The sequence below is a fragment of the Drosophila teissieri genome, chromosome 2L, assembly GCF_016746235.2.
Source record: "Drosophila teissieri strain GT53w chromosome 2L, Prin_Dtei_1.1, whole genome shotgun sequence".
Taxonomy (NCBI): domain Eukaryota; kingdom Metazoa; phylum Arthropoda; class Insecta; order Diptera; family Drosophilidae; genus Drosophila; species Drosophila teissieri.
The window spans coordinates 23,281,852-23,391,924 of record NC_053029.1 but is presented as its reverse complement, the minus strand read 5'-3'; the positions used below and the strand labels follow the sequence as shown (position 1 = coordinate 23,391,924).

At 40.7% G+C, this 110,073-nt stretch overlaps 6 protein-coding genes, 1 long non-coding RNA gene and 4 pseudogenes across 8 annotated transcripts; 4 read left to right on the top strand and 7 right to left on the bottom strand.

Moving 5' to 3' along the window:
• Positions 1–24,045: 24,045 nt before the first annotated feature.
• Positions 24,046–26,855, bottom strand: LOC122623752 (annotated as a pseudogene).
• A 6,845-nt stretch (positions 26,856–33,700) lies between these two features.
• Positions 33,701–35,936, bottom strand: LOC122618324 (zinc finger protein ubi-d4). Its single transcript, XM_043794689.1, has 3 exons — positions 35,291–35,936; positions 34,958–35,224; positions 33,701–34,893 (listed from the first exon to the last, which is right to left on the bottom strand). Exons 1-3 carry the CDS (start codon positions 35,736–35,738, stop codon positions 34,115–34,117), a joined length of 1,494 nt encoding a protein of 497 aa, XP_043650624.1. The 5' UTR covers positions 35,739–35,936; the 3' UTR covers positions 33,701–34,114.
• An 8,474-nt stretch (positions 35,937–44,410) lies between these two features.
• On the top strand, positions 44,411–45,307 carry LOC122626542. Its single transcript, XR_006326714.1, has 3 exons — positions 44,411–44,544; positions 44,600–44,782; positions 44,860–45,307. It is a non-coding gene; the product is annotated as an uncharacterized LOC122626542 (long non-coding RNA).
• A 2,915-nt stretch (positions 45,308–48,222) lies between these two features.
• On the bottom strand, positions 48,223–49,223 carry LOC122614873 (annotated as a pseudogene).
• A 133-nt stretch (positions 49,224–49,356) lies between these two features.
• On the bottom strand, positions 49,357–50,649 carry LOC122614870 (BTB/POZ domain-containing adapter for CUL3-mediated RhoA degradation protein 3). The gene is made up of 2 exons (XM_043789571.1): positions 50,261–50,649; positions 49,357–50,211 (listed from the first exon to the last, which is right to left on the bottom strand). The coding sequence occupies exons 1-2, from the start codon at positions 50,439–50,441 to the stop codon at positions 49,487–49,489; spliced, it is 906 nt and encodes a 301-aa protein (XP_043645506.1). The 5' UTR covers positions 50,442–50,649; the 3' UTR covers positions 49,357–49,486.
• A 7,468-nt stretch (positions 50,650–58,117) lies between these two features.
• Positions 58,118–58,662, bottom strand: LOC122623742. Its single transcript, XM_043803064.1, has 2 exons — positions 58,590–58,662; positions 58,118–58,518 (listed from the first exon to the last, which is right to left on the bottom strand). The coding sequence occupies exons 1-2, from the start codon at positions 58,597–58,599 to the stop codon at positions 58,118–58,120; spliced, it is 411 nt and encodes a 136-aa protein (XP_043658999.1). The 5' UTR covers positions 58,600–58,662.
• A 1,262-nt stretch (positions 58,663–59,924) lies between these two features.
• Positions 59,925–61,189, top strand: LOC122622164 (INO80 complex subunit B). Of its 2 annotated transcripts, none has more exons than XM_043800397.1 (2): positions 59,925–60,085; positions 60,155–61,189. In XM_043800397.1, exons 1-2 carry the CDS (start codon positions 60,073–60,075, stop codon positions 60,988–60,990), a joined length of 849 nt encoding a protein of 282 aa, XP_043656332.1. In that variant the 5' UTR covers positions 59,925–60,072; the 3' UTR covers positions 60,991–61,189. The 2 variants fall into 2 exon arrangements, with proteins under 2 accessions (XP_043656332.1, XP_043656342.1); XM_043800407.1 differs by having other exon boundaries at positions 59,935–60,085; positions 60,136–61,189.
• On the bottom strand, positions 61,003–61,771 carry LOC122622174 (intraflagellar transport protein 20 homolog). Its single transcript, XM_043800417.1, has one exon. It carries the CDS (start codon positions 61,396–61,398, stop codon positions 61,003–61,005), a length of 396 nt encoding a protein of 131 aa, XP_043656352.1. The 5' UTR covers positions 61,399–61,771.
• Positions 61,772–63,529: 1,758 nt separating this feature from the next.
• Positions 63,530–64,339, bottom strand: LOC122623732. The gene has a single exon (XM_043803052.1). The coding sequence runs from the start codon at positions 64,337–64,339 to the stop codon at positions 63,530–63,532; it is 810 nt and encodes a 269-aa protein (XP_043658987.1).
• Positions 64,340–66,279: 1,940 nt separating this feature from the next.
• Positions 66,280–72,710, top strand: LOC122623724 (annotated as a pseudogene).
• A 10,908-nt stretch (positions 72,711–83,618) lies between these two features.
• LOC122611459 lies at positions 83,619–89,345 on the top strand (annotated as a pseudogene).
• Positions 89,346–110,073: the final 20,728 nt, after the last annotated feature.

Genomic DNA, 110,073 nt, shown 5'->3' with positions numbered 1-110,073 from the left:
AATGACTGACTGTGTCATAAAACCGTTTCAGGCTATCGACAGGGCAATCCTCCGAAATGAATGTGAGAAATGGCTAAGGGCGCTTACAATATACCTCGAGGCCGAGGGTATTGAAACCGAATAGCAGAAGAGCAGTAAGCAACTACTTGGCGGGAGTCCAGCTACAGAGTCCAGCTAACCTGGTGCGCTGGTTCAGCCCACAGACGAAAATAAAGAAAACATCTACAAAATCCTCATCGACCATCTACTTCGTCAGCAAACGCAAAGATGTCCCTTCGGATCTTCAAAATCGGAGATTGAGGACATATGCCTTAAAGATAAAGCACCTCTAGACCTCAAGAACAAATTCGTGGGAAAGGAAAATTTTCTAGAAGAAGAAGAAGTGATCAAAGCGTGTCAGCTTGAGGAACAGATCAACAAGGAATCAAAAGCAATGACATCAAGGCCAGTGGCAGAACCCATCTGTAAAATTGCAAATCGCGGTTTTCAGCAGAGTGGGGAATGCTCAAGGTGCGGAAAGTTTGGTCACGCATCAAATGACCCATCATTTTCGGCAAAAAATTCCACCTGCAATAAATGCTTCTTGAAGCCCGGACACTTCGCTAGGAAATTCCGAACTATCGGAAAAGCAATTCCGACCATATGCCACTAATACATTACTTAGAGTGATATTCATTTTCGAGGCCCCAATTTCTTTTGAGCCAGGTAGCGAAGAGATTGCTTCATTGAAAATGGGAAACCATCTCTTTTGGGCCGAGACACGGCCATCGAGTTAAAAGGCCTCCGACTGGGAAGAAACATGAACCAGATTGAAGAAATGGTATGATAGTCCCTGATATAGCTGAGTCTTCCAAGAGAAATGAAGAGATCATAGACGCAATCAGTTGCCTTGAGAACGACTCCTGGAAGCCCGATAGTATCGGGCCGATACATTAACACATCACTACCCGTTTCGTAACAAGCTCTCAGCGGTTAGCACGCTGCTTTTGAGGGGAAACCGTATAGTCATTCCAACATCTTTAAGAGTAAAAATACTGGAGCTAGCCCACGAAAGACATTCCCGGATAGCAATGAAACGCCGCCTGAGATCCAAAGTATGGTGGCCACAGATAGACAAAGATGCAAAGAAATTCGTTATAGCATGTAGAGATTGTTGCCTGGTATCGCAAGACTTCCGGCCAGCCCCAATGGATAGAAATCCGTTCCCTACTGGTCCGTGGATATGGGTGGCATCAGCTTTGCTAGTTCCTTTACCCAGCAATGAATATGTTCTGGTCTTTATTAACTATTTCTCACGATATATGGAGTATATGTTTATAAAAACCATATCTTCGAAGAAAGAGATATTTTAGAGACTGGGACGGTTGGGTACTCAGGATACCTACGAACGGATAATGGACGCCAATACGTTAGTGAGGAGTTCTCTAACTACTGCAAGATGTGCGGCGTTGAACAACTTAGAAATCAAAAAGTTTGTCCTCATGTACAATGTAACCCCACACGGAACAACAGGAGCAGCGCCCACAAAGCTAAGCAGGTGATTCTAGTGCGGACGACCGAGCGACATGGTGAGCCAACGGCAGGACTATTAATTATTCTAAGCGATATTAGCAATAAATTGACTTCAACCGAAAGCCTAAAGTGTGTTAGGTCACTGAAGAAGCGGGTTATAACACTATATATGGTCGGGAATGCTTCCTTCTGCCTGTTACATACTTTTCAACGAATCTAGTATATCGTTTAACTCTACAAGTAATTATAACATTTTCATTTGAAACAAATTATTACGGTACGTATCGACAACACGTCTTTTCCCCAATTGCCAAATTGTTCGACCCAGCTTACTCTTTGTCCGCATTGTAGTGTGTTCTTTAGAAAGTTGGCATAAGGACCTAGGTTGGACCATTCAATTCCAAGTTAACTGTGACAGTGGTGGCTAGTTTTGACTGTAAAAACTGTGCCACTTCTATGGCGACACTGCATACATACTTTGTATACAAACTTTACCATTGTGTTGGCATGGTTGACTGCTTGTGACTGGAAAATATATGTTGTCATGATGATATAATATAACATATAATAGTATTTTACGAGAAGAGCTTTCTTTATCGAATTTAAGGCTTTGCTGTGCCCATCTAGTCGGAATTGGTAAAAATCATCTTCGCAGATTTGCTTTTTACGTTTTACGATCAGCTCTACCGCTTACTTTAGTATTCATCAGTATTGACTAAGGGTATGGCTATTTTCATGCAGAAAGGGAAGAAAAAGTGATAAAAAAGAAATAAATTTAAAAAAATATAAATTTTGTGATCTTTAGAGTGCGCTTTTCAAAATTAATTATGTCTCTCAACTTTCTAGCTTTTATAGTTCCTGAGATCTGGACGTTCATACGGACGGACAGACGGACGGAAATAGCCAGATCGACTCGGCTATTGATTCTGATCAAGAATATATATCTTTTATATGGTCGGAAACACTTATTTCGGTCTGTTACATACTTTTCAACGAATCTAGTATATACTTTTTCTCTAAGAGTAACGGGTTTTAAAAACTACGAAGACATCCCTGATCGGACCAGGGATCAGCTTTTACCTTCCATAATTTTCTACAATACTGCGACGACAAAAAGATAAAGGTAGTCAAATAAATGACGGATCTACTACGAGTCAACGGCCAATTAGGGATACTAAATGCTGCAATTATTCCAGTCCTCTCCAAACTCAGTGTAGATGACTCCAGCAAGTGGTATAGACACGTTGATTGAGTTCAACATGCTATTAATTCTCAAATAGCATCAACGCCACACCATTTTGAGCTCCGGAGTAAACATGAGAAACAAAGAAAAAGCTTCGCGAACTGATTAAGAAATAGTCGATAGCTCTCTTTCAGAACACACGCAAGGACCTGCGACTAAAAACTGAAAACCAAATATTAAAGCTTTAATATAAAAACATAACTTGAAACAAAAAACCAGTAAGGTTTTACATTTCTAGAGTTGAAGCCAAAGTTTTTGGGTCCTAACGAAAGTAGAGCACAATGTCACTCGGATGGTTACAAACGTTTTCAGCCTGCGCCAAACAGGATTTCGTGGCAATAATAACCACAGGAATTCCTGTAGAATATCGAAAAATAAGCAGTTTTTCCCGAGGAATACTAGAGGAATTCACGGGAAATTTTTCGTTTGCATTATTTTTAATGTTAGTGCGTGGGTTTAGGGCCTTCTGTAAAGAAAAATATTTAAATAATATATCTGTAAAATTAGAAATATACATACCAATTAAAACTGAAAAAACGTTCCTTACCTGTTTAATATTATATAATTAACTTTATGAACGTTTGGAAATACACTTTACTCGTGCCACTATCGAATGCAAATGCGAAGGGAATGGGGAGAAGGGAAACGAAAACGAAAATTCTGACAGGTGCTTGCCATGGTATTTCCGAACATAATGATGCCTTGTAAATAGAATCTAGCACTTTTAGGTAAATTTACAAACACTTGTTGAAACAGAAGACCAATTGGAATTAATAATACAATACGAAATCCGATGACATTAAGCAGATAAACTCACAATATGTACCTCCCGAAGAACTGATCTTGAACTGATAATACTTTGTTTAGGATTTGATAATAATATAAATAAATAATACATAAGTCAAATAGTAAACAAACAACATGGTGCGGCACCTTGTCCAGCACAGAGTTAAGTAATGTTCCTCCCACGCAATTGTCGTCTCTTTCCAGCGCAACATTGATGTTATAGTGGCGGAACCGCAAGGTGTGCCGTCAGTTAGGTCGAACCAGAGCTCTTCCCAGAACCACCGCTGTAAAACCCGGACCGCTCCAGTCACAGGACACCGAGCAATGACCCCACAATCCCTTTGACCACGCCAGGTCCTTTTATTCCCCAGTGTCCCGTGGATCTCTGCGTTTCTCCGCTCCGTCACTTGCATTGTCCTTGTATGTGCCTCGGGTACAAGGACCTATGTCCCGTTAGTTCACGATTCGGCCTCTGCATGTCCAAAGTCCACACCGTTACCGGTCGACCTTCGTGCCCTTCGGTCCAGGGTTCTTTAAATCACGTTTGACCTGGCTGCAGTCCCAAACTTTGTATTGTCCTCAACAAATTGGACAATTACCCCGATTATATTATATATAATTTGCATTTTTCCTTTCCTTGGCCTAGAAATGGGCGGTTTAGATATCTTAGTGTAATCATTAATGGGTATCTGATAGCCGAGGAAATTCAGCAGATATGAGCAGTGTATCGAGCAAAACAATTCGTCACTGAAAACTCACTTGCCTACTACCGAACGTAACATAAAAGCCGGCAAAACCAATAAACAAAGAATTAGTGAACCGGTGCATTTTTTTATGTGGATATCACCAAAGACAAAGTAGTGACTTTCCAAACAAGTGCATAATTCAAGGAATCTGAGAATCGAGTAGCGGCCGAAGCGTTCATACCCACGTATAATTATATCTATATGTACGAATTCAGACCGAGAGTTTAATAAAAAAAAAACACGGTTGGTTTTTGATGTATTATTATACGTTTTATTAATTCCAATAGAGGAAGAATGGATAATGGATTATGAAGTTGAAATGGGTTTTAGCAAAGCTATCGCAATTGATAGCGTACTCAGAATTGAACTGCCGTATGGGGACATGTTTGCGTTTATATAGGCAGATTGGGATAGCTTAAGAGCGAAGTTTAAGAGAATTAAGTTGAAAATGTTTATTAAGAGAGAAGCTCTCGAAAAATAGGAGAGAGAAGCTCTCGAAAAATAGAAGTAATTGGAGAATCCTGAGACAATTGCGTGGGCGGAAGTTTTTGTTATTTCAGTTGGCTCGCCAAGTGGTCAAATGTTTACGATTTGTTATTTCAGTTGACCTCGCCAAGTGATCGAATGTTTAGGGGACGACGTTGGTTCGATCGAATGTTTAGGGGACGACGTTGGCTCGCCACAGAGTCTACTCTTTGGAATATGATGCTGTGCGTAAATAACAGCTAAGCTTAATCGAAGGGCTCTCGATCTTTGATTACATTTTGTACTTAGACATTAATGTGTGCATGTGAGTTGATACAATGTGTGTGGTTTTGTACTTAGACGTTAATGTGTGTGTGTGAGTTGGGGAGTTATGGGTGTAGAATGGATATGTTACTTCCCCATCCTTAAGAAAAAAGCCTGTCGTCAGGCGTTAAGATTAGGGTACAATACAGGGGTATTGGGGGGTACAATATTGTCTGTTTCAGAACTTATAATATTTTCGTTTTTTAGAGTTTGATTTTTGAATTTTACAATTATTTTTATATTAGGTATAGTCTTATATTTATAGATAACGTAAAATAACACAATTATAACAATTATGATTAATGTTGTAAGTGTTATTACTTGAAAGATATTATTGGTCTGATTGTGTTGTTCGATTATTTCTTTTGTTTGAATGTATTCGAGTGGTTCGAGTTTTGTTACATTATTATTTACATAGATAGTTTGAGTATGGTCTAACCAAGGACATTAGAATAACAAGATGCGTAACGCCATACGATTTTTTTGCACACGATTTTTTCGTCGTGGCTTTTCAAGTGGCTCCAGGCTCTCTCGAAATTTTGTTCAAAAGCCAGAGAGCGGAGAGCTCTAGAGCCAGCTCTCTTGTACGCATACAGCGCCACTTGGTGCGCATTGTAAAAATGTCAAAATATGCTTCATTTTAGCAGTGCTTAGACTTTAAATCTATATTATTTTTTATATATTGACACCACTTAAAAACTGTAGTCTTGCATTGCCTTAACATAACAATTATTCAAATTCAAAACAGAAATAATAATAGCACAATCTATGTACATAATAATGCATAATAATTTTAAAATATGACTTTATATTAGAATAATTGTCATTAGAGTATTCAGCGTGCGACGTGTGAAAAATATAAGAAGACAATGATTCTTCGGTGCTTATGTCCGCACTTCGTGCTTCAAGAAATCAATTTTGCAATAAACAGATTCTATATTTTTATTTATTTTATATGTATTAATTTTTTAATATGAATTTTGTATTTAAATTTGTATGAAATATTTATTTTTGAAATGTATTTCTTTTATTGGAAATTCTTTGTTTTAAAGTACAGTAGTTATAATAATTTACGTTGTATACTTTTTAATTATTAGTTAAAATTATCCATTTTCAGTATTCAAAATGCAAATAAGATTCAGTTAAATTATGTTCTTATATTTTATTTTGTTGTTTTTAAAAAAGCGATTTTATCAAACGAATATTAAAAAAACTTCTTTCAAACCATAATAGTTTTGAATCGAAATTGACCAAAACATTAATCAAATTTGTTTCTTAGATCAAAATTGATTTCTGCCCGAAAATCGTCTTCAAGCAGAAGCACGCACACATACACACTATCTCCTTTAATGTTTTTACTCACACAAGAAAGACAATTCAATTTTTAGATTTTTACGCTCTCAATTTTAGGCGAGCGAAAAGAGTGCAATTTTGGTCGTCACCAAAAAAGTGGCTGCATAGTGCAAAACCAATGTATGGCCGTTACGCATCTTGATATTCTAATGTCTTTGGTCTAACATTGTGTTGGTAATTAATATTTCTTCTAGTTGAACAAAACATTTAAATGCTTTTATCATGTTATTGCCTCCTATTATAGTTTCTCTATTGATACAATTTTGGTTTAGGATAGTCTTGGGAAAGTTCCAAGTTGTAATTATATTAGGCTCTACATATTTTATTTCAAAATAAGAATGTGTTTTACTGTATCTATATTGTGTTGGGACCTGGTTAAGTATACCAGATATACATTTATTTATAACCAAGCTTTAAGAACTTGCCGTGTAAGTTTGATTATTGTGTGAAAAATATTTGTCATGTATTGTTTCGGTTACTCGTAGAGTAAAAGGGTATACTAGATTCGTTGAAAAGTATGTAACAGGCAGAAGGAAGCGTTTCCGGCCATATAAAGTATATATATTCTTGATCAGGATCAGTAGCCGAGTCGATCTGGCCATGTCCGTCTGTCCGTCCATCTGTCCGGCTGTCCGTCCGTCTGTCCGTCCTTATGAACGTCGAGATCTCAGCAACTATAAAAGCTAGAAAGTTCAGATTAAGCATACAGACTCCAGAGTCATAGACGCAGCGCAAGTTTGTTCCCATGAAGTTAACAAGACCGCGTTTACTGCGTTTTACAATTCTTATACCGTTCATTTCTCTGTTTAGTTTTTCTACTAGATACTGAATTTGTGGTAAAATATTAAAAGGTTGAGTTTGTGTAATAAGTTCTTTATAAGTATTTTCTGTTTTAGTTAAGTTAATAGATAAGTAATGAGATTCGTGATTTATTGGTAAATCTATTGATCCGGTTTGAAAGATTAGGTAACCGTTTTTGGCCTGGATGGGGGTTACTTCTAGGTATTGTGTGTTAATTGTCGATGGGAGGCATAACATGATTATCATGCTCAGGAGTAGGCCTGGAATTATCGTTATTATATTTACTCTTATTAATTTTCTTTTTCTTTTTAAACTGGGATTTATAGTGTACTAGTGGGCCCTATGCGCTTCGCCGCATGCAGTCTTAAAATTCAATGACAAATTCCTAGAATTTGTTATATGAAAGTCATTTATTTTATTTGAAAATTTTTATTTTCAATCCAAAACATTTGGATAAACTATATTTTTCGTTTGTCCATTTGGAGCGAATACAAATAAAGAGTTTGGAATGCCAACTCCTGAACAGGCTACGTATAGCTGCCCATGAGAAAAACACGGCTCTTCCAAATTCAACCCCCGTACTTGAAGCGTTTGTCCTTGTGCCTTATTGATGGACATGGCAAATGATAGACGCACTGGGAATTGCAGTCGCTTAAATTCAAACGGCATGTCTGTTGGTATCAACGGAATACGCGGTATGAGCACCATTTCTCCTTTCGCTTTTCCAGTCATATCGTGCTTCAATTAATTCGGCATCAATTTTTTACTTTCATTCTTGTTTTTCTATTTGGCAAATTTCTGGCATACCAGGCGGTTCTAGGGAATTTAAAAATTCAACTGGATAATTCACTGCATCCATCTTCTTTCATTGCGCTATCAAAAGATATTAAAGTTATGATTATAGTTCACGTTTATGTTTATTATAATCCAGCTCTTCAGCCAATCAGTAAAAACACAATTATTTTATTCTTGTTTGATACTTCCTTTATTAAGCCACCGAACCGCACTCATTAGTAGTCTGCAAGCGAGTTATCGTTCTAAACTTTAAAATGAGCATGTAAGAGGCAACAACGAGAGAGAACAAAGAGAGCAATAATAGAGCGCGTTCTCTCCAAGATCTCCCATCACTATCGCGTTCACACAGATTTGCATAAGTGTGACTTTTGTATTTTCAACAAAAGAATTATATGATGTCAGTGCGCCTGGCAATTTTTCTTGAATGTGAAAATTGATTTCATTGACATGTAAATTTTTTGGTGACAATATTACTCGTTCTGTCAACCAATCGTGATTTCTGTGATTTTGAATTGTATTTGGAAAAACGCTATCTATTAATTCGCCTTTAGATTGTAGAATTGTACAAAAATTGTTTGGCAAAGTGATCAAGCCATTTGTATTTGGAACTTTGCCACTTCTGTTTTCTAATAATTGCTTCAAAAACCGTTCTGCAGTTTGATCATTGTGCAATTGAACACGCATGTTTATGTTCAATGTAAATTTTTGGACATATCACCAGAGGAAATAATACTTCAAGAACGAGTTACCGCCTCAGCATTTACCCTCGGCGGTCCCCCGCCGAAACCCCCTGGACAACCGGAGGTTTAGGCGACACTTTTATATCGGCCACCGAATGGCTGATCCACACAAACTACAGAACCGCATCCGCTTCCATTTCCATTTACTGTCACATCAGCGAATTCCAATTGTATCAAACATAGCTGTAAAGAATATGAAGCAAAGAAATAAAATTCATTCTGAAGTTAAGCCTAAAAGAACCAAGATGTATTCTAATTTGAACTCCACAAAACCTAAACGGACCTAGATCTTAACTGGCGCAGTCGGTAGTTTTCAGGGGTCGGGAGAGTCGCGAGACAAGATTGCTAAGGAAAATCAGAAACAGGAACAGGAGAAGGAGGAGGCCCAGGTGTTGGAGGCACGCAGGGAGACAGGCATTTGGTCACAGTACCAGTGGGGAGGAAACAATTCCCCTAAGTTCCCAATGCCGTTCCCCATGTCGAATACGAACGGATGGTCGGGATTTGGGTTTCCATACCCAATGATAAGTAACCCGTTCAGGACAGAAAACTTTAATCATGGGGATTCTGTAGGGTACCATAGACCATATCGTAATTATCAAAACAGGAATCCCAGATGGAATCAAGGCCAAACAAACAGAGATAGACAATGAAACAGGTAAAACAATAATAACTATAGCAACAATGGCTACAACAGTAACAATGGCAGGGGCAACTAGCAATTGAAGCGCCAACAAACGAGGAAGGCAGTGGCCAATCGAGAATGTCCAAGTATTCTAACAATTCTAATAGTTCAGGGCAATCCAGACAATCGTACAATTCAAATAACTCAAAGCGATCATATAATTTGAACAACACTTCCGAGAGGAACGATAATAGAACTTCGGTAGATGGACAACTCCACAACATTCAGGAAGATGAGGCAAATTTTTCACAACCAGCCTCGAACTACCCACAGGATATTTAGGAACAAGGAAAAGTCATTCGACTCTGCCTTATGTTTTGGTTAAAATTACACAAGAAAAAACAATAAAGTTATTAATTGATACAGGATCCACTTTTTCATTTATTCGACCCGAATTAGCACATCCAAAATACGTACTCTCTCCTCGAGAGAGAGGAAATTTTACCAACATTCACTGAATTAGGAGGAGTCGGTAAAATAAGAATGCTTCTCTTTAAATTTCATCAGTTCTTTGAAGGACTGATCGGAATAGATATGTTACAACAGCTGAATGCAGTTATTGATATACGGAACGGATGGTTAAACATAGCAAATGGGAAACAAAAAATTCACTTTGCGACATATAGACCATCGGAACTGTATACAATAGAGGCCGAATCAAAAAGAGTTATATCTATTCCGGTGCAACTGCAAGAGGGGGAATTCATATTAAACAGAACAATAGTAAAAAGGGACGAAGAAATTTCAGAGGGTCTTTACAAGGCAGAGTCGGGACAAATTTTGGTAGAGGTTACAAATTATGCAGAGACAGATCAGGAATTGTTTTTAGAAGAACCAGTAAATGTTGTAGAATTCAAAACCACACAACATTTTGAGCTAAACAGTATAGAAGGGGCAAGGACCTTCGACAGCTCAGTGGATAGAGTGCCAATGGACAAAATCAGAACAGAGCACTTAAATAAAGGGGAGCTCAGGGAATTAAGTAGAATTTGTAGGAAATAGCCGAAGATATTCCACAGAGAAGGAGACAATTTGTCTTTCGAAAACGCAGTCAAGCATGAGATAAGAACAAGGGACGATATTCCCATCTATGCTAGACCGTATAGGTATGCGTTTAAGGAAAGACAGGAGGTGAGCAGGCAACAAGACAAGTTGCTCGACCAGAACATAATCAGATATAGCCATTCACCCTGGAGTGCACCAGTATGGCTAGTACCTAAGAAGAAAGATGCCTCAGGGGAAAGGAAATGGCGAATGGTAGTTGATTATAGAAAATTGAATGAAAAGGTGATAAAGGATAGGTATCCACTACGGATAATAAGTGACGTATTGGACAATTTAGGAAGAGCTAAATACTTCTCGACGTTAGATTTAGCGAGTGGATATCACCAGATCGAAGTTCAGGAATCAGACATTCCAAAGACGGCTTTTTCCGCAGAGGGAGGTCACTTCGAGTATGTTCGAATGCCGTTTGGCTTAAACAACGCTCCTGCGACCTTCCAGAGGTTAATGAATAACATCTTTGGGGAATTGTTGGGCAAATGTTGCCTCATATACATGGACGACATCATGGTGTTTTCAGCATCATTGCAGGAACACATTACTGACTTCGAAAAGGTATTTAAAAAGCTCACGGGAGCCAATTTTAAATTACAATTGGACAAGACAGAGTTCCTAAGGACAGAGGTAGAATATTAAGGACACGTAGTAACCCCGCAGGGAATAAAACCGAACCGGGGAAAGATTGAAGCAATAAAAAAATTCACTATCCCGAAAACTAGGAAGCAAATTAAGTCTTTCCTAGGCTTGTTATGTTACTACAGGAAATTTATTAATGATTTCGCAGCGATAACAAAACCGCTGACGAAACAGCTAAAAGGGAAAAAGTCAGTGCAAATAGACGAAGGGTATGTTGAAGCATTTGAAGTGTGTAAAACCCTCCTTTGCAATGATCCGATTTTACAATTTCCCGATTTTGAAAAGCCGTTCATCCTGAACACGGATGCCAGCAATTATGCTATTGGATCTGTGTTATCGCAGGGAAACCTGGGAGCAGACAGGCCAATAGCATACGCAAGTAGGACCCTATCAACATCGGAAACAAATTATGCTACCATAGAAAAGGAAATGCTTGTCATAATTTGGTCAATAAAGCATTTCAGACATTATTTGTTTGGTACCAAATTCAAGATAGTGACGGATCATAGACCATTAACCTGGTTAATGAGTATTAAAGAACCCGACTCTAAACTTGTGAGGTGGAAACTTCAGATGTTGGAGTACGACAACGAAATAGTGTACAAGAAAGGGTCTTTGAATGTAGTGGCAGACCCGTTAAGTAGAGTTCAACCAGAGCTTAACGCGCTAGAAAACGCCTCAGAAATGGCAACTAACGGCGAAACAATACACTCTGCAGAATAAGATTTACAGTTAGGTTTTCCGATTTCGGAAAAGCCGCTGAATGAATACAATATCCAGGTGGTGATAGAAAAAGGAGAAACGTCCAAAGTAACTAAGCAAATCCTAATGCGGATAAGTTGGACGGAAAAGAACTTCGACGAGGAAACAATTGGCCGTAAACTCAAGGAAATCCTGAAACCAAAGAGAACGGTGGCATTATTAATACCGGAAGAGTTAGTCTTAACCATCCAGGAAGTGTATTGCAAGTATTTTGCGTACAGTAGGTTGTACAGGGCAATAAGATGTACAATCCTACTACCGGACGTAATAGAAAAAGATCAGCAAGAGCAGGTAGTCAAGGAATACCACCAGAGGAGTAATAACAGGGGGATAGAGGAGACTCTGGCTCACATAAAAAGGAAGGTCTTTTTTCCACACATGAAGCAATTGATAACCCAAACAATCAACGATACCTGTCAAACTCAAAAATACGACAGAAGACCGCAAAAGATCAAATATAGTGTATCCGAAACTCCAGAAAGACCCATGGAGGTAGAGCACATCGATCTGTACTTGGTCAACAAAAAGAACGTCTTCACGATTATTGACAAATTCTCAAGGTATGCATGGGGAATAACTATCCCAGCCAAAGAGAGTATCAACTTTGTTAAAGCAATGAAGAACTTTATGGCCCTATTCGGAATACCCAAAAAGGTAATTTGCGATCAGGGAGTTGAGTTCTCATCGAACCTCTTTATGGAAATTTGTAGGCAGTACGAACTCGAACTGCATACAACGTCCTTTCAGCAGTCGTCGAGTAACTCCACAGTCGAAAGACTGCACTCCACGATTACGGAAAAATAACTTTTAATATTGGAAAATAAGAAAGAAAAGAGACTGGAGCTTAAACATGAAGGGACTCTGAGTGAAGCTTTTATAACGTACAATAACGCCATTCACTCAGCAACAAAGCTGACTCCTCAGGAACTATTTACGGGCAGAACGCATGAATTTCTGAATAACGTGTCATTCAATAATGAACAAGATTATTTACAGAAAATCAATGCGTTCCAGGCCGAAATATACACAAGGATTAAACAACGGGTACATGATCAAAAAGTTAGAAGAATTGAGGCAGCGAAACTAGAGACTTAGTTAAATCACTACATCACTATAGAAAGTATATGGTCCAAGCATAGAAGAGCAAGGGGACTGATCAATGGATTAGGTTCAGTGGTCAAAGCGATAACAGGAAACTTAGACGCCAATGACGCGGAAAGGTTAGAAGAAGAAATAAGGAAAAAAGAAGGAAGAAGAGGAAACATTGAGGGAAAACTTAAACTCACAGGAAAAAGCAGGCAATAAAATCAATTTCATGTTTAAGAATTTGACGAATTACATTAACGAAGAACAGAATAGGGTAAACCGATTTATTAACAACTATAATAACGGCATAAGCAAGTCGTTTATTGAGGAGGACAAGAGGATGTATAGATTAGAATATATCGAGAGAATTGCGCTTACGATAGACATGTTAGGCTTCAATCTGAACGAAGTTGCCGAGAGCCCGTTGTTGGTTAAGTTAGGGGTGATTTCTAGGGTTTTATTCGACAAAAACGAAACGGACAGGTGTGTCCGCGAATTAGAGAAGCAAGGGATACAACTATTGTCAGAAGAACATATGTATGAATTTATGGAGCTAAGCGCGATAATGCACAATACAGACATTTTATTTTTAATAAGATTGCCGTTATTTAAGGAAGAAATATTTTCATTCATAAGATTAATACCAATCCCCATGAACAACACAGAATTTGTGATAACTCCAAATTATGTGGTGATTCATGGGAATGAAATACACTATTATAAGGAAAAATGTCAGCTAATAAGGAACATTTATATATGTAAAAACGATAGAATTATAAGGCAAATCAATTCAAAATGTATTACTAGACTGTTAAGTGGAAGGGAAGCGGAATGTGAGACAAAGGACGTCGGATTAGTCTCAACGATCTTCGAACCGGAGGCCGGATACATAGCAATCTTCAACGGAAGAAATGTCAAACTCCAAACAGATTGTGGAGTCGACAGAACATTGAATGGATCAGTTCTGATAAAATTCACCCATTGCTAGGCAATGGTGAACAATGTGCAGTATGAAGCGGTGGAGAGGCTTGGCACAGCGTAATTGAAGTTGGACATACCGCTGATAGAAACGATTACGAAGAACAGGACAACCCAGGAGTTGGGAATACACGAGCTAAAGATGGAGGGTCTGGAAACAAAAGTACAGATCAACAAGATACGGTGGGGAACCACTATCCATACAACAACGACATACACGATGCTTGGTGTACTATTAATAATAGTATTTGTCATGGCCTATTTCCCGAAGAAGACGACCATTTTTACACCAGAGAATACGCCACATGCCACTTTCACTCCCACCATCGCTTCACCCGTTTCAGCCACTATATCCCCGCTATGGTAGTTCAGTCTGAGGGGGGAGGAGTTACCGCCTCAGCATTTACCCTCGGCGGTCCCCCGCCGAAACCCCCTCGACAACCGGAGGTTTAGGCGACACTTTTATATCGGCCACCGAAACGCTGATCCACACAAACTACAGAACCGCATCCGCTCCCATTTCCATTTACTGTCACATCAGCGAATTCCAATTGTATCAAACATAGCTGTAAAGAATATGAAGCAAAGAAATAAAATTCATTCTGAAGTTAAACCTAAAAGAACCAAGACGTTTTCTAATTTGAACTCCACAAAACCTAAACGGACCTACATCTTAACTAACGCATTGACCTGATCCGCTAACGTTGCACGTGGAATGACGGGCAATGTTTGTCGGAAATCTCCTGACAAAAATAGTAGTGCACCACCAAAAATTTGTTGATTGCGACGTAGATCTTGCATTGTTCTGTTTAATGCTTCCATAGATTTTTTATGGGTCATTGTACATTCATCCAATAGAATAATTGCTGCTTGCTGCAAAACTTTTGCCATTGCAGAATTTCTTGATATGTTGCATGTGGGATTGTCAATCACGTGTACGTTCAAAAAAATATAGTAATTAGCACTAATGTATTTTAAGTAGATCAATCAATGAATACAAAAAAACCTGCACATTTACCGGCAATTTTAATGCTGAGTGTGCTGTTCGTCTTCCTCCTCTTTCTTTTTCTTCTTCATCCTCTTTCTTCTTCCTCTACCTTTTTCTTCTTCGTCTTCCTCCTCCTCCTTTTTCTGAAAACCTGCGTGATTGTTGATGCCTTAGTCTTCTTGCTTTATTGCGTTCGGCTCGTTTATCTTCTAATTGATGAAGAAGAAGGAGGATGAGGAAGTCGAAGAAGGCGGAAGTGGTGAGTTTAACCTCAAATGCACGATACACATAATTAACACGGTTCAACTTACCACCTCAAAAACAAATGCCTGCTGTTACAATTTATTTATAAACCAAATAAAGTGTGTCTCATGAATTAAAAAAAACGAAATAAGCGGAGAAGAATGACATCCGATGTTTTAGAAATGGCGCTGCATGTAAAAACATTTTTCCCGCTTTTCTTTTGACTTTTTCCAGAATTTTCTTTGCTCTTGACCTAACGGAGCCCGAGACCTTTCTAACGAATGCAAAACCGTTGAAATCATGCGTTTTGGAGTTATAATTATTTGTGCAACTTGTTCTCAATTTTTATATGGATTATCTTTCTACCTCTATTTGTTTCTTCGAAATGGTTATCATCTATTTGTCTTAAATTTCCTGTTTTTTTTAATGGGTTAGTTGTTTTTGATCTAACTAGAGGGGATTCTCTAAAGTTGGCGTCTATACTGAAGTCATGTCTATTTTCATTGAGTTTGTCAATTTTGTTTAGTTTATTTTGTTGAGTGTCATAAGCAGGGGTTCCTGCAAAAATGAAGATGTCAGCTGGAGTTAGGCCGGTTGTATTATGCTTTGTTTTGTGATTGTATATGTAAAGAATTTTTTCGAATTTCGTGAATTGGTTTTCGGGTTCATTTTCGCTAGTTATTATTCTTAATTTTTCATTAACAGTTTTATGAAATCGCTCAATGTCAGAAATTCCATTTTTACTTGTTGTTATATTGAGGGTCACTCCTTCTGATTCTAACCAGAGTTTAAGTGCAGCGCACATGAAAGCGGAGTCTTTGTCGGCTTTTATTTCTGTGGGTTTACCCATATCGTTGAATATGCGTAAAATAGCTCTTTTAGCTTCAAGCCAATCTCTACTGTTTACTTCTATCAGGAATGCGTATTTAGAATAAATGTCAAAACATGATAGGAATTGTTTATTGTTTATTAAGTAAAAATCCATGACATACTTGTCTCTGGGATTGAAGGTTTCTGGGGTTATTTCAAGAGTTAATTTTGTGTTTCTATGTTCAGATTTGGCGATGTTACTGGTTTTCATAGTTTTAGTGAAACAGATTTCAAATTCGTTTATGATATTTAGGATCGTTTTTGATAATCAGGGTAATAATAGAGTTCTTTGAACTGAAGCGTGAGTTTCTCTATACCAGGGTTTAATAATTCTTAATGTGTTTTGAGAATGATTTCTTTGAATTGGGTGTATGTTTGAATGTCTATTAGTTTATTACTGGTTTTCATAGTTTTAGTGAAATAGTCGGGACTTATGATTTGAATATACGCATTTTGAAAGATTTGAAAGTCGATTTCGTTAGGGAAGTAAATAACACTTTTTTTAGTGCAGAAGTATTCCTTAATTAGATCTTTGGCAAGGGTATCAGTCATTTCTTTGTAACTGATTTTTATTCTGATTTTATGGAAATATTTTATTATCTGGACGTCGTCAAAATCGTCTTATGAATTCAAATTGTCTGTTATAATAATTAAGAGGTCTTTCTGTTATTGAGATGTGACTTTGGTTGTCTTCTGGTACACTATGCACAGTAGCTGCTGTGGGAAAGGAAACTGGGTCATCTTCTCCTAAAAAGTTTTCCTGAATTTGGACTCTAGATAGAGCGTCAGCGACGTGGTTTTCTTTACCGGGTAGATATTGAATATTATAATCGTATTCGTTAAGTTTTATCTTCCATCTCTGTAATTTCATATTGGGGTCTTTTATGTTACTTAACCATACAAGTGGCATATGAGCGCTTAATATGTCGAACTTTCTACCGAATAGGTAGGACCTGAAATATTTTGTTGCCCATATTGCCGAATAGTTCGTGTTAATTTAAAGTACTGCTTGCATAGCATGTGAGGAGTCTTAAAACTCCCCACAAATCCGGGTGCCGAAGATCGGCGTAGCAACAGCGAAGACGGCTGGAATGCGAGAGGAGTCAAGGGCGGTCAGGTCAAACGGGAAATAATGGACCTTGGACCCCGGCAAAGCGGAGAGACCGTGAAATAACGGTACCGCGCTGGACCTTGGACTCAAACCCGCCAAGGGCGTAGAGGTCATACGGTAACGGTGGTTTAAATCTGAGACTCTGTCTTCTTCTTGGTCGGGCAATCACACAAATCATAAATTTGGTGGGACGAACAAACAAACTCTCTCAGCTAGCCGTTGCAATTCGTAGCGAGCAGAAACAAGAAAATCAGTTCGTTACATCTGGCGCCCAACCGTGATTGTCCTGGGCAAAAGAACAGAGGAGAAGATGGGGAAATCGTGGCTATACAGCCTGAAGAGGGATGACTTTCCCGCAATATCAAGAAGACGCTGTCCGAATTCATCCAGCAGACCACAGACGAGCCCGAAACGGTCGCCATACTGGAGGCGTTGGAAAGGGAGTACACAAGGAGACCGGCCCCGGAAGTCAAAGTCACCGGCGTGGAAGGCCTGATGAGGAGCCTCGATGTCCACAGCATGATGAAGGCCAGCGGGAGCAGACCCGAAAGGCAGAAAACCGGGAGTGAACGGCGGGAAAGCAGCCGCGAGAGAAGGGAGAGGCGGGAGTCCAGCCGCGATCGGCGAGACATCGCAAGAGTAGCCCTTCCGGATTACGCGAAGGTGGCGAAACAGGTGCGGGAGTGGAGCTTCCGGTACGACGGTCACGACAAGCCATTGGAGTTCCTGGAGCAGGTGGAATGGTCAGCAATGACGTACGGCCTGGATATCAACCAAATCCCACGAGCGATGCCGGAACTGCTGAAGGGCAGGGCCGTAAAGTGGTTCATCGCCAACAACAGATTCTGGGAGACATGGGCAGAGTTTATCCATAGCTTCCAAGAATTCTTCCTGCCCAGAGGCTTCATGACGAAGCTGGCAGACCAGGTCAGGCAGAGGAAGCAGCGGCATGGCGAGTGCTTTAAAGATTACATGGTGGACATGCAGACCCTAATGCGGCCCTTGGGGATGTCCCAGAAAGAGATCCTGGAGAGGATAAGGGAGAACAGCACTCCGGCTCTACGGATGTTTGTCCGCCCATACGAGTGCCGACACCTGGATGCTCTGATGGCCCTGGCCGACGAATTCGAGGAACTGGACTCCCAAAGGGAGCGGTTCGAGTCAGAGCGGACCCACAGAGCCCGCCACCAGCGGGATTTCCCAAGAGGGGAACAGCACGCGGTGTGCAGAAGGTGCCAAGAGGGGCCCACAGGACCATCGAGGCACGAAACGAACGGGCGAGGACCAGACCCGGTGCGGCGGGGTTTGTGTTAAACCCAGCACAAGCCTGCCATAGGTGCGGAAAACAGGATCACTGGATGCGGGAGTGTCGGAACCGACCGATCACCTTTAGCTGGACGTGCGAGAGAAAAGGCCCGAAGACCGCAGAATTCTGCACAAGATCGGGAAACGCCACGCGACCCCAGCCTCAGAGGGGCAACCAGGGTTCGCAAGGTGCTGCCCCTCAAAATTAATGGGCAAGCTGAAGGCGGAAGAAAGGCAACTGTCCGCCACAGTGCTCATAGACGGAATGGAAGTTAAGGCCACGATGGACACCGGAGCCACAGCAAGTTGCGGGCAGTGGGAGAGGTCGTATCCACGAGAAGAGAAGTGCGGATGGCTGATGGACGGTTTGAGGAGGTCACATCGCTGCTCGAAGTGGACGTAGGACTGAGAGAGAGGACCGTAAGAATGCAACTGCAACTTTTGAACGCACTCCTCAAGAAACAGGCAAAATGGGAATGGACAGACGCCCACCAAGAAGCATTCGAGGCCGTCAAAACCAGGTTGGTCGCCGACCCGATCCTGGCATTCCCCGATTTCACAAGGGCGTTCGTGCTACAGGCGGACGCCAGCGACTACGGGTTGGGCGCTATCCTCACACAGCACTCCGAGCAAGGCGAGCAGAGCTACTCCAGCAGAGCTCTGAACGGAGCGGAGAAGAATTATTCTGCAACAGAGAAGGAGTGTTTAGCGATAGTGTGGGCTGTCAGGAAATTAAGACCGTACCTGGAAGGCTACCATTTCAAAGTGATATCGGATCACATGGCCCTGAAGTGGCTGAACAGCATCGAGAGCCCGTCCGTAAGGAACGCGAGGAGGGCATTGGATCTCCAACAATTCGAAATTTCATACAGAAAGGGCCAGCTGAACATCGTCGCGGACGCCCTGTCGAGACAGCCGCAGCAGGAAACTAGCCGCAGGATAACGGCGAAGGAAGAAGGGCAACCGGACGAGCAGCAGGAATGCAGGTGGATATATGAGATGCGAAGGAAAAAAAAAGTAGGATCCCCTAAAATACCCAGACTACCTAGAGGAGGCCGGCCAATTGTATAGGCACATTCCGCACCGGGCAGGAAACGAGGATGTGGTGTCATGGAAGCTGTGTGTACCAACCAGGGAGAGGCAGCGCGTCATGGCCGAGAACCACGACATGCCGACGGCAGGACACCTGGGAAGTCAGAAGACAATGACGAGGGTGGCAGCCAGGTACCACTGGCCAGGAATGCACCGAGACGTCAGAAGGTACGTGAAATACAAGCCCAACCAGCTGCAATCAGCCGGAAAAATGCAACAGGTGCCGGAAGAACCATGGGCCACCGTATGTGCGGACTTTGTGGGCCCCTTGCCGAGGTCAAAGCACGGTAATTCGATGCTGCTGGTCCTGGTGGAAAGGACCTTGGACACTAACCGGCCAAGGGCACAGAGGTCGAACGGTAACGGTGTGGACTTTGGACAGGCACAAAGAGGACGCACCGTGAACTAACGGGACATGTTTGGACCTTGTACCCGAGCGAGCCGTGTGCAAAAGGGGAAATAGCGGGATTCCCGCAGCCGATATAAGGGACGGCGCCGGCGCAGCTCGGGACAGTCAACAAGAAGTACGCGAAGGGCCATACAGCCACACAGTCGGTCGGAAAAGTTACGCGAAGTACACGGAAGTCAATACCGAGTGACAGTGAAGCAGCGAAAACACAAGTGCGTCAAGCGAGCATCCAGAGTGGATCTCTGCACGTAAAGATCAGCGAAGGACGAGCGAACACCAGGACCTAGCGTGGTCAGAAAGGGACGGTGGAGTCAGTGGTCGCAACGGTGGTTCGGAGAGGAGCGCTAGCTTATCTCACGGACGATACACCCTGCCCCATAACATCCTAAGCCCCGGTCGAGCCCGCAGGTTATCCGTCGGCAAGGTCGGCAAGTGCCTGGCATACGCAGGAAGGGACGGTGGAGTCAGTGGTCGGCAAAGGTGGTTCAGGGAGGAGCACTAGCTTGTCTCTCGGACGATACACCCTGCCATAACATCCTAAGCCCCAGGCGAGCCGATGCGGATCCCCCATCGGAAGCGACGCAGGCATACGAAGGAAGGACGACGAAGGATCAACGACGCGCATCCGACGGCGAGGGTCACCGAATTCTGTTCAGCAAGTGACGCTAAATAAAGGGGGTTTAAATCTGAGACTCTGTCTTCTTCTTGGTCGGGCAAATGGGTTTATGTTCTTGGGATAATACAGCACCTATGGCTATTCAGAAATTCACATTTATCGAGTTGCAATTTTAGATTAGCTGATCGCAGCTTATTAAATACCCTTTTTAATGACATTATATGTTCCTCCAATGAAGTGGAATAAATGATAATATCATCAAGGTAAACTAAACAATCTTTATAAATTAGATCTTCTAAAAGATTGTTCATGCAGCGTTGGAAAGTTGCTGGTGCATTTTTCAGACCAAAGGGCATACGAATATATTCATAGTGTCCATGTTTTGTTGCGAATGCTGTTTTGGGTATTGATTGTTGGTCCATTTGGATTTGATGGAAACCTTTAGCTAGATCAATGGTTGTGAAGTATTGACAGCGTCCAAGCTTGTCTAATATTTCATCCATTACAGGAATAATGAATTTGTCGTCAATGGTTATCTCGTTGAGACTACGATAGTCTATGACTAATCGAAATTTTAGTTTCCCAGAAGCATCGCTTTTCTTTGGGACGATCCAAATTGGAGAACAATAGGGGGATTTCGATATTCTAATTATTTTTTGTTCTAACATCGGGTCTTCGTGTTTTGTATGAATAGAATGTTTGATCGTACTTGTAAAAGTCAAATTTTCACCTTCTTTGTACTGAATGTCATTATATTCAAGCAGAACGTGGGAAAGTTGTTCCCTTTCTTTTGTATTCAAATGTTCTAATCTGAATACGTTGGATTCTCTTAACTCGTCGTCTTAGGCGTAATTAGAGGATGTTACTAGAAGGGCTTCTTCTATGTAAGGGGTAATAAGAGGGTTTTCCTCAGATTTAGATGGCTTGGGATACTCATAGGTAATCTTGGTCTCTTCTGAATTAGACGGTCTGGGGCACTCATTGGTGTTCTTTGACTCATCTGGTTTTAAGTGGGTTTTCCGCTTAATTTTCAGGAGGGTTTTCTCCTTTTTTGGGGTTTGTAGAGGGGTTTCCTCTGGGTTAGATGACTTGGGGCACTCATTGGTAGCCTTGGACTCATCTATTTGGATGTGGTCGTACCACATTTTGAATGTATAGCCATTTATAGTGACGGTGAATAATCAACATTTACTTTAGAGGGTTTGAAAATTAAAGAAATTTTGTTTCATAATGTTAATAAACGAACCAGTGTCTACTAAGCAATTGAGAGTGATATTATTCATTTTAATTTTTAGGAATGGGTTTCCACTTCCTCTGAATCGCTTTCTGGTTCCGAGGCTGGTTGAAGAAAATTTTCGCATCCTGTGTCCATTCTGAATTGAGCACTAGCGTTTTCTCTCTGCCTTTTGGTAGGAGGGTTTGGTGCACTAGTATTTCGTGGTTGAAAATTTAAATGATTTTGAATTCTACCTGTATTTAGCCTTTGTGTGAAATCCCTTACTAACCATGGATTTATTTCAGCTGGTTTTGAGTTGGTATTTTGGATCTGTGTAGGGTTTGTTAATGAAATAAAAGTGGGAACGGTTGGGATGGGTGTTTTTAGTTTGGTTAATGTGTGTATGTTTATGTGAATTTGGGTTAAATCTGGGCTGACTATCGGATGTTTTTGAGACTGGGTCTTCGTAGAGACCTTCTTGTTGGGCGGCTTGTCTTAATTTTTGGATAGTTGTAATGTCATGCCTCGCTAGGGTCATGAACAGTCTATCGGGGAGTGTTCTTTGAATTGTATTCTTTATAGTGGTTGCCATTGCTTGTGTATAAACTGTAATATTAGTTCTGTCATTTTCTAATGCTAACTTATTTATGATTACATTTGATTTATCTTCCATCTGTTCGCAAAATAGACGTAAGTTACCTTTGAAAGGTGTGCGGTACAATCTTCCTAGTAGTTCCTCCAGGGGTGTCTGGGACTTAAATTCTGTGATTAAGGCGTCCCTTAGAGTTGACCAATCATTATGCATTCCGAATAGGGAAACTTTTTCTGCATCTCCAGTGATTTGAAGTTCGATGGCTCCAAATATGATCGCCTTCTGTCGAGCGTCGTTTGCAAGGTATAGGTTCAACAGGTATTCCATTCGTCTGATGAACGAGCTGAGTTTTGATGGATCTCCAGTGAATGGTGGTATTTGGCGTATTTGCCGAAGTAATTGAGAAAGAGTTTCTGCTGGTAACGCCATTTTAGTTTTAGTTATTTTCTTTTCTTGTTCACAGACTGCTACAGTATGTCGAGACTTATGCCTTAAGTGAACTGCACTGTTTTAACTTTTTGTTTAATAAAATAGTAGCGGTCACACTTTTGATTTTAGTGGGCTACTGTTTTGGTTCACAGACTGCTACAGTATGTCGAGACTAATGTCTTAGTGAACTGCCCTGTGCGCCTTTTAACACCTTAGTGGAGGTCTCACTTCACGAAGCGGTCCACAAAATTAGGTCTTTAAATTAACTCCGATCACACAGGTTCTTGTGCGGATACCGATTTTTAGTCACTTTAAACGAACCGAAATCACTTTGTTGCGGCCGATTCGCGGGTACAATCAGAAAAGGTTACTTGGTCGTACAAGTTTCCTCTTTTCACTAGATTGTCAAAGGATAACGAGTTTACTAGGACTTCTTTTTTTTTCAGTATCCTACCGACTGCGCCATTTACGAATTCAGTCCGAGGGTTTAATAAAAAAAAAATAACACGGTTGGCTTGTGATATATTATTAAACGTTTATTTATTCCAATAGAGGAAGAACTAGAGCCTTTGGATTATCAATTAGTTGGACAATGGATTACGAAGTTGAAATGGGCTGATAGTGTACTCAGAACTGAACTGCCTTATGGAGACATGTTTGCGTTTATATAGGCAGATTGGGATAGCTTAAGAGTGAAGTTTAAGAGAATTAAGTTATAATTGTTTATTAAGAGAGAAGCTCTCGAAAATTATGAGAGAGAAGCTCCCGAAAAATAGGAGTAATTGGAGAATCCTGAGACCATTGCGAGGGCGGAAGTTTTTGTTATTTCAGTTGGCTTCGCCAAGTGATCGAATGTTTAGGGGACGACGTTGGCTCGCCACAGAGGCTAGACTTTGGAATATGATGCTGTGCGTAAATGACATCTAAGCTTAATCGAAGGGCTCTCGATCTTTGATTACATTTTGTTCTTAGACATTAATGTGTGCGTGTAAGTTGTTACAATAGTGTGTGTGGTTTTGTACTTAGACATTAATGTGAGTGTGTGAGTTGGGGAGTTGTGGGTGTAGAATGGATATGTTACTATATATATTTGATAGACGACCTATATTCTTACTGTTACTGTTCGGTTTACCAATTATTAGTGCACGAATGTATATGCGTGAATTTTTGTATCCGATGTGGATCGGTGTCAAACAGGTCGGACGTGTCTATTAGGAATCTGCTTCCTAGTTAAGCAAGTCTTTTCGCTTGCAGTGCTGGGCAGTGGCATAGTAGATGCTCTACATTTTCTTCCTCTTCTACGTCCCTACAGCTACGGCAGAAATCGTTATAAGGGGCAGTTAGTCTTCTGGCATGGGAGCCTATCAACCAATGCCCTGTGATGACTCTCATATCAGTGCTGAGGTTTGCTCTGGTCAAACTTAGAAGTTTTGACGTTCTTTTTAAGCTTATTTTTGGCCATATTTGGCGTGTTAGGCGACAGTGTGTGGTATTTTCCCATATTGTCGGTTTGTTTCGGCTTAGGTTTTCCCTTAGTAGTAATTAACATGTGGCTGCAGGCATACTCATGTCCTCCATCTCTTGTATGAGTGGCACGATATACCTTCTCGAGCTAGTTCATCTGCGATGGAATTGCCTTCTATGTCCCTGTGTCAGGGTACCCATATAAGGCTGATTTCGAATTGTTGTGTCATCTCGTGCAAAGATGAGCGGCAATTCGATACTGTCTTTGAGTGGCTTGAGATTGAGCCAATCGATTTGATAGCTGCTCGGCTATCACTGAATATGTATACGTGTGAGCTTTCCGGTTTTAGTGCTTTCAAATGTTTTAGGGCCTCTCTTATTGTTGCTACTTCAGCTTGGAAGACGCTGCAATGATCGGGATGTCTAAACGAGATGCGTGAGCCTAGCTGTTCGGAGTAAACTTTTCCTTCTACTGTGTTCTGTAGTTTTGACCCGTCCGTATAGAAGCATATAGCATTCTGGGGGCCAGGTGTCTGTGAGTTCCACTCATCCCTCTCTGGGATAATTGTGTTGAACAATGTTTGTATGTACTCCGTTGGAGTGCAGTAGTCTGTCCTGGAGGGGACTATTTGATTGTGATTTAGGATGCACGAGTGACCCGCTTCTTGTGGGTTATACTTTTTATCTCTAAGCCTGATTGCCGCAACTGTAGCCTGTTCCATGCCAGCTAGTTCTGGGCTTGGGAGGTTGAGTATATATCCAGTTTACTATATAGGGTGTCATGCCCCATTTGAGCCCGATTGCTTTCTTGCACGTGAAGAGTGCTATTGATGCATTTCGTATCTGTCTGTGAGATTCAATTTCCAGTTTAGTTTCCTTTCAAGTATTACGCCTAGGTATCTTGCGCTGCTACTGAAGGAAAGTCTTTGATTGTTGAGGATAGGTGGGACTAAGTCTTGCATATTATACTTCGCTCATACTTTTTCGCTCATGAGATCGCATAGCGTTTGGGGGTATTTACCTGTAAAGATAATAGCAACGTCGTCCGCATAAGCTATTATCCTACAGACAATTCGGGACTCTAGCCACGATTGCGGTAGGTGTCCAAGAAGTTGAGACTTTTTAAAAATTTCTAGAAGCCGGCTTATGGCTGTGTTTCCCGCATGTTGGATTTGTCCGGGTATGATTTTGTCTGGACCTGCAGATTTGTATGGTTTAAAACTGTGTATGGCCCAATGGAGGACCTTTGGGTCTATGCACAGTTCGATACTTGCCAGTGTGGCGTTTGTTTGTTGGGAGGGTTGGGAGCGTTTTGGCTGTTTTCTGGAAAGTGAGTGTCTAGAAGTATCTCTAGAGATTCCTCACTCGTGCTGGTCCAGGAGCTGTCCGCTCTTTTAAGGTAGCCTATAGTTGTGGACGATTGGGAGAGGATTTTTCTAAGTCTGGCTGCTTCAGCTGTATTTTCAATTTCTGAGCAGAAGGAATGCCACGAGGATCGCTTTGCTTTTCTGATGGCCTTGTAGGTGGTCACCAGGGACTCCTTATTTCCTGCCTTGGCCCTGTTAAAAAGGGTTCTGCAGTCCATTCGGAGGGAAGATAGTTCTGCCGACCACCAGGGAGGTTTTCCTTTTCTTTTGAGCTTGCTATTGGGGCAGTCCTTTTTTAGTGCATAGTTGCAGGTTTCTAGTTGGTACTAGTTTGTTTGGACTAGAAATTGTTTGAGGATATGAAGGGGGATCCGTTGGGATTTTTTCTCTTAAAATATTTTTGTATTTTTGCCAGTCTGTTTTCATTGGGTTTGAGAAAACTACTAGTTTTGTGCGGTTGGTTGTGATGGCCTTTCCAATTTACCTGTGGTCCGAGAAAGAGTGCTTATCTAGCACCCTCCAGTGAGTTACTCTCTCTAATAGTGGTTTAGAGACGAGAGTTAGGTCTATTACCTCTTTTCGTTTCTTAATGATAAAGGTGGGGTCATTACCTTTATTACATATAAAGAGATTTGAACTAAAAATAAAGTTGAAGAGAGACTCACCGCGGTCGTTTGTGTTTGTACTTTCCCATTGTGTTTGATGGGCGATTGCGTCGCAGCCTACTAGGAGGCCCATGTTCAGCTTTTCGCTGTCTTGTACCAGCTCATCCGGCGGTTCTTGCCTTTCATAGGCCATGTACGATGACATCACTCGGAACGGAGATGGCTGACTCTCCACGGTGGCTGCCGCGTTATCTGCATCGCTGTAATTATAGAGCAGAAAAATGCTAAGGTGCTTTTAGGCTAAAATACAGGCCCTTACTTTACCTTCGCTGGGAGCTGTTAGAAGCTTATATTTCTTAGTCCTGAAAACTTTCCATCCACTATCCAAGGTTCCTGGATCAGGACAATGTCGACTCCATCTTCAGCCAGATGGAGTTGAAGAGCAGCGGAAGCTGCCTTACTGTGGTGGAGGTTTATTTGCAGAAGCCTCACGGACATCTGCTGTGGGCATCTCCACCACGGTAGTATCGGCTCTTTCCTCGTCCGATGTGTCTTGGTCCGTCATTGAACCCATGTTAGCTAGGCTGCGGAGAATTGAGGCATCGGTCCTCGGCTTCCGATGCCTCGATCTCAGACGCAATCTCCGCGATCTCTCCGCCACCGCTTTCCTGGTCCTTCTTGGCGGAGTCCGATTTGTAAACCTTTACGGTCACTGAACTGAAACCGAAGTTTCGCTCCCCAGGAGCGGGCTCTATGGAAGCTAGGGACTCCTTGTTTAGAATAAGGATGGCCTGATTTGTTGGCCCTTCCATCTCGTCGACCTTCACGAGTCGCCAGTCCGAGGTGGGAAGGTGTGAATTGCATCGCTGTAGCATGGTGAGAATTTGGTCCGGCGCCTTGATGGATGCCGGGATCCAGATCCTTGCACGGGATCGGCAAGGTACGTCGGACCAGCTCAACGCAACAAGTCCGGCGCCCTTATACACCTCCCCAACCTCCTTTATTGCGGCTTTATATAGCTCCGCAGAGCGCTCGTCATCACAGGCGATCACCTTGACGCTGCCTTGGAACCATCCCACGTCTTTGCAGACAGGAGGGGGGCCAGGTTCTTTGGCTAAAATCTTGTGGCTAGGGCTGCCTCCACCCACTTCCACTTATTTCGTGGAACCCTGAAACTTGGTTCGTTTCTGTCGACCACGCCCAGGAGAATGCGGTTTTTCGCGATCTCCGCAAAAGATCGCCCTGGCTGTACGCGTTGCCACTTGGCGGAGGGGTCGGCTTCCTTGCCGAAGTTTGATAATACGGATCTTGCCCATTCCACCTTCTTTATCCATTCTGCAGAAGGAGCCGCTATCTTCGCTTTCTCCTGGCTGTGTAGGATTTGCCCAGCAGAACAGGGGGTCGCCAGGTACCCTGAGCTCTCCGTTTGAGACTGAGCTATTTTGTGACCCGGGCCCTCAGCCAGGCTGACTCTCGGCACGGATGGAGAGTATAGTCGCACTTCCGGGTGTTTGGACAATAACGGCGCGTTCTTCTAGCAAAGCTTGAAGCTACACGTTAGTCCCCTTGTCCATGACCCGACAGACGGCTAATGTATATGTAAGTATAATTCCATCAGTATATATAGCAACACCCAGGATCCAACGCCTCGAGATCTCATCGGATTAAAGTGGGGTAAGGTTGACAGAACACTGTTCCCGCGCTTTTCTCTATATTTGTATATATACATTTATTCTCGTGCCAATTTTATTTTTATACGATTAGTAAATATATGTATATTTTTGTAATAATGATAACCGAAGGGTGTCAGGTATAAAAAAATATTATTTTGTGAGCCTCCTCCAGGCAATATAGTTTATTAACAGAAGTTAAATGCCCAATGTTCAATATTGTTTAAATAAAAACAAGAGAGAACGCTATAGTCGAGTTCCCCGACTATCTCATACCCGTTACTAAGCTATTTGAAGTGCGAAGGAGAGTCTTTAACACTAACAGTTTTTGGCGGTTTGTGGGCGAAAGGGTGGGCGTTTTTTGGCAAATCAATAGAAATTTACAAGACTAATACAAAAATGAAAATATATCAAAACTGTTTCAAAAGTGTGGGCGGGGCAGCTTTGAGCGGTTTGTGGGCGTGGCAAAAAGTTTTTTGGCAAATCGATAGAAATTTACAAGACTTATACCAAACTGAAAAAAATATCAAAACATTTTTCAAAAGTGTGGGCGTGGTAGTTTTGGGTGGTTTGTGGGCGTTAGAGTGGGTGTGGCAACATGAGTCGATAAACTTGCGCTTCTTCTATGCCTCTGGAGTTTGCATGCTGAATCTCAACATTTTATAGTTCCTGAGATCTCGACGTTCATACGGACGGACAGACGGACATGGCCAGATCGAGTCGGCTATTGATCCTGATCAAGAATATATATACTTTATATATATATATATATATATTTTTTTTTTAACGCGCGAGTCCCACGGCCACACCTCCCGCCCAACCGACCAAGGGGCGCGGCCGTGTATCGTACGGCTCGAAACGCGGGAAGATAAACGCGATATAGAGGACAGAAAAGGACGAGGAAATATATGTATACTAGTAGTAAAATCTAAGAATTCGTTAAGTACGTTAGTATTTGTCGCTTTAAAAACGGCAGAGAGTCAGAATTAGAGATAATAGGATAGAATCTATTATAGTCAGAACATAATACTCTGTAGGGATCATGCAACTCATAGTTAGATCTACAATGATTTAAAATTAGAGGTCCGTAATTTCTAGTAAATCTGCTTGGAACAGTGAAGTTTAGCCGACTAACCAAGTCGGGACTATCCACTTCACCACGAATAAGGCTAAAAATAAAGACTGTTCCAAGCATCGTTCTACGGTTAGCTAAGGAGGGTAAGTTAATTAACATTAATCTACTCGAATAAGGAGGTAATCTAGGGTTTGCATACCAATTAAGGCGCCGTAAGGCAAAAAGTAAGAAGAAGAAGAACTTCATATTGTGGACTCCAAACAGGTGATCCATACTCGGGGATCGGACGGACTAGAGAAATAAATAAGGTTTTGGTCATGTAAGGATCATAAAATTCCTTTGACCAGCGTTTTATAAAACCAAGCACACCCCTGGCCTTATTGACAATAGACGAAATATGGTCTGAAAATTTAAGTTTAGGGTCCAGAAGAACACCAAGATCATCAAAATGTGTTATTCTGTCCAAAGAGCACCCACTTAAAGTGTAAGTGGCGTGCATTGAGTTGGCACGACAAAAGGTCATAACTTTACACTTAGAGCCATTTAAGTTTAATACGTTATCACGGCACCAGGTTTGAAAGCAATCTAGATCGGATTGTAAGTCCAAATGGCGAGAAATGCCCTTATATTGCAAGCATAATTTTACATCATCATCGTACATTAGTACACGCGAATGATTTATTATTAAGGGAAGGTCGTTAATGATTTATTATTAAGGGAAGGTCATTAATAAATAAGGTAAAAAGGAGCGGACCTAGGTGGCTCCCTTGTAGGACGCCGGATGTGACTCGGAGAATACATGAAAGAGAATTTTTAAAGAGGACCCGTTGCGTCCTGCCATTCAGATAACTTAGAATCCAATTTAGGAGATCAACAGGGAAACCTAATAAATCAAGTTTTTTTATTAAAAGTGAATGATTAACAGAGTCGAATGCTTTACTAAAATCCGTATAAATGACATCTGCCTGAAGATTATTTTTGAAACCCTGCACTACGAAGGAGGTTAGCTCCAGAAGGTTAGTAGTTGTAGATCCGCGTTTCATGAACCCATGCTGACATGGTGAAATAATTGACCTACAAAGGTGCTGCAAATGAGGAGTGATAACGTTTTCAAAAAGCTTAGGGATAGCAGACAATTTGGAGATTCCTCTGTAATTGCTTGCATCCGATTTGCTACCTTTTTTATGGAGAGGGATCAAAAAGGACTCCTTCCATATTTGGGGGAACTGTGTAGATTCCAGAGATAAGATAAACAGTTTTAGTAGAGGTTTGCACAAGGCTTCCGGGACCTGGCGAATAGACAGGCCTAACTCGCTGAAGATCATAAAGCAGTGAGCTTTCGTTTAAAGTGGGACAGAATATTAAATTTGACTTTGATACCGCGTAAGAGTAAGGTCGTTCGGAATGAGGTAACGTAGAATATGTGGTTTGAAAAAACTTGGCAAATAGATCGGCTATTGCCTGATCCGATGTTACCGAAGTATTTTCAAAAAATAGCGAGGAAGGGTAACTGGTTGTTTTGCGCTTAGTGTTAACGAAATTATAAAACTGTTTGGGATCCTGTGCGAACTGGAACTTACAACGGTTTAAATAATTCTTATAACACTGAGCATTAAGCACGGTAAAATTTAACCGAGCACTTACATATTTAGAAAATATAGATTGAGAACCGGTATTTTTAAATTTTATATAAAGTCTGGACTTAACATTTCTTAGATGTGTCAACTCTTTATTAAACCAAGGAGGTTTGTTAGAAGTAGACGGATAGTACATCGGAACACAAGAGTTGAAAAATGATTTAATTGCAGTATAAAAAATATCTATGGCATCGGCCATTATGTTGCAAGAATATAGATCGGACCAATTAAAGCCAGATATAAAAAGATTTAACCTCTGAAAGTTTGCCTTACGAAAACAATGAATTCGTTTGGTTGACTTTTCTGGCCTCTCTTTTATTACGGTACCTGTGTCGATTGTCACCTCGAAAGTTGGATGGTATGGATCTTCTGGTTGACTAAGAGGTGCTACTCTAGTCAGAAACACACTTTCAGGACTTGAAACAAAACAGATCCAATAAACGACCAAGAGAATTTCGAATATAATTAACTTGCGACAACGATATGTCAAGCAAGCCGTCAATAAAGTCATGCTGTGCTATAGGCAGGAGAATATTTGACTGTTCCTCTGTGGACCACTTAGTGCCTGGTATATTAAAGTCACCTAGGACAACTAGTTGGTCCCTATCGGACAGTCTGTTTGTAACGGATTGGATAGCGGACAAATGGTTAACATATTCAGGAAATTCAGAAGACGGCGGAATGTACGAGCACGTAATATAAACATAGCTATCAGAAAATGACAGCTTTACGCATAAGAATTCTAAGTTACGGAACTCGTCAAAAAGTACCTCCTCTGACGTGAGGGTAGACCTAACAGCAGACCTCCCCGCCTGGAGGGACGATCATGCCTGTATACTGTGTACATACCTGGGAAAACTTCGGAGTTAAGTATCTCCGGTTTTAACCAAGTCTCTGTAAACACAATAATATGGGATGCAAAGGAAAGGCTATTAGAATACAAATTAGTTAGCTTACTACACAAGCCTCTTATATTTTGATAACAGGTAGTGAGACTAGATTTTAGTTTTTTGAAGATAAAGAAGTAGAAGTAGTGGAGGAGGATGTGGCAGTGATCTGGCCTCTTGTGGGAAGTTAAATTCCCAGGGGCCCTTTTTTCTATTTTTAATCTTAGCTTCAAACTCTTTCACAATCATACTTTCCGGCCAAAAATCACCAGAACATATGGTTGAGAATAGCTCATTTGGGACAGTTATCTTGAAAGATGAGATGTCCATAGCATAAGAAAAGTTAAATTTTTCCACTTTTATGTTGTCGACTTTTGTTTTGTCTTGTATATAATACAGTACATCAGATGATATTTGATCAGGGGAAAGCCGAGAAACAAAAATTTGTTTCTTTAGTGGAACCACCGAGAGGGGTTTTGGCACTGCAGGTTGTATTTCTGAAGTGCCAACTTGTGCCGGTAGTCCGGACTCAATATTCCTTTGTGGTGGTAAACAATTCGGGACGGGTGAAATCATCGGTTGATAAACCAGTGCGGACAAAACGGAATCTGGACTCCCTCCACAACCGATTGATCGGATTGCACCGAATGTTTTTTAGCTGCCGATCTAAGCAACATTTGAGGGTTTGCTGCGATCGTCAACTGATCAGCTGTGGAGTCATGTTGATCACTTGCCGAAGATTGCGGGGCATTCCCCTTAGGCAGCCTACCACCAGCGGCTTTCTTGCGCTTTGAAGATTCTTCTAATAGTTTGAGGCTTTTAAATTGTGAATCAAGCGCAGAAAGAAGATCATCAGCTCGACGAAAACTATCTCTAGCCACGCCAAAACTGCTGATCAGTATTTTCAAGCCACCTTTAGTTTGGCGCATAAAGAGTTGCATTTCATTCGCAACTCCTAGGGAAGTATCACAACAGTATTTTAGATTAGGGCCTTCAGCTAGGTCATCACTTGTTCGGCCGTTAAAAGCAGCGCACTTAGTGTGCACCATTCTATCACATAGCCAAAGGTCATTTTTGACTGATCAGGCTTTATTACCTGACGGCATTTGTTATGGAAGCACACAACATTGGTTTCCATGTTTAATTGGGTTTTGACCACTGTACCAAAAGACAAAATCAGAAAATGTACCGCAAGAGCGCAGTGTGCACTTTTAGATTTTGTGTGAGAGAGCGAGAGAGCGGGTGCACGGTGTTAAGTACAAAAACAACACCAAACAGCACTACGGACAACGCACGAAAAAGAGCGAATGGTCGGAAACGCTTCCTTCTCCCTGTTACATACTTTTCAACGAATCTAGTATACCCTTTTACTCTATGAGTAACGGGTATAATAACTTTTCTGCGGCGAGTATCCGCCTTGTTTTATGTGCTGAGGCGAGAAGTGGAGAAGGTCAGAAACGATGACATAACGTTTGACGGACAGCCTTGACAAAAGGGGATCGTGTTGCGCGGCTCGCGACGATCCATGAGGCATGCGGACGCATGAAGGGGAGGGAATGTGGCCGAAACGTTGCCCGATCGTTTTACGATCAAGCTACATCTTAGCTTCTAATATTTATTCTCGTTATGTTGGTGTGGTGAGGGGTGCCGACGTAAAAGCTGATCAATTTTTGACAGAATCGTGATAAACACATATTTCGTAAATAAAAACTATTTTATCTATCTACAGAGATTAAATTTATGAAGAATTATTTATTTGCGTACCGTTACCCTTTAACTATTTTGCTTAGATCCAAAACCAGAAGCTGCGGATATGCGGCAAAAAAGAACCATTTTTTTTTAGCAAAATAACACTTTTTTTTATCTTAGGGGACTTATTCCTTGGAAACCTTTCCTTTCGAGATTTTGACAGGTTCGTAGTTGTGCATCGTACCCTTTGTGTAATGGGTTTAATTAAATAGTTCCTGAGATCTCGACTTTCATACGGACGGACATGGCCAGGTCGACTCGACTATTGATCCTGATCAAGAAAATATATACGGTATTTATATGGTCGGAAACGCTTCTTTCTGCCTGTTATGTACTTTTAAACGAATCTACTATACCCTCTTACTCTACGAGAAACTGGTATAAATAGTAAAAGGCTTCACTTAGTACGGGTTTGTTTATTTTATTTTAACTTGGCCACTTTTCAATTTAAAAAGCACATAAACAATGTTTTTATAAATATACACCAAGATTGTGCGTATAGCGAGGTAAAGCTTATCAGACAGCTAACTGTTTAGCTTCGACCAACCACACAGCAATATACATGTGTATTAAAATATCATAAATTTAAACACAATATAACTTCCAATATATGTTATTAGTTACGTTTCTTTAGCATGGCAAAAATTATTTAATTAATTTTAACCTATATATAAGACAAAAATAGTTGCATAAGGGGATTACTCCGCAGTAGTTTAAATTGTATGACCAAAGCAATACAACAAAAAAAATATCTACCTTTTATATATTTTTGAGAATTATTATAATTGGTACATTATATATTTATAAATGATAGCTTATTTAATCTTGTGGAACTCCTCCATGCATAACTTGCAGCTCCAAGAGCCCTCTGGTGGAGTCATAAGCGGTGGTGACAGGCAGTACATATGGTATCCCCGGTCACAATCGTCACAAAATAATAGTTGGTCGTCATTGTCAGAGGTCCCACATATGGAACAGTACTTGCATTCAATGCATTGCCAACGATAACGTTTTACTGATATAATCATGTTTGCCGTGAACTGTAGACACGATGGATGACCGGAACGACCACAATCCGAGCACGATACAAGCTCTTCGGGCATATTGGTTTTTTTATTTTCTCGCTGATCTCCCAGACAAAAGTCACAATAAGGTGATGGTTGGGCTATGTCACGTTCTACTCGTTGTTTTACCTTACTACCAGTAGCAAACACCGATTGATTTGTTCCTGTTTGCACCGGAAGCGCATTGCAAACATTTGAGGTTGCCAGTCCTGCGTTTATTCCAACCATTGTTGCTAGGGGAATTGAGTCATTAGAAGCTCCAGCATCGCTTGAAGTCTTTTCGTACGACGACGCTATGTTTGTTGGCACTATGAGTGCTGACTGTGAATTGTCGTCATTGATGGGAATAGGCGAAGCTGAGTTTGAATGAGATGCATAGAGCCCTGTGGTGGCGGCAGCAGCCGCAGTACACGCTGCATGTGCGACAGCGGCGGCAGCTGCTGCTGCGGCTGCGGATGTGTTTGCACTATTTCCACCACCTCTACGTTTTCGATCAGATTCTCCGTCAACAGCATTTTTTCGACGATTGCCTAAGATATCAATAATGATGACAATTCATTGATGAATAAATGTATTTGATAAATTTGTACTCACCACCACCTTTACGACCCCGTTTAGGAGTGCCTTCTACGTTTGCATTTGTTCTTCGAGGTCTCGTACATTTTTTGCGTTTGCCCCTGCTGGTGTAAGACTCATCAAAATCGTTATCTGAATCAAAGTCATCCTCAAATTCATCGCCATGATGATAATGTGCTGTGTCCATTTCATCGTGGAACCATTCCTTTTCGACGTTTGCATGTGAGTCCTTACTATCATTATCTCCCGATGCTCCCATGGAGTTGCCATCCGTAGCAGCAATGGCTGTTATAAAAAACAAAGTTTCAGTTTTAGAAAAATTCTTCTGACACGCTGCAATTGTTTTCTTACCTGCGCTTTCAGCTATGTGAGGATTTTGTGGTACAGCAACACCAGACAAAGGTATATGGTGGTGATGCTGATGCGTTTGATGGTGGGAGTGCTGAAGAGTGTGCTCGCGATATTGATAGGCTCGGAAACTTTGATTCGGGTTAAGTAAGTACTGACGTTTGGGTTTGCGCCACCTGGATGATGGATAAGTGTATATCTGACCATGCCGAAGACCCGGCATTCGCTGTTTTTTTTTCATAAAGAGGGAACAATGTGTCTGTGCGACACCTGTCTGGGGATCGAGGAATGGCATACGAAGTCGCCGTTCAATGCATAGACGAGTATTAAAATTCTCACTGTTTTCTAGAATCTCCTTGTACTTTTCCTTGTCATTTAAAACGTTTTGAATTTTCTCAAAATTGGCTATGTTTACTACCAAAGTTTTTTCGTAAGCAGATTTAGAAGCCATGTTGATGTCGTGGGGTAGCCGCAGAAATTATTTGCTTGAGCATAAAATTAAATAACCCAAATTGTCAACATATTTTTGACCATTGATTAAAAGAATGGGTTGTTCACACACACACACAATTCAAGGCGTTAAATATAACGAAAATTGGAATTGTTATGAGGTACTAGGCAAGAAGTAAAAAAAATTAACATTCAGAAAAGGTGTGAACGTATATCTAATTTTAAATAGATACAAAATATACATAACAAGATGTCGACGATAGCTATTATAAATTATTTCCACATTTCCCCGAGAGGTTCCTAGTGCACATATAACAACTCCTTAAAACGAAACGACCAATATACAGACAGGGATGTTGCAAGAGTTTATGATCATGTGATGAAAAGTAAAAAGAAACGACGAAAGGTAAGATTATTGTTACCCATTATTATTAACTCGAATGCAGTATTCGTTTTTATTCCGAATTTAACATCGCATTGAATGCGAATTTTCCGAAGTGTAACAGGCTTATAATGCAGAACAGCTGGTCATACCGTCTGGTATTGTTCAATATGTATCGAACTTCTTGGGACAATATACAATCGTTATTCCAATATGTTTTAAAGGTTATAACCATCTATATCAGGAATGCTCCGGTTATCATAAATAATTTTCCTTTTTCGGTTTGGGCCAAATCTTTCGATTTCGATTTTTCGCAAAATTTGTGCTATCGATTTGTTTTGTTTCTCATCGCTTCTTGCAGCTCAAAAACCTGTTTTATTTTTTTGGTCAAAATCAAAAAATGTGAATAAATGCCTTTTATATTTGCAATTACTTGTGTTGAAGCCAGAAAAAGGCAGAAATTGGAGGGCTTGAGAAAATCTACAGCTGCCACATTTTTCACAGTTTTAATTCAGATGTCCGCAATTACTTTTTTTCTACATTTTGACCGTTTAAGTAATTTAATTAAATAGCATTATTTACAAACAACCATTTTGGCCCTCTGTTAGTACTGGTTGGAAATAAACTTAGAAAAGAAATGTAAACATAGCATAACAGCTTACATTCGAGCTTAATTTGTAGTTGCGCTCATTGCATTACTCTTCTACTGAGAAGCTTTATGCTCAGATACAAATTTGGTATGGCTTTTGTGAGCAGACATTTCGTCAGCATAGAACCGTGAAGCTGCGCCAGAGTAGTATTTGTATGTACATTTTTGACAACCGATTGCAACCACTGACTACATTGGAAAATCCCCAGCTAGGCTGCTAGATTGGAGTCCCATTTTAATAGTTTTTACTTGGGAAAACACTCCCAAGATTTTCATGGCGCCTGAACAGGGACTACGGCTTTAGCATTTTCCGTGGAAATTTTTCGGTGGGCGAATATAACCTAGCTGGCGAATTTCAGCGCAGAGTCGTTAGTTAGGAAAGTTAGGAAAAACATGCCAAATAATCAGGTAATCAGTGCACAAAATTAAATTAAGGTGCAGTCCACCACTTGTGTTTGTATGTTACATAAAAGTTGCGCATAAATTACCTTAATACTTTTTTGGCATTTTGTAAATTGAAAAACCAATCAAATAACTCCTATACCTATACCTAAACTGCCTTTGAGGAAATCCACGTTTGTGGAAATTTCTGTGGATGTCTGGAAAATTTAACGAACAGCTTACATAACGGTGCAATTGACGTATCGCCGCTATATTTAAACAGCAATGTGCCGTTCATTTTGATTCCGCTTTGTGCAATGCATACCCAGTTATAGAGCAATTGTTTTCAACGACACATACAAGTTAATTTATTTGTTTATTAATAAGATAAAAAATAAAATTACAATTTTTTTTTTCAACTTTATTGATTGAATGCAAAAATTAGACTAAATTAAAGTTTTACTCTAGCTCCCTAATCTGGCCTTTTGTGAATCAGAATTTGCTGTAGCGGTGGCAGCGTTGGTGGCAGCGCTGGTGCAGCGACGAATCAAAGCTTGATAACAGTTTGTCAGTTGTGCAGTAGGCTGTAATTGGTTAATTGCAGTTCTGCTGATGACTTCTTAATAAATTTGGCTTTTTCCTGTTGTTGTCAATATTTCGCATGAATTGCATGTGCCCGTGTGACCTGCTTGGCCATTTCCTGTTTTGGATAATATTTATTAGGAATTGCAGGTGCCCGTGTGAACTGTTTTGCAACTGCAGTTCAATGCTCTGTTAATATTAATTGTGTTATGATTTGGTTTATTTTTTTTTGGCGCGTGCAGGAAATAATGCAGACGCTGATCTAAGCTTTTCTTTATGAGCTTTTGGTAAAGCGTGTTGTTAACTTACATATGGTCTAGTAGCTCTCAAAGTGTATGAATTTTAAGGTGCTAAGTGGGCATCTTTAACTCTTATGGGATCCACATAGAAAATTTGGGACATTTTACTCTTGAATAAAACTCAACAATTGGTGAAGTTGCTGTTAATTATAATATTCATTTAAAATAAAATAAATTTTAATACTTATATGCAAAATAAATATTTTTCAGATTTTTTCATACTTTCGCCAATTATTGTGCCAGACATTTAATGTTGTAATTTGTTTCAATTAATTAAATTCCAATAATTTTTAAAATGAGTGACCCAAAGAAAGCAAATGTAAGGAAGGGATGACAAACACAAAATTTATATCGGCAATGCAGAAACACGACAGGGTTTTAAGCGACATAAGGCGTATGAAAACGGCATTCGAAGAAAAATCTATTTCCTTTGATAAATTTCAAATGGAATACCGAATGCAGCTTTTTGAAGATTGCTCTGAAAAATTAATGGATATTCAGGCAGACATCGATGTACTAAAGCCATATAATAATTTAAGAGCGCGTTATCACTAAGGCTTTATATCGGTCCGTAATGACAGAGAACGAATCTCAGAAAGTTAGTCAAGCCAACGATGCTCATCGTCATTCGCCCCAATTACTAAAGAGGAGTCTTCCAAGGTTAAGTGGAAAGCATGCTGAATTTAAAAACTTTATGAGTCTTTTCGAGAGTTTAGTCCACAACAATTCATCTTTAACCAACATTGAAAAATTCCACCATTTGATTTCATGCCTAAGTGATGATGCGTTAGGAACTGTGAAAGCGTTTCTAATTTTGGACATAAATTATGAAAAGGCTCTGGCCAGTTTGAAGAACGTTTTTTAATAAATGTTTGATTTTTTTCGACACAATTTCATTATTATTTGACATCCCTCATATACCAACGACCTCTGCATCAGGTTTGAGGTCTCTAATTGATGAAATTTCGGCTCTTAATGCATCATTACAGTCACTGGGAACTGAAGAGGAGATAAATAATGTCATTTTTATTCACATCGCAATATCAAAAGTAGATCATATTACCAAATCTCGATTTGAAGCGCAGCTAGATTACAATAAGTTACCGACGTTGAGTCGACGATATCAGCACCCAACTGCTGAGGAATCGACTAAGAATAATAAGATACCCAAGTTTCAAACAAAGGCTATTCAAAATCGTCGTTTTCTTGCGCAATAAAAACAGATCTTCGGACCGGATCAAAATGTAGATACTGCTCAGCGTCGAATCATTAGTCAAGCTTTCGCAGCTATTCCTGTGATTCAACGTATCGATTTCGCTAAACACAATCGTGCATCAATTGTATCAATCAAGGACTTGCAGTAGAGAAGTGCAAGGTAGAAAAATGTCGAGTTTGTTCAAAGCCCCATAACACAGTTCTTTACAGATACGGGTTAAAACAACAACAAACTGTTTCGGGCTCAGTGTCTCAACTGCAATCACAAGAACAAGCAATAGCTTTTGATCATCATAGTCAAGCACAGTCATGCCATGTTACTAGTAGTGATCAAGTTATTCTTGCTACTGCAGTAGTATTGGTGCGAGATCGCTTTGGTCAGTTCCAATTAGCACGAGCTCTCCTAGATTCTAAGTCGCAAATAAATTTCATGGCCGAGGATTTAGCACAGCGTTTCCGGCTACACAGAAAAGAATCGTGCTTAAATATTACCACTGTTGGAAAAAATGACTCTGTAGTAAGGCAAAAAGTCCATACGTCGATTCACTCTCGCGTCAATTCTCATAACTTTCTCACCGATTTTTGGGTCTTAAGATCGATTTCAACATATTAACTCGATCATGAAGTCAACTGTGCGCAATGGAGTATTCCAGTAAACATTAAGCTGGGCGGACCATCGTTTCTACAAGCCCGTTGATTGGCGCAGAATCCTTCTTCGAACTTCTGAGACTAGGCCAATTAAAGTTGGGCTCCAAACATTCATCAATTAAGAAAACGTTATTTGGGATGGATGGTTTTCGGAAAGTACTCTCGATACGCATTGAATTAGGCCCAGGTGTGTAACGTTACTATCAATGAAAATATCTGTTCTGTCGACTTTCGTGTGGAACGTTTTTGGGAATTCGAACAAGTTTCAGAGAGAACGAAGGTTGTTTATACAGCTGAACAAGTTGCTTGTGAGCAACACTTCAAGCAAACCATACGCAGGCTTTCGTCTGGTCGTTATTAAGGGAGAAGCTGCCATTAAAGATAAATCCAAATGTTCTAGGCCTATCCTTCGAAACAGCAAAGCGCAGATTTCTCGCTTTGGAACGCAAAACATGCAAATAATCTCGAGGGAGCTTAACTCTATTTTGGCAAGATTTCGATTGCACCAATATGCATTGAAGGCTGAAATCTCGAAGATGTATAGGCACGTTATTGTTGCCGCTGAAGATCGGAACATCCAACTTATCGTGTGAAGGAAACCTCGTCTCAAGCTCTCCAAACCGATCAACTCTCTCAACACTTTCACATACGGAACAGCCTTAGCTCCGTTTTTGGCTATCCGTTGCTTCTTCGAGCTCTCAAAGACCTATGCTGAGTCATATCCCATAGCAGCAGAGGTGATATTAGGCGACTTTTATGTTGACGATATGCTCACAGGTCCCAACACTTTAAAAGAACGACGCAATCCGTCGTATCACGTTTGTTTGATTCTTTGGGGTTATTATGCCCGTTGATTACAAGATTAAAAATGTTGCTTTAGGAGCTTTGGCGACCAAACTGCCCAGATTCACATATTCGCTGATGCATCAAGTGATGCCTATGGATGTTGCATTTATGTCCGCACTACTGATGGGACAAATAATTGGTCGAGCTTGCTCACCGCCAAGTCACGAGTGTCTCCCCCCTAAAAACAAAATCAATTCCAAGGCTAGAATTGTCTGCAGCTCATCTTCTTGCCATGTTATGGGCTCAAGTAGCTTCGTTGCTGAACAACGTTAGGTTGGAACGCATTAATTTCTGGTCGGATTCGTAAGTCATATTATATTGGTTAAAAAGAGATCCATCCACACTAGCAACGTTCGATGCAAAAAGGGTGTCTGAAATTCAAGAGCTCTCAGATTATGTTGTCTGGTGGCATGTGCCAACCAAAGATAATACAGCTGATTTGGTTTCATGTTGAACAGACATAGAAGGTTTAAGCTGCACTCTGTGGTAAAATGAGAAATGTGAGTGTCCTAGTCTTCATCAGATTGAAGTATCTCCCGATTTAATGTTGTCCGAGATCAAGCCAAGTGTGGCAGTATGTTTCGTAATAAAACATATTGAAAGATTTTATTATTATTATATTAAGGTGGACCAAGACTTGGAAAGTCTGGGCCACTGAGTTTTTGAAAGATGTTCGTCGTTTAATAAAATGATTCGTGTTGGAAGCAGATTTTTTAATGCGCCAATTTCGTATGATACCAAATTTTCCCTTTTGCTGTCCCAAAAGACAGAATTTGTTACATTGTTTCTTTGGAACTTACATCGGACTCATTATCATGCAGGTGCCAAAGTGGTGGTGTCGCTTTTGAGGCAGCAGATCTGGCTTATCAGAGATTGTCCGTGGCTGTGTCCACGGTTTTCGGTATTAACCTGTTCTGCTTGTTGTTCAAAGATGCTCGAATTGAGTACCCACCAAGTAGAGGTAGAGGCTATGCTCAATTCTCAGCCCATCGCGTCGCCTGGCAACGACCCCAACGATGGAGAGGCTCTGACACCAGGACACCTGCTGATCGACCAGCCTCTTCTTACGCTGCCGTCAAAATCCGAATCAGTGGAATCTCCAGCAAGGGCGATTACCTGGCCACGCTTCAGCAGCGCTGGTGCTGATCCACGAGGACAACCTCCCTCCACAACGGTGGCTTACAGGACGAGTGGTGGCAACAACGCTCGGCGAGGAGGTTAGAGCGCATGTTGCGGAAACTGGAGGCGTCATTAAACGGTCCATCAACAAACTTGTGTTGCTGCCAATTAGCAGCGACCAAAAGGTTAAAGCGCCGGAGGCCTTCAACGCGGCCGGAATGTTGGAGCAGTAGTTTGAGTTTGAAAGCTTAGAAAAGAAATGTAAGCATAGGAAATGTAAACAGCTTCCATATGAGTTTAATTTGTAGTTGCGCTCATTGGAATCCTCTTCAACTGATAAGCTTTAAGCTCAGAGAAAAATTTGGTGTGGCTCTTGTGGGCAGTGGTTTCGTAAGCATAGAACCGTGACCCTGCGCCAGCGCAATTAATTTGAGGACCAATTGCAACCGCTGACTTTACATTGGAAAATCCCCAGCTAGGCTGCTAGATCGAAGTCGCATTTTAATAGTTTTTACTTGGGAAAACTCTCCCAAGATTTTCAGCTACCTATGCGATAGTTTTTGGCGACGTACTTATCGCGTAAAATTCTTACGAATTCGATTAGCGGAGCATGCCTGTATAGAAATATTGGTGTGAATGATTTACTTATAGGAAAGCTACATTTTGTTCGTATATTCACTTAATTATTACAGAAAATCGAATACAATTATTAATGTTTCTCAGTAATTCGATCAGAATTCTGCGATTGCGTAAGGTGCAGGCGTATTACAGAAAAGGTGAGTCTATTGACTGATCGCAAGTATATTAACAAATCACAGAAAAAAACTAAATATACCAAACAAGATATCAAAATAACAAGTCGGCACACACCTATATAACGGATAAAATACATTTCAGTACCAAAATTCCTTGCCCGTATTATTCCTCGCCGGAGTTCGAAAAACAAATCTCACAGGCTTTTTCTAGCAAAGTTTCAAACACCAAAGTCAAGCCAAGAATTCTGTCTTGGCTCTGCCGCTGCCTCTGCCCGCAGTTCATATTTCTTGTTTTTTTCGAAGTAGTTCGGAGCAGTGACCGAAAATGAGAGTAAGAGATGAGAGGAGACAAAACCAGAGTCGAGAAAAAACGCAATGTATAGACTTCTGAATACCGTTCTAATAATTGGTGGGATATTTATATAGTTTTAAGTGTATATATAATTTATGTTTGTTGATTTAGGGATTTTAAGTTTTGTAAGAAATTAAACTGTCGCTATAGGCAACGCAAATGCGTCCGTTTTTAATTATTTCTCTATGTAATTCTAATTACACGGAATCATTATGGTCGGAAGTACCCTGGCACGCGCCTTTCAAAATTTTCGTTTTCCGTCACCCCTTTTCTTTTGCATTTGCATTCAATTGTAAACGTGACAAGTCGTGTTTGTTTAAATCATTTTCAACATAAAAACAAGAGAGAACGCTGTAGTCGAGTTCCCCGACTATCTGATACCCGTTACTCAGCTATTGGAAGTGCGAAGGAGAGTCTTTAACACTGACAGTTTTTGGAGGCTTGTACGCGTTAAAGTGGGCGTAGCAAAAAGGTTTTTGGCAAATCGATAGAAATTTACAAGACTAATACTGAAATGAAAAAATATCAAAACTTCTGTCAAAAGTGTGGGCGTGGCAGTTTTTGGCGGTTTGTGGGCGTCAGAGTGGGCGTGGCAACAACAGCGTGAATTGATAAACTTGCGCTGCGTCTATGTCCCAGGAGTCTGTATGCTTAATCTCAACTTTCTATTTTTTTTAGTTCCTGAGATCTCGACGTTCATACGGACAGACGGAGGGACAGACGGACATGGCCAGATCGACTCGGCTACTGATCCTGATCAAGAATATATATACTTTATACGGTCGGAAACGCTTCCTTCTGCCTGTTACATACTTTTCAACGAATCTAGTATACCCTTTTACTCTACGAGTAACGGGTATAAATATAAATCCGGTAAGTAAAGTGTTTCGTGTTGATAAATTAGCTTAGCTTCGAATTCCTCACCTGTTGTATGGAAATTCCTCGCCAATTTGTATGGGAAATCCCCCGGGATTACTGGGGACTCCCTAGGCATTCCTTAGGTAATCCTTAGGGACTGGTACTGAAGGGTTTTAATGTTATAAAAAATGTATGTGTGTCAAGAACTATGAATATAGCTAACACATACGTTGACTTGAAGATAGCGGCTTAAAAAAAATGTTTGACTTTACAAATGTTTTGACTTTTCTTAGATCATGTTTTTCGCTAGCTCATGTTTTTCCCAGTGCGGAGTTTTCAACGCGCCACACAGCTCGCAACATAAAAGTCGATAATTCTACCGAAGAAGCCTTTACTGTTTTAGTTATAAAGTAAGATTGAATGAAAATTCAGTAGTTTCTATTTTACCAAATATTCGGTTTAGAGTGCGGTGTTCTGAAATTGCAGCGCATTTGGTGAACAAATGAATTCTTTTCTGAAACTTATTGTCTTTTGCTGGAACTGAAGGCAAACTTTGTGTTTTCACTCTTCTACAAGGCCCTGGAAAGTGGTGCTGTCAGTGTATCGAAGTTCTTCACGAAGCGACGATACCATCCCGCACGTACAACCTAATATATCTGCCTCTCGGCTTAAGCTCGCCCGGGTCCATTCGAAGTAGTCCACCTCCAACTATAAACCCGAGGTACGTTAGCGACTTAAAGAAAAATGTTGATTTTTTTTATTAGTGCGTATTCAAGTGCGTCTAGAAATCGGGAGCCAGGATTGAAAGGTCGTCTCGGTAAACGAAAACATTGGACCTCAGCTCGGCTAGTATCACTTGGTCCGTCAGTGCACCAAGCGTTGCGCTGCGTTGCACAGTCCTAATCGGATGTTGCCATTCGGAACTTATACAACGGTCTTCCAGGAACCGTAAACACAGTGTATTCCTTGCTTTTGTCGTTCATGATTGCTCTGGATTTGCGCACGTGAACCCAGTATCGCTCTTTTGTTCTTCTAGATAAGAGGACATTCAAGTTCCTCAGAACCTTCCCTCACGGACACCGGTGTTGACGGCGTTCCGGTGTTCCAGTCGAAAAAAAATTCAATAACGGAATTGAGGTCGTACTCGCTATTATACATCACCCTCCAGCGGCCCAACCGGATTTATCGTCTTCCGTCATTGGCTCCTGCGTTGGCATACCGTCCTCGGTCGTCCTGAAACTCAGCCGCCCTGCGGTCTTCGGCCCATCACGATCGTGAAGCGTGGTCAAGCGTGGAAATTCCGGTGATCAGCGATAACCTCTACCCGTCTCTGGTGGATGGTAAGGACTCTCTGCTGGTCTATACGCGTTAACATCGGTCGATCCTGGAAACCGCGATTCTTGGTCTACTTGTCCGCTTGGCGATCCGGGTCCATGGGCAGCAACCGCTGGCATTGTGGATCAACGTCATGCCAAGAAAACCGTTCCGGACCTCGTCCCTGAATGGATTTGCATAGAAATATAAATAAATTAATATGTATAAGTATTATTATAAGTATAAATCATAAATAAATAAATAAATACAATCCATCAATTTTAATGTTCCTTGTTTTTTCTTTCCTTTTGTAGACTTAAACTAGTGAGATGGAATTGATTATCGCCGGTGGACTTCTTAATTTTTAACATGCATGGCCACACCTCCCGCGCAGCGTCTATGTCTCTGGAGTCTATATGCTTAATCTCTACTTTCTAGCTTTTGTAGTTCCTGAGACGTAGTTCCTCGACGTTCATACGGACGGACAGACGGACATGGTCAGATCGACTCGGCTATTGATCCTAATCAAGAATATATATACTTTATATGGTCAGAAACGCTTCCTTCTGCCTGTTACATATTATACTTTTCAACGAATCTAGTATACCCTTTTACTCTATGAGTAACGGGTATAATTAAATCAAAGTCCAATTAACTTTATATTAGTTGCTTACATTTTTAAAACAAGTATGTATGTTTATGTCTTCTTATATAGAGATATAGAAGCTATATTTTTGATCGCCAAACAAAATGGTACCGTTGAAAATTAAGTGACAAAACAAAATAAATTCGACTATCTTTTCTTGAGACTTCGAAAATTTGTGACGCGGCCGCGCACAATAATATAATACAATAATATAATAATACATAATACATAAATAATCGTACAACAGGACCGGGATTAACAAGTGGTAATTATTGGAGAGTAAGCTCAACCCCTACGTATATACCCCGCCCTAGCTGACTTCAGGGTCCTGCTTACGTCTATACGTTGACTTCAGGATCCTCCTTACGTATCTACGCTGACTTCAGGGTCCTGCTTACGTCTATACGTTGACTTCAGGGTCCTACTTACGTATCTACGCTGACTTCAGGGTCCTGCTTACGTCTATACGTTGACTTCAGGGTCCTACTTACGTATCTACGCTGACTTCAGGTCCCGTATAATTCTCTACGCTGACTTCAGGGTCCCGCATAATTCTCTACGCTGACTTCAGGGTCCCGTATAATTCTCTACGCTGACTTCAGGGTCCTACATACTTCTCTACGCTGACTTCAGGGTCTCATATAATTCTCTACGCTGACTTCAGGGTCCCGTATAATTCTCTACGCTGACTTCAGGGTCCTACATACTTCTCTACGCTGACTTCAGGGTCTCATATAATTCTCTACGCTGACTTCAGGGTCCCGTATAATTCTCCACGCTGACTTAAGGGTCCCGTATAATTCTCTACGCTGACTTCAGGGTCCCACATAATTCTCTACGTTGACTTCAGGGTCCCACATAATTCTCTACGCTGACTTTAGGGTCCCGTATAATTCTCTACGTTGACTTCAGGGACACATATATAATATCTACGCTGACTTCAGGGTCCCGTATAATTCTCTACGTTGACTTCAGGGTCCCACATAATTATCTACGCCGACTTCAGGGTCCAACAACATCTGCTTACGTTGATTCCAGGGTACTCGACGAAATTCGGAGCGGCCGCGTACGGAAGACCGCGTCCCCGGACGAAGACGCGAGGTACGAAGAGCCCCGCTGTGGAAGCCGGAAACTAGGCCGAGGGAGCCCCGTACAGTTCTATGTAATTATTGTAACAGAGAAAAGGAATGAATAAACTCTGCGTCTATATTTAAGCCTAGTTAAGGTTAACTCTGCGCATTATCACTGGGACTCGGGTCGGGGATTCCTCTCTGGCACCACTGTCCTGAAACAAAGAAATTTCCTGGACGACCCTGGCCAGGCCTGACTACCCGAGGCACGGCGGAACGTCACAAATTCGTGGATGCTTTCAAACGTAAGGTTGTCTATTGAAAATAATTATGTATTACAAACTTAATGTGCATTTAATGATACAATTTACGTTTGTTTTAATTTAATTTTGCTTACCATTTTTTATTGGATTTCCTATAAATTTATTTGATAAAAAACAAGATAACACGCTATACTCGAGTTTCTAGTTACTCAAATACTGTTATTGCGAGGGAGAAATTTCATAAATCTTTTGGCAAATCGTTAGAACATGGCAAGATAAATAATAAAATGCAAATTATCAATACATTGAATGTCGATTGAAATTGTCATGTCAAATCTATATATTTTTCTTATTTTAATATATATTATTAATATAAATTATTTTAATTACATTAGTTGACACAATTCCATTTTCTAGCTCGCTGTGATTAAACAATAAACATACATTAAGGAACTTTAGAAGCCAAAATCTAGTGATTTTTTTTATTTTTTTGGAAAAAAAAAAATACATAAATTGTATATATATATTCAGAAATGTTAAAGATAAGAAAAAACATTTCATTGTTTGCAAATTATAATAATTGAAGTTTTAGCTGATCTTGTATCTCGCTCCGCTGACATGGAATTGGTGGCGATCTGACCATTTTATCTGAAATCATAAATCAACATTTTTTTATCGAGAAGTTTTTTCTGTCGTGTACTAAATATACGTATTTATGAACATTAACTATAAAATTGAGCATTCAAAAATTTCCGTTTTGAAGCAAAATTTCGATTTTTTATTTAAAAATAGTTAAAAAATTTTTTTTCATAATCTAGTACCACAGATGCAGTTTTTATGATCTTCAAATAAATCAAGGATGAACAAATCGGTTCACTAGTTTTTTGTAATCACCAGCAAATTTAAAAACATGGTTCTGAGAAAACGACGTTCAAAGTTAGCGGTCGAGGCTCACGCACCGGTCGAGCGCGCCGCTTTAAAGTCGCATAACTTCACAATTTTGAAAATAGAATTTGAAACTTCGAATTATATTCTCGAAGCATATACTATCGATTAAGACAGTAAAAAAAAATCGATTTTTGAAATGTTAAAGGAGTTCCCTTAAGACCAATTTATGAGTGCTCTGGCCGAAAGAAATCTTAAATAAAATCGCAGGGACAGGCATTTTTGTCAGCATTTTAAATTTAAGACTTTCAAATTGTAACTAAGCATCTGATAAATATATGTTTAGAAGGTATGTATGGGTATAGCTTCTGTTTGAAGGAGGATATTTTTGCGGCGGATTGAAATCCATCTAGCATTTCTCCTACTTAAGACCGTGCTTGAAAAACATGAGCACGGGCACGCTGCTGCCGTTGATTTCGCGGTATTCCACCAGGACCACAATGCCGTCGCAGTCTACCGTTTCGCCGGTGAAGAACGGCATATACTTCATGTAGTCCTTCTGGTAGAGGGTGTACGACTTTTTGTTGCTGCAGGGAAAGCACTTCTGCAGTCGGTGGTTAAGCACTACATCCACGTTCGACTCCCGAGATGATGTCTTTATCCTTATCAGCCTCCTCGGCGGAGGCATTGCCGTCCTCCAGCTTGACGTACACCTCGTAGATCACATCGCCTCATCTTGTAGGTGTCGGCGAAAATCTCGCCCCTGGTGATGTAGATCTTCATGGTGATTGAGTTGTCGGATATCGAAATATGTCGTCTAAATCGCGTGGGACAGTTTTGAGCTATATCGATAGAAATTTACAAAACAAATAAAAAAACAAAAAATATCAAAACATTTTCCAAAAGTCTGGGTGTGTTTTGAGCGTAAGAGTGAGCATGGCCACATGGGTCAACTACGAGTAACGGGTATAAAACCTTCTGAATACCGAATTAAAACACTTATTGCTCCAAAACAACGTAGGTCAACCTAAAAGAAGAAAGCGTTTTCGACGCCAACTCTATTGAAAATTATTAATTTTTTTTCATTCAAATTGCCAAAAGTTTTTGCGGCACCCAAATACAGCGAAAAACTGCCACGCTTTAGCATAGCGACAAAAAGTAATTAAAAAAGAACGCAAAACGCTTTCAAATATGAGTGTAGTAGTTTCAGCCGTCTTGTGGGCGTTAGAGCGGGCCGACACTGCACATTAATAAAAAACGACATATTTTAAAAAAGTGTGGGCTTGGCAAGTATAGACCTTTTACTTTATGAGTACCAGAAGAACACAATAAACGACATTCATTTCAACCACACCTCAAGCTTAATACAACGCAGAAATTGTAAGTTTTATTAAAAAAAAAGCAAACATATATATTCTTTAGTCATTTATAAAAACAATATTAATTTGTAATTACAATTATTAATATGTAATTACTTTTTATTAATCAGGAAGGATTATTACGCTTGTTAGATCGTAATCGCGCCAATCCTGTGCGTTCTTCTTCCTCATCGCTTGTATACTGATTAATGCTGGTTCCACTAGCACTTCCTACTCGAGCTGAAGACGTTGCCTGCATGAGTTCTTGGTCTGGTGCATTGCGGTTTTCATAAAGCAAGACTTGTAGCGTTTCTTCGTATATACGAGCTTCCGGAAATTCAACTTTGGTATGCTTTCTGTCAGTGGCATAAACTATTGAAGTGCAACATACTTCAGCTACTTTTTTGCCGTGTCCGTAAAATGACCAGCAACAGATTTCACTAGGCCCAATTACGTCTTTAATAAACAAAATTCGTTCATTAAAGCGCAAAGAAAGCTTATCAAATAGTTCAATATTTTTTAATAAGTTGTCATCTGATGTACTTGTGTATGAATACTTGTTATTCTGTCGCTGTACCACAAGAATGACAGCCGGCTTTGAAGAAACGCTTAATAAATGTTGCTCTTCTTTTTGTGAAGTTATAAGTGGAATGCGACAAATTGGCTTTGGCTCCTGATGCGCATATAGCGCCCGTTCACAAGAAATAGCTAACTCAGTAATGCAGTAGTATTTGGCTTCGGCAAGCAATTCAGCAATTTCCCTGTTAGTTTCGGGTAACGGAACAGTACCATCTCTTAAAAAATTAAGAATAATACCAAAATGATTTCCACAGCGGTCAATTAAAATCCATCCTATAAATTCGTTTATTAATATTATTTCGTTAAAGAACATATAACAAACCTTCCGAATCAGTCAGTACTTCCATTCTACCACTAAACATTGCGCTTAGCATTGTGTCATTATTTTTTGTAAGTGTCCCAATCGTGGTATAATATAAATGACCTCCAACATTTAGTTTCAAATATTGGGAGGAATGGCCCTTTAATAAAATTTTGTGGTCACCTGACATTGATTCCGACATTGATAATTTTGTTCTCTAGCTTTTAGGCTTCAGCTACCGCATTCTCATGTGTTGATCAGTCGTTCATCATTCTCATGCGTTTATGCAAATTTGCCGAAAATATTTATTGCGATTAAGAAATGGTAAAATCGTAATGTTGTTTCACTACAGTATACCTTTAATATAAGTATATATGCATTTTTTTAGCTAGCTTAATAATTTAAGAAATTATCGATATAAAAAGGATTCATCGATTTCTTACGGGACTGTTCAGTCAAGAGTGAGTCTGTACTAGAGTCTGTACTGAGTCTGTACCATAGAACAAAAGTTTTGTAAAAAAAACATTATTTTTGTGTGGCTAGATAACACAAAAATATACAAAATAGCGACAGTTTCAAACATTTTGGACATCTTTATATCTTTAATTATATTTGAAGAGAGTTTAAATATCGTGTCAAAACTCAATTATTAGAAAAATGTGTGGTTTTGTATTTATGCCCGTCACATTTTTAAAATAATGTTTTGAGGTAGCCACCGTATTTCGTAGCAAGCAGAGCATCTGGGGCACACATCGTGATTATCAAGGCAGTATACAAAAAAAAAAAATCAGTATGTAGAAATGGGATTTACCGCCTCCAAAACGAGAATTTCTCATATGTCGCACAGATTTTGGGTATATCGTTGCCTGGGAGAACAGAAGACATGCGAAAGGACCTGGCTCAAACGGAAAACGACCCAATGCTCACAGCAATCTGGACAGAATTGGAAGCCGCATATCCATATAGACCACGTCCAAGCACAAGACTGACGAGCCCCGAGGGCAAAGACATAACCGCAAGTCATCGAAAGACCCAGGCCCGGCCAACCGATTTACGCGAATATCGCAAAACAAGGGTTTCCCTTTCACGTAGAAGAAAAACCCCTCGAATTCCTGGAGATCCCTGGCTCCCTTACGTAAACTCTATGGAATGCCAACGGCGTTTCGCGACACAAGCTTGAAATGGCTCAATTTCTGCAAGACAAACATATCGATGTAATGCTCCTTTCTGAAACACATCTTACAAACAAGTACAAGTTTCAAATAAATGGTTATATATTCTACGGGACCAACCACGCTGATGGTAAAGCACATGGAGGCACTGGAGTCCTGATTAGAAACCGTAAAGACATACTTTCCGCAACGGCTTTGCGAATAACTTCTTACAGGCATCATCTTTAAATATACAGCTGGGTAACGGACAAATAACACTTGCTGCTGTATACTGCCCACCTCGCTTTACGATATCCGAAAACCAATTTTTGGATTTTTTCAACACACTAGGGGATCGCTTCATAGCTGCTGGTGACTACAATGCTAAGCATACGCACTGGGGATTCGTCATGTAACCCCTAAGGAAAAAACAATTATACAATACAATTATTAAAGTAAGCAACAAGCTTAGTTGTGCCTCTCCGGGCACACCTACATATTGGCCAGAAAAGATACCAGACTTGATTGACTTTGCTGTTACAAGAAACATCTCGTATAATCATATAAACGCCGAATTCCTTCCAGACCTATCTTCTGATCACTCGCCGGTGCTCCATAATTATCTTCAATGTCCGGATCTGAAAAATTCACCCTGTCGATTGACATCCAACAGAACTAACTGGCTAAAATACCAGAAACTCGTAAGTTCGCACATTGAACTGAACCCAAGAATGATCAATAAGGCTGACATAGAAAGCACTGCTAAACTTTTGGAGTCTGTCCTTGTTGCAGCAGCCCTTGCCTCAACCCCAGAAAAACAAACTGTTCAGTATATGCAACGTAAGACAAATGTTCAAAAAGAGCAGCTTGTCTTAGAAAAGCGCAGCCTGCGACGAGAATAGCAATCTTATAGATCGCCATTTTCAAAACAAAGGCTCAAAAACGCAAGTCGTAGATTAGGAAAGGAGCTAATCAACGAGCAGGAATGCGCACAACGCCGCTACATAGAGCAATTATCACCTTTTAGCTCAAAAATACCCATTATGGAGGGCACACCCATCTCTAAGCCCCCCGGTAGAATCTGTTGTGCCAATAAGAAATTCTGCAGGTGAATGGGTCCGCAGCGATAAACATAGAGCTTCTACTTTCGCGGAGCACCTTCAAAACGTGTTTCAACCAAACCCAGCAACTAATAATTTCGTATTACAAGAGCAAACAGTTGTAAGCCAAACGACACAGGATCCAATAGAATTTCGACCAACTGAAATTGCTAAAATCATTAAGGAATTAAAACCTAATAAGAGCCCCGGCAGCGATCTAATAACACCTAAGATGATCATCGAACTTCCATTTTGTGCCGTCCAAACCATTTGCCAGTTCTTCAATGCAATAAATAGAATTGGTCATTTCCCTTCGTTATGGAAAAAGTCGATCATCATTATGATACCGAAACCGGTAAAGGATCATACATATGTTCCATCATCATACAGACCTATAAGTTTACTACCATGTATGTCAAAACTCTTCGAAAAATGTCTGCTGACCTTTGTTATACGCTATCTGCGAACTTTTAACAAAATACCGGAGCATCAATTCGGTTTTCTGGAGAAACATGGAACAATCGAACAAGTCAATCGAATCACATCTGAAATTCGAACTGCATTCGAAAAGAGAGAGTACTGCACTGCCATTTTTCTCGACGTGGCCCAAGCATTTGACAGAGTCTGGTTAGATGGCCTAATGCATAAAATTAAGTCAACACTCCCTGAATGCACCCATAAGCTTTTAAAGTCGTACCTGCTCAATAGAGTGTTCTCAGTTAGATTCGGCACTGTTACGTCTGAAGTCCACATTAAAGAAGCTGGAGTTCCTCAAGGCAGCTTACTTGGCCCAACACTATATCTACTATATACAGCCGATATACCAACAACGAGGCAGCTAACAATATTTACATTTGCCGATGACACTGCAATCCTGAGCCGCTCTAAATGTCCACGGCAAGCTACTGCACAACTGGCTCTCTACCTGGCACATATTGAGAAATGGCTATCTGACTGGCGAGTAAAAGTCAATGAACAGAAATGTAAACACGTAACTTTTACCCTCAACAGACAAGATTGCCCTTCGCTCATACTAAATAACACTCTTATTCAAAAATCAAATGAAGTTACGTATCTAGGTATTCATCTTGACAGACGACTCACTTGGCGTAGACACATCGAGGCAAAAATAACACACCTCAAACTAAAAGACAATAGCCTACATTGGCTTCTTAGTATACGCTCTCCCCTAAGACAAAAATATTAGGTCTCATTCTACAACTCCGTCCTAAAACCGACCTGGACCTATGGGGTACGCCAGTAACAGCAGCGTAAAAATCATCCAACGAGCCCAATCGAAAATCCTGAGAACCATCACTGGCGCACCGTGGTACGTTCGAACTGATAACTTACAGAGGGATTTATTCATTCTTCCGGTCAGAGATGAAATAGCCAAACAAATGGAAATATATCGCAACATACTACGTGCTCATCCGAACGGGCTTGCGAGAGACTTAACACGGCTATCTAGCCGAAACAGACTTCGGCGTAATGATATGCCAACCCAACGTTAATTATTATGGCCATACAAACTCATATCAGTTGCAATAGTGACTGGTAGCTAAGTACTTTTTAAGATTTGTAAACTTATTGTTAGTCTCATAATGAGAAGCTTATAAATAAAAGCATGAGAAGCAATAAACAAAACAACTCATAAAAAAAAAACAAACAAAAAATTCCTGGAGCAGAACGAGTGGTCGCAAACACGAATGGCTTGGGCTTAAACATGATATTCCGAGAAATACCGGATTTGAAGCAGGGAACGGCTCTGAAATGGAATTCGGCCGAGTTCAGAAATTCTTCCTGCCTAGGGGATACTTTGCGAAGCTTGTAGGTTTAGGGAACCATTCAAGGACTACATGGTCGAGATGCACCCCCTTATAAGGCCTCTGGAATACGGGAAAAAGGAAACGGTAGATTTTATTAAGGAGAACTGCGCGCCAGACCTACGAATAGCGTTGAGATCCTAACACCTGGACATCCTAGAGGCACTCTTGATCCTGGTAGACGAGTACGACGAGCTGCACAAGGAAGAGAAAGCTTTCGCGCAAGAACACAAATTTAGCCGAAACAAAGCCCACCCCGGAGCACAAGTCACGTGTAGGTGTGAGGTAGCAGACGAACAAGGCACACAGTACCATGACCAGTGGGCACAACTCTATAAAGGCCGCCAGTTACTGCTCAGAGATCCAATGGAACGACACCCGGGGGCGACTCGTTTCAAAACCAAACCCTTGCTAATCCGCAGAAAGCCCGTCGCAGGTGCGGTGGACACGGCCATTGGGCAAGAGGGTGCCGATGTGCGGAAAAGCAGGAGAATGGAATGCTGCCAGAGAACGGAAAATGGCCAGCGATCTCAGCCGCAGAGAGGCGACCAGGGGCAAGGTGCCGCCTCTCATAACTAACTGGGTCGAGGAGAAGTGTACTTTTGCAGTGGTCCAAAAAGACGGTGAACAAGACGACGTGGATAGATTTCTGGAAACTGAGCACGCGGAATTTCGCTCTATGTCCGGAACATAAAGTATAGCCGAGAACACGATAACCATGAAGGATGATAAGATCCCCAAGAATCAAAAAATTCAAGGGAAGATTAATGCAAACGTAGTCGAACTTCTCGAAATGGGACTCATAGAGCACTCATGGTGACAAAGAAAACGGGAAAATGGAGACTTTGCGTGAATTTCAGGCAGATAAACGCAAAATCCATAATGGGAAACAAATCTCAGAATGAATCAAGACGAGGGTTCACTGCATTCACGGTTCCAGGTAAAGGGCTGTTCCAGCGGCGAGTAATGCCGTTTGGATTACACTCCGCATCGACCACAACTGGTGCTGGACAAGGTGATTGGACCGGAAATGTCGCCACATGCCATTGCGTACCATGATGACATCATTATAATTGGTCGCTCCCTATATGAAAACAAAAGAAACCTTAGATTAGTATTCCGCCGATTGAACAACCCAAACCTAAGGTAAAACCCAAAATTATGTAAATTCTTAGAGCAAGAACTGTTGTACCTATTACACCGCGTCACAAGCCAACGGATGGGTACGGACCCAAACAAGGTAGCAGCTATAGCCCTGTTAGAACCACCCTCGTCGGTCCGCGAGCTAAGACAGTACCTTGGAGTTGCGTCGTGGTACCGGCGATTTGTGCCTGTCTTTGTACGCATTGTGAGGCCACTCAAGAAAATGAATGCAAGACTGGTCACAGATCCAGTCCTGGCGTGCCCCGACTTCAGAAAGATGTTCATCCTGCAAACAGACGCCAGCGACTACGGGATAGGACTCCGAAAAAGTTATTTCCTACTCTAGCCGGACCTTAGTGCTTGGCAATCGTGTGGGCAATTCGATAATTTAAGCCATTCTTGGAGGGCTACCATATTAAGGGGGTGACGGATAACATGGCACTAAAGTGGCATAACAAAGCCCGTAGGCAAGAATTGCCAGGTGGGCACTAGAGCTACAGCAATACGACATTGAGATTGTGTACAAAAAGGGAATGTAGTGACCGATGCACTAGAAAGGCAGCCACTACCAGAGTCGGTGGCCACAACACCAGAGACACTACACAGAACGCAGGAGAAAGAGGCCAAAGCATGGAAACAATATGTTGTTGGTTTTGATCAACAGATTTTCAAAATGGCCGGAGTTCGTACTTTTGCAAACAGCCACGCGGCGTTCAAGAAGTTCCTCAACGATATGGGAATAAAGCGGCAGTTATCGGTACCATACACCCCGCAGGAGAATCCGACGGAGAGAGTACAGTGAAGACAATGATAGCACAGTTCGCCGGACTGAGCGAGAGGAGTTGGGATGAAATATGACCCGAAATTATGCTGGCTGTAAATTCCAGTGTATCAGAGGCTACGGGCAACTCACCGGCGTTCTTGAAACAAGGCCGCGAGCCGAGGCTACTGGACGCACTATACGACAGAATGGAAACGCCTAGAAGGTGAAGCTGATTTTAGAAATCGTGCGGAGAAACCTGGAGAGATTTTCCCAAGACCAGGCAAGACACAACAATCTGCACAGAAGGCAATGGAAGCCAAGGATTGGTAACGTTGTTTGTGTCAAAGAACATCATTTCTCGAAAGCGGCCAAGAGATTTGCGGCCAATCTGACACGGCGGCCAAGAGATTTGCGGCCAATCTGACACCGGGGTTTGAAGTATCAGATTGTAGATTTCGTTTGGCCAGTGATCTGTAAGATCCGCCACAGAAAAGATAGAAAAGAACGCACGGTACCCATCAGCGACTTCAAGGAAAAAGGTCAGATGGAGGATGATAGCGAGAATGGGGATGCGGATCCGATGGGAGGAGACAGGGGGAATATGCATTAGAACCAACAGTACCCGAGAATGGACGGAGCCAGCATACCGTTTCAGCGTCAGGACAAAGCCGGAATTCTGCGCTCCACAAACTTACTCAAGGCGCCTCCAGAGTGAGATTCGGCGCTGTTGAACTCAGGAGCGTCGTGGGAATCCCAGGACGGCAAAAACAAGTTTATTGTCTTCCGAAGAAAGGGGGGAAGTGAGGAGTTAAAACTCCGCACAAATGCAGTAGTCTACAGCGGATAGAGGGCCTGCAAAACAAAGAGTTTGGAGAAACAGAGTCTGTAGAAAGATAGTTTGGACAACCGGAATCTATAGAGTTTGGAAAAACGATTGAAGAATGAGAGTATGGAGGAACTTAACGTCGAGAAAGAGAGTGTGGAGAGCAAGCGTGAGACGGCACGAATAAGAGCGGGACAACAGTAGAACCGAGAGTGTCGGCGTGCCGATTTAAGGAAAGAAGCGGTATAATGCTGGACTTTGGACCAGGCTAACGATAAAACCGTGGACTTGGGATCTGGAGACTGGCAAAACCAAGGAATAACGGTTAAAGGAGGCCTATATAAGCAGACCGAACGCTGGAAGCTAGACAGTCAAGGAGAACGAGAACACGAGTGAACAACGCGAAGCAACGGAATTAGCAAGGGAGCTACAGTCGTAAAAGTCAGCAATTAGCGCTACGTTCGGGAAGAGGCAAGTCTTCAAATTGAGACACAGGTAGCTTATCCATTAAGATATAGCACGGCTAGGCTGAGAGGTCTTGCTTCACTGCGAATCGATATCAGACCCTGGCGTTGGCACGGCAAGTCCGAAGGCTTTTGAACAGGCGGACGAAGACCCGGTCGATTGTGTCGGAGATTGCGTACGTTATCCAGGCGATTGCTTGGAGCGTTCGTAAGAACAAAACCGGAGCGACCTATCAGAGCAGACAAGTTGTTGTTTCATCAGGCAACTGGCGGGATTTGCTAGGACAGAGCAAGGGACAGGAGGTTGCCACTAGAAAGGTATTCGCCTTGAGAGCCCAGCACCTGTCCACCCTAGTCTGGGAACAGTAACGCTTCCCTAAGCACACAGCCCACTTCCTCACCATCCATCACGCATGGCCGCGGCAGTACCTGGGCGATCACTGAGCTAGCCGCACCTATCTCGTAGCGAATAGACCAATAAAATCAGTTCGTTACACATTGATATACATATATATATATAATGATTTTCATACCATTATTTGGCTAATGGTATGCCTTGACATGCATTAGACATTATTTGACATTACTACTTTGACTTCATTTTGCATTCATATAACTGCATTTTCGAAATTAATACTTAAGAAATAACATTTAAAACTGCTATTTGCATTTAGACCACGGTGCATTTCAGTTACGTGTCTCAGACCCCACTCTGTAGGACCCCCCCTGTCATCCCTGCTTATTAAGATGTAACCGACCCTCAAATAGAACTGTCGTAGGATCCGTTGTAGGTTCAGGAAATGTGCGTTAAGGCTGGCTGCTGGAAGGGCCAGTATCGAGTCTCCGATGAGAAAATGAGTTAGGGCCTGCGGATAAACCTTGTCAGTATTAAAAGACATAATAATAACCACGATAAACATGTCGTGGTTTTGTTCAACTAGTCGTTTCCAAGAGACATGGTTGATAAGGTATTGCATCCCGCTGTAGCCGCAACGGTTTAAGTAAGTAGCTAGTAGGTCGATGATTAATCGTCTTTTATTAAGGAGAGCTCAATTATTACAGAGCGAGGAGCGTGCTTACCTTTCGACATTCTGTGAAGCTTTTTGCGTTTTAAGAAAGTTATATTTTGCAAAAAGTTCTTGTCATATCGATAAAAATTGGCAAGTCAGAACAAAAAGAAAACGCAATAAACCAGTACCTTGACTAGCAGATGAAAACTAGAAATTTAAAAAATTTCTGGCATATCGATAATTTGAGAAATAGAAAATGGTAACTTATTTAAATATTTTGTAATTTTCTATATTTTTTTAAGATCTGTTCATACAAATTAAGATCAGTTGGTATTCGCATATATTGTCAGATTGAAGCATATACATCAGTATAGAAACTTACCAAATGCAATAGATTTAGATATGTGATCCTCTACCTAAGTCCTCTATAAATACAAATTGCGATAATCAGCTTAACGCCACCGCAAACTGGGCCAGATTCAATTTTTTTGGCATAAAGTCTAATAATTAAGCTAGAGAGTAGAATTGGTGCATGTGACATTTAAAATACATGCGTTTAACTTCAAGTCAATCGGACCTCGCCTACCCATACTGCCCATATAAGGATATAAAGGAGTAGATTTGGCATGACTATTTCTTTTTAATATAATAAATTTAAACTGAGTTTTTTATTATGTAACCATATAATATATCATTATACTATTATATTAATCATAATTTTCTACGTCCACATGCATAGAAAATAGATCACCGTGATCCGAATCCGAGTCGCTATCATCGCTTCCCAAAAAATATTCATAATTAATCGCAAAATCGTACCGATTGGGGGTTTTATTTATCCATAACGGTGTCTCTAAATCATCTGTTAATTTTATTGAAATGAGGCTGGTAACGAAAATTGAGTCGTCTTTGAGATGGGATTCGTCTTCTAGTATGTCTGCTTGTACATACTCTGCCCGGTATTACCGTATGTAATCCATAGCTTGCGATCAGTTTGACACCTGTTATATATATATATAATACCTTGACCTTCATGTTCCATTTTATTTGCAAATATTTGGATACGTGGTGTTTTTTTAACAAAAGCACTAAGTTGAGTAAAAGCTTCCCGCCAATTTTGCTAGAACAAACAGCTGATAAAACATTTGATTTTGTTATCGGAAAAAAAATGCTGGGTTGCAACTTAAATGTTTTTATATATCGTTTTGGTGTCCGCAATGTAGGCTCTTTCATAATATATAGTTAAATTCAAATTAGAATTTACAACATTTTTCGACTTTATGCCAAATAATAGGTTATCTGGCCTAGTGTGCACCGGTATAAATGTTTTTGTACACAATAAAACCACAAATATACAAATTCCCAACTTTTTCATAGAGATGTTGCCTGTGGAGTTAAGCTATTAACATCGTATAAGATATTAACATAATTAGAGTTTGGGGACCCTTTTAATAAATTGATATGAAATTAACAAAATACTTTTGAGATCCAGTCTTACACAAAAAATTTATTGACCGCTACCACAAAACGTCCATAACTAAGGTTTTTTTAAAATGGTGAAAGAAGGTAATTTTCGTTAATTTCGTAATTTTCATATAAAGTAACTTTTTAAAAAGTAACCATATTTTTTTAAAGGATTGATGCCGAAGCACCCTTCCAATGCAGTGCACATTCCTGCTGAGTCTATTAGAAATTCTATGACAGCTAAAGAACTTCAAAACGTGGTGGCCAATACTTATGAACATCCGCCTAAACACACGAGAATTATTTGCACAAAAAAATCTGCACAAGATGCCACTTTTCCTCACACTTGTGCTAAAAAAGTTAAAAAAAGACGCAACAGTGATACGTCCAGTGAAGAAGATAGGTGGCTTACTGCCATAGAAACTGGGCAACTAGACGTTGTTGATGAGGAACTAAAAAAGATAAAAGATCCCAAACTGATGACAGCTCGTCAACGTGCTATTTATGAAAAGACGCAGGATTCGGAGATAAATGGCTTTCTAGAAGAGCTAATTGCTCTTCCAAGTGGTTATAAAGAAAAGGAAAAGCCGCAGACTGCGGAGGAAATTCATAAAGCTCTGTTGAAATCTCAAAAACGAAAGCAACAAGCTGACGAAAGGCGAGAAAAAGATAAACTAAAGACAATGGAGCGCTTGTTAAAAAAACAGGCAACCAACAAGGACCGCACTTCAATTCGCAATAAGTCTTTACAACAGGCTTCTTATCCAAAAATAACCTATATAAGTGCTGTTAATGGCAACTATGTAATAGTTCCCACAGATTACGAATTTCCTTTAAGATCACAAATCCCTCGTACACCGCCTCTTTCACAGGTGTGCTATGTAAGCGGTTGTGAAAATCGCAAGACATATAATTGTTCAACGACAAAAGTTCCATTATGCAGTCTTACATGTTATCGTAAAAACCTTTTAAACAATATTAACCAAATAAGAAAAACGTCTTTGTAATCGGATTTAATTTTAATATTGATTGACAAAAAAACTGTTCATAATTTCTTGTTGTTCAGTTTCAATTCGCTGTAAAAACTGCAATTCGCCTTTTAAGCGATCAAGTTCTACTGTTTGCTCAAATATCTCATATTGATAGACTTGCTGCTTACTCTGGCGCTGAATAAATGCCGTTTTTAATTGATTTTGTGTACCAATAGCGCGCAGTTTTTCCTTATCGACATCTTTAGCAAAGATTGTAGATATATTACAATAATTAATCACAAACTTTTTAAAATTGGTGAATGCTTTGTTGTATTTAAAGCATTCTTGTTTAAACTTTATTTTGCTACTGGAAAGGTTTGGATGCTCAACTCGCACGGTGTAGATTTCATCTATAAACACACCAGCTTTTTTAAGTTCTTCCATCTTAACGCAATTGTAAAAATTTTATACTTCCCTATGATACGTTGCGCTGCCATTGACAACTACAGGAAACGTAAACAAATAATAGCTGCGCATGTGTATATGAAAATGTATCAAAAATTGCATTATGGCTTTAGTATTTTTCTTTCAAACAGCGAGAAATTTCCATACAACAGGTGTTCGTGGCGAGGAATTCGAAGTTGCCGAGGAAAACCTCCGGAATACCGACAAATTAACATGGTTTTTGCCGGGTATTCCTCTGGAAAATACCTGTAAATACCATTTAAAATATAGAAAAAACTCCCAAAAAACGTAAAAAAAGTTATACATTTAATTTATTTTTAATTTTTATTTATTATAATTTACATTATTTTTATACCCGTTACTCGTAAAGTAAAAGGGTATATTAGATTTGTTGAATAGTATGAAACAGGCAGAAGGAAGAGTTTCCGACCTTATAAAGAATATGGTAAAAATACCTGTAAATACCTCTTAAAATACAGAAAAATCTCAAAAAAAAAACGTAAAAAAAAGTTCTACATTTAATTTATTGTTAATTTTTATTTATTCTAATTTACAGTGTTTTTATACCCGTTACTCGTAGAGTAAGAGCAAAGACATTAGAATAACAAGATGCGTAACGACCAACGATTTTTTTGTGCTGGCTCTAGAGCTGGCTCCAGGCTCTCTCGAAAAGCCAGAGAGCGGAGAGCTCTAGAGCCAGCAGCTCTTTTATACGCATACAGCGACAGCTGAACACTGTATTGTAAAAATGACAAAATATGCCCTTCATTTTAGCAGTTCTTACACTTTAAATCTATATTATTTTTTATAAATTGCCACCACTTAAAAACTCTAGTTTTGCATTGCCTTAACATAACAATTATTCAAATTCAACATAAAAATAATAGCACAATCTATGTACTTAATAATGCATAATAATTTTCAAATATATTATTATATTAGAATAATTGTCAGCGTATTCAGCGTGCGACGTGTGAAAAATATAAGAAGACAATGATTCGTCGGTGCTTATGTCCGCACTTCGTGCTTCAAGAAATCAATAAGCAGTTTCAATATTTTTATTTATTTTATAAATATTAATATTTTACTATAAATTATTCTAATGAAATATTTATTTTTAAAGTGTAATTTCTATTTTTGGAAATTCATTGTTTTAAATTACAGTAGTTATAATAATTTACTTTGTATACGTTTTAATTATATACCATAGTTATTTACTCAAATTACTAGTGTGAAAATGACACATTTTCAGTATGTAAAATGCAATTAAGATTCAGTTAAATTATTTTGTTATATTTTATTTTGCTGTTTTTAAAAAAACGCGCATGGGCGGGAAGAAAAAGAAATATGTTTTTACCGTATAGAATGCTCGTTACATCCAGTATGTACGGAATCGGATATCGATCAGGCACTGTTACGTTGTTTAAAGCTCGGTAGTCTCCGCATGGACGCCATTCTCCGTTCGCTTTTTTTACCAAGTGTAAAGGGCTTGACCAGTTGCACTTTGAGGGACGACATATTCCTTTATCCAAAAAATAGGAAAACTCGCTCTGCGCTGCTTTGAGTTTGTCTGCTGCCAGTCGTAGTGCACGAGTGGGCGGGCCGTTTGTCGTGATAAAAAGGGATACTTTTGATGTTATTAACAGCCTGTTTCAATTGATCTTTGCGAGATTTCGATATTCGTGAAGTAGCTTGGCGTATTGGTTGCACGCATCGTAGGATAAAATCCGAGCTATATCATGCTTAGGCGTGCCACAGGTCGATTCAGATAGCGTTGCTCGATCGATAAGTTTACGTCGCTTAATGTCAATCGAAGTATTGAAGATAGCGCAATTGACGTTAGCTACCACGAAAGTCCAAACCAAATTTCGCCTTAGTCCGAGTGATAATGTTATGCGTTTTTCTCCATAGGTTTGTATTTTTGAGTCATTGGCTGCGAAAAGAAGCTTTGGAGTGGGTGTTGGTATTGCATTTTTACAGGGTAGCAATACTGAAATGTCGGCGCCGGTGTCGATTACGAATTTTATTTTGGAAAAGCTGTCGCTGATGCTGAGGCGGGCAATTGTGCAGTGGTCCTCTTCGAATTTGCCTCCCGAATCCGAAGACTGCGTTAGTTTTTTGTTTGTGAGGAAAAAGAGTATGGTTGGCGGCATTTCTGGGCGTCGCTACCGAATTTGCTGTGGTACCAACACATGCTTGAGGTTTGACCTGCGTCTTGGGTTGTGGCGCTGCTGCTGCGCCTTGTTGATGTGGACCGATTGTTCTTGCTAGAACTGTTTTTCAGTAGGGCGCTTATCTGTTGCTCGATGCGTTCTAAACGATCGTCAACATCAGTGTTGCGGGGTGGCAAAGACTTAGAACTGTAGTCAACCGTGCGTACATTGTGAAAGTCGCCCACATCTTCTACTTTATCTGCCAACTTAGCCAAGTCTGATAGGCTGGCGTCCGATACCTGCAAGATAGTTTGCACTTGTGCTGGTAAGCGCTGCATCCAAAGTGCTTTTAAGAAGCTTTCGTTAACTTTATTTGCGGCGAGCGAGCTTAACTCATTAAGCAAGTGTGAAGGACGCTTATCACCAAGGTAAATCTCCGATATTAACTTCTGGATTTTCTTCTGTTCGCTTTCACAGAAGCGTTCCAGAATGCAAGATTTCAAATTTTCGTATTTACCTACGCTTGGCTGGTTGACGACTGCGTCGGAAATTCGAGCCAAAACTGGTGCTTCGATTGATGCCAGGACTGTGTTGAACTTTGTGTCGTCAGAAGTTATTCCCGCCAAAATAAATTGGGCTTCGATTTGAGACAACCATAATTCGGAGTGCTCGGGCCAAAACGGTGGTATTTTTACAGCCACGCGGTTGATTGCAGCGTCGGGAACACGAGCAACGAGATCGTGAAAAACGTCGGCGTCGTCTTCCATGGCGTCGTTGGTTGCCAAAATTTATGCAGATATTCGAGTGTATGTATATATATTTTGAACGCTTTTACTTTCTCTTTATCTGGACTTATGGTATGACCTAAGAAATTTGACTGTTTTTTCAAAAATTTTAATTTGTCTAACTGAAACTTAAGATTTGCCTCTTTAAGTTTCTGAAAAACTTTCTTTAGTGCGTTCAAGTGCTCAGGGGGGATATGGAGTAGATAATAACATCATCAAAATATTCCAGACAAGTTTGTAAAGTTGTGTAAAGTATTGGCATTTTCCTAATTTACCTGAAATTTCATCCTTGTTCGGAATTAGGAATTTATCATTTATAGTTATTTCATTAATGTTTCCATAGTCGACAAATAATCTCAATTTTGGTTTTCCAGAAGGGTAAATTTGTTCGGGAACAATCCATAATTTACTGCAATAAACGTTTTGTGTATACTGCCTTGATGCATTTCCACAATTTGCGTCGCGGATCTCCGTCCGGGTGGGCCCCTTCTTTCTCCGCAATTCGTGGGAATCACATGAAGTCTTTAAATAAAAACAAAAATGAGTCAGGATCTCCCAAAAAACCTACCCAAACGGCAGTGACGACTGAGTCTGGCCGAACAACTTTCAAGGCAGCGAAGCTAATGAGTGAGCCCACCTGCCTGGCCTTCACCAAAGGATCGGGTTCGGGTGAACCCCGCCTCAAATCTGAGGCGACTGAGTGCAAGCTTCCCAAAGCCGTCGCCATGGGAACATCTCCCGGCCCGAGGTCCATGATGCCTCCTTCAGGCGCAGCCAAGGACGGCAAGCACTCAGTGGCAACCGGTAACGGCAATAAATTTACATACGCAGAAAAACGATCTGCTGGGCAAATCCTACGCAGCCAGGAGAAATCGAAGACAGCGGCTCCTTCTGCAGATGATGAAGAAGGTGGAATGGGCATGATCCGTATTGCCAAACTTCGGCAAGGAAGCCTCAAAGCCATCCAAGCCCGCAGAGGTCAAAAAGCGACCTCCACCTAAGAGGGAGCGCTCCCAGAAACGACCCGAGTAGCAGGATTCCACGAAATAAGTGGAAGTGGGTGGAGGCAGCCCTAGCCACAAAATGCTTTGAAATTTTAGCCATAGAACCTGGCCCCCCTCCTGTCTGCAAAGACGTGGGGTGGTTCCAAGGCAGCGTCAAGGTGATCGCCTGTGACGACGAGCGCTCTGCGGAGCAATTCAAAGCCGCAGTAAAGGAGCTGGCGGAGGTGTATGAGGGCGCCCTCGCTCCCATAGAGGCCGCTCATGGGGGAGCTAAACTTCAGGTTCAGTTCGGTGACCGTAAAGGTTTACAAATCGGACTCCACCAAGGAGTATCAGGAAGGCGGTGGCGGAGAGATCGCGGAGATTGCCTCTGAGATCGAGGCTTCGGAAGCCGAGGACGGCTACTCGATCGATGCCTTATTCTCCGCAGCCTAGCAAACTTGGGTTCTTTGAAGGACCAAGACACATCGGACGAGGAGGGAGCCGATACTACCGTGGTGGACATACCCACAGCAGCTGTCAGTAAGGCTTCTGCAAATAAACCTTCACCACAGTAAAGCAGCTTCTGCTGCTCTTCAACTCCATCTGGCTGATGATGGAGTCGACATAGTTGGAGAAAAGGTTTCAGGATTAGGGACTAAGGAATACGCTTCTAACAGCTCCCAGCCAAGGTAAAGTAAGGGCCTGCACTTTGGCCAAAAAGCACATTAGCATTTTTCTGCTCCATAGTCACAGCGATGCAGATAACGCGGCAGCCGACGTGGAGAGTCAGCCATCTCCGTTCCGAGTGCTGTCATCGTACATGGCCTATAAAAGGCCAGAACCGCCGGATGAGCTGGTAAGCAGACTGGTACAAAACAGCGAAAAGCAGAAAATAGGCCTCCTAGTAGGCTGTGACGCAAACGCCCATCACACACAATGGGAAAGTACAAACACAAACGACCGCGGTGAGTCTCTCTTCAAATTTATTTTTAGTTCAAATCTCTTCATATGTAACAAAGGTAATGACCCCATCGAAAGGAGGTAATAGACCTAACTCTCATCTCTAAACCACTATTAGAGACAGTAACTCACTGGAGGGTGCTAGATAAGCACTCTTTCTCGGACCACAGGTATATAGAAACGACCCTCACAACCAACCCCACAAAACCAACAGTTTTCTCAAACCCAAGGAAAACAGACTGGCAAAAATACAAAAATATTTTAAGAGAAAAAATCCCAACGGATCCCCCATCATATCCTCAAACAATTTCTAGTCTAAACACTAAACAAGGCCTGCCCCAATAGCAAGCCCAAAAGAAAAGGAAAACCTCTCATGTGGTCGGCAGAACTATCTTCCCTCCGAATGGACTGCAGAACTCTTTTTAACAGGGCCAAGGCAGGAAATAAGGAGTCCCTGGTGACCACCTACAAGGTCATCAGAAAAGCAAAGCGATCCTCGTGGCATTCCTTCTGCTCAGAAATTGCTCAGAAAACACAGCTGAAGCAGCCAGACTTAGAAAAATCGTCTCCCAATCTGCCACAACCTTAGGCTACCTTAAAAGAGCAGACGGCTCCTGGACCAGCACGAGTGAATAATCTCTAGAGATACTTCTAGACACTCACTTTTCAGGAAACAGCCAAAACGCTCTCACCTCCCAACAAACGAACGCCACACTGGCAAGTATCGAACTGTGCATAGTTCCATTGGGCCATACACAGTTTTAAACCATACAAATCTGCAGGTCCAGACAAAATCATACCCGCACAAATCCAACATGCGGCTTCTAGACATTTTTAAAAGGTAGCGGTAGCCACGGGAGGTAGAGTCCCGAATCGTCTTCATCCCCAAAGCAGAAAAATCACACAGGAGAATAGCCTATGCGGACGACGTTGCTATTATCTTTACAAATAAATACCCCCAAACGCTATGCGATCTCATAAGCGAAAAACTCAGTGTTTTGTCCAGCTGGACCAAAAATAATGGACTAGGAATTAACCCCTCAAAAACCGAGCTGGTTTTCTTCACTAGGAAGTATAATATGCCAGACTTATTCCCACCTATCCTCAACAATCAAAGACTTTCATTCAGTAGCAGCGCAAGATACCTAGGCGTAAAAAAAAACAAGCATCAATAGCACTCTTCACGTGCAAGAAAGCAATCAGGCTCAAATGGGGCATGACACCCTATATAGTAAACTGGATATATACGGCTATCGTCAGACCAATACTACTGTATGGGGTCGTAGTATGGTTGCCGGCCCTGAAAAAGAAATCCAGCATAAAAATGCTAGCAAAGATGCAGAGACCCGCGGCACTCTGCATCAGTAGTGCTTTACGCACCGCTCCAAACGAAGCCCTAAATGCCATACTCACCTCCCAAGCCCAGAACTAGCTGGCATGGAACAGGCTACAGTTGCGGCAATCAGGCTTAGAGATAAAAAGTAGAACCCACAAGAAGCGGGTCACTCGTGCATCCTAAATCACAATCAAATAGTCCCCTCCAGGACAGACTACTGCACTCCAACGGAGTACATACAAACATTGTTCAACACAATTATCCCAAAAAGGGATGAATGGAACTCACAGACAAAACTACAGAACAAAGTAGAAGGAGAAGTTTACTCCGAACAGCTAGGCTCACGCACCTCGTTTAGACTTCCCAATCATTGCAGCGTCTTCCAAGCTGAAGTAGCAGCAATAAGGGAGGCCCTAACACATTTGAAAGCACTAAAACCGGAAAGCTCACACGTAAACATATTCAGTGATAGCTAATCAGCTATCAAATCGATTGGCTCAATCTCAAGCATATGTCAAGGGACATAGAAGGCAATTCCATCGCATATGAACTAGCTCGAGACGGCACTACCGCGCCACTCATACAAGAGATGGAGGGCATGAATATGCCTTTACTACTAAGGAAAAACCTAAACCTAAACCTCACACTGTCGCCTAACACGGCAAATATGGACAAAAATATGCTTAAAAAGAACGACAAAACTTCTAAGTTTGACCAGAGTAAACCTCAGCACTGCTATGAGAGTCATCACAGGGCATTGGTTGATAAGCACCCATGCCCCGTATAAAGATTTCTGCCGTAGCTGTAGATAACCAGATAATAATGAAAACGCCACAAAAGACATAAAAATGTCCGAAATTTAAAGAAAAGTAAAGAAATGATTTGTGATTAAAGTGTATGGTTATCTGCTGGATAGGCTGAGTGGTATGCAAACACCCAAAAAAGCTGCTCAGTGGATTGTGTGGCAACCGTACTTTAAGAGGATAAGGTCAATGTCAAAAAAATTGGAATGAAAAGAAATTTTTGCGCTCCCAGATTGCGTGAAAGAGTTTCAACCATTCGAAGGTCAGTCTGAGAGATTTGTATCCTGGGTGAACCGTGCGCAAGCAATTCTGAACGACTACGAGGTAGACCTCTGTTCCGAAGATCCGAAGAGGCCCTTGACTCTTATGGGGTACCAGACGATGACTGGCAGGAGATTAAAAGAGTCCTAGCGTTGCATTACGCGGATAAACGTGATGTGCGATAGCTAGAATATCACCTTGGTCAACTGAATCCGGGTAATAAAACCCTGGAAGAGCACTATTTGGCGGTGAATATGCACTTTCCTCTGATCCTCGATGAATTTAGAGGTATGGGACACCCAATGAAGGTGCCTCGAGCCCTGTCTAAACATTATAGGGATAAGGCCCTTGACGTCTTTATTCGAGAATTCGATAACGATGCCTATAGATTATTGGTTATGCATAGACCAAAAGATTTGCAGGAAGACTATTTCTTTTGTAAGGAGTTACAGGCGTTTTGCCCGACGGTGTTTTCCCCACCAGTAGGCGCTTCTTTCCTGGTGCAAAAAGAATGTCGTCCGAATACCAGAATCCATTTTAAAGGGCAGAGAAACTTTATCTTTACCCTATTATGACCAGCTTGGCGCTGACATTGGCATCCCTCATCAGTATGCAATGGAAGAGAGCGACGTTTCTGTAGGCGCAGAAGGCACAAATTTTATGACAGAGGCCTCTCAACCGTCCAAAACTTAGAGCATGAAAGAAAAGATGGGGTTAAACTACAATTTTTAATCGATAAACAAATTTCATTACCCCAGAATTGCCGCCGAATATACTGGCCGTCCTAACTCTTTTTTCGTGGGCAATCGGCTATGAGTAGTGTGAAACTAACACACCGCGTGGCAGGCAAGTTTTTTGAACCACTCGACTCTTACCTTTTGTGTCCTTTCCAGCCTAAATACCTTCGACGGGATTATCGGAGACGACACTCTTAAATATCTAAAAGCCCTGGTGGACAGGAAAAATAACTTCTTTGTTCTATTCCCTGGGATAAAAATCCGTCTTCTCGCCAAAAGGTCTCTCTATGTCAACCCTCTGTTTAATTCTGCACATCCGGATGAGGTCACACAAACCTTAAACGTGTTAATCGACGAGTACTCGCACCTTTTTGACCCTTTTCGCCGGATGAGGCCATCCATATTAGCGTGAGGAAAGAGATCCGCACATAGATTCCCATTCCCAGCAAATATGAGGTCTGAAGTAGATAGGCAGATCGGGGAACACCTAAATGAAGACATAATCAGTCCGTCTGCGGTTTGGATTGTGCCGAATAAACCCAGAATTCCAATTTATTTGTTTTTGGAAATTATTTATTTTAAATTACCGTAGTTATCATAATTTTTTTTATTGTATATTTTTTAATTATTTACTATAGTTATTTAGTCAATTTACAAGTATGCAAATTACCCATTTTCAGCATTTAAAATGCAAATAAGATTTCGTTTGCTTAAAGTTGACTATACGCAGGAGTTCCTAGATATTTTTTAATTTTCTCTATATAAAATATTGAATTTAAGTAGTTTTGTTGCATTAGTAAGGTACGGAAGTATAAGCGCGAATAGGACACCATTACAATTGTAACGGCCTCCCCGTGCACGGCCGTGATGTTAACTGGGTACCATTTATTACATATTATTAATTATTAATTATCAACATAAATATAAATATTTAAACGGTAGCTACCCTTTCGGCATCAATTTTAACTCACACAAGCAAGACAATTATATTTTTAGATTTTTACGCTCTCAATTTTAGCCGAGCGAAATAAGAGCACTTTTGGCCGTTACGCATCTCGTTATATATCTTTGGTTCTACCAAATTTACATGAAACCATCCGATAGCGTACGAACGGCATTCTCCACCCTAAACGGGAAATATAAATTCCTCCGCCTCCCTTTTGGGCTGAAAAACGCCCTGGCCAACTTCCAACGTATGAACGATGATGGTGATGAATCAGAACAGACAAGAAAAAGGTAGAGACTATAGCGAAAATTAAGCCTATAACAAATGTCAAAAATTTAAAGAGCTTCCTTGGCATGTCGTCCTACTATAGGAAGATTATACGTGAAATGCCAAAATAGCCAAACCTCTGACTAACCTGAATCGTGGCGAATCCGCTCGAGTAAAAGCAAATCAATCTAGGAAGGTTCCGGTCGAACTTGACGATGCGGCTTTGCAATCATTCGACAATCGGAAAAATACCATTTTCTCTTTCGAAGTACTTGCTTTCCCAGACTTCAGCAAGCCATTCCATCTGACTACTGACGCCACTAATTATGCTTTTGGAGCTGTACTGTCCCAAGACATTGTGGGCTAGAATCGGCCTATCGCTTACATTTCGCGGACCCTGTCTAAAACCGAGGAAAACAATGCCACTGTAGAAAAGGAGATGCTTGCTTAAGTCTGGGCTTGTGATAACCTCAGGTCATGTTTGTGCCGCGCTGCCTCAGTCAAGATGTATACAGACTTATATACAGATGTATACCTTGACTTATGCTCTGGGGAACATAAATTGTAATGTTGAAAGAGCAGAATTGCGTAAGCCCGGTTAATCCCACGTCGTTGCTGATGCCCTTTTACGAACTGTTCCCAACTGTTTGATTGGTATCGTTCGGATACTGCCTAAGCTACCGAGTGAGGCTTCACTATACATAGTGCGGATGATGATGCTTCTTACATTCTTCCCCAATTGGGCTGCCATTATCGTATATGCAATTAGTTTTTGACCCTGAACGATCGGAATATTTGTGTAAACAACGCCATAGGGATTTCAAACGTTATCGTTTCAACCCATATGCTTAGAAAATTTCGCAGGGTTTAAAATTCAAATAACGCAGAGCCTGGTGATAGAAAAAGAGAACATCGCAGAGCCCATAGGGAACTTAAAGAGGTGCGCTTGCAGCCTCTGGAGAAATAATATTTCCCTCGGATGGACAGTACCATCCGCAAGTACGAAAGGCACCCCAAAAAACCCTTTCTGCAAATGAGACCTATCCCAAAATAACCACGTGAAATTCTCCACTTTGATATTTTCACCTTGGAAAAAAGGATCTACCTGAGCTGTAAAGACAAATTCACCAAGTACATGGTACTCCATTATTTTACTGTTCCATAAGTACTGGTCTCCCGAAATAACCATCGTATCCCGAAATAACCATGTGAAATTCTCCACATCGAGTTTAACTAATTTCAGAACACAAGTCCTGGAGGACGTCAGAGGCTTGTTAGAATATAGAATATTTCTTAAAGCCAGAGCGACAAAGTGTTTTTCGCTAATAAGCAAATGGAAACTAAGGAAAAACAACGTTTTAAGGTTGAGGAGATCATTGAAGATAGGAATGTATAATTTAAAGCCAAGACCGGCAAAATTTTTCATAAATGAAATCTACGCAATTAAAAGGACTTCAGATCGTTTGCGTGCGTTTCATGAACTTTTCTTTAGAACATTGTAATACACTCACACTATTTTTTCCTTCCAAAAAATACAACACCAACATTACTCCCGTCACTCGTCACTCCCGTTTGCTGGACCACGAGGAGGTACAGCCGATTTTAACCGAAGTCAAGAGCTTACCGTACCAGAATGCAGTCGAAGTTAACAAATGGAACTGTGCTTCTATATATTCTGGTAAAATCTGAAGGTTTCCCCAAAAGACTACCGCTTCTTCTTTTTCCAGCAAACCTTGGGGGAACCAAGTCATGATTAAGCATGACAAGGTTGCTTTAAACTCCAAGGAAACCAATGGGTGATTGTCTCTCCATAGGCAACAACAATAGCCCGAGGAGACTTTCCGGGATATCCGGGAAAGTTTTCCTTTTTGGTAGATGCTTTAGTTGCTTTGATTGTCGGTGTGACCCTGTACACGGTATGGAAGAAGCCAACATCGACTAAGGGTATCCCGGTCGGGCAAGACTGTGTAGTTGACATGGAAAGACAGGATGCGGGCATGGCACCCAAGGCTTTAAAATCTGCGGGACTCAGATCTTTGATGGCCGAGGAACTATAACCTTCGACATGTACCTTCCCCCTCCACCGACCGCGCCTCTTGCACGCGCTCTCTCCATTTGACGGTCAACCAACTCTCTCATCAGCCCACTCGAAAACGCTTGCTTAGATCCCCCGACCTTCTCCATCAAGAGGCTTGCCTTAACTTATATTATGAAAATAGTGTTGGTGTTGTTGATTATCTGTAAGTGAATGTGTGTGTGGGGAAAACAATCAATAGGGATATAATTAATAAGAACATATGAATAGGTTATAATAATATATGCTTTGTTTATTTGTGCTCTGGTTTATTCGGAAATGCAGACTGACTAAGCGAAAAATATATTACTATAGGCATAAGCTTACAAAAGTAGTATTTTTTTTTTTTTATTTTTTACGCGCGAGTCCCACGGCCACACCTCCCGCCCAACCGACCGAGGGGCGCTGCCGTGTATCGTACGGCTCGAATCGCGGGAAGATAGACGCGATATAGAAGACAGTAAAGGACGAGGAAATATATGTATGCTAGTAGTAATATCTAAGAATTCGTTAAGTACGTTAGTATTGATCGCTTTAAAAACGGCAGAGAGTCAGAATTAGAGATAATATGATAGAATCTATTATAGTCAGAACATAATACTCTGTAGGGATCATGCAACTCATAGTTAGATCTACAATGATTTAAAATTAGAGGTACGTAATTTCTAGTAAATCTGCTTGGAACAGTGAAGTTTAGCCGACTAACCAAGTCGGGACTATCCACTTCACCACGAATAAGGTTAAAAATAAAGACTGTTCCAAGCATCGTTCTACGGTTAGCTAAGGAGGGTAAGTTAATTAACATTAATCTACTCGAATAAGGAGGTAATCTACGGTTTGCATCCCAATTAAGGCGCCGTAAGGCAAAAAGTAAGAAGTTCTTTTGAACCGATTCAATGCGGTCCGAGTACACTTCATATTGTGGACTCCAAGCAGGTGATCCATACTCGAGGATCGGACGGACTAGAGAAATAAATAAGGTTTTGGTCATGTAAGGATCATCAAATTCCTTTGACCACCGTTTTATAAAACCAAGCACACCCCTGGCCTTATTGGCAATAGACGAAATATGGTCTGAAAATTTAAGTTTAGGGTCCAGAAGAACACCAAGATCATCAACATGTGTTATTCTGTCCAAAGGAGCACCCACTTAAAGTGTAAGTTGCGTGCATTGAGTTGGCACGACAAAAGGTCATAACTTTACACTTAGAGCCATTTAAGTTTAATACGTTATCACGGCACCATGTTTGAAAGCAATCTAGATCGGATTGTAAGTCCAAATGGCGAGAAATGTCCTTATATTGCAAGCATAGTTTTACATCATCAGCGTACATTAGTACACGCGAATGATTTATTATTAAGGGAAGGTCGTTAATAAATAAGGTAAAAAGGAGCGGACCTAGGTGGCTCCCTTGTGGGACGCCGGATGTGACTCGGAGAATACAAGAAAGAGAATTTTTAAAGAGGACCCGTTGCGTCCAGCCATTCAGATAACTTAGAATCCAATTTAGGAGATAACAGGGAAACCTAATAAATCAAGTTTTTTTTATTAAAAGAGAATGATTAACAGAGTCGAATGCTTTACTAAAATCCGTATAAATGACATCTGTTTGAAGATTATTTTTGAAACCCTGTACTACGAAGGAGGTTAGCTCCAGAAGGTTAGTAGTTGTTGATCTGCGTTTCATGAAACCATGCTGACATGGTGAAATAATTGACCTACAAAGGTGCTGCAAATGAGGAGTGAAAATGTTTTCAAAAAGCTTAGGGATAGCAGACAATTGGGAGATTCCTCTGTAATTGCTTGCATCCGATTTGCTACCTTTTTTATGGAGAGGAATCACAAAGGACTCCTTCCATATTTGGGGGAACTGTGTAGATTCTAGAGATAAGTTAAACAGTTTTAGTAGAGGTTTGCACAAGGCTTCCGCACAGAATCTAAGCACACAGGCAGGAATTCCGTCGGGACCTGGCGAATAGACAGGCTTAACTCGCTGAAGATCATAAAGCAGTGAGCTTTCGTTTAAAGTGGGACAGAATATTAAATTTGACTTTGATACCGGGTAAGAGTAAGGTCGTTCGGAATGAGGTAACGTAGAATATGTGGTTTGAAAAAACTTGGCAAATAGATCGGCTATTGCCTGATCCGATGTTACCGAAGTATTTTCAAAAAATAGCGAGGAAGGGTAACTAGTTGTTTTGCGCTTAGTGTTAACGAAATTATAAAACTGTTAGGGATCCTGTGCGAACTGGAACTTACAACGGTTTAAATAATTCTTATAACACTGAGCATTAAGCACGGTAAAATTTAACCAAGCACTTACATATTTAGAAAATATAGATTGATAACCGGTATTATTAAATTTTATATAAAGTCTGGACTTAACATTTCTTAGATGTGTCAACTCTTTATTAAACCAAGGAGATTTGTTAGAAGTAGACGGAACACAAGAGTTGAAAAATGATTTAATTGCAGTATAAAAAATATCTATGGCATCGGCCATTATGTTGCAAGAATATAGATCGGACCAATTAAAGCCAGATATAAAAAGATTTAACCTCTGAAAGTTTGCCTTACGAAAACAATGAATTCGTTTGGTTGACTTTTCTGGCCTCTCTTTTATTACGGTACCTGTGTCGATTGTCACCTCGAAAGTTGGATGGTATGGATCTTCTGGTTGACTAAGAGGTGCTACTCTAGTCAGAAACACACTTTCAGGACTTGAAACAAAACATAGATCCAATAAACGACCAAGAGAATTTCGAATATAATTAACTTGCGACAACGATATGTCAAGCAAGCCGTCAATAAAGTCATGCTGTGCTATAGGCAGGAAAATATTTTACTGTTCCTCTGTGGACCACTTAGTGCCTGGTATATTAAAGTCACCTAGGACAACTAGTTGGTCCCTATCGGACAGTCTGTTTGTAACGGATTGGATAGCGGACAAATGGTTAATATATTCAGGAAATTCAGAAGACGGCGGAATGTACGAGCACGTAATATAAACATAGCTTTCAGAAAATGACAGCTTTACGCATAAGAATATTATGTTACGGAACTCGTCAAAAAGTACTTCCTCTGACGTGAGGGTAGACCTAACAGCAATTAGGACTCCACCTCCCCGCCTGGAGGGACGATCATGCCTGTATACTGTGTACATACCTGGGAGAACTTCGGAGTTAAGTATCTCCGGTTTTAACCAAGTCTCTGTAAACATAATAATATGGGATGCAAAGGAAAGACTATTAGAATACAAATTAGTTAGCTTACTACACAAGCCTCTTACATTTTGATAACAGATAGTGAGACTAGATTTTAGTTTTTTGAAGATAAAGAAGTAGAAGTAGTAGAGGAGGATGGGGTAGTGATCTGGCCACTTGTGGGAAGTTTAATTCCCACGGGCCTTTTTATCCTATTTTTATTCTTAGCTTCAAACTCCTTCACAATCATACTTTCCGGCCAAAAATCACCAGAACATATGGTTGAGAATAGCTCATTTGGGACAGTTATCTTGAAAGATGAGATGTCCCTAGCATAAGAAAAGTATATCTGAATAAATATCGTGACAGCTTTACCGAGAAAATAAAGATGGCGAAAAGAGAATAGCGCGCATTACTAGGTGCTGGCGATGTGTTCCGAACATACTCCCCCCGTTGAAAGAGGTCAAATTCCAACTATATCGGAATCGATGGGCAGAACGGCTAGTTTGGCGACCGCTCTCTTGATAAGTGCCGTATCTGTTCGGACCATAGCTACTCTGAGGACTCCGTCCCCGCCGGGAATGACTTCCTGGATGCAATGGAATGTTGTCCTCCATCAGCAAAACTACTTTTTCAATCTTGATGTTAAATGATCGATGCTTTTGATGCAGTAGGAATAAATGCTCGAAGTTCTATCTAATCTAGAAGTGCTGAAAGGCGGCCTCCGCAAAGATGAGTGAAGTTAGGCTCATGAAACGTGTATCTGGAACCCTTTTGGGAAATGCGCCGGGGTAAGCATTTGGCTCTGCCGGGGGCCCTGCCGGTGTTGGCTCTGCCGCTTAGCTTAGGCTCTGCCGGTGTTGGCTCTGCCGTGTGTGTTGCTGGGCTCTGCCGCGTATATTGCTAGGCTCTGTCATTGTGTGCGTGTGATGAACGCGGTCTTCCCGGGCGTGTGTGTGTATGCGTGGTGGTAGAGCTTAGCCTAACTATGTACAGATGCCCTTCTTGGGTCTTGTCGATATATTAATACCCTAAATCCCAAAACATTAACCTAATTAAGCGAATTCCATATGCTTAGATTACAAATATTAATATACCCTGTGCTAACTATGATTACAAATATTACTAGACCCTATGCTAGTTAAGATTGCAAATATTACTAGATGTATTATATGTACATATCTACATAATTCAGGGGAACCGAGAGGGTTCCTCACAGTCGAAAACGCTCTCTTCTTCCTGGTTCAAACATTTCAATTGTCAATGACATAAGTCCAGAACAAACGATATAAACATTTAAACTCCTTGAACATCTCATGCTTTCGATCTACGGCAGTCGTGTTATAAGCTTTACGCCATTACCGTCAACAGCACACATAAGCAATTTTCAAATTTTTAAACAAATAATGCAGCTGTTAACCTACTCATCAGTGCAAAATTTTCAAAAATCGAAATCTTCTGATCGAACTCTACTTTTGCTGTCACTGAAAGAAGCCATTGTTATAAGAACAATGCATTTGTAAAATTCCAAATATGTTACATTGATTAAAAGTTTAATTGCTTTTTATTGATCGCGACTCCGCGCAATGTGCTTGCGTTCGCTTTCTTGTCTTAGACTCTAACCACTAAGCATAAAAGTTCGCTCTTTGTCTCTCAGTTCGCTTCAACATATGATACGCTTAGATTCTGTTATTCTTACGTTCTGTTTACATTCGCTTATAAATGGTAACATTGTACCCAATTTCAACATCTCTCCGCAATGTTACCATTTTTCATTTAATTTTTCAATACAAACAAGTGACATTCACAAACTTAATAGTTCTCATGTTTTAGTTTTTAAAAATGTTTTGAGAGCATATCTTAATTATGTGAAAGGCAACCAATATGTCACCCATAGGATTATAATTGATAACAAGAGAGAACGCTATAGTCGAGTTTCCCGACTATCTGATACCCGTTACTCATCTAGTGAAAGTGCGAAGGAGTCTTCAGCACTGACAGTTTTTGGCGGTTTGTGGGCGCTAGAGTGGCGTGGCAACAATTTTTTTGGCAAATCGATAGAAATTCACAAGACTAATCCAAAAATGAAAAAATATCAAAACATTTTTCAAAAGTGTGGGCGTAGCAGCTTTGAGCGGTTTGTGGGCGTTAGAGTGGGCGTGGCAACATGAATCGACAAACTTGCGCTGCGTCTATGGAGTCAGTATGCTTAATCTCAACTTTCTACCTTTTGTAGTTTCTGAGATCTCGACGTTCATACGGACAGACAGACGGACAGACGGACGGACAGACGGACATGGCCTGATCGACTCGGCTATTGATCCTGATCAAGAATATATATACTTTATATGGTCGGAAACGCTTCCTTCTGCCTGTTACTTACTTTTCAACGAATCTAGTATACCCTTTTACTCTACGAGTAACGGGTATAAAAACGCACAAACAGGTTATATTTATGTATTTGTATGCTCTGTTTTATTCGGAGATGCAGACTGACTAAGCGAAAGCTTTCCAACCTTGATGTTAGACGTATCGACGCGCCACTTGCTCCTTTCTTGTAGTAGAGGTAAATACTCGCAGCTGCATCTTTTCCAAAAATAAAAGCCTCTGCATCCCATATTATTGTGTTTACAGAGAGTTGGTTAAAACCGGAGATACTTAACTATGAAGTTTTCCCAAAGTTTTTTGCAAATCGGATGCAAGCAATTACAGAGGAATCTCCTAATTGTCAGCTATCCCTAAGCTTTTTGAAAACGTTATCACTCCTCAATTGCAGCACCTTTGTATGTCAATTAAATCACCATGTCAGCATGGGTTCACGAAACGCAGATCAACAACTACTAACCTTCTGGAGCTAACCTCCTTTGTAGTACAGGGCTTAAAAACTAATCTTTAAACAGATGTCATCTACACGGATTTTTGTAAAGCATTTGACTCTGTTAATTATTCACTTTTAGTAAAAAAACTTGATTTATTAGGTTTCCCTGTTGATCTCCTAAATTGGATTCTAAGTTATCTGAATGGCTGGACGCCATTCATTCTTTAAAAATTCTCTTTTTTGTATTCTCCGAGTCACATCCGGTGTCCCACAAGGGAGCCACCTAGGTCCGCTCCTTTTTACCTTATTTTAACCTTCCCTTAATAATGTAGCATTCGCGTGTAATTGTGTACGCAGACGATGTAAAATTATGCCTGCAGTATAAGGACATTTCTTACCATTTGGACTTACAATCCGATCTAGATAGCTTTCAAATATGGTGCCGTGATAACGTATTCAACGAAACTTAAGATATGACATTTTGTAGTGTCAACTCAATACACGCGACAGAATAACACGGGTTGATGATCTTGGTGTTCTTCTTAGGGTGCAGAAGACCTTCAGACCATATTTCGTCTATTGTCAATAAGGCCAAGGGTGGTCAAAGGAATTTGATGATCCTTACAAGACCAAATCATTATTCATATCTCTAGTCCGTCTGATTCTTGAGTATGGATCATCTTCAATACGAAGATTACTCGGACCGCATTGAATCGGTTCAAAAGAACTTCTTACTTTTTACCTTACGGCAATTGGGATGCAAACCTTATATTACATCCTTATTTCAGTAGACTAATGTTAATTAATTTACTCTCCCTAGCTAACCGTAGAACGATGCTTGGAACAGTCTATATCTGTAAGCTTCATCGTGGTGAAGTTGATAGTCTCGACTAAGTTAGTCGGCTAAACTTCTCTGTTCCAAGCAGAATGACTAGAACTTACTCACCCCTAATCTTAAATCGTTGCAGATCTAACTTTGAGTGTGAGACTTTATCCTATTATCTTTAATCTTGACTTTCTGCTGCTCTTAAAGCAATCAATTCTAACTTTTCCAACACATAATTAGATCTTACTAATATGTGGGAATGGAGTAAGTTAGTATAATTAGGCAGCCTAGATGTATTGGGAGTGTACACACTGTTTTTTATTCCACCAGAACCACCAAGTATTTCATCAGCCTGATCCGAATAGCATTGCCAACCGTTTCTGCAGAATTTTTAACAAAGTCAGTCGATGCGTCCATAGTGCGAGAGTCGTAGTTTTTTCATTTTACAAGCATAATTTAAAACCTTGTGAACATTACCCAAATAAATAAACTTAATTTGTATTATCCCTACAAATTATTGGGGGCTCGTCCGGGATGTTCAAGAAATAAAAATTAATACAAGTGCGTTAAACTAACTGAAAATGAAAAAAATAAATAAACCATAAAAGACAAAGTCAGCAAACTTTTGAAGAATCGGAGGAGGAAAACCATTGGAAAGTGTACATGAAGAAGCATTTTCTAACAGAATTCGAGAAAACGATGGAAAAATGGAACTGGCGTGCGACAATTCGACGAAGCAAAACTAAAGCAAATTCTGGAACTTTTCTCAATAAAGAAGAGACCCTTTGAAAAGAAATTCAAGTGACGATAATAATGTCGTCAATAATGAGAAAGCGAATGTCCTGGAAGTCAATGTGAAAAAGGGTCGATATATAAATAGTATATAACAAATGGTTTGACATTCGAAGCGATGATTGATTCGGGATGCGACTTGTGCTTAATGAGGTAGGATATTTTCAGAAGCTTTGAAGATTTAAAGCTGAAGCCTGTATTTAAACATCTGAGAGGCATTGGCAAAGGCGAGCTAAAGACAAAAAGATGCTTTGATATTAGCCATCAGGTGGGACATATTTAAAGAAAAAGAAAAGGATTTCTCTACGGCATTCAAAGGAGTGCGTGTCACTAAGATCATCGATGAGTCCTCCGTCCTCGACAAAATCAATCTATCTTACCTGGTAAAGAGTCAGAAGCTAAAGGTAGAAAATCTAGTTAAAGATTATAGACCAGCAATGTCATTAGCGTCTCCAGTTAATATGAAGATCATATTGGAAGATGATTTTCCCGTTTATTAGCGCCCACGAAGAACTTCGTACGGGAACAAATGTTTTATAGACAAGCAGGTGCAAGACTGGCTTTCAGATGGAATAATTGTACCAAGTTGCTCAAAGAATGCATCGCCGCTGGTACTAGTCTCAAAATAGGATGGATCGAAGAGATTTTATTGTGACTATCGGAAACTTTATCAGAAAATCAAGAAGGACAACTTTCACTCTGAACCTATTGAACCTATTTTTTCAGGTGCCAATCGACTAATATTCAAGGAAGCTAACAGCATTCGTGACTCACAACGGACAGTATGAATATACGCATGTTCCATTTGACATCTCATATTCCCCGGCTGTGTCGTTATGTTTCAGCAGTCTGGCGAGAACTCATTCAAAATCAGAAAATCGTAGTATACATGGACGATATAATCGTGCGAAGACAGGACGAAAACGATTGAATCAAGGCTTTGGAGATCGTATTGAGCGCAGCGTTCAAGGCAGGTTTGCGAATTAAGTGGGAGAAAGCACAGATTTTGAAAAGCAGAATTAATTTCTTAGGTTATTCGATTGAGAATGGAATCATATTCCCAACTGACGAGAAAATTAAAGCTGTTGTTAACTTTCCAATCCCTTAAAGCAGGCAAGCTTTGCAGACGTACTTGGGTTAACGTCATACATTCGACGCTTTATCAAAGACTATGTATTGGCAGCGCCCCTGGGTCGGTTGGGCGGGAGATGAAGCCGTGGGTCTCGCACGGCCCACGTGAGTTACTCTATTTCGATTAGTGATTTTGTAATGGTCAGAATCTGTCCGCTCCAAATTTTTGGTTAATTTAAACGGATTTTCTAATTGGCCCTTTTGTTGTGTGCCTTTTCTGAATCTTTTCTGAATTTCGCGGCAATGTTCTGGTTTGGGTGTGGGTTTCTTGAGCAAATATCTACAATTTCTCTACAAATTTCTCTACATTTATTTATTATATTCTGGATAAGTAGCTTGTTATTAGGAAAATAAGAAGCCCCGCCGAAAGGTTAAGTAGTTTTCTGTATGCCTGGATGTTGAAGTTTTTCAAGAGCAGCCAACTAACCAAGAAAGTTCTGCAAAACTGGTTATGCTTTTCAACCAAATCGTGCTGCGTAAAATGGTTGTATATTGGTGTTTATCGTTAGTTTGTGCGCAGCCCTAATGATTTCGGAATCTGAGTCACTCTTAATATACAACGCACTTTTCTTACCGAAAAAATGGTCTTTTAACGCATGGGAGAATAATCGATTCGAGACGGATAACCTGGATTTTCAATTTTTTTCACCAGCGAACAAATTCCATGATAAGTACGAAATTTCCCTTTCTTTAATTGCCGGTCTGCAGCAAAAGGTTCGAAAGTCCTATTTCGTTCAATTTTCTGTAAGATTTATTGTCAAATCTAACGGATTTCTCCGACAAAAGGCAAATAAAGAAAAAGTACTTATTCATTCATTATTTATTCTTTCACCCTCATTCGTGAAAATTACTATGTCCAAATTTCCGAATATATTTAAATATTCATCCATTGCAATAAGTGCAAAATTCCAAATGTGAAAAAGTGAAAATAATTTGCCAAGTTCAGTGAAAATTTCTAAGTCCAGAGCTCTGCCAAAAGTGGCAACCATTCTGTTCTCGTTTTACTGGGCCCAACGTAAGCCAAATTCTTTTCGCAACACATTTATGCTTAAACTCCGCAGTCCACTTATTACAATTTGCTATCAAATAACAATAACAAAACAAACAACACATACCCTTCGGCCATTCCAAAAAAAAAATATAAATAAAAACATATTAAATCAACATATATTCCATACCACATCAACATATTATATATTCCATACTACATCAACATATATTCCATATTACATCAACATATATTCCATATTACATCAACATATATTATATATTAAATCAACATATATTACATACATATTATCTACATTCCTTATACACATACACCAAAGTGTAATATGTTTCCCGTCGGCAAGTCCAAAGCAACAAATACAATTTTTTCTCAAGTGCCGACGCGGAAAACGCGTTTATTTTCTATCCATAAAATCCAAAATAAATAAATTTCCAAATCAATTTCCGAGCAATAAATTAAAGGCAGATTTTCTTTTCTAACAAATAATTTTTTCAATATTTTTTTAATTATTTTTAAATTTTCATAACAACTACAAGAACCAGAATAATTTTTTCATCCAAAAACAAATTTTCTTTGTAAACCAAAATTTAAAAAATAAATAGACGACCGCCAAATATAAGTCGTTCACCCGACAAATATTTTTTCCTGTATTGCTTGGATATTACATTGTGTTTGTTTTTAAAAGTACTTACAACGCGGAGAAAAGATTCCAGTTCCACCATTCCAAATATTTCCGTTTCCAGTTGAAAAGAAAAAATAAAATTTTTTTGCTACGTTCTAATAAACATTTTTTCGACCGTGTTCCACATTCCAAGTGTTCCAACAGTAAGTCAGGTGGACCTGATTACCATAAATCACCGATCATTTATACAATTCGCGGTTCACTCCAAGTCAGCTGTCCAATTAGTCCAAACTACGGCGTTCCCACTTAGTACATTTTACACCACTTTCACACCCGTTACATCCTATACGGTATTTTTCCGCTGCTTTCTACCGTTCACGGCAGCAATCTTAAACTTATTAAGTGCAGTCTAACGATAATCTGTCCACATTTTTAAAAGTGTGACCGTGCTTCAAAACCGCTTCCTTTCCATTTCGCATTTTTTCGATTATGACCATCGGGGACGATAAGAAGAAATTGTCCGCTGACAAACCCAGGTCTATTTTTTCACCACAAGGGCCCAAGAGTCCAAGAATTCCAAGCATTTCGGTGAAAACGCCTGCGCAGATTTCCGACGACTGTGCTACTCCATCTAAAGCCACAGTACAGCGCACAGCTAAAAATATGACTGCTTTCGATCTAGCGCTAGCCAAATTCATTTCAGTTTCTGACCGCTTAAGCGAATTTGAGGCTCAGTCAACACTCCGGAACCTGCAGCTCCAACCGTTACGATGCTTAGCGTCCGTCGCGACCAAGTCCGAATCCTATGGGACAAGGTTGAAAAGGAATTCGACATCTGCTCCGAGTGCCTTGTGTCAGCAGGCGAAGCGGCAGCAGGCAACATGCCTATTCTCAGGGCTAAATACAGTTATTGCTATTCAGTCTATGAAAGGTGTGTTGCCCAGCTCGTTGATAAAATCGAGCAGGGCACGTCTCAGTCCATCCCACCCGCGAACGCTGCGCCCCAGGCCTAGATTTCCTCTGGCTGTCGGTTGCCTCCATGCGATACAGAAGTTTTCGCAGGCGACTATCTTCGCTGGCCGACTTTCCGGGATCTTTTCACAGCCATTTATATCAATAATCCACGGCTGACTCTGGTTGAAAAGTTATTCCATTTTAATACCAAAACAAGTGGCGACGCGCATGCCATCGTTTCGATTTCGCCTCTCACCAACGAGGGTTTTCGCTCTGCGTGGGAAAACCTAACAGAACGTTTCGAAAATAAACGATTGTTGGTAAACAGTCAGTTAAAAATCATTTTTAATGTGCAGTTGATACCACAGGAATCTGGGGCGGCCTTGAAGGTACTGCAAAGTACTGTTCAAGGTTGCTTGACTGCCTTAGAAATGTCAGGCATCAACATTGAGAACTGGGAGTGCCTGCTGGTATATCTGTGTTCATCCAAGCTCCCGAAGATAACTCTCTCCTTATGGGAGCAGTCGCTCCATAAGAAAGCCGACATCCCGACATGGGTAGAGCTGATCACCTTCCTCACAGAACGCTATTGAACCCTAGAGGCCATCGATGATATAAGACCGCCCGTACCAAGTCAGTCGCACTCGAAAGCGATGAATTTAAGTGGGTTCTCTAGAAATCTAAATTCCTATGAGACGAATGTGTCTCCAAAATCCAAAAGTTGCGACTTGTGCAACAAGGAAAACCATCCTGTCCGTGTATGTCCACGTTTTCTCCAAATGTCGGTTGACGACCGGTCAGCCTACATTAAACGGAAGCAGTTGTGACGTTCAGCCGTGCCTCGGGTAGTCAGGGCTGGCCAGGGTCGTCCAGGAAATTTCTTCCTTTCAGGACAGGGGTGCTAGAGAGGAATTCCCGACCCGAGTCCCAGTGATAATGCGCAGAGTTAACCTTAACTAGGCTTAAATATAGACGCAGAGTTTATTCATTCAATTTCTGGGTTACAATAATTATAAAACTGTACGGGCTCCCTCGGCCTAGGTTCCGGCTTCCGCAGCGAGGCTCGTCGTACCTCGCGTCTTCGTCCGGGGACGCGGTCTTTCATACGCGGCCGCTCCGAATTTCGTCGAGTCCCCTTGAATCAACGTAAGCCTATGTTGTTGGACCCTGAAGTCAGCGTAGAGAATTATACGGACCCTGAAGTCAGCGTAGAGAAGTATACGGACCCTTAAGTCAGCGTAGAGAATTATATGTCGGACCCTTAAGTCAGCGTAGAGAATTATATGTAGGACCCTTAAGTCAGCATAGAGAAGTATACAGACCCTTAAGTCAGCGTAGAGAATTATATGTCGGACCCTTAAGTCAGCGTAGAGAGAATTATATGTAGGACCCTTAAGTCAGCATAGAGAATTATATGTAGGACCCTTAAGTCAGCATAGAGAATTATACGGACCCTTAAGTCAGCGTAGAGAATTATATGTAGGACCCTTAAGTCAGCACAGAGAATTATACGGACCCTTAAGTCAGCGTAGATACGTAATTCGGACCCTTAAGTCAGCGTAGAGAATTATATGTCGGACCCTTAAGTTAGCACAGAGAATTATGCGGACCCTTAAGTCAGCGTAGATACGTAATTCGGACCCTGAAGTCAGCTAATAGAATTATACGGACCCTGAAGTCAGCGTAGATAATTATACGGACCCTTAAGTCAGCGTAGATACGTAATTCGGACCCTGAAGTCAACTTATAGACATAAGTAGGACCCTGAAGTCAGCGTAGATACGTAATTCGGACCCTGAAGTCAGCTAAGGAGGGGTATATACGTGGGGGGTTGATCTTACTCTCCAATAGTTACCACTCGTCGATCCTGTCATGATCCTGCTGCTTTCCCGGTCGCTGGTGACTTCCACCTTGGTCGACTCCGACCACTGACTGCCTATTCTGAGGCCAGCCGCCCGCTTTATATAGCCCTTGGTTTAGTGTGCCCGTATGTCCGTATGCTCGAATTGCCCGACTTAGTGTGGCCGGGTTTCGGGATTAGTGTGCCCCTCTAGTTATCTGGGCGCGCTTGCGCGCCTTGTTTGAATCTGGCCTTGTTTATGATTATGTTATGGTTTTATCTATTATGTATTATGCCTTATTTATTATGTTTTATTTATTATGTCTCATGTATTCGGTATTATTTATTATCTATTATGTATTATTTATTAGTTATGCTTAAACTGCTTTGCAAAGGGACATCAGCTTCGTGAATGCAGAAGCACGCACAATTGTTTTACTTGCCGTGGCCGGCATCACACGTTGTTGCACCGAAACAACTCCTTTTCCAGTAATTTATGTCCTTCAAATCCTGCAAGACCAATTTCTGCTAATCAAGCCAATTTCGTTCCTAATGAGCAAGCCGGTGTTCAAAATTATTTCGCCACGGGCTCAAGAGCTATCCTTCTTGACACTGCCGTAATCAATATCTTGGCACTAACTTTAAGGCACGCGCCCTGATCGACTCCGGATCAGAGGCAACATTCATAACCGAGCGATTGTTCAATCTAATTAGATTGCCATTCCAGGTGGTTCAAGCCCAAGTCTCAGGCTTAAACCAAACAGTAGCAGCTCAGTCCAAGAAGCTCTGCAGTTTCACCATCCGATCTCCGACTACGCCCGCGTTGCAGTTGGAGACGACGGCCTATGTCCTCCCTCAACTAGCCGGAAATCTTCCTTCCTACCCAATTCCGAAAAATTTCCTTCTGGATCTTCCCGATTTTCCACTGGCGGATCCGAAATTCTATGAGAGCGCACAAATAGATGTCCTTATCGGAGCCGACATTCTGCCTTCGGTGCTTCTGAGTGGAGCAAAAACCAACATCTGTGGCTCTCTCTTGGGGCAAGAGACCATTTTCGGCTGGGTATTAACTGGGCCAGTATCAGCCTCAGCTCAACGCAGAATTTCCTACTTTTCGACGCAGATCTCCCACGCGTACGATGAAAGAAATTAAGAAATGAGCAGTGTCTAAAAAGAGAAAAGGCCTTAAAAGCGAGATACGATTGTTGATCCAGGAATATCTCGACTTAAAGCACATGCGACAAGTTCTTCCTACCCATGATTGCAACGCCTATTATATGCCACATCACGCCGTCTTAAAACCGGAGAGCGTAACTACGAAACTCCGTGTAATATTCAATGCCTCCAGCCGAATTTTCGAATTGAAAACAGTAACCTTTGGAGTCAATTGCGCGCCTTTCTAGGCCATCCGAGTACTGCAGCAGCTAGCAGCTGACGTAGAACTCAGCCATCCAAAAGCTAGCAATATCATTCGAAATTTCATGTATGTGGATGATGTTCTAGCTGGAACGGACTCCAGGAAGAAGCTCAGCTCATGGTGCAAGAGCTCCAAGACGCTTTGAATTCCGTCGGATTTCCATTAAGGAAATGGACCTCCAACCAAAAGGAAGTTTTAGCGGCCATTCAGAGCAACCATCTGTTAAATACTGATTTTCTCGAGATCGATGCAGAAAGCACTGCCAAAACCCTCGGTATTCGGTGGAAGGCAACTTCCGACGAGTTCTTCTTCGTTCCGCCAGAGTTGGCTATTGAAACGTCCTTCACAAAACGCCAAGTCCTGTCCCAAATTGGCAAATTGTTCGACCGTTCGCGCTAAAATTTTCATGCTGGAGATTTGGCTACAGGAGCTTGGGTGGGACGAAGACATTCCAAATGAGGTTTTTCAGCGTTGGCTTAATTTTTCTCCAAAGTTTTTCGGTTTTAGAGCAGATACGCATTCCACGCTGGCTCTCGTTTCATCCAGATTTTAAGGTCGAGCATCATGGCTTTTGCGATGCATCGCACCATTATGGTGCAACTCCTATCCGCGAAGACCCGGGTAGCACCAGTCAAGACGGTTTCGCTCCCAAGACTGGAGCTGTGCGAAGCGTTATTGCTTTCCGAAATGGCTGCAGCCATCATTCCATAGATGCCTACGATCAATTCCGAACTTTACTGCTGGACGGACTCCACAATATTGCTTGCTTGGTTAAGCAAGCCAGCGTGCCAGTGAACCACATTTGTAGCCAATAGGGTGACGAAGATCGCCCAGGCAAAAACAGAAAATTGATCTCATGTTCAATCTGATTATAATTCAGCAGACCTGGCAAGTAGAGGAAATTCCCTCCAAGATCTAGACCATAGCCAGTTATGGTGGCACGGGCCGACTTGGTTGCAAAATCCACGCAACCAATGGCCAACTCAGGTCGACAACGCTCCGGTGACCGACCTGGAGAAGCGTGCTCTGAAAGTCCATCTTTCTGAAGAGTTATGGGAACGTTTTTCCAAGCTTGGAAAGCACTACGGGTCCTCGCTTATGTTCATCGCTTCATACAGCGGTGCAGGAAGCAGACATCTCCATCTGATGTGCATTTGCTGGCCACTGAAATCGCCGCCGCCGAGCGGTTCCTAATTTCAAACACTCAGCGCAGAGAATTCCCTGTGGAATATCACTGCCTAAGTGAAAAGCGTCCAGTGCCAAGTTCTATCCTAAGCATGAACCCTTTTTTAGATCCGCAAGGACTGATTAGGGCGTGCGGCCGTGTGGCGGCTTCCGAAAGCCTTCAACATAATGAACGGCATCCAGTGATTCTTCCGTATAACTGCCTGCTTTCTCGCCTCCTTGCGAATTTCCGAGAATTAAGAACCTGATGAAAGCAGTAGTAAATTCGTGCAAGGTATGTGTGATCCACAAAAAGCGGTTGCAAAGCCAACTGATGGGTGTCCTGCCCAAAGAAAGAGCATCGTTCTCCCGACCATTCACGTATACTGGCATGGATTACGCCGGTCCGCTCGATATAAAGATCTATACGGGAAGAGCATGTCTTATCACAAAGGTGTATGTGTTAGTTTTTGTTTGTTTCTCCACCAAGGCCATCCATTTAGAGCCTACATGTGACTTAACGACCGAAAAGTTTCTTGCCGCTTTCGCTCGTTTTGTATCCAGAAGAGGGTGTCCACGTCAAGTCCAGCAAAACCTTTGTTGGCGCTGCTACCCTGCATTCCCGCGATTTCCTTCAGGCCGTAAAAGAGTCGGTGACGAATGCCTATAGTCATCAAGAGATGCAATGGCGATTTATTCCTCCGGGGGCACCCCATATGGGAGGTCTTTAGGAAGCAGGCGTAAAAAGTTTTAAGACACTATTTTACAAATGCAGTGCCACACGAATATACACGTTCGAAGAGCTCTCCACGCTCTTTGCAAAAATAGAAGCGTGCCTTAACTCCAGGCCGCTCTCTCCTATGCCTGAGGATCCGACAGATTTGACACCAGGTCATTTCCTTGTCGGGGGACCCCTTATGTCCACGATGAAACCCGAAGTAAAGGGAGAAACGAAATCCATTCTAAATCGGTGGCAGCAGTTGAAGGCTCTCCATCAGCAGTTCCGTGTGCGATGGCAAGAAGAGTACCTCAAAGAACTCCATAAGCGCACTAAATGGCAGGCCCCGTCCAAAAATCTCCGCATCGATGACATGGTCGTCATCAAGGACGACAACTTACCCTCTAATGAGTGGCGGCTCGGCAGAATTGAATCTGTCTTCCCAGGAGCCAACGGCAACGTCCGTGTAGTAAATATCCGTACTGCACGTGGAGTTGTTAAACGTCCAGTGGCAAAAGTGGTGCTTTTGCCGACGGAGTCTTCCGAATCTCCACAATAAATAGGCGCGCCTCTCGTCCTTAGTTGTAGTTCACTATCACTAATCATCCATTCTTTTTCATTTCGTTTTCGATCTCCTTTCGCCATTCAACTACCCTCAGCATGGCCCCTCGTCAACGAAACGAACGCAGTGCGCGTGCCTTGGAGAGCAGACGTACCCGAGGTATTCAATCCTACCGTTGCCGAGTCTGCCGCGGCATCCATCCTCTTCGGAAGTGCGCGAGGTTCCTAAAGCTCCGCGCTAAAAAGCGTCTGCGAGCAGTCCTCATCAACAAATACTGCGCCAATTGCTTTGCTCACGATCATTCCACAGGAGACTCCCGGAGCGGTGATCGTTGCAGGATCCAACCCGGCAAGCAGCTTCGGCCTCGTCCCAGCGTTCCCGCCGTCAAAATCCGCTCTCGTCGCTGCTGCAACGCCACAGCGTGAACATCCTTCCGACGAAGACCTTCGAGACCGTAGCACTCATCGATCCGTGCACCCCCATGAGCGGCATCGACGCTTCGTTGGCGTCAGCCTTTACGTTACCGATGACCAGTGTTGGCGACAAGAAGGTCTGTACGACGACGATTCGACGCGGGAACGAAGCTGGAGGTCGTGCTCAAGATCGAGCCCAGAGTGCGGATCCGCACACCTGTTCGGGCATTGGGCGACACAGTGGTGTCCAAGTTCCAGGACATCTTGCTGGCTGATGACCAGTTCCATCGGCCTGCTACCGTCTCCATGGTCCTGGGAGCAGACATTTATTCTAAGGTCATCCAATCCGGATTCCTGACCTTCGACGAGGGAATGCCGGTCGCCCAGAGAACAGTTTTTGGGTGGATCGTGTCCGGTGCCTGCAGCGTGCCGTAGGATGGATATGTTGCAACCCCAGTGATTGCACGGGGCGGAATGTCCAGGTTACGGGGGGAGAACTGTCACCCGCTATCCGCTCCCTCTCTCGCTTTTCACCACAGAATCTTCAATTCTACTCTTCCCGTGGCAGCTCTAATTGGAGTCTCCGCTGCGCTCGGGAGAGCTTAGCTAATTAGAAAAAGCATTAGTCTCTCATTTGTATTCGCTGAATAAACAACGTCCGGTCGCGCCCTCGCAATTACTAAAAGTCAAGTGTTCGCCTGTTCGAGTGTTTTATCTTTCAGCATTTTTGGAAAATTCCAAGCCAGCCACCCCCATCCCCAACAGGAGCAATAAAAATTTCGTTGGGACTGGGAAAAAAATACTCCAAGGTATGCTTATACTTTTAGTGACAATGAGCGGTCCATTGCTGGTATAAATGAGAATATTGGTATTCTGTAATGTCAAAAAAAAATCAATAGGATGTTTTAAATTACTTTCTTTGCATTTAATTTTTATATATTGGGGTTTTTCAAGGCTTGTGGCTGAAAAGCTGAAAGCTGATTCGACATTGGTTGTCATTTTATGTCTCGTCTGTATTGATTTGCTGTGACAGTTGTGTTGTTTGTAAATAATAGTCCGTATGGTCGTAAGTTGGATAGTAAAAACGGGCATAAGGAATATTTACTGATTAATAATTACTGATAAGCAATAAGTTATATCTCTTGATATAACGATTCATCCATACTTATCCTAGTCTGTCCACGGCTAGATTGTTTTGATCGTTTTATTGGTTGGTTGGGCACATAGAAACTCGAATTAGGTACTGATTGTCGATCTAAAGTTTGTATTGATGTTGAATGGCGATTATTAATTAGTGGTGTTCGTTTGTGGGTCTGGATATGGATTATTAATTAGTGGTGTTTGATACATTTTTGGGTCTGGATATGGTACTGGTGAGTTATAATATAGGAAAGGTGGTGGATATCTTCTGATGTTGTTATTAACTAACTAACTAGACTATTATTGTAATTAAAAGACTTTAGAGGATATCTCACAGATATTTTGTTTTCGATTGTACTTATATAATTTATTTGTTTATACATGTCTTTCTCTTGTGAAAGGTTTATAAGTGACCCAAATCTTTTGGTTATTTATTGTGGTTGTATTTACTTCTAAATATATGTGTGTAGGTAATTTTACAAAACGGGATTCTATACTGGATTTAATAAGTTTCAGTTTTTCCTCAAGGTTTAGTTCTAATTCAAGCTTACAGGTAAGTGTTTGTCTGCGGTTTTCTACTTCATTCAGGAATGCTGCCGTACACTGCCTCTGAGTGGGATCTTCCGAAATTCTTCCAAAAGAACTTGGTTAGCGATCTGGGGCTTATAGTTGAGTACCAATTGTCATTGAAGCTGGGGCTAGGTGGTCATGTCGTTGGCCCCAATGCAACGCATAACGTCTCCGCTAGTGCTGTGTTTGAAATGCCCAAATAAGATCCGCTGTTGGTGTTCATCTCCGGTAACAAAAAAGGGCCAGTATGTAGTCAATTCGGCTTTTTTTCTTATTTTCTTTTATACTGGACACCCTTCGGTTATCATTATTGCAAAAATATACGTATATTTACTAATCGGAAAAAAAATAAAATCTAAACCTATATAATAAACTTTTTTGGTGATAGATTTAATGAAAAAAATATATTTTCCTTTTAATGATCTTTATTTGAATCAGTTTCACCAGAGGTCAGTTAAGAACTAATTTACAAATGTATTCTTTCGGCCCAGCAAACCTTTTACAGTGTGTATTGTTGAATACTATTAGATATTGTAATTTGTTTTAATTCTGCTGTGCAGTTGGATATTTTTATAATTTTATTATTTTCATTATAAATTTCTTGACCGTTACAATTGTGATAAAGTTTTTCTCTGGTCATATTCCAGGTTACAAGTATATTTTGTTTAATGTATTGAATATAGGATTGTTCACGATATTTTTGAAAAGTACAAGTTGGTGTTTCGTGTTTTATTATGTAAGCTATGCAATGGTCTTTGACAATGTTCTTTGTTAGTGTATTTAAAACATAGTTGTTATGTGAGTAGAATTTGCCTTCAATATTTTCCTTAATAATTTGGCCATTATTGTCGGGGTAAGGTGCAATTATGAAAGTTGGTCGTTCAATTGAATTCATAGGAATGTGGGACATTAGGAATATTTCATTAGTAGCTACGTTATACCAAGCGGAAGTTTAGGATTAAATATTCCAAGTCGTGTTAGTTGTGAACCCATTTTAATGTCTTCGATTTATTCGGTAAATTGTTCAATATTAAATATTAATAGATTAATTTGTTGTTCTTTTTTCAAAGAATTGGACTGGTTGCTAATTATTTCTATGCCATTATTGAGACTGTCAATAACGTGGTTTAGAGTGCTGACCTGTACTGTGTCTTGTGATAGAGTCGAAATTTGTTGTTCAATATGTTGTCTGTCGTCTTCGTCTAGTGTGCCAAAAAGATATCTTAATGTGGAACCTACAAAGTTAGCCAGTCCTCGTTTGTTTCGTTTTGAGATGCGTATGCTATTTATTTCTCTTTCCATTTTCTCGGTTAAATATTTAATTTGTGACATTTTTAAATTCTTGACATTGTTTAATTATACTATTAAATGTTTCTTCAACTTCTGTAATATTTATGGTGAGACAGTGATGCATAAAGGTAATGCGGATTTGTATTGTTCCAGATTCAAACAAGATAAATCCTTGGTTGTTTTCTATTAGGTTGATTTCGATTGTTCCTGCTGTAGTTTGTGTCGCAATACAAGTTATTATGGTGATTATGAGTCCGATGATTGGGAGGTGTCAGTTTGCTGCAAGTATTTGCTGTCATTTACTTTCTTTTTCTTTTTAAATTTGCTTTTATAATGAATAACGTTTTGACCTCTATTATTTTCGTTATAATGTTTTTCGTCTAATTGTTCTATTCTGCCTGTTTTTCTAAAGGGATTCTTTGATTTTGCGCGCGTTAAGGGTGCTTGTCTAAATTTTGTGTCGAAATCCTGTCGTTTTTTGTTAAGATTTTTTTTATTTTAATTTCTTTAATCATCTGGGTATCATAAGTAGGTGTATCTGCGTAAAGAAGGATGTTAGCCGGTATCTGTCCGGTTGTGTTATGTTTAGTCTTGTGGTTGTATATGTATAAAATTGTTTCCATTCGTGTTTCTTTATTTTCTCTATTGTTTTCAGTATTGATAATTCTGATTTTTTCATTTATGGTTTTATGAAGGCGTTCTATGTCTGATATTCCTGTTTTACTTGTGGTAATATCTATTTGTATGTCTTCGTTGTTTATCCAAGTTTTTAAAGAAGTGCTTATAAACGCGGAGTCCTTGTCTGCTTTAATTTTCTGTGGTTTTCCCATGTCGTTAAAAATTCTAGTAAGGGCTCGTTTTGCCTCTAACCAATCTCTACTGTTTCTTTTAATAAGTGAAGCAAATTTTGAATAAACGTCTATACAAGATAAATACTGTTCGTTGTCAATAGCATAAAAGTCAATAACATAAATTTCCCGTGGGTTATTTGTCTCTGGAGTTATTTCGAAAACTTGTTTTGTTGGTCTATGTTCTGTCTTTGCAAGGTTACAGACTTCACAATCATTGATAATGTTTTAAATTAGTTTATTATAATCGGGAGAATAGTGAGTTTCTTTAAATAATCGTATCATTTTTTCAATACCAGGGTGTAACAATTTAGAATGTTGAGTAATAATGAATTATTTAAATTCAGGATACGATTTTATGTCTTTTAACATTATGATACTTTTCAGAATTTTCACGTTACTTTGTGGGTTAATGGTTTCTCGATATGCTTTTTGAAAAACTAAAAAGTCTTTATCGTGTTCTAGGTAAATAACACTGCTATTATTTAAGAAGTATTTAATAAGGATATCTTTTGCCTTTGTCAGAGTTATGTCAGTGTATTTGATGGTTAGTTTTATTTTGGAAAAGTATTTCGTTGTCTCTACTTGGTCTACGGTATCTTTTATAAATTCAATTTGTCTTGCAAAATAGTTTATGGGTTTTTCTGAGTAGGTTTCGTTTCTTTCTGGTGAACTGTGTATTGTTGCTGCTGTAGGTTTCGTTGCTTTCTGATGAACTGTGTATTGTTACTGCTGTTGAAATATTTGCTTCTTCGCCTACCATGTTTTCTTCAATTTGGACGCGAGATAAAGCGTCTGCTACATGATTAAGTTTACCTTCTAAATATTTGATTTTGAAATTATATTCACTAAGTCTAATTCGCCAACGTTGTAGTTTTATGTTAGGCTCTTTAATATTATTTAGCCAAACAAGGGGTTTGTGATCGCTCAAAATTTCAAAGGGGACTCCATATAGATATGGGCGGAAATATTTGGTTGCCCAAACGATTGCTAGTAGTTCTTTTTCAATAGTGCTATAATTTTGTTCATGATCATTTAATGTTCTGCTTGCAAAGCTTACTGGCTTATTGTCTTGCGATAACACGGCTCCTATGGCGAAATTGCTAGCGTCAGTAGTGACTTGAAATGTTTTTGTGAAATCAGGGCAAATCAAAATTGGGTCGTTCATTATGAGTGTTTTCAATTTTTCAAATGATATTTGTATTCTTCGTTTCTTGTGTCTATTTTAGCTCCTTTTTTTAGAAATATTGTCAGAGGTTTTGCAATCTTTGGAAAGTTTGGAATGAACTTACGGTAGTATCCGCATAAGCCTAAGAAAGATTTGATTTCTTTTGGTGTCTTTGGGAGAGGAAATTTTTCGATTGCCTTACCTTTCTCTTTATTAGGTCGTATGCCTTCTGGACTTATAATATGACCTAAGAAATTTGTTTGCTTTTTTAAAAATTCGCATTTGTCCAGTTGGAGTTTAAGATTGGCCTCTTTCTCAAAAACCTTCCTCAGTGAGTCTAGGTGTTCGTTCAGAGATGTTGAATAGATGATCACATCATCTAAATAAACAAGGCAATGCTTATTTATGAGGTCTTTTAGGACGTAATTCATGCACCGTTGGAAGGTTGCAGGAGCATTTTTTTAACCAAATGGCATGCGAGTGTACTCATAGTGACCATGTTTGGTCGAAAACGCCGTTTTTGGTATAGACTTAGGGTCCATTTCGTTTTGATGAAAGCCTTTTGCTAAGTCAATTGTAGTAAAATACTGTAATTTTCCTAATTTGCCTAGTATTTCGTCCATGTTAGGAATCGAACATTTATCATTTATTGTTATTTCATTTAGATTTCGATAGTCCACGACCAACCTAAATTTCGGTTTGCCAGAGGCATCCATCTTTTTGGGGACAATCCATAATGGACTGCAATAAGGGGAGTCGCTTTCGCGTATAATGCCTTGTTTTAACATTTCCTCAATTTGCTTATTTACTTCTGCTTCGTAGGAAAACGGGACGAGTAGGGTCTTTTGTAAACTGGGTTTTCGTGAGAGGATTTTATATCGTGACGTATTATACTTGTGAATGTAAGGTTTTCATTTTTGGAATATTGAATGTCATTGAACTCTTTTAATAAATTTGTAAGTCTGTATTTTTCCTCACTATTCAAATGTTCTAGTCTGTATGTGTGTTCTGAGTCTATGTTGTTGTCCATGGCATAATTTATTTCTGATGTAAAGTTGTTTTCTTGTAAGAGTGCATTAAAGTTTTCCGAAGAGTTCTCATCACATGGATCTAGTTCTTTGTGAATGAATGTTCGTTCGTTAATTATTGTTTCTTTCTGAGAGTAGTCTATTAATCCGTTATTCTCCATTAGTATTTTTCTTCCTAACAGAATATCATAATAAGGTGAAAATGAATGAATATAGAATTTTTGCGTTTGTTGAGAAAGTCCGTTGGCTGGAAGGTCTACATATTTATTTAATTTAGAATAGCCTGTCATACTTCGGACAGTTATTTGCTTATCTTTAACTTGAAGATTGAAAAAGTTTGAGCTCATCAAGTTTATCGAAGAGCCAGTATCAACCATGCATCTATATCTGTGGTTATTAAACATGATCTCTATGTATTGGTGGGATCCCAGGCTGGTATTGGAAAATTTTCAGCTTGTTGATATTGCTGATCTGTAAACAATTCTGTCTGAGTATTCTGTAATTTATCTTCGTGGAACTGTTCGTCGTTATTAATGTAGTGTTCAGTTTCGTTATCGTAATCTAATTCGTGCTGGTGAAAATTTTCATTTGTCTGCATGCGCGATTGTTCGCTGCTTTCTCTAAAACGCTTATTTGGCACTCTTGGTTGTTGGGGAGGCTGATAGTAGTTTCGGGTGTCGTTTTGACGGTCCTGAAGTAAGTCTGTTCTGAATCCGTTGTATAAATTTCTGTACTGATTAAGTTGCTGTTGTCTGGTCGGAGAAATTTGTCTAAAAGGGGTTTGATTGGGTCTGTGTGGGATGATGGAATAAAGGAACGAATGAATCGTTGGATGGGGTGAGTGTTTTTGATTTGGTTAATGTTTGTATGTTTATAGGTGTTAGGTGAATTTGAGTTAAGCTTTGGCTGACTATCGAATATTTTTGAAATTGGGTCTTCGTATAGACCTTCTTGTTGGGCGGTTTGCCTTAATTTTTGAACGGTTGAAATGTCATACCTCGCTAGGGTCATGAGCAACCGATCGGGGAGTGAGAGTTGAATTGTATTTTTTATAGTGGTTGCCATTGCTTGTGTATAAACCACCATATTATTTCGGTCATTCTCTAATGCTAACTTATTTATAATTACAGTGGACTTATCTTCTAATTGTTCACAGAATAGACGTAAGTTACCCTTAAAAGGTGTGCGATACAATCTTCCTAGTAGTTCCTCCAGGGGCGTCTGAGTCTTGAATTCCGTGATTAGGGCGTCTCTTAAAGTTGTCCATTCGTTGTGCATTCCAAATTGGGTAAGCTTTTCCGCATCTCCGACAATTTGAAGTTCGATGGCTCCAAATATAACCGCCTTCTGTCGAGCGTCGTTTGAAGGGTATAAGTTCAACAGGTATTCGATACGTCTGATGAACGAGCTGAGATTTGATGGGTCTCCAGAGAATTTCGGTACTTGGCGTATTTGCCGAAGTAATTGAGACATATTTTCCGCTGGTAACTCCATTTTAGTATTATTTATAAGTTAGTTTCTCTTCTTGTTCACAGACTGCTGCAGTATGTCGAGACTTATGCCTTAAGTGAACTGCACTGTTTTAACTTTTTATTGTTTTATACAAAAGTAGCGGTCGCACTTTTGATTTTAGTGGGCTACTGTTTTTGTTCACAGACTGGTACAGTTTGTCGAGACTTATGTCTTAGTGAACTGCACTGTGCGCCTTTTAATTGTATTACACCTTAGTGGAGGTCTCACTTCACGAAGCGGTCCACAAAATTAGGTCTTTAAATTAACTCCGATCGCACAGGTTCTTGTGCGGATACCGATTTTAGTCACTTTAAACGAACCGAAATCACTTAGGCTTTTTAAGTTCTACTTAGCTTCATATGTCAAGCTTAACAGATCATTAAGCTCGTTACCGTTAAGCGGTTCGTATCTTGGGGGAATGTTATTTATGAGGCTTTTGGAGAGTGAAGCTTTCCAAAAGATCGGCTTTAGCTTTTTTATATGAAGAGTGAATATGTCGTATGAAGAAATGAATATGTCACTATATATACATATGTACGTTTGTGTGAATGTCTTCGGTAACTCGCTCCGGTCGCTATCCGATTCTCAGATTACAGGAATTGTTCACTTGTTTTGGAAAGTCACTGCTGTTATTTTATCATTGTTTATACCCACAAAAAAAATGCACCAGTTTACTTATTCATTGTTTAATTGTTTGGCCAACTTGCATGTTATGCTTGGTAGTAGGCGAGTGAGTTTTAATTGACGGAGGGTTTAGCCCGGTACACCGTTCAGATCTGTTGAGCGAACTCAGTTTCCCGCGCTATGCACTATTGTTGTTGCGGAATACTTTATACGATCCGTTCTAGGGTGTGGTGGTGATCCCGTCGCCGCTGTACTGATCTTTTGTAAATCCTTACTAGCTTCAATAGTGCTAGTAACATTAATATGACGGCGATGAACTCCAGAGTATGCTGCACACCTAATATCTCCTCTTTCTACGGTGTTGATTACATTGGCGGTGTTGTCGGAGGCTTTAGACTCCTTGCCGCCCGTCTTGAGACTTCTGTAGGATTGTAGTTTTTCTTCAAGCGTTTTCCTTGTATCTGTCCTAGATCCTTCAGGTCTACGTTCTGTTATACTGGGGGTTTATGGAGTCCTCGGGTACTCACTTCGAGTCTTTCCGGTTATTGACTACTTTATCGGTGGGCCACGGTCTTTTTATACCGGCTTAGAGCTTTTCTGAGCTACTGCGGGTATCGGCCTTCTATGCCAAGTGTTCCCACCTAGTCGTATTTCTAAATTTCCTCAATTTTGGAAGCCGCTGAGCCGTTTATTGGCACATGCTGATGATAGTACCCCTTCCCCTTCTTTTAGATTATGGTTGTGAGTCTTCAAAGTCTTAAGATCTTACAAAAAGGGTGTACGTAACATTTTTTATTTTAATTTTGACTAGGGTGGCACTATTGCTTTTTCGTGGGGCTTCGATGTAACAAATTGGATTTACAAGCTCTCACAAATTCAATTGCTTCTTCACGGTTCAGGTTCGTTGTTGACACTGCGTTACACCGTTTCGCGTTATTGTCGAGGTTTTTCTTAAAACTTAACACGATACTGACCGTCGCATGGGTGTCTACCGACTGCGCCAGTTAAGTTTATTTAGTTTTGAGCCTATTTTGAGCACCGTCCTAACAGACTAAAACTAACGGTGATTGATTGAAAATAAATCTTTGAAAAATAAAAGAAACCGGGTTGGATTTATATTCTTTATTCTTCAGCGTTCAGGTTAAGACTAAAAATCAAATGCAAGTAACATTGGGGAGAAGCCTCAGTGCATTAAGAATATGTTAGTGTATTTCGGAAGAGCATTGCTTTCGGGTGCTAAAGTTGAGAAGATTTTCAGAGAGAGCAGGAAAAGCTGCTTAGATCAGGCTTCAAGATTTGTTTACAATAATTGTATATAACTAGTGGGCCCTATGCTCTTCGCCGCATGCAGTCTTAAAATTCAATGAACAATTCACGAATTTGTTATATGAAAGTCATTTATTTTATTTGAAAATTTTATATTTTTCGTTTGTCCATTTGGAGCGAATATAAATAAGGAGTTTGAAATGCCAACTCTTGAACAGGCTACGTATAGCTGCCCATGAGAAAAACACGGCTCTTCCAATTCAACCCGCATACTTGAAGCGTTTGTCCTTGTGCCTTATTGATGGACATGGCAAATGATAAACGCACTGGGAATTGCATTCGCTTAAATTCAAACGGCATGTCTGTTGGTATCAACGGAATACGCGGTATAAGCAACATTTCTCCTTTCGCTTTTCCAGTCAATATCGTGGCTTCAATTAAATTCGGCATCAATTTTTTTACAACCAATCTTGTGTCATTGCACAATTTTGGTGCATTTAAATTCCGTAGTAAAATAATTGATGAGCCGATTTTTAAGTTCAAAAAATGCGGTGGCATACCAGGCGGTTCTAGGGAATTTAAAAATTCAACTGGATCATTCACTGCATCATCTTCTTTCATTGCGCTATCAAAAGATTTATATAATGTCAGTGCGCCTGGCAATTTTTCTTGAATGTGAAAATTGATTTCATTGACATCTACATTTTTTGGTGACAATATTGCTCGTTCTTTCAACCAATCGTGATTTCTGTGATTTTGAATTATATTTGGAAAAACGCTTTCTATTAATTCGCCTTTAGATTGCAGAATTGTACAAAAATTGTTTGGCAAAGTGATCAAGCCATTTGTATTTGGAACTTTGCCACTTCCGATATCTAATAATTGCTTCGAAAACCGTACTGCAGATTGATCATATTGCAATTGAACACGCATGTTTACGTTCAATGTGAATTTTTGGACATATCGCCACAGGAAATAATACTTCAAGCACGCATTGACCTGATCCGCTAACGTTGCACGTGGCATGACGGGCAATGTTTGTCGGAAATCTCCTGACAAAAATATTAGTGCACCACCAAAAATTTTTTGATTGCGACGTAGATCTTGCATTGTTCTGTTTAATGCTTCCAGAGATTTTTTATGGGTCATTGTTCATCCAATAGAATAATTGCTGCTTGCTGCAAAACTTTTGCCATTTCAGAATTTCTTGATATGTTGCATGTGGTATTGTCAATCACCTGTACGTTCAAAAATAATATAGTAATTAGCAATTATGTATTTTAAATAGATCAATCAATGAATACAAACAAACCTGCATTTAACGGCAATTTTAATGCTGAGTGTGCTGTTCGTCCACCATTCAATTTGATTTCCAAAAGGCACAAAATTGAATGAAAGAGAATAGCACTCTAGAACTAACTGAGCAGAGAAAAATGACATCCTATATTTCAGAAATGGCGCTGCAACTTAAATCAAGGAAATTTTAGATTCAATAAAGTGGTAAGTTGAACTATGTAAATGATGTGGATCGTGCATTTGAGCAATCGTGCATTGAGGATCGTGCAAACTATGCATAAGGTTAGGAACATTTTGAATAATAATGCTAGGCCAGATGAGGTCACTTTATGCAAAAATAAAAAAATGTACTTTTGTATTGGGCTCTCTAGTACTTCAATTTCGGTTACTTGCAATGTTTAGATATATATATATTTTTTTTGGTTTTTGTTTTTCGTTCACCCCCCTAATATTACCCGTTATCCGTGGAGTAAAAGGGTATACTAGATATGTTAAACTGTAGATAAGTTGAACCAAAGACATTAGAATAACAAGATGCGTAACGCCATACGATTTTTTTGCACACGATTTTTTCGTCGTGGCTTTTCAAGTGGCTCCAGGCTCTCTCAAAATTTTGTTCAAAAGCCAGAGAGCGGAGAGCTCTAGAGCCACCAGCTCTCTTGTACGCATACTGCGACAGCTGACCACTGTATTAGTGCACACGTATGCACATGCATTGTAAAAATGAGAAAATATGCCCTTGATCTTAGAAGTTCTTAGACTTTAAATCTATATTATTTTTCATAAATTGCCACCACTTAAAAACTCTAGTTTTGCATTGCCTTAACATAACAATCATTTAAATTCAACATAGAAATAACAATAGCATAATCTATGTACATAATAATGCATAATAATTTTCAAATATGACTTTATACTAGAATAATTGTCATTAGGGTATTCAGCGTGCGACGTGTGAAAGATATAAGAAGACCATGATTCTTCGGTGCTTATGTGCGCACTTCGTGCATCAAGAAATCAAATTTGCAATAAACAGTTTCCATATTTTTATTTATTTTATAAATAATATTTTAGTTTATGAATTATTTGTATGAAATATTTATTTCTTAAATGTAATTTCTTTTTTTTTGAAAATTTTATTGTTTACAGTAGTTTTAAAAATTTACTTTGTATATGTTTTTATTATTTATTATAGTTATTTAGTCAAATTACTAGTATAAAAATAACCAATTTTCAATATTTAAAATGCAATAAGATTCATTTAAATTATTTTTTTTTATTTTGTTTTGATGTTTTTAAAAAAGCGCGCAATTATGGGTGGGAAGAAAAGCGCGCCAATTTTTTTGTTTTTCCTTTTAATACGTTTTCGTTTTCTCTTAATACGTTTGCTTAAAGCTGACTATACGTAGAGCTCCTCGATTTTTTTAAATTTCGCTATAAAATTGTGCGAATTATAAATTGCGATTGGTAGTGATAAATAAGAGAAAATTTGAGTTAACTGAATTAAACTTAATTTCGTAATTTTACGCGCTAATACTACGTGCTGCTGCTACTGCTGCTTTTTGAAAAGGTTAGAGTTAAAATTTATTATTTTTAATAATTTGGAAACCCCTGACGGACGAGTTGACTTTGATGTCATCCGAGAGGTTTATGAATTAGATCAGTGATCAGTAACGAGAATGACTAAATTAACAAGGAGTCACGTTAATCCAACTAGATTTGAGCTAATGCGGGTATGTTTGGCAACTCAGACACTTAGTCACACAGTTGCAGCGGCAATTAAAACTTGTAACCAAAACAAGCAATTTAATCGAAATAGCCCCGAAGTTGCAGCTTCTACTGCTGCATTTGTCCAAAAAGTTAATGATTACTTTGATTGCCTGAATAGCAGAGTATTAACTGACAAAAACCCCATGAAATGCGCACTTCAAGTAAACAATACTGTTTGGCATAAACTGAAGGAAATGCAGGAATACCTAAAGAGCGTAAAATATCACGGGAATAATATATATTGTCTTGATGGCTTGATCCAAACTACTGAAGCTATATTTGGACTTGCCAAAGATATATTTAAGGACCACACGGACCACTTTTTCTTTTTAACAAGTAGAGTTAACCAGGATCCCCTTGAAAATATATTTGCGTGCGTTCGAGCAAAAGGTGGTAACTGCAGAAATCCTTCAGTTAATGAATTTAATATAATAATTTCCAAGGTTATATCCTTACACATTTTTAAATTTTCCCAAAACTCTAATTGCGAATCAGATGATGATGTGATGTTGCCAATAGAGTTCGATTCGATTATACATATATCAGCCTTGCATTGAAAAAAAAGAAATACAGCAGGAAGAATACTCTGTATCATTTTCTGAAATTGTAGAAGGCAATGAGAGGTACTTTGACCAAAATATAGATCATTTTTTGTGCAATGATATACCCATTGAATTAACTTCGAGTAGATATTTTGTTGGATATATTGCAAAGGGATCCAGTTGCGATAAATGCAGATCGGTAATTTTAAAAGAAACCGAGCATTTAACAGCTCCATCAGAGCTTTTTATACATGAGAAAAACTACTTGACAGAATCGGACTTTGGAAAACTAAAGGCACCATCTGATCTATTTTTGAATATTTGTAAAACACACATTAAAGTTTTTGAAAATATTTTTAAAAATAATAAAAAACAAATGTGTATACAAAAATTTATTGTAGACCAATGCATTAAGTGCACAAATGAGAGTAGTGATTTCTCATTATGGTTTCATTTAGAAAATGAATGTTATGAGCATAAAATAGATCTTTTAAAAAAACTTATAAAAGTTTTGCTTTTTAAACATTGCAAGTGGACTGTTATTGCGGATAGACAAAAAAGTCAAGCTAAACTCAGCATTTTATCTCATAAGTGAAAAAAATAAAAACATTCAAATAATTGACGACTTAAAAATTTAATTTTATAATTAAAAAAAGAGGCAATATATAATAAAAAGCAATAGTTAGAAAACTAGCTTAGTTGGGGAACATGGAAATGTTTTAATGTTGAACATTTAAACATTTCAAGTCGACTCGAAGTTTATATAAATATAAGCCCCATTACAATTGTAATGGCCTCCCCGTGGTGTTCCCTGGGTACCGATTATAAGATATATTACATATTATTAATTATCAATATAAATATAAATATGTAAACGGTAGCTAATTCGAGCGGCGCTTTTATTCAACGAATATTAAAAAAAAATTCTTTCAAACCATAATAGTTACGAATCGAAATTGACCAAAACATTAATCAAATTGGTTTCTTAGATCAAAATTGATTTCGGCCCGAAAATCGCCTTCTAGCACAAGCACGCACACATACACACTATCTCCTTTATAGTTTTTACTCACACAAGTAAGTCAATTCTATTTTTAGATTTTTACGCTCTCAATTTTTGGCGAGCGAAAAGAGAGCAATTTTGACCGTCACCAAAAAAGTGGCTGCATAGTGCAAAACCAATGTATGGCCGTTACGCATCTTGTTATTCTAATGTCTTTGGTTGAACTGTGTTAATTATGTGTACCGTGCAATTGAGGTTAAACTCACCACTTTCACCTTCTTCGACTTCCTCATCCTCATCCTCCTTCTTCTTCATCAATTAGAAGATACACGAGCCAAACGCAATAAAGCAAGAAGACTAAAGCATCAACAATCACGCAGGTTTTCAGAAGAAGGAGGAGGAGGAAGACGAAGAAGGAAGAAGAAAAAGGTAGAGGAAGAAGAAAGAGGATGAAGAAGAAAAAAAAGGATGAAGAAGAAGAAGAAAGAGGAGGAAGACGAAGAAGGAAGAAGAAGGAGAAGGAAGAAGATGGAGGAGGAAGAAGAAGGATTAGGAAGATGGAGGAGGAAGAAGGAGAATGAAGAATGAGGATGAAGAAGAAGAAGGAAGAAGGAATAAGGAGCATGAAGAAGTCAGAAGAAGAAGGAGGAGAAAGAAGAAGGAAGAGGTGGAAGACGAAGAGGGATAAAACGGTGAATTTAACCTCAAATGCACGATCCGCATCATTTACATAGTTCAACTTACCACTTTATTGAATCTAAAATTTCCTTGATTTAAGCTGCAGCGCCATTTCTGAAATATAGGATGTCATTTTTCTCTGCTCAGTTAGTTCTACAGTGCTATTCTCTTTCATTCAATTTTGTGCCTTTGGAAATCAAATTGAATGGTGGACGAACAGCACACTCAGCATTAAAATTACCGTTAAATGTGCAGGTTTGTTTTGTATTCATTGATTGATCTATTCAAAATACATTAGTGCTAATTACTATATTATTTTTGAACGTACAGGTGATTGACAACATATCAAGAAATTCTGCAATGGCAAAAGTTTTGCAGCAAGCTGCAATTATTCTATTGGATGAATGTACAATGACCCATAAAAAATCTCTGGAAGCATTAAACAGAACAATGCAAGATCTACGTCGCAATCAAACAATTTTTGGTGGTGCACTAATATTTTGTAAGGAGATTTCCGACAAACATTGCCCGTCATGCCACGTGCAACGTCAGCGGATCAGGTCAATGCGTGCTTGAAGTATTATTTCCTGTGGCGATATGTCCAAAAATTGACATTGAACGTAAACATGCGTGTTCAATTGCACAATCATCAATCTGCAGAACGGTTTTCGAAGCAATTATTAAATATCGGAAGTGGCAAAGTTCCAAATACAAATGGCTTGATCACTTTGCCAAACAATTTTTGTACAATTCTGCAATCTAAGGGCGAAGTAATAGAAAGCGTTTTTCCAAATATAATTCAAAATCACAGAAATCACGATTGGTTGACAGAACGGGCAATATTGTCACCAAAAAATGTACATGTCAATGAAATCAATTTTCACATTCAAGAAAAATTGCCAGGCGCACTGACATTATATAAATCTTTTGATAGCGCAATGAAAGAAGATGATGCAGTGAATGATCCAGTTGAATTTTTAAATTCCCTAGAACCGCCTGGTATGCCACCGCATTTTTTGAACTTAAAGATCGGCTCATCAATTAATTTACTACGGAATTTAAGTGCACCAAAATTGTGCAATGACACAAGATTGGTTGTAAAAAAATTGATGCCGAATTTAATTGAAGCCACGATATTGACTGGAAAAGCGAAAGGAGAAATGGTGCTCATACCGCGTATTCCATTGATACCAACAGACATGCCGTTTGAATTTAAGCGACTGCAATTCCCAGTGCGTCTATCATTTGCCATGTCCATCAATAAGGCATGAAGACGTCGGGGGTCGGAAAAAATGATGTCACAAAATTTCCCAGAATTCAATAAAAACACAAGGGGTGTTGTAATTCGTCCTTCTCTGGTCGGGGTTTATTTTCGAGAAATTTTTTCACATGAATATAACGGCTTCGTGCCCCACTTCCGAAACATTCCGCCAACAGCGATGCTCTGCTGGCGGGATACGGGACTCAGCTGTTCGGCATGAACATTCTCCCCCCTTTGCAAGAGGAATACTTGCAAATTTAGGAGAGAGAACAGCGTCCCGAAAGGATCCATCCCAGCTTGGAATTTTGTGCCATGGGCAGGCCGTCCTGGCTCGCGATGATACCCGGCAGCATCAGGTCGGCGTAAACGTCTGCTCCAAGGACAGCCGAGACATGCGCTGGGTGGAACCACCGGTCATCCGCTAGCGTCATGTTGTGGAACATGTCCTGCACCTTCGGATCCAGGGTGTGTGCCGGCGTCCGGCTCTGCATCTGCTCGTCCACCAGCATCAGCAGCTGTTTGCTCATCCGGGACGTTTTTGAGCGAATCTCGGTAGTGCACATCCGTTCGTTGCCCACGCCCGTGACGGCCAAGTTGAGGGCCTTCACCAGCGAGACGTGGATGCGACTCACGGGGCAGCACGATCCACCAAGACTCGCACATCGAATCTCTTCTGCTCGGACCCAATGAGCACGGCAGCGGTCGGAAGGGTGCTGACGCTCGTCCGCACCAAGCTAGGCGCGCCCGTCGGCGTTGCGGGGTGGGGAACTATCCATCGGCGAGGCTGAGCGTCGTGACCCGGTCGAACCCACCTCCTGACGCCGTTGAGGCTGAGGCGCTGCTCGTGGCTTGCGCTTCCGTTGAGGCCTCGAAGAGCCTGGCTGCACCGCGGATGTGCAGCAGAGTGTGGTGGGCCTCTCGGCAGATGCGGCACCTCGCTTTGCTGCGACACTACCGACCCGAATGCTCGTGGGCCAGACAGTTCGCGCAGTACTTGTTAATCAAGACTGCCCGGAGCCGCTTCACAGCCGGCAGTTGCAGGAATCGTTGGCAGCTCTTCAATGGGTGAACCCCCCTGCACACTCGACAGCGGTATACATCGTGGCGGATCGCTCGAGCCATTGTATATGCGGCTACATAAGAAATGGGCAAAATGAAAAATTAGATGTGATAGTTGCGGATGATCATGACACATGGACGACGTAGGACGACACAACTTAGGACTCGTCAGTAGCAGGTTTTCAAATACTTAAAATATGGAGGAGTCATTCGACTCATTAGGGCTGTCCATTGGAAGGCGGATCATTTTTGCCACTGGTCTTCGGACGACCCCCGTGCTGTGAGAGCGTCTGCCACTCTGACCTTGCCGTCCACGCCGGGACAGACCACTTGGATACGCCCAAGTCGCCACTCGTTGGATGGCAAGCTCTCCTCTTTGATCACCACCATGTCTCCCGCCTGGAGATCTCGCGTTGGGAACTTTCATTTGTTCCTTTTGTGGAGTTACTTTAGGTTTTCCTCCTTCCAACGCAGGCAGAACTGCTGATTCAGGGCTTTCAACCTCTGCCACCGATTGATAATGGAGCTGGGACCTTCTTTAACCTCAGGTTCTGCTACCGCAAGTAATGGTCCACCGATTAGAAAATTCCCAGGGCTCAGAGCGATAAGGTCCGTGGGATTTTCGGACATTGGCGAGATGGGCCTGGAATTCAAACAGACCTCAATCTTCGCCAGGAGGGTAGTCAGTTCCTCGAACGTGTATTTTACAGCGGCTGTGTACTTGTAGAAATGCGACTTGAAGCTCTTCACACCTGCCTCCCAAAGCCCTCCCATATGAGGTGCGCCAGGAGGGTTGAAATGCCAGGACACATTCTGAAGACTGTGCTGGGATAAAACCAATGTTCTGGTAGCTTCAATGAAATCCTTTGATAAGGACGTGGAAGCTCCGACAAACGTTTTCCCGTTGTCAGAGTAGACGTGTTGTGGACACCCGCGCCGAGCGAAAAAACGGGAGAATGCGGTCAGGAACTTCTCTGTAGTCAAGTCGGAGGTCGCTTCGAGATGGATAGCCCGGGTAGTAAAACACACAAAAACGCACACGTACCCCTTTGTTATTTTGCGGGCTCGACCGACATAACTCTTGACGTCAAATGGTCCTGCGGAGTCCACTCCCGTATGGGTGAACGGTCTGGAGAACGTGGACCTCGCACGGGGCAAATTCCCCATCAACTGCGTCTGCAGTCTCTTCTTGTGGCTGACACACACTCGGCACGAATGTATTGTTCGTTTCACCAATATTTTAAGCTTGGGAATCTAGAATTTGGAACGGATCAGTCGAATTATTAATTGATTCCCCCCATGCAAGGATATGCGATGGATAAACAGGACTTGAAGTTCGGCGAACCTACACCGTGCAGGAAGGATGATCGGATGTTTTTCATCATAACTAAGCATTTCAGATGCTTGTAACCTACCGCTTGCTCTCGACACCATTTCCGTCAAGAAAGAGGTTTAGGTTAGAAATTGCGCTTGCGGGTGGAACTGGTTGCTTGTTGCTTAAAACCTTATATTCGGCGGTAAACTTATTCTTCTGAGTGAGCACAATTAACCGCTCCTGCACCTCCGACAATTCCGCCCCAGTGAGTTCTACCGATGAGGCTACACTTTCCCTCCGGCAACTTTTCACAAAACGAAACACATAAGCAAGAACTCGCAGAGCTCGGTCAAAGGCTGAGAACCTCTCGAGGATTTCAACTGCTGAGGGCACTGCGACCGTGTGACATTTGACGGGGCGCTGCTCAAGCTCAGTCTCCGGATAGACCAACAACTCACTCGGCCACTGCTCCTGTTTGAGGTGCAACCAAGCTGGCCCACGCCACTACAGTGCGCTGTCTTTAAGCTCTTGGGGTGAGACGCCCCGGCTTGCCAGATCAGCTGGATTGTCTTCGGATCGTACATGTCTCCACTTGCTTCCGTCGGTACACTGTTCGATTTTTGCGACCCTGTTGGCAACGAATGTTGTCCAGGTGCACGCTGGCTTACTCAGCCATGCAAGAACGATCGTTGAGTCGGTCCAGTAAAAGGTCTCATAAACATGAGGAGGCATTTCAGAAATTACTAGAGCTGCCAGCTCCGTGAGCAGCACTGCTCCGCACAATTCCAAGCGTGGTATGGAGATGGATCTGACAGGAGCGACTCGGGGTTTGGATATAAGTAGATGGGTACAACAGCCTTCCTCCGTTTCGATTCGGACGAAAATAGCAGCCCCATTGGCGTCCTGTGACGCGTCGCAAAACGCATGGTACTGAAGTTTTGCAGCTGGATGGAAACGTACCCATCTCGGAATACGAATCTCCTTCAGGGCAGGTTACCCTTCTAGGAACTCCCGCCACTGGGTCGCGAGATCCCTGGGGAGTGGCTGATCCCAGCCCAGCTCCCGTAGCCAAATTTTCTGCATAAAATCCTTGGCTCGGACTACAAAAGGGGATAGCCATCCTGCTGGGTCGAAAAGTTTGGCTATCTGAGATAAAACCTTGTGACGCGGCCGCGCACAATAATAAATAATAAATAATTCATAATAAATAATACATAATAAATAATAAATAATACCTAATACCTAATAAATAATACCTAATACATGATACATAATAAATAAGACATAATACATAATAATAGATAAAAACCAAAACATAATAAATAATCGTACAACCATCATAAACAAGTTCAAATTCAAACAAGGAGCGCACGCGCGCTTAAATAACTCGAGGGGCACACTAACCCCGAAACCCGGCCACACTAAGTCGGGCAATTCGGCAACCTACGGGCACACTAAGCCAAGCGCTATATAAAGCGGGCGGCTGGCCTCAGAATGATCAGTCGG

Coding starts and splice junctions, on each gene's coding strand:
- LOC122618324 (XM_043794689.1), bottom strand. CDS start 35,738: ATGGCTTCTAAATCTGCTTACGAAAAAACTTTGGTAGTAAACATAGCC. Junction 35,225..35,290: donor TCACATAGCTGAAAGCGCAG/GTAAGAAAACAA, acceptor TTTTTATAACAG/CCATTGCTGCTACGGATGGC. Junction 34,894..34,957: donor ACGGGGTCGTAAAGGTGGTG/GTGAGTACAAAT, acceptor TTGATATCTTAG/GCAATCGTCGAAAAAATGCT.
- LOC122614870 (XM_043789571.1), bottom strand. CDS start 50,441: ATGTCGGAATCAATGTCAGGTGACCACAAAATTTTATTAAAGGGCCAT. Junction 50,212..50,260: donor AGTACTGACTGATTCGGAAG/GTTTGTTATATG, acceptor ACGAATTTATAG/GATGGATTTTAATTGACCGC.
- LOC122622174 (XM_043800417.1), bottom strand. CDS start 61,398: ATGGAAGAACTTAAAAAAGCTGGTGTGTTTATAGATGAAATCTACACC.
- LOC122623732 (XM_043803052.1), bottom strand. CDS start 64,339: ATGGAAGACGACGCCGACGTTTTTCACGATCTCGTTGCTCGTGTTCCC.